This window comes from Centrocercus urophasianus, unplaced genomic scaffold (genome assembly GCF_019232065.1).
Source record: "Centrocercus urophasianus isolate 14NV4802_14NV808 unplaced genomic scaffold, USGS_Curo_1.0 seq_10, whole genome shotgun sequence".
NCBI lineage: Eukaryota > Metazoa > Chordata > Aves > Galliformes > Phasianidae > Centrocercus > Centrocercus urophasianus.
The window spans coordinates 42,610,947-42,755,125 of record NW_024884142.1 but is presented as its reverse complement, the minus strand read 5'-3'; the positions used below and the strand labels follow the sequence as shown (position 1 = coordinate 42,755,125).

General features: G+C 37.0%; 2 protein-coding genes across 7 annotated transcripts in view; one reads left to right on the top strand and one right to left on the bottom strand.

The window, feature by feature from the left end:
• GJA1 (gap junction protein alpha 1) overlaps positions 1 to 8,493 on the bottom strand; it is a 9,224-nt gene extending 731 nt beyond the window's left edge. Inside the window, exons 1-2 of the mRNA XM_042815689.1 lie at positions 8,259 to 8,493; positions 1 to 2,338 (exon numbers count right to left, since the gene is read on the bottom strand). The exon at positions 1 to 2,338 is cut by the window's left edge and continues 731 nt beyond it. Coding sequence (XP_042671623.1) covers positions 1,177 to 2,322 — 1,146 coding nt within the window. The 5' untranslated portion in view covers positions 2,323 to 2,338; positions 8,259 to 8,493 and the 3' untranslated portion in view covers positions 1 to 1,176. The remainder of the gene's footprint in view (positions 2,339 to 8,258) is intronic.
• A 45,636-nt stretch (positions 8,494 to 54,129) lies between these two features.
• Positions 54,130 to 134,526, top strand: TBC1D32 (TBC1 domain family member 32). 6 transcript variants are annotated; one of them, XR_006169842.1, is made up of 34 exons: positions 54,130 to 54,198; positions 56,324 to 56,478; positions 59,460 to 59,621; positions 60,373 to 60,550; positions 61,168 to 61,239; positions 62,554 to 62,679; positions 63,996 to 64,074; positions 64,219 to 64,319; positions 64,407 to 64,468; positions 64,977 to 65,121; positions 65,732 to 65,791; positions 67,018 to 67,117; positions 67,424 to 67,573; positions 69,586 to 69,678; positions 69,949 to 70,091; positions 74,403 to 74,530; positions 75,517 to 75,718; positions 80,332 to 80,414; positions 82,052 to 82,190; positions 82,873 to 82,960; positions 84,458 to 84,576; positions 85,742 to 85,858; positions 91,212 to 91,300; positions 100,095 to 100,217; positions 102,006 to 102,114; positions 102,922 to 103,015; positions 108,198 to 108,323; positions 114,208 to 114,291; positions 126,041 to 126,110; positions 126,931 to 127,046; positions 127,955 to 127,988; positions 128,078 to 128,109; positions 129,726 to 129,866; positions 130,763 to 130,849. XR_006169842.1 is itself a non-coding variant. In XM_042824191.1 (34 exons), exons 2-34 carry the CDS (start codon positions 56,324 to 56,326, stop codon positions 134,071 to 134,073), a joined length of 3,906 nt encoding a protein of 1,301 aa, XP_042680125.1. In that variant the 5' UTR covers positions 54,130 to 54,198; the 3' UTR covers positions 134,074 to 134,526. The 6 variants fall into 6 exon arrangements, 5 of the variants coding, with proteins under 5 accessions (XP_042680125.1, XP_042680116.1, XP_042680134.1 ...); XM_042824191.1 differs by adding an exon at positions 133,954 to 134,526 and having other exon boundaries at positions 67,424 to 67,561; positions 127,955 to 128,109; positions 130,763 to 130,951; XM_042824182.1 differs by adding an exon at positions 133,954 to 134,526 and having other exon boundaries at positions 127,955 to 128,109; positions 130,763 to 130,951.
• Positions 134,527 to 144,179: the final 9,653 nt, after the last annotated feature.

Here is a 144,179-nt window from a genome sequence, read left to right as displayed (position 1 = left end):
GAGAGATTTTCCAGAGCAAGACATCCAGGATTAGGCTTTTTTTTTTATTTTTTATTTTTAAAAAAGCATCCATTTAGGATACATGGAAAATATTATATAGAATTAAAAAAATATATGACATGTGCTTCACTTGCATTGAAGGAATCAGAGAATGTAAACACCATAGTGGCCCACACCTTCACAATATCCATGAGCAAGTGTCAACTGCAAGTAATCTGTGTGCATATGCTTCTCAGTGTATGCTTCCAAGTGTGTTTTGTGTACACCTTTACCTCCATATCCACACACACATGTACACCCTTAAAATACATAAAGGTGTGATAAAATTAATTGGAGTAAGTTGCTTGCCTGTCCTAATGCTTAAATCTGCAAGTGACAGCCAACTGGGTTTTGTATGATGCTAATGAGACTGCACGTGAACAGCAGGACATGAATATTGCTGTGGGCAAAAGTGTGGTTGCTGGTTCTAGGAGCGTGGAGCCATCCCACTTCCACCTATGCACATCACTAAATCTACCTGCATTAAGAGCTGGAAAAGCAGGTGACCAAAGTACTTCTTGGTGGGCTTTTTCTGAAATTTGAGTTGTAGACTGTCCTCACAGAAGCCTTTCAACAATCTGGAGGACTATGCAGGAAAGTTTACCTTCAAAGTGCACTTATTAAGAATGGAATGTTCTTGACAGGGAAATGATCAGAGACAATCCTGGATTTTTTGCTTGTTGAATAGGAAAAACCTTTTCATCTTCAGACAGCACTTCACCCTGACAAATGTGAGTTCAGTTATTATTGGGTTTTAGAAGATTCTTTAGAAACAAACACAATAGTACGCACATACACATACACTCAGATATTTACAGCCTTTCTAGAAAAAACAACCCCATACCTTAGTAACGACTACTTATCTTTTTCTTTTTTTTTTTTTTTTTTTTTAGTATTTAAATTCTTTAAACCAGCTACATTAAATACCAATGTGTATTGTACCACCCCACACCAACCCCATATCCTCCCCAAAAAACAGCAAGTATTTTAAAAGTTTGTTTGCCTGTTTGTTTTTACGATTGTTAAAATCTCCTGCTTGAGACTGTTAAGTACCACCTCCACTGGAACAAGATCAGCACTGACTGCATCTTCCAATGCACGTCGTTTCATAGTCGAGCAAGTACTGCAGTGAGAAGCTTAGATCTCCAGGTCGTCAGGTCGAGGCCTGCTGCTGGCTCGGCTGCTGGCTCTGCTGGGAGGCCTCTGGTCCACAATGGTGAGGGGTTGCAGCTCGTGACCCGACGCCAGTTTTTTCGTGTTCTGGTGCTCATCAGGGAAGTCGAAGGGCTGGGCATGCGAGTTGGAGATGGTGCTGCCAGCCTGCCCCATCCTATTCTGCTCCGCGCTGTAGTTGGCCCAGTTTTGCTCACTGGCTTGCTTATTGTAGTTACGACAGGAGGAATTGTTCCTGTCTCCGGTAACAAGCTTGTACCCCGGGGGAGACATGGGAGACAAGGGGGCGGTTGGTGAGGAACAGCCATTGTAATATGCATATTTGGGGGAACCACAGTCCTTGGAAGGGCTCATCGTGCCACTGTGGGAGTAGGGGTCGGTTTTTCCTTTCACACGATCCTTGACACCCTTGAAGAACACGTAGAAAAGCTCAATGATGTTCAAGGCAAGAGACACCAAAGACACTACCAGCATGAATACGATGAAGATGGTTTTCTCAGTTGGACGGGACAGGAAACAGTCCACCCTGTGAGGGCATGGGTCTCGCTCACAAGTGTAGATGGCACTCAGGCTAAACCCATAAATGTACCACTGTATCAGCAGGAAAGCCACCTCGAAGACAGACTTAAAGAGGATGCTGATAATGTAAGTACGGAGCAGTCCCCCACGCATCTTTACCTTGCCATGCTCCTCAATACCATACTTGAATTTCTTAATTTCTATTTGTTTGAGGTGCATATCCACATTCACACCATCATTTTGGACCACCTTGAGCTCTTCTTCTCTTTTGTTCAGCTTCTCTTCTTTCCTCATCACGTAGAACACGTGCGCCAGGTACAAGAGGGTTGGTACAGACACAAATATGATCTGCAGAACCCAGAAACGCACATGGGAGATGGGGAAGGACTTGTCATAGCAGACGTTCTCACAACCAGGCTGTTGAGTATTGCACCGAAAAGCAGACTGTTCATCTCCCCAAGCAGACTCGACTGCTGTCCCCAGTAGCAGAATTCGGAAAATAAAGAGGACAGACAGCCATACTTTTCCTCCTGCAGTAGAATAAGCTTGAACCTTGTCAAGAAGTTTTCCCAGGGCACTCCAATCACCCATCTTCGCGAGATATCAGCTAAAGAAGGAAACAAAGGAAAAAAAAAAAACAACTGATGGTTAAGACAGATGTTTAATACTTTTGATGAGCTGAATCACACACAGATCAGTGTTAACCATATGCTAAGAGTTAGCTTTGTTTTAGTTCATGTGCTTCACTCAGTCTGCAGGTGGAGTGGCAAGTATGGGAAACTGTAAAGATAAATATTTTATGATGTCTCCAAACACAATGAAAGAAAGAAGTTCCTAATTTCAGTCATGTTTTCAGGAAGTCCATGAAAAACCCTGGTTGCCACTGTGGTTGGCTAAAACCAGCTTCCTTGGTGGCAGCTGCAGTTCAATCACCAACATCTGCCGCAGGCTGAAAACAGCTGTGACACACCACTGAAGCAGGATGTGGAAGCATTTGGTAGTACTCCCTGAACATACTAAGAATAAATGAAAGATTTCTCTCTTTTCAGTGTGTCTCATCCATGGTTATTTATTTAGATACTCATTCTTTAAAAGAGCAGGAAAGCAAAACATAGCATAATCTACATAAAAAAAATGTACTGAGTTAATGTTAGGGTCAGATACCTAACATTTCACCATTACAAATGTGCACAACATTTTCCATGGCAATATAAAATTGAGCTATTGCACACATAATAAATACACTGTGTGTGATACATCTGAGTGTAGCTCCTAATGATGCAACGTTCTTACTGCATATTGCTTCAGAAAATCTTGTTTTCTAAATTAAATTTATAAATAAGTATTTGCAGCACAAAGATTGATATTGGTACTCTTCACCTACATTTTTATAAAGGAACCAAAAATACTAAATGCATCAGGCACAGCTAAGCTTATGTTACCATATTGGAAGAACTGGTTTCCTGGCTGTCTGTGGCTTCCTTGATTTACTGTAGTTTCAACTCCCCATTTGCATCTTTTTAGATTTAAATTCCTTCACTTCACTTTGAAAGGAAAAAAGATTTACCCAGGAAGGAAAGGCAAGTGAACACTTTCTAAGGCTACTCCTAGTGAGCGATTTGCAATCCAACTGTAAAACACAGCAAGTTTAAACTGTGTCTCTCAACTTGAGTTTAAGTTTCAGGGAAATGCACCACTTCTCAGGGATTTCCGAAAATACACGAGGTGACAAAAAAAAAAGTGAAATATTCTACTCGACGTTCCAGATTCCTAGGAAAAACAAAGCTCAATACATAGTTTTTATCAAGTGGAGAATGGTAACCTTTTCTGCTTAAAAACCCTATGTTTTGACTTGTTCCGCATGAGCACACGCGAAATCGGGCACCTACAAGAAAAAATAAGCACAAAGCATCCCTTTTGAAGCAGATGCTGCTGGGCAGAGATGTTTGTACCATGCATGCTGAGTAATCTCTTTCCTGTATTAATAGTTCTGATAATGTTCAAATAGTTTCCTTCCCATCACATCAAGGATATATTCCCTAGTGAAGGTTATGTATAGAAAACAAACAAACAAACAAACAAACAACAACAAAAACACCCAATTTCTGGATAATTCATAAAATAGGAAATTTTAATACCAAAGAGATTTTCTTTCACAGAGTGGTGACTCACTGGAAACAGAAGGTTATAAATTTGGCATACTCAATCATAACAATATATGCTACGCCAAATAAGAAAGCACTGTCTTTTCTGCTATCAGAAAGAGTCAGAGAATAATGAGAGCCAAGTGTTTAAAGTACTTGCTCCGACTGCTCGGAGGTGCCAATTATTTTCGATCCCCTGCAAAATAACCCAAGGCCGCTTCCGCAGCCCGCCTGGTCAGCTCGCTCTGAAGTGCAGAGGAAGTTTACCTACTGCGGTGAACAGACCCTTCCTCACATAATTAGTTCTTCACATGAATGAAGTCCCATCAAAGGATCAGGCCCTCTTCAGACTTTTAAATCTGGAAGCCTTGCTGGGAGGGACGCCCAGCATGTTTCTTTCCAACACACACTTTCAGGACACATCCATTCCCGGGTTTAGTCATTCCCAGGAAAAGATTAGTTTGTCTTTATTGGTTCAGTTTGGTAGGAAAGACGTCAGCACACGAGTATAGAGGGCTCTGGAAAGGCAGGAATGCAATACGACTGGGTCCCTCCTCATGCTGAGACTGTTAAAACAGAGAACAGTCTGTAACTATACAGCACGTGAAGTTTGTTTTACAGGCAAACTTTTCTCCACGTCCTAGCAGTGGAAGTGGACAGAAGGAGCCTTTTTCAAGTAACAGCTTCTTGATTTAATTAGCCAGCTTTTAGATGATTTGGAACTACCGCATTAACAGACTTTCCTCAGACTAGGTGTACTTTTTTACTGTCTAAATGTTATTTCAGATTGAAACTTTGATTAAGAAAACAGAGGACGTGTTATTTCTAGGCAGCTATATATTGTTTGTTTTTTAATTACACACCACTCTGGTCCATTACATGATTTACTTCAGTTTTGACCTACCTAATCTCACACCTGCAATATTTTGAGAATTTACTACCTATTTTTTAATTTACTTCAGCATGCAAAATTGCTAAGTTTCATTTATATCCTCTGGCAATATAAACTCCAGGAGGAAACATTCCACGCTTGAATTACTCATACATAGTTTTGAAAAGAAACTTTTTTTAAAGAGATCAGTTACACGCTAGCCTCTGCCAGTGATAAAAACCCCACGTCAATTCAAAACATTGTGCTGTTAATCAGATAATCTTGTGGTGGCACAAATATATTATTCCTTCACTTAAGTGGATTCTGTTGCTTTATGAAACACACTACTTTGTTTTCTTTCAGGGAAAACTCATTCACAGGACATAACACCTTCACTTTTCGGACACTGAAAGACCATTTTTATTAACTGATTCCAATGTATGTTTGTTAGGTTTAAGAAAAGCTTTTGCATTAAACAGGTATTTAAATGTTTTAACTAGTAAATAGTTTGAAACTGATGGAAGATTGCACTCAAAAACTATTTATTCAGCATCTAGACTTCTTTTAACAATCAAACTTCTTTCAACAGTTCCACTGAATAGCACAGCTTGATCTGAGGGACTGGTGCAATTTCAGTAGTTCAGGAATTTTAGGATATAGCTGATGATGCATACACGCGTTTCATGAGTTCTGATTATTACTTCAAAGAGGTTTTTTGGGGGCTGATAGACTAATGCAGGCCTATTAAACTTTTTAAAAGATGGATTTCTTCCAGATTCTACTGTGTGTGGGTAAAGATAGGAAAAAACAACACAGAGCAGCAGGAGATATTACAGCATTCATCTACATGGGTTTTGGATGATCACATATAGAAGAAATTTGACTTGTAAGCCACAATTAAGAAATCTGAGAACTATTTTTTATGGACAGCATTCACCATGCCATCTGGTTCATATTTTCCATGAAGAATAATGCAAACTCGGTGTTGTGGTAACATGTCCAGGTCTGACTACAGGGTTAGAAGGTCACATGCTAGTGGATGGAAGCACAGAAAGGGTAAGAGCGGGATCTAATGTGGGATTTTGCAGCTGAAGCAGTTGGAAAACAGGCAAAATCTTTGCTTTTCCTACAAAAATCCTTGCACACATAAAAAATAAGTGGTCTACAAAAGAGAAGATTCTGGACCTTGAACATCAATCAATCTGAGTATCTTCTAAAAGCAACCAGCACTGTCAAGAAAAGAACTGAGGCGTACAACTGAAAGCATTTAGATGGGTTGGAATAGGAAAGATTGGTTTTCTGAAATCCTACAGAAATGAGCAAATGTCAGAGATTCTCCTGGAAAGCTGTAGTTCATTTGCAGGTCTAAAGATGAGCCTCAGTTCATTTCATCTGCCAAAGATAAGATGCTAAATGGTTGCAGTAGCTAGAATTTAAAGCGTCAGAAATGTTTGCTTTCTCAATGCTCACAGCGTTGGTGGTCACTTGTGGATCTTCTCCACAGGATTTTCTCTCCCATGTTGTACTCTCTACACCCAATTTACTTCTTAAGCATAGCTGCAAAGGGGCCCAAAGCAAACAGAAGTGCTTTCTTCGGCACTCTCTAGTTGTACAACTAAAGTCTCCCCTCTGTATTATTGCCTATATTCACCCCTTTTTTGACTCGCTTGGGAACTAGGAGAAGAAACACTGAATTCCTTGAGGGGCCGTCAGGCCCTCTGAAGATCGTGCTTTCAGGTCTTGAAATCTGGAATCCTAGTAAGTGCATATGGCATAAACAAGAGGCCAGGTGCCTCCATGTGAGATAAGCTCAGCGGGTAGCATCGAGGGGGGGAAACCAGAAACTAGGGAAAGAGAGCAATATCTGATGAAACAGATGTTGCTCAATGTCATCTAACCTTCCTGTGTGCCCACAGGAATCCTTGGCCTAATCCAGAGTTCATTTCTGAGACAACTAAAATTAATCTCACAGACTTGCAGTATGTGAAAACTGAGATAACTTCACAGCGCTGGATCTGTTTGCACTCCTGAGTGTGGAAGCACTCAGACTTATGCCAAATCCCTGGCGTCCCCTTCTTCTTCCTCCCAAACTCCGCCTGCTGCTGCCCATCTCCCATTTGTACGCTTGTAAGGTATCATGGGTCAGTGCCAGTGTTTGCCTTTGAAGTTTTTGAAGGAAGCACTTCAGTAAACATCTCAAAGACCAGAGGCTTAAATTCAGCAGTGCAGTGTGCTGTCCAGATGTGAAGCAGGCAGGAAGAAAAGCTGCACTGAGTCCTGCAGCTCACTCCCTGTACGGGCACACACACGCAGGCACACGCAGGACTCAGGCCCAGGTGCTCATGGCTCACTTTCCCCATTGCCGTGGGCTCTCACACTTTTAAGATCTGAAAGAATTCCTCAGACAAAATATGCTCCTACACAAGGCTCGCTGGTTATCGCAAGGCAAAATGCGAGGACAAACATCAGCACACAATATTCCTATTTAAGAGAGCTTGCTACTCGATAAGATAGGTCCCGTGCCCTGTGCTCCAGCTGCAGGTCCCCCTCCCTGCCTTCTGGTGCGCTTCTCTCCCTGCTGGCACGGGGCAGAGACCTACAGAGTGGAACCACGCCAACTCTTGCAACTTGAACAGCTTTTGAGCTCTCTGAGAGATGCTGCTCAATCATTCCTTTTCGCCACGTTTTGAAAGTATTTAAGCCTTCAAGGTAGTATAAAAGGAATGTGTCACATCGGGATTATGACACTGACTGTGGATATTCTTTCACAAAGCTCCTAAACAGCTTTCATTTATAACCACCCAGGACTCAGTAACCTCGCCGGAGTGGTAAGACGTATCATGATATCTCACATTCCTTCCCTAAAATCCCTTTACCGAGGTTGCTAAAACAGAGTAACTATATACAAACTAGGTTACAAACCCGTAACCCACGTCTGGATTTTATCGCATCTATTATCAGAGAAAGGGGGAAAAATCGCCAGGAAGCCCACGTGGAAGTCACCACGTTCTTAGCAGCAGCATTTAACAAAGCACCTAATGAAGAGCAGCGAGCAGCCATCGGTGGGATCGCCACAGGAAAGCGGAATGCGTGGGGCAGGAGCGGGGCGCGCTGCGCTGAGCTGCGGAGAGGAGCGGAGCGCACCTACGTTCCTTCTTTCTGGGTCAGTACGAGGGGGGGCACAGACTTCACCAAAAGGAGCAACAAGTCCTCGGCTCCGCAGCTGCAACCTCACCGCAGCGCCTCTCCCCGTGGAGCGAGGTCGGAAGTTGAGGGAAGTGTCGTATTTTTAGAAATGTGTAAAAATATGACAAAGGAAAGGAAAGCACGGCGTAATCCCTGCGAGTTTAAGTCGAGTACTTCGGGACAACTTTTTATTATTACATATATATTTTTAAACAAGTTCGACCATTTAACGCAAAATCCTTAGAGTGAAAAAAAAAGTTTTTAGGAAAAAAAAAAAGAGAAAAAAGTGTACACCAAAAGACGAGAAAGGAAAACTTCCAACTTACCGCTGCTGATGAGCAGTGCGAGTGGCTCGGGGTACTTCTCTGGAGGGTTAAGGGAAAACGGAAGACCACGCTCAGGCGCTCGGACCTGTCTATTTAAACTTTAAAAGTCTACTCCTGCTTTGTATTTTTCATCCTTCCTTCCCCACCAGCGAAAGAAAAGTGCTGATACCTCGTAAAAGTTTTTTTCTAACTTGGAACACGGGCAGAGCTTTTAACAAGTTTTCTGACTGTGAAAGAGGAGGGGAAAAGGAGGGGTGGCAGCCCAGGAGGAGGGGCCCCGCGAATGGAGCTCAGGAAGGTGGGGGGAGGAGGGCGAGAACTGAAGGCGCAGCAAAAACGAGCCGGGGCAGAGGGGAGCGCCCCGAGGTCGCCGCTGCTGATGCAACAGAGCGAGGGCGGGCGGGCTGCGGCGGGTGGCTCGCTGGGACCTGCCCGGCCGGGCGGCACCGCGGGGAGGGGGCGGCGATGCGTGGGGGCACCGGGGGCTGCGGCGTGCCGCGCTGGGCTGCACCTCGCCTTTCCCACCCCTCCGCCCAGTCGGGAGGAAGCCCTCGCAAAGTGCCCCCTGATCCTTGGTGTTCGTACGGCTTTGTTTACTCGGGTCCGCTTCCTTTACGTGCTCGCGTGGAAGTTCACACGAGGAGCGGTGTGTTTGCTCCTGCACGATAGATCCATCGCGAGTTTTTTAATTATTGGTGCGTGTGTGCATGTTCGTGTGTACATGCATCCCATGGGAGACATGGAGAAACGATCTTACATTCCAGGAAACTCTTTCCAGGAAATTTCAGAAAATAAAGTACGGCACAGAAACTCACTCTTCAGTAGTTGAGAAGAAAGGTTCCTGGTAATTGTTCATTTCATTTTTTTACAGAACATGAACGTGCTCCAAGCTAATCTATTCAGAATGAAGATACTTGGCTTTGCTCCTGATCAGCTTGTGATTAAATACTCCCTACAGAATGCATCTTCTGTAGAAGAGAGATTAATTCATTTCTCTGTGAGTGTTAAGCTGCTCACATATGGAGTCCAAACTGTGTCAGGAATTGGTCGTGTACCCTTTGTGTAGTGGGGTGTCAGCTCCTCTGGCGGACTGCAGAAAAGCTGCTCTACAAGTGGCTAGTGGTTGGTAGTTCGTAATGAAGGTTCATTTTTTGGGTTGTACCAGATTAGTTTGGAGGTTTTAATTCCCAATTTCTCATGGACTATTCCTGGGCTTTTTCATGCTAAATACTATAGACGAGCGTTTTTTGGTTTTGGTTTTGGTTTTTTTTTTTCTCTTTAAAGGATGTAAGAAAAGGGAGAAGTCCAGAAGTGGCCACTGAGAGGATCACAACTAAAGCTCCTTCTTACAATCTGTTATTGGAGTAATCAACACTGTACTCTATAACACAACATAGATATCCCATCTCAGTTTTCGAAGCCTGTACCTAATTCTTCTTCACAGAGAACTCGCTAGATGAAAGAACCAAGACAAGGCCTTTGTAGATAAGCTCAGCAGGGAGCTCTGAAGCTGCGAAAGAGACACACGATCCAAATTCTTGCTCTGGTGCATTTGCAGCAGACCACACTGCCTCCTGTGTGAGAAGAAGAGACGCACTGCAGCTTTCCACCTTCCTATTACCTTCTTCAACTACAGAGACGTTGGTTCCCTTTGCTTAGACACTGCCTGTTATTTCTGACAGCATTTTTAAGTTTTTGCATTTGTTGAAGTCACATGGCAGAATAAAACCTTTTCTTTATCTTCTCTGATTGTTGTTTTAAAGTCTTTTTTTTTTTCTTTACGTTTTGAGAAAAAGGAAAGTGGCAAGGAAGAAATGGAGCTCTGTGCTTAACAGGTGCTGGTTACTTCTTCAGAATTAAAAAATGGTAAAATACGTAACAGCCATAGACCCTCACTGCCTTCTTGAATGTGGTATGGGTAGAGAGCAAGGCACACACATCGCTGCTGCTGCTGCCCTGTGAAGTTCTGGTTATTCTGGCACAAAGCACAAAACACCAACAACGTGGCAGCATGCTGAGACAGGGAGATTTGGTACTGTTTGTGTTGGTGCTGAAAACCTCCCCCCTAGGAAAGCAGCAGTTTTCCAGGTGAAACAAAAACAAAAAGCACAAAACCCAGCAGAACGAAACACTCTCCCTGCCTTAGATTATAACACGGTACCATAGAGTGCTATCATTCCCTCCCAAAGATCAGAGGGCCTAGCGTGCCTAGTCTTGCATTTTTCTCTGTACCTTCCTGCATAGGCTCTGCAATTATTGAAGCATTCTGTTTTTAAAGAAGCACCTGGAAGTATTTCTCCTCTTAAATAAACAAAAAGTGTTTGTGAGAAGCCCAGCGCTCATTGAGTCCACTTTACATGAGTAAAACACATATGTCAGGGATGAATAATTTTGCAGCAGTAATGAACATAAGACTTGGCTCTGATACAGCATTATCCACATGAAAAGGGAAAGTATTTCAAGCCTTCACTGTGATACAGTGAAGACTCAAGAATTACGAGTCCTGACAAAAACGCCTTGAAGAGGTCTTTTGTAGATGGGAAGTATGTGTCCATGATCACATAGCCTATTACCAGAGCACACTCAGCTTCAGACACTGCAGGGATCTACAATTACACAAGGTGACCAAAGAGTCTCACACTTATTTGCACCGCAAATGGGGAGAAGCTTTTCAGACTGAACAAATGTCTTCACACGTTCACACAGCCCCTCCTCAGCTGAAGCTGTGTTCAGCAGGGAAGCAGGGGAGCAATGTTCTTAATTATAGACTGAGAGATGGGTAAAAAGATCACACTTCAATTTTAAGCTTTATATTGCAGAGTACAGACTCTTGACACCACAGAAATGAAGGTTTGGGGGCCCAGAGCTCCCTGAGGCTAATCATGCCTTCCACTGACATTCTGCATTTTGGAGCAAATGATACTGTCTTGTGAAGCAACATTTCAGCATGGCAGGGCCAGGACTGCAGAACCTGTTTGTGTTTGTTAGGCAGCCTGCGGCACAGCCAGTGAGGGCATGCATACACTGCAACCGAGATGCAGTTCCAGAGCCCAGGCTCTGTCCATTCCCTCTGCCCGGGGCTTTCACACACCAACATGAGTCCTTGGTGCAATAAATGAAAGATAATACTGCTGCTACTTTTTTTACACACTTCTTATCAAAAGAGATTCCAGTGGGTTATGTAGTTTTTCAGCCCTTGACATAGATTTTTGGTTAATTCACAGCCATGTCCATTGTTTTCTTTCTATTTGTTACCTGAATATAAATACAGAATTCTATACAAAAACTTTTTTCCTTGTCTCTTCCCCAAATATTTTCTCTGAAATATTGTAGTAACCTGAATCACCCAGAAAATCCCTGTGAATATTTCGTTTGGAAGACTCTCCAGTCTTTTGACCATTACAGAATTTCCTGTTGATACCAGTGGGGTTCACGGTCTACTCCCAGTTAGGGATGTCTGTGATTTATGGAGTTCTTAAGACAAAGAGCACGCCTTCACTTGTTTGCAATTTGCTTGCAAAATTCACTTCCCAGCACTCCCATGCACAGTACTGTCCTCATCCTGTGCAATTTGGGAGATGAGTCCACGAACTGTATGGTGAACTGAAATGAATATACATATGTAATACAGATTTTCTTGGGAGCCTTTCAAAGCAGCTGTGCAGTCACCCACGTCCCAAGATGGCATGTAAGCCTCAGCACATTTTCATCGATATCCCTTCTTACACGTTTGGCTTTCAGAACAGGCTTGTGAATAATGCGTGGCCCTGTTTCCTGTCCTGTTGAGGTAAAGCTTCTCAGAATATCCAAGGAACAATAATGTGGTATTTCTTGATTACCTAAGCACATATATGTGCAGACTAATGATGTTTTTTAAAGCAGCCAGTGGTTTTTCGCTTGCTTAAGGAACTTACATCACATAGAAATGTAATATTGCTTGGAAGCTGCTGGCCACAGTGCTTGCCTCTTCTGTCAGCTGGAGAGGCTGAGATGGAGCCCATGGGAAGCTCCTGTGCCTGGCACTGCTGGCTCTGCAAAACAGATCCGTCCTCTCACGGCTTCTTCAAAGCAAAGGCAGTTCCTACTCATTAAGGCAGTAGCTACTTGCACTTTGTGGCACAGCACACACCATGTAAGAGAATATTTTCTGACAATAGCGATATTAATAATAAAAAGGAGGATAATCACGAGATCCTTCCTCTCTTAGTGAGCACGCTTGCTAATCCTTGTTGAAACTGGTCTCTCTCAGATTCCATTGGCTGGGGGACTATTTCACTAGGGAAAAAGAGGCTGAGTCAGCACAAGATAAATCCTGCTTTTACTGATCTCCTTGCCAAATAAAAAAAAAAGAAGAAAAAATCTCCCAAAAGCTGTTATTTTAAAAGGGATCCTGTTAGAAACATATCAAGACTGAAGCACCTCAGATGAAGTTGTGGAGAAGTCACAGATGCCATCAGACCTGAGTCCAATTCACAGTATTAAGCACATCGTCACTAGTCTCAAAATATTTTGCTCTGTTATGCAGCCATTTGTCTAGAATCTCAGAGTGCTTTATAAATATTAACACAGAACAAGTTAAGCTAACCACTTTTTACAGATACAAGAATTTGTCAAGGAGAATATTAGGAACTCTTCTTAGTCATAGGCAGCTCATGACACAACCAGGATTTGGAGTTGTACTTTAGTGCCTGTTTACATCTTTTAAGCACAAAATTGCTTTGCCTTGTTCATTAGTTTCTTTTTGTAGTATCAGCTAGCACTTAAAACAGCTGAGTGGATTTTCTTTTTAAAATGTATGAGGATCACAGAGGAGGAAGATAGAGTACTTAAATTTTGGGTTGTCTCCTTTTTGTGCTTTGTGATGCCACAGCTTCTATATGAAACTCACTTGTTCATGTTTCCATGTTACATTTAGAAACATGTATTCATTCCTGGCTCGCTGTTGACTGATGGATAGAAAGGGAGAAGGGTAATATGTGGAGGCTTGGTAGCTCTTCAGCTCAGCCAAGAAACTTCTAAAGCTCCTTACAGGCAGCTTAAAGACAGAAAAGTTGGTCTTAAAGGATTTATTCCAACATTGCAACTGATCATTATCTCCTCAGAACAAGCTGCCCCCTAAAAAGGCAGTGGAAAACCATACAGGCAAAAAAAAAAAAAAAAAAAAAAAAAGTATGAGCTCTGAGATCCTTATGAATTTGGCTCCACCTTCTGTACACAATGAAAATAAACGTGAGTTATATTGTACCTTCAATGTCAGTTAAGCTTTTTGTTTATTTCATTTTACATTTCAATTTCATAAATCCTACATTGGGATGGTCTTATGGTATTTTGTGATCTGTTATTTCCCTGTATTGGTGCTTAACTAATAAGACATTTGGTTCCAAAGGATGGAACAAATCCATTCTTTTTAAAAGAAGTATGGCTATTTCCAGTTTTCATAACATTGAGTAATATAGTGTGAAAGTAACGCAGTCTTTTAAAAAAACAGCCCTTAAATTTTAGTGGGGGTCTTGGAATGACTAAAAATGTTATTACTGAAATAAAACAAGATTTCAGAATATGTACGTATGAACATTTACTGATGAAAAATACTTTATTACTGAATAGAAAATTGGTCATACAGTAAGCATTGTACTATTGATGTTTAGAAAAAGTGAACGGTTTTGACATAAAATGGAATACTTCTTATCCAGGTTTTACAAACAGCAACTGACTTGCTGTGGTAGTCTTTGAAATCTTGGAGAGATTGATGCGTTTTCTACATGTAGGTGAAGTGAGGGGCAGAAAGTTTGTTTGTTTTGGCTGTGTTGGGAAAAGCAACAGTGAAAAAATAAAAAAAAAAATCTCAGTTTTTCTATCTATATTCAGAATATCCAGCGAATATTGAAGTCTAACCCAAAGTAAGACCAGAAGACCAAAATGAACATTTTATTTATGGTACTCTACAAATCATTTAATATTTGGAATAGAGTCCTTTTTTTTTTTTTTTTCCTACTGCTTTCTTCATAATACAGAACAAAAAAGAAAACAAAACCAGAGAACTGTTTGTAGTTATTATTTATTTATTCATTACAGTTTATTACACACATTTGAATTTCATTTTATTTTTCTGTTCATCACAAGATTGTAAAATGCTTGTGATGCAGTTTTTTTTCTGTAGATAAAATATTTTCAGAGTATCCAGTTCATGCGCATTTAGCTGAGTAAACATATTCACTTACCTGCAGACATTTCATGCTGGATATTTTAAAGTCTTCTCCCCATACGACTGCCATGGAAACAGAGGGCTGGCTATTTTCTTACTAAGTTTTTTTGGGGATGCAGACTAGAAATTTATGATCTTGTGAGAGAATGGGCCTGAAATACATTATTTAACCAGATTTCCGACAGAGGCAGGGTGCCTAGGATGTTCCCGACTGGACAGAGGCACACCTGGTGAGTTTCCTGATGGCATCGCAGGGCTATCTGAGAGTATCAACATTTCAAGGCTTCCTTCTTATTTTCCAGCCTGTCCCCATTTTTTGTACCATTGCATATATGCTAGCCGAATAATTTGAGGAACATAATTGCTCCTTTTGTTTGCATGTCTGCAGGATTAGCAGCATTGTAGACATGAAAGGGTCTGCAAAGAGCTGAACATCAAGAAACTTTACGTGAAATCAAATAAGTGTTATTAATAGGGATGACAGCTGGTAAAAATACAAACTGATTAAAAAATGCTACTGATTAAGGGGCTCCCAGAAGAACAGCTGTGGGAAAACAACTGGAAAATTCATGTACTGAAATCAGCGGTTTCTGTTTTTAGTAAGATTTTCCCAGAAAAGAATCTCCCAGTATAATCCGTGAGTCCTTTTCCCAGATGGTAAAGAACACCAACTTCAGTAGCCTGCTCTGAATTTAAGTGCATGTATTTGTTTAATTTCTCAGAAATTTTAAAACTGAACAACAACAACAAAAAAAGTCATTATGAATGTATCAGCAATTCAGTGGCATGTATGAACTAGGCATAAAGAATGCAAAAATTCCTGACTTGACAGTTCAGGCTAGGAAGTGCTTGTTAGCTATTGCTAACACTGTTGAACAAGCATGAATGATGCATAAGGGAAAAGCATCACATAAGAAAAAACAGTATCTTTCAGTTATTAAACTGTAACACAAAAAACATTATGTCAAAAGCATTCTAAAACTGCACAACCTAAAACCAGCAGAATAAACTGAGGAAAAAGTAGTTGCAGTGTACTGAGCATTAAAAGAAGGATTAACTTCTACATGTAAACTTTGAATAATAAAGCCCAGCAACTTTACAGCTGTCTGAGATGGCATTCAAAAGAAAAATCCTTTCAGTTACCTGCCCTCAACACTAACACTGGTATATTATCCATAAGCATAGTTCCTGAAAATGTGATTACAGTGAAAAAACAAAATGGGTACCAATAATCTCACGCTGTTCCATATTTACAAAATATTTTCAGAGGATAGGAATGTAGTAATTAATTTATCACGGTCAACAAAGATTCTATCTTGCAAATTAATGTCTGAAAGCTAAGCAGAAATTTGTAGGCAAAGCTAGTCAGATGCTAACTCCTATGTTCACACAAGTGATGATGTTAACACAAGTGTCCTTATATAAGTGAGTGCTTCCTAGATTGATTTATGTGTTATGAACATAGCTCCTACTTTACATACATGGAATAGAGGTGCACATCTCCTTCTATGATTTCTTTCCTTCTATGGTTACTTTGTCATTTGACTAGCTTTATCATTTGCTGAACCTCTGCAAAGTCCAGGCAGTGCATGCAGTGCTTGGCTTAGTGTGGTGGTGACATCTGCACTGTGCTGTGCTACCCAAAGCCCACTTCTCACCTTAGCTCTGTCAAAAACTAGAGGTTCCCCTACCACCCTCACATTCTGCCATATTTTTGGAACAAGTCCTTGCCGGGCTTCCCACAGTTCTTCCCAGCTGAGGCCAGTCTTGCCCCAGCAGAGATCAATTTGCTTGCAAACCCTGCTGAGGCTGTAAACTTCAAAATTATAGTTTTCCAAGCTGAAGGAAAAAATGCACATCTTCTGTTTCTGTAGAGAAAGCTGCATTATTTTGGAAAAAATAAAAAATAAAAATAAATTTAAAAGTTCATCAATCAAAGAAATAATTCAGACAGAAAAAAAGTGAGAATATTTACAGAATGCTCGTAGAGTTCTGTTTGGACCAGAACTTGAGTGCTACACTCTGTTGTTAAAGCTGCCAGTTTTATTCTGGTTTTTTTTGACCATGCCCAGAAACGCCAGGAGTAGAATTAAATCTCTCCCAGGGGAACTCTCCTTCATGCATAGAATGACAAGCCAAAGAAACTCTGTCTAATGACTGAGAGATGGCATTGTATTAGTGCTGCTAGCAATTTAATACCACATACAGAAGCAGTCTCCATGGGAAAAAACATCGTCTGACTTCTCTTCACCCAGCTAAGCACTCAAACCACTATCAGAAAGTGAGGTTTTCACCTTGCAAGTATCTTCTTTCCCCACTGTTTTCAATAAGCCTCAATTTCACTTCAGAGTCTCACATTTTCAGGCAGAAAAGATTATACATAGTATATATAATATTTGAAACATATATGTAAATATCTTTGGTATGTGTATATATATGAATTTATTTTGTGGTCAAAAGTGAAATTTGGGTAACCAGTGTAATATCTTTAACTATTTTTAAAGGTTTCACTAACTGAAAATTACAAGGCAGAAATCTAAAGACTTTCACAACTGATTTCACAATGATTTTTTGCTTTTGGAACTTCAGGATCCAGAACACCAACAACTTACTTTTCTTAACATCTTTATAAAAAATACCGTTAAAAATGGGGTAAGTATTAATAGCATGGTGTTAAAGAAAACATATTTATTTCTGACAACTTCCAATGGGCAAACTACTGATACAAACTATATGAGAACTGAGAACTCTTTTTGCTGCCCATTGCGTGCAACTGCATGGGAATTGTGAGATTACTGCATTTCAGAGAGACTGCTTTAGTCCCTGTTTATACATCCCTGGGTAATTTTTTTTTCTGAAACCAGAAAAGTAGCCGAAGTATGAAGCCAGCTAAGCTGGTTCATGTAGAAGAAACTGCTAGAAATGCTTACTAATAAAGGAAGATCATGATTTGCCAAATGAGCCAGCAAATGAGGGATAATCCTCAACATAAGAATGCAACACAGAATAAAAACTGCAAGGAAAATTCTAAAACTGAAGTAAAATCTCTTTGGATCATTTCCTGAAGCTTCTACATAAGGCACAGATGATTTTATGCATTCATTTAGAGTCAGGTGATAGTGATGCACCTGCGTGAATTTTTTCTTTCTGTGATTTTTTTTCTTTACTTATTCAACTATTGTTCCCTGCTCTCCATTACCATTTGATTTCAGTAGGAATCCTACATCAAGAACAAATAGGGTCTCTACTATCCTTTTAAATGGAAATGTAAAAGTCTCAGCATGAAACTGTAAAAGTCTTTGCAATCTGATTGACCTGCAGACTACATCTGAAAAGTGCTGGCATAAGTGTTACAAGGCCTCCATAAAAAGGTCTCATTTCTACCTCTGGTCTTTGCTGTAACAACTCACTGTGAGTTTAAAAAAAATTAATTTTGCCCCAATGGTGGATATCGCTACGTTTAACAAAGGACAGGTGATTGATAATTAAGCACGTATTGCAAATAGTTACTTTGAATATTCTTGGAATCTCATAAAATCTAGGGAAATGCATTTAAGATGATATGTACTTAAAAATGAGGGAAACATCTTTTGTCCCTGCAGAGTTGTCCTCAGGAAGGTTTATTCTCATATACTTAAGATTTAAACAGTTTTCAACTTTGAGCTGAAAAAGGCAATGAAAAAATGAACAACAAATATAGCCTATCTTGTTCTTGAAGATACCAATTTTATGCAGGAAAGCAATCAGCCTTGTGGATCAGATTTGTAAAAGGATCTTAGCACTGCACTGAGAATCAGTATGGTCACAAAAATAAAAAACACCCATCCTCTCCTTCCCCCCTCTGCCTCCCAAAACTATTCAAATTCCTTTTTTATCTTAGAAGGACACTTTCCTTACACAAACAAAGACATCAAGCAGCTTCATGCTCTCAGACCAGCATGCTTGTACGCATTCACGGCAGGAAGCAATTAAGGAACTTCTCAGAAAATTAGGTGCCTCCAGATATAGCAACTGCTGACTTGGAGCTCCTGGGCTATTGCAGTGGTATAGAAAGGCCTAAAACGTAATTCAGCACCAAAAACTTGTGTGTCTTCAAGCCAAATTTTATATCTTAATTCTATATGTTATGCTGAAATGTTTCATTACATGACTGTTAATTAGTGGTTTTACTACATGCTTGCATTTCTGTGCAGCTCCACAAAACAAGTTTTCAGATTGATATTAGACACAATTTTTAATTTATGCCAAGAAGAATAACTGCTACTGGGCAAAATGCCTGGTGGATTAACATCCCAGTCCTAAGCAGGGCTTAAGTTTTGGTGGCTTGAAAGAGTATTATCTGCAGTCGCAGCAAATTAACCTGTCTAACATCGAAGGGCAGCACATATGAGCCTCCATATTGTCCTTAGATTCGGACCACATCTAAACGTAACAGAAATACTCAGAAAAAAAAAAAAAAAAAAAAAAAAAAAAAAGAGAAAAAAAAAGCACACTATAAGTCACTAATAGAATGTTAAAAAAATAATCTTTTTCATTTCAAGAAGTTTTAACGCATGGCCGTATCATATAAAATCGTTCAAGAATGACAGACAATGTATAATTTTACTCAACAGTAAGGCTTAGCAAGTAAGAGGAAGTTTGGACAAGGAGGGCGGTGGAGGCTGACTCTTCCCCCGCATCCCGCTAGAGGGAGATGTGAGATAAAGGAGCACCTCGCTCACCCACGGGTGCCTAGAGAGCCTCTGCTTACAACGGGCTCTGCTACGTGAAGACCGGGATCCGATTTACTGGGGGTGAAGGCAAGCTGTGAGTCGAAGAACGGTTTTAGCAGCACCTGTAAGAATGCATCCATTGTGGCTGGGATAGTGAATCTTCTTTACATTAAGCCACGTCCTACTGAAAGGCCTTCACAGCCTGTTTCACTGCTCCCTTGTACCTCCGTCAGCCCATATGGATGCTCATGCATACACATAAAAACAAAAACTGTATATATTACATTATTACACATTTAAAACAATATGTTGTTAAATAAATCTATGCCAGTAATAAAAAGGTTGATGAAAGCAAGAATTAACTGTAAAAGTTACAAAGATGTCACTTGGACATCAGAAGTTTGGCTTCATTCTGGCTAATCTTGTCTCATTTCAGGAATGAATAGTTGAAAATTTGAACCCTAGCAAATTGGAAGGGTTTTCACCTGAAACAGTAATGATTCTTGAAATACATTTCCAGGTTTTTAACATAATGGCCTGTCATACATGCTTGCCATAACATTTTCAGTCTTTGAAAAAATGACCAATCAAGCTTAGGTTTGGTTTTATTTTTCCGGTGACTATTCTTAAAGATAAATTATAGGTATGTTCACTTTGCTGTCTGTCAGCTTGGAACATATGCAAAATAAACGAGCTTTCATCAAGAGCAAGTACATCTTAGAAGCTCAGATTTTATTTTCTCCTCTTTTACCAGAATTTCTGCATCATATATGAAGTATAACGTGTACATGGTGATTTGGCTGGCACCCTAGAGTTTTCAACTAATTAACTGTCATTTATTGTCTTCATGGTTCTTCACGATCTTTACTCTCTTTTATAGAGAGTGTCAGTCTCTTTTTCCAGGTTACAAGTGACAGATGCAAGGAGATGGTCTCAGCTTGCACCAGGTGAGGTTTAGATTGGATACTAGGGAGAATTTCTTCATGGACAGCGTGGTCAAACACTGGAATGGGCTGTTCAAGAAAGCAGTGAAGTCCCTGTCCCTGGAGATAGTTCAGAGACATGTGGACATTGCACTCAGGGACATGGTTTAATGATTGTGTTGCTAGGTCAAGTTGGTGGTTAAACTTGGAGATCTTGAAGGTCTGTTCCAACCTCCAATTCTGTGAGTCTATGATTATAAGTAAACTGTAGGAAACGTGGAGTCACTGGCAGATGTAAGTAGTGGGAATTTAAAACCTTCCTTCTTATATATTGCATAATTACATCACAGTCATCTAGCCACCTACACTGTAGGTAGAAGTTAAGGTTAAGTCAGAAATATTACCACTTCCATCAACTGCAAGTTTTTGTAACAGTGAGGCAATTTTGATTGCAATGGCCACAGTAGATAATATACATAATTAACATAGGCATTATATGTCTTTCCAAGTAAAATTTGATAATTACAGATGTTCAAAATGATCCAGTTAATTGTTTACTCTAATGTATTTTCACCTCAGGAAAGCTTCCAGCAGTCATAATTTCAACTCTTGATTCCAACCTGAGTTATTGGTAGGCTACAGATTGTGCTGGTATTGTTTTCTACTACTTTATTGATTTTGTCTTAAACCCACAAGGGACTTTCTGGAAGATACTGTGATCTCTAGTTCACTCCTAATAAAAAGGCTTGTAGAAATAACACATTCATTTGATTTTAATATTTGTCTGTCAGAAAAAAATGCCTGCAGATAAGGCTTATCCTGCACGACTGTGTTTAAAAGGCTGTAGAATACAGTAGATGTTTTTTTGCTCAGTAAAAAAGCTACATGGATACAAGGAAAATAGAACAAAAACAAAACAAGTCTAATAGCTACAGTGCTTACAAGGTCAAAATAATCTAATCTCCTCTGCTGGCTATAAACTATATGACTCCATTGATGCTAGTGAAGCTTTAATTAAAAAACATTCTTTCAAAAAAATTGTCCTTTTTTCTGTTGTTTTTTTTTTTTTCTTTTTTAACTCAGATAAATCTAATGTTGGCTGCGTCTGAATTACAGAGAGACAAATCAAGGCAGTAGGCAGAATTATATAATTTAGAATCCAAACTAAATCCAGATGGAAGGTGAACTGGATAATGGCAAAGTTCAGAGTTTTCCTGTTTGTTGATTATTTGGTTTTCTGCAGGGAATATGAGGGGGAAAAAAAAAAAAAAAGAAAAAGAAAAATAGAAGACAAACCACTGAGGATGCTCTTAATTGAAGAAAAACCTTTTACAACAATCGGAGAATGGAAACTCTCATGGCTTTTGTTCTCTGACTCCTCAACCTTTGTGTAGCCTGACTTGTTTGTTGGACAAAAGTCCTTTTAAAAGATAGCAATTCTCAGTGGAAAAATTGTAGATGACCAAATGAAAGTTATTTCCAGTTCTAAATCTTCTGTTTTCAACAAGTGAGGTCTACTCTTTTCATTGCAGTGGGGAAAGAGGAAATATAGGAAAATCAGAGATGTCTGTTTCTTTGAAGGCTGTGGAGATTAATTTCCATGAAGTGAACATTATAAAGAGATATTACTAAAATCATGGGTGATTTTTAAACATCAAATCAAAGAAGATGAAACAATCTGAAAAATAAATATATCACACAAAGACTAAAACTGCTTACTGAAAGCTGTGCACTGCAGGATAAACGTGAACAAACTTGTTCAAGGCACATTTTTTCATTGCAGTTTCTGGCTAACTATTGTCATAGAAAAGATGGGATATTTCAGAATTTTCAGTAGCTAGAAAGGTCTGTCAGCGCAGAATTACATATAATAGTGGTGCTTCCTACAGGGTGGTGAAAGATTTTTGTGAAGAAAAATGTACATAAATCTGCTTAATATATTAATGTCAAAAAAGAGACAGGGATATGATTAATGAAGTCTGATCTTGTGCTTGCAGCAATCAAATTAAGGCAGTTGCTTAGGTCACCATACTGACTTACATTCAATTTGTGTTTGGTTTTGGGGTATTTTTGCTGCTGCTGCTGCTCCCTCCCCTCCCCTCCCCTCCCCTCCCCTCCCCTTTCCTTTCCTTCAGTATTCCCTGTCCAGTATTGAGAACTTTACTGGATTACTGCAGTTTTCAAAATGAGATGGGGTTTCCAAATAAACTGTACACTGAACCATGGCAGAAAAGCAGATAAATACTGGAATTATCACAGCTGTATGGACTTTGAAAGATAATTGCTAAAATTGTTTCATTAATGTAAGACTTAGTGGCTGCATATAATCAGTAAGAAACAGAGCTCCATTGAGAATTTTATACTAAGACATGGAATGCGTACGTGCAGTGTCCTGCCATTAATGGTTTGGGTAGATCTTTCTCATTTGTTTGTCATTTTTCCCATGTTTGGGAAATTATTCTCTTGTTGTGAAACAAGCTTATATTCTACACACAGTACTTCTGATGATGGGTGAAAGAAAGATACAGGTATGAAAGCAGTTGGCTTAAATGACAGATTCAGCTTCTTTTTCAGCATTGTACCTCCTGTACACAGGATAGATATAATGCCATAAAACCCACAACTAGAAAAATCAATTAGGATGTTGTAAACAGATGCACACATTTGTGTAGAAGCAAAAGGAGAACAAGAAAGCCACTTGGGGATACCAATAACTAAACAGGAGAGTGTATTTAAGATCCCGTTAGTCTTAGTGCCCTATTCCAAACCTAAAGCTACACGAGCCTTCCAGTTGTCTCTTGATCTATTTTCTCTTGTAGAATATCCCTTTCCATACTCCACTTTGTTATCCAATAGCTTCTTCAAAAGCTGTACCTTTGTACTGATGAATGCATTACTGTGATGTGACAAGTGATCAACAGATCCCTATCTTAGTACTAATAGTTTGAAAAGAAAACCTTTTTACTTTCCAAGAGCAACTTTTCCTTTACATTTCCTTTACATGGCAACAGGTGTGTTCGGGTTTTTTGTTTGTTTGTTTTGTTTGTTTAAGCAGTTTATTGCAGTATATAATGAAGTTTAGGAGCTGGTTGCCTTACTTGCAATCTCTTTCCCTGTTGTAACCACAAATAGAGGAATTCCTCTCAGGTGTTTTTCAAGATAACTTACCTATCAGATTAACTTTCAGTTTGTTTTCTTTAGTGTTCTTCCCTCCAAAGCATGATTTGCCAAAAGATATGACTGTTGAATTTTTTTCTTTTGCATCTCAAATCTGGGCATGAGAAAATAGCTGCCTCGAGTACGTGCTTCATTTTGGAGTTTTCTTACAAATAGTCTCAAGATTTTTATAAATTTGAATTTTGCTGAATTATTAAGTAATGCTACAGGCTAATGCAGTTTTGTTGTCTGCTAACTTGAAAACGTGATGACAATTTTATCAATGTTATTAATAGAAATTCATATTGGGACCCAGGTAGCCAGCTAGTACTCTGAACAATTTCTGTCAAACTAAGCTGAGAATACTGATAGCTATATACTTCACAGAGTGCAGAACAAAATGAATTTAAGCCATGTTAATAAAAGGCACAGCTTTCCCTTCAGCAGGATTTTAGTTGGATTTTCTTTTAATTACTTACTAGAATAATTTACTAATCTATTGCAGTGCAATTAAAAGCCAGATTGGATTGAACCCATATTTGGAAGAACAGGGCATTCACTTTCTTCTGCTGCCAAAATTCTGTTTAATCAGCACTGAAATTTGCAGCATCCACCTTTCCATCTAAATTGCTGTAGCCAGCTAATATGCAGTGTCTCCATAACTGTAAAATACGCCTTCAATCAGTTTTCAGATTTTCCTGTGCATCTAGGTTGAGTACATTCACAAGCAAAACCTTTACCAGTATCAAAGAAGCAGATCACAGACCTGCAATATATTCAGATCTGTTCCAGGGCAATGAATTTATTCACTAATTAAGGTGAGTTGAATCCATTACTCCAGGTCCAGGTCTGAAAGCAAATCTATTATTTTAATATTCAGCCTGTTCAGTAGAGTCAGACTGGAGTGTGTGTCTGTGTGTGCGTGTGTGCGAGGAAGAGCAAGAGGAAGAATCACTAACCACAGAAACATTAAAGCCCATATGTTCCCAACAGCTGCACAAGCTGGAAAATTGTCAGAAGTTGGGCAATATCGGTCTAACAGTGTCATTCGCCTGAGTGCACACAGTGCACAGTTTTAATGTCACAGCCAAATTGCTGCATATGCTGCTGTCTCAATAATAGTTGTGGAGCTTTACCCTACTCCACAAGTACCCTTCATCTTCTAAATGGTTTTAGTGAAATAAATAGCATCTTTCTGCACAGGAATTCCTACTGCATTTCACTGGGATGACTTCCAGGATAAGAGACTGCTATACTGAAAAAGTTTGGCAGGCTTTGGTACAGTGAAGGAATCAGAAGCAAAAAATTAGGAAAAACTGATGATGAAGATGACAGTATTACTTCACAAAAAAAAAAAAAAAAAAAAAATTCAATAACTTGTCATCATCAGTAGCTGAAATTTCTGTCTGGGCACAAGGAATATTAGAAAGGGCAGAGATTGCTGCTGCAGGAATAAGGTCTTACATTAGAGATGCCCTCTTCTTGTCCCACCACCACTAATTCTTCCCATTGACCTCATCTTTTCTGGGGTTGAAAGCTGCAGCTGCAGAGCATGGGTTTATTCTTACTGAATACCTCTTACAGTCAACCCTTGATACAGCTCAGGAACCTCAGTGGAAGGAGTAGGATGCCTAATTTCCAAGTACGATTGCAGATTTTTAACTGTCAGATTTAAATAAGTACAACATGAAACAAACAAAAAAAGTCTGATTTTGTTTCTAGAATATTATCATTTTCCACTGATACATCCTAAAGATGTTGCCTAGGTTTGTCCTTGAGAAGATTGAATTTTGTTCTGTGTTTCCACCATGAAACTCCCACCATTTTGACGTGCATTGAACCAGACCTCTTTCTAGGTCTGGGTAAAGCCCTGTAAAGCACCTTCAAGGTGAATTGAACTGTGCAGCTTTGAAATATGTTATTGTATTAGGAACCTGACAAGTATCACATTTCTACCCTATGCAGTCATTCTTTGAAATATAACCACAGTCAGCTTCTAATATGCCAAACACTAAACCTCTTTTTCCTGTCATCTATGAAGGAGTATTTTCTTGATATAGAAAACTAGCTGTCTATTTTTGTTTGGCTTCCCTAGAAAACAAAAACTATAGGTTTAATTTGAGTGATAACATCACTTCAAAATGATAAATTGTCACTGTAGTTTGGAAAATTCAAAATTGCTAAGAAAAACACAACCACAATAGAGATGTAACTGATGAAAAACTATGACAGCAGGGCTTTTTTCTCTGTTGAGAAGCATGTTAAACAAGACAATGTTAAAATTAAATTGATCTTTGTGTAAGAAGTCTTAAGATCATATACTTTATTTCAAACATAAAGAAAAGGAGTTAATTATTTTCAATTTTCATTTGTTAACTTCAATGTTCATGCCTTTGGTCTCGCATTAGAATTTATTTCTGTGTGTCTCTTAAAGTCAAGGGGAAGGAGCGTATTACTGAAAAGCAAATAGGCTGAATTACCATATTAAACTTAAATGACAAGGCACTGTTTCATACACAGGATGTAGGAGCCTAAACAGGAACTGACGAGTTGTTAAGTATGAAATTAGATGTGTTAACTGCATGTAGTGAAACTGTCAATTTAAAAGGTGTCAAGTGCCGTTTTGCAGGTTCACTTAAGACATCCAAGATAGGATCTCCATCCAGGGATGAGAGAAAATCATAGAAATACAGGAGATGCTCAGCTCCCTGGCAAGACTTGCCTTTAAATTTGCCTTTAGTTCATTTTAAATTCACCCTCAATTAAGTTCTCCTTGAAGAAACACACATGGCTTGGCTTAGTAGAATAAAATAGGCATCTACTGCCATTTGAGATGGCCTAGGGCATTTAAGACATCCATATTTGTCTCTCAGATGTGACACAGAACAAACAGGATACACTTGGCACCTTAACTGGCACTAGATCCCTGTTTTAGACAACTGATTTTGCTGTTTATTGACAAGTCAACCAGTTTACTTTCTAGGCACCACTAGTATTGCCTTATTCACTATCAACTAATATGTGAATCTAAGAAACTCAAGATGCATTTAGATATCAACATGTAGATATTTAACCTAAGATTCCTTAACGTGACACACAACCTTAAGGTTGCATGTTATGTTTGAGAACTCAACTCACCTCCAGGTGCTGTCTCAGGAGAGCATGGGTCTTAGATCCATATGGCTTGTTTACCTGTATTATGCATGTCTCAATCTTCCTAGCACATTTCCAATTCACTAGATATCTATGTTTGGGCAGCTAAATTGAAGTTAGTCCTTTAGAACATGTCCGTGTAATGAACCCAGCAAGAAGCTCTGACTTTGCTCTAGAATTCCTAGGCATGTACATTTAGGCTGTTGGAATTTTCTCTACTTATTCAACTAGCGCTTAGTACATGTCATCACTGTTCAGGACATGAGTGTTTGAATTGCCAAAAACAGGCTATGGACTATATAGAAATCCCTTGCCCACCTAAAAACTTCCAGCAAAAGTTTTTAAGAGGCAAAAGGCGGCTACATTTTACCAATGATTTTTTACGTAAATTTTTCAAAGAACAAGAACTGATTTTATGGACAGATTCTCATTCTAATCATAATATTGTTCCAAAGCATGCTGAGTACTTCTTCAGAGTACTTTACTGTCCTCATTACCAACGACAACTTGTAAATACCAAGCATTGCCCAATTCTGTGCAGTTGTGTGCTTTGCATAGCCAACAGATTAACACTTACCATTATTCCCTCATTAAGAACCTAGATAGGAATTGAAACAATTTAATGAAACTTGTTTGAGTTCACTAAATAGAATGGTGTATTTCATTTTTAATTGTACTTTATGTGAAAATTCATGACCAAGATATAGACAGAATGGAAGTAAAGGCTCGATTGCTCAAAAAACCTCTGAACACTTGTGCACTTCTGTTTCAGAGAGTTTCTGAGCAGTTACATACCAAAAGAGGTCTAGCAGAAAAACTGTTTAACTTCAAGCCTATGAATCCATGACTTAACATGGACCACACCCAAGTTAATTTAGTTTGTGTATTCTTTTTGCTCCTGGTTATGTGATTCGTACTTAGATTCTGAAAGTTAATTTAGGCCAGTTCTTTTAGCTAGGACTCCTGTCAGTTCCAGTATTCCAAATGAAGGATGACTTCCCATGGACCAATTTATCAATGTAAAATAAGCAAAAACAAGGGAAAAAATCAAATATTTTTAGATTGCCTGCATGTCTTCTATCCATTTACCAGTGTGCCACTAATCCCTTCCTAATCTGTTATGTTTATTCTTCTAGTTAGCAGCTATTCCTTTAAAGAAAGCAATTTTTGCCTTGTTTGTTATTCTTAGACCTCTAGAATCATCTAAAATATCTGGCTTCATTATTTTATAAATCAACTGGTTTATACATCTCTTCCAGTCTGCAGTTTTTCATTAATGTAAATACTTTAACAAATTAAGGTTTCTTCCTTTATCAGGTCTGAGATTTATAGTTCTAAATGCCTTAGGATTTACATAGCAGTGTACTTAAAGTTTATGTTGATAGGGAAGGAAAGAATAGAGGTAGTGAAAGGAAGCAAATCAGTGAATTTTCAGGGTTTAAACAGGTAAATTAAAAATCCTTGAGCACTGAGAAAGCCAAGGTAAAATTTTAACCTGAAGAGGCTCAAGACTGACAGTGCAACACTTTTGAAGAGAAGCAATAAATGTATGCAAATGTTTTGAGAGTAGAGTGACTACTATGGAGAGAGCTATTTTATAGCAATGCCAAGCTGAAAAGCACACAGCAAAGCCTATGAGAGTGTGGATAGAAAGCATTCCTCTTAGGAGTCCAGGCATAGAAAACAATCAGAAGAGATTATAATCTGACCTTCTTTAGGAAACAACAATAAAATCTTAAAGAGACTTTCTTCTCCCTCTGAGAGCTACCCTGCCTTGTGCGGAGAAACATCAGTTCCCCATTTTCTCTTATCCCTCCCCAGATTTCCTGGCCCAAATTGCTGGAATATGAAAAATAAAATTGTTAAAATCTTATAATCATAGTAGTTAAAAATCATACACCTTAACCCAAGTAAAGATCTACAATAAAAAAAGGAAAATGCCAGAGGCTCTTTAAATTCCTTTAGGGACTTCACTGTTGTCATTGCTTAGTATGAAAGATTGCTAGATACTATGATAATGAGTTGCAGTATAAAACTATATTTTGAGTTATTTTCAAGATAAGAGCAGTGAGACTGGCTAAATCTGATTATCTAGCCTCTCCCACAGATTGTTTTTTCTGTCACAGCAAAAATAAATAAATAAAATAGAATAAAATAAAAATCTAAAAACACGCAACAAAATCAGACAAGCATGCACTAGAAAAAACTCTTCAGAGTTTTTTTTTTATCCTGTAGGGGAAAAATCATTGACAGACAAGAGACCATCGGGTATGACCTAAAGGGCCATCTTTCAAAGGGTTTTCAGCTTTGGCTGTAAACTGAGTATGCAGCCTGCAGGCACAGACAGGATCTATGCTTGCAGATAAGATTTTGCTATGCTCTCAGATCACTGCTGGGTCAGTTACTTACTTGCCTGCAGTGGATCTGCACAGAGTTTAATGGCGTCTTGTAAAGCTGGTATGACAGGTCATTTCCTCCTCTAATTCAAGTGTTTCTTTGACAGCAAATGCTAATCTATGAACAGTTGATAGCATTAATATATTCAGGAATGTTCCATGCTCTACATTCAGTTCCCATAAGCAAATGCAGATGGCAGTAAGTTTATTCCATCAGAAGGCTCACAGCCTTGTGCTACAGGGAAAATCATGATATTATTTATTTATAAGCATAACTTTAATTTCATTGTGGCTCTGTCTTCAACTTACCTCTTTCACTGTAGTTCCTTCAAACCTTTTCCTCTTTTTCTCCTGGTCTTTCATGCTGGTCTTTCTTTCTTCCCTTCCCTTCTATTCCAAACCAGCAGCATCTGTTTTGAGGCTGTAGGAGTCTGCAGGTTTTACTGAGTTATCTGGCATCCCTACAGCTATGGCTTTATTTTCAAAAACAGTCAAGACTGGAAGAAGGAAAACCTTTAATACAACTTCCTTAAAAAGAAATTCCAACTTCCAATTTGCTGTCATTACAGACAAGCACCACAGGATACGCTGGCATACTCACAGAGCAGATGCCGTTAATTGGAGAGGATGGATATAAAAAGGAAGTTGGAGTGTTTTATTCATAAGGCATGTTTTTTCTTGCAATGCTGCAGTGGCTTTTTTAATTAATTAGTTTGGTGAGGCTTCTCTCATCTCATGAGTCAATGCCAATATAACTGGGAAACAGAATAGCATATATAGCCTGAGATTTTCAGAAGTGCTTGGCAGTGAGGTGTGCAAAGGAGACATGCAGGTAGCTGCAGGGCATGGATGCACAGTGCTCCTGAGTGCTCAGAGGGAATTCTGAAGGACCATGCCTTGTCTCATGGCAGGGGAACCTTGCCCACACATGCCATCTCCAGAGTTATTTGTAATGAGATCTAAGCAGGCAGAAGAACCACTGGGTGGCTTGCTATCTTAAAGGAGCCACCCGCTCACTTTAAATAACTGATACCAGGTAGTAGTTTATCTCATGCTGCTGCAACCACTGCAAAATCCACGTGGCAAAAATGATCTCACCAGCAGAGCACAAGCTCAGCCACCCTGCCTTTTCTCTGCCCTGTCTTTTCCTGTTATTCAGAACACAGACTGTACTTTCTTCATACATGGTCTTGTCATTAAAATGTATTCAGACATCACTGTGTGTCCGTAATTCATTTTTGTTTCTCCTTCCCCTCCAAAGACATTGTCAGGGCAAAGTGATGGCTGACTGATGCATAAGGGTTACAATTGCACTGAACAGTACAGAAAACTCAGAATTAAGAGGAAATCTTAGCTAGAAGCAACATTCTAGAATGAGGTAAGTGTAAAAAAGATCATGAAGCATCTGTTTTAGATAGAATTATATACTTCACTCATAAGAGAGTGAATAAGATAGCATCTAAACAAAATTTGAGATGGCAAGGTACACTTAGGTATTTACCTCTTGGAGGAGAGGGTTGAACACACTCAACCAGGAGAGCCTGCCATTGAGACAGGAGGTTCAGTGGACCCCACTGCTTTCTAAACTCCTTGAACCACAGAGGTCAGGAGCCTAAGTGCAACTGAATTCACTCCTAGTTCCAGATTTGTGTGTAAGTTCGTGACTAAGGGATTATACATACACAGCCCATCTAAGATGTCATCTTAGTGAAGCACCCAAAGCTGGACAAAATAGTAGTCTGTATTAGCAAGAAGTCTCTTGACATCAAGGCATAAGCAATCATACTGGATACTGTGGTTTTGAGATAGTTTCTCCAAAATCTGGCTTAAACCAGACAGCGTTCAGCACTGAGGTTAAGTTGGCACTGGCTCAGCTAGCTCAGCTGCTGAGCAATGTGCCAGTTTCTCCACTGGCAAGCCTGAATAGGAAAGTGACTGGTACTGTGCTCCCCTCCAAGGTTGAGCAAGGTAGATGATCAAATGTTCAGGCTGGGGAGAGAAGGATGAGTGCGAAAGCACACCCACCCAGGACACCAAACAGTAGCTGCAATGTCTATATAGCATTTTTTAATTAGCAAAGAAAACATATTTTCTCAGATTGCATTTTATTACATATCCGTAATACACTTTTTTTTTGTTTTTTAAAGTGAAATCACGGCCTCAGCAGTGTTCTGCATTTGTTTATAAAGAAAGTGGGAAAGAAAAGCAGCCATAGTGCACTAAATTCACAACACAGGCAGAGCACACACAGCAAGCAAGTAATTAACTTCATAGCAAGCATGCTTAGGTTGAATGTTTCACAGTGGGGAAGGTTATACACTAATTAATGGTTTAAGCATTATTTCTAATACACATAATATGACATTAAAATGTTTGCAGTATATATGCATAGTAGGAGTGTGGGGCAGTATGGTTCTGTGCTGAAGGGAAACCTAAAGCAATGGAAACACCTAATTTTCTACCACCACCACAGCATCACACCACAATGCACAGAAGCTGCTATTGCGCTCGCTGGTAATTCACTAGTCAATACATGCACAGTCAGTGCAGGCCAAATGACTACTGCTTGTTCTCAGATCCATGGCCACAGGCGTTGGCATCAGTGTAGATGACTACATGAGGTTTGATGTACTGTACACAAAACAGGGCAGAGCTCATCATTAGCAAGACAGATACCCTCCAGCCCTGCTGGGATTTCACCTCTCATTCCTGGAAGCAGATTTTCATTGCAGACACCTTGCATTTAGACAGTGCAGCCAGGATTTGAAGTGGGGAGGGCTTCATTTCTGCAAATAGCCCTCTTTATCCCTTAGGTAAGTAAAGTCTGGCAGCTTCAGACAGACCCCACAAAGAAAGTAAGTCGCTGTGCCTAGATCTGTGCCTACACTGAAATGCAGCTCAGCTGTCATTGCAGCACCATTTCCTAGAGCCTGGTGAACTTGCTGAGTATTATCTGCAGGTGTAGTCAGGAACATTGAGAAGTGAAGCTCTTAATACTGAGTGCTTCCAATGAAAATAACTGAAAAAGATTTTGCACCCCTGAAAAAAAAAACCAAACTTGAAATATGAATGAAATTAACACTGTCTTGTCTAGTAATCGTTCAGAATGTTTAAAAATAAGCATTTCTCTCAGAATTCTCCATTGTCTTCCCGGTAGATAATTAGCTAAATAACTGTGGTTTAAATCTACTTTTTGTCCTGGAGGTCTTGGCAAGCTTTTTCCCTGCTACTTTGCACAGTTTTATTCCATTCACATAGGAACAATAAACAGCACTAACACTATCTTCAGAATGTACTAAATGTTAATTCACCTTGGAAAGTTATATTTGAATGTAAAGTTAATTTTATTTTCCTTATTACTAAAGCAATGTAAAGTATCCTTCAGTAATGTATTGAAAACAGGTATATACGATAACTAAAGAAAGAAAATAAGTTATCTATTTTCACATATGTACAAATGAAAACACAGTGAAGCACAGTGTCTGTTTTGGAGAAGCATACTTGTGATTCAGAAAGTAGAAGACCATATTTACAAAGCATGCCTGTATATCGTTCTTTAAATGATTGTAAGGAATTAATAAACTTTTTTATTTTTCAGCACAGTTTCAGCCTTATATCTGTGCAGTCAGTGAGGCACCTTGCCACAGTGCTGCAAATCTCTTGCTGCCTGGTTCATGCAGACACATCTGTCTTCTGATTTCATGCTTCTCTGTTCTCCCTCATTTCAGCCAACCATTAGACCACAACCACAGGCACAGTGGGGAAATGCTCCTGTGATGCGGTTTCTGAAATGTGGCTGTTTTTCTTCCCTTGGCAGAGGTTTATTCGTTTCCTTGCTCAGAGCCAATCCTGTCCCCAGCCAACGGTAGCTGTGTGAATTCATTTGAGTGTTGAACTTGGCTTTCTGTGTTGAGAAAAATTAACCGTGAATCCAGCTAACTCAGTGCTCATTCAGGCAAATAAGTTCAATTTTTAGTAAGTAAAATCACTACTTAGCAGGTTTCTTTATTTATTTAATACGTAGGATAATTTCTACTTTACTTTGATTTTGTCTTTTGTCTTAAATAAGAGAAAAAAAGCCTCCTTTTTAAGAACTGTTCAGAGTCCACAGTAGATGAAATTTTCAGGTGTGAGTAACACTGGTCAGCAGAAGCAGATTTTAGTGACTACTGGTGTCTCACATAAGTAGCTTAATAGTTACTTACATAATACAAAAAAAGCACTTTCTAAGCATCTTTTTCAGAGTGCAGCAATTGACAGTTGTACAAAGTATATTCACCATAATACTTCAAACATCACTGGAGTTATCAATATCCTAGCCCAGAAGAAAAACCAGTTAAAACCTTTAGTCTGTGACAGCTCATATGCAGTTCAGGACTAGGCATGGACCCAGCTTTTTATTAAAGATCTTAACAAAAATTACAGAAGCGTAATCACAAACAGCTGGAGACCTGTCCAGGTGCTCAGGATACCCACAGCCCAGCCCTAGCAGTCGCTCAACACTGAGGGGTGTGGGCTGAGCATGTCTGGGAACTATGAGTACAGGGCCAGCACAGCTTCTTCAAGCAGCCAAGCCCACAGAAGGAAGATTTCCCCTGCATCAACTCTGAACCTCTTTTGCTTGATTCAGATGATGGCCCTTGTCACTCATCCTCACATCTTTCATTGCTGTGAAAAGTCTTGCTCCCTCTAAACCTGTAATCACCAGGGGTGCTGCTGCAAACTAAATGGAAATGTTGTCCATCATCTCCTCCAGGCTGTTACCTTCACTACTACTGATATTAAACCGAATGTGCCCCAAGGTAGACCCAGCAGAACCCTGTTGTTACCAGCCTGCAGATAAGTATGATCCATTAACCACTGTCCTTTGAGATCAACCACTTAATCAGCTTTTTTACCTATCTTGTTATGCACTCACTCACACTGTGATGCCATAGTTTAGTTACAAAGTTATTGTAGGAGATGCTACTGAAAGCATAAATGACACTCTTTGTTCTCTCCTTGTCCACAAAACTGGGCGTAGTTCATTCATTTTAGCACAGAAGACAATTAGGTTGGTCAGGCATGATTATTCCTTGATAAATCCATGCTGACTGATTCCAGTCACTTTCTGCTCTTACAAATGCCCAGAAACATGTTCTGAAAGGACTCACTTTATGAAGTTCCCAGGGATAAAAATGTCCTGGAGACAATTCTGTTGGTAAAAGTCATATAAAATTCCCCACGAAATATATTGTTTTAGATTTCCTTCCACTTTACTAGATAAATTTAAGGCTTGGGCTATGAAATCCCACCAAAGCTTCTGAGATCTCTGCATAAATGAGAGAAGCCTCCTCACGTGACCCAACCAGAAGACAAAGATGACCATAGTTAATTCATTTTAGTTCATTAACAGAACACTCCCTTCTGTGTCATTTATTATTAGAATTATATACATACATTTATTTGCATACTATTTAACTACATTAAATGGCTTGAATGTTCAACATGAAAAAGGTAGGGAATACTACCTTTCACATTATTTTGTATACTAATACTATATACTATACTCTGTTTAGGGTAAATGTCCAATCCTAATATATTTAAAGTGACTATTGAAATGTCTGTAAGCTTGTTTAACAGGAAATAGTAATGTGACATTTCCAAATTTCAACACATTTTAAGTGTTTGGCTTCTTGCTTGCTCCCAATATTTATATGCTGTTGTTGTAAACTATGACAAGGACTGTCATTCTATTCTGTGTTTAGACAGACTCTGGGGCAATACAGTTCTGGTGAATGACCAAGGCTTCAAGCAACAGTAAAACTGAGAGATATATATAGTAGATGTACCTGTTAAGTTTTGAGAAATGTCTAAGCTATATATTACCGCCTAAATAGATTTTGCCACACTCTTCTTCCTTCCCTTCTTCATACACATACATTTTTGTCACATGACAAAAATAGAAATGGTAATTATCTGGTCTGCCTTTACACAGGCCTGGAAGATAATTAAGAATAATTTAGATTGCATTTATTTATTTCTTTCTCTTCCTCCCTATCTGTACCATACTTCAGGGAAATACATGAATCTTGGTGAGTCTTACAGTGTATTTAGAGACAGATCTCACTCTACTCTTTTAAAAGTTTATTTTGGCATCCTAGGTGGACTGCATTAGAAAGAAAATAATGTTTTCTGCTTTGGCTTCTGGATTAGCCCAAACACAGAGCTTCATGGTTTGTGAATATTTCAGCTTGCTGCCATATTTTTTTCTTGTGGTGCATGGGTGAAAGAAGTAATATCAAGCGTTTATATTACAGTAGAAGTCAGTCTGAATGTAATGTGATGAAGAAGAAACATTTCTTTAAATGTGAGCATTCCTTCTTCCTGTCAAAATCCTCCTGCAAATAATACAAAAAGAAAATGTCCCATAGAAAGAGCTGCAAGAATGCTGATAATGGAATGTGTTAAGGCCAAGATATACCATCCCTACTTCACTGGCTGCCCTGCCAAGGTAGGCAGAATTCTAATACTTCAGAGTTATAATGATTTGTGTTTCAGTGTAAAAAAAAAAAAAAAGAGACTAACCATCACCATTATAAAATATGGTTCAGAGGTTATTTTTAGCTATGTCATTAGCCAACACAAATGAGAGTGTGCTTCAGCACTATATTCACCACTGCTTTCATTAAAGAACAGTCTTCATTTGATTTAAAGTCCAACAGGAACGTCATAGAAGATTTTGAGACAACAGGTTAATTTCTATGCCTGGAATAACATAATTGAGTCAAATTCAATGATGCGGTCTCCAAAGATGCTTTTGCTCAGCAGCCCTTGAAACAGAATGGACACAGCTGCAAAAGATGCTGTTTTACTATCAACTGTGTATCAACTGTGCCTTCTATGAATGTAAAAAAAAAAACAAAACAAAACAACAAACCACCAAACCCAAAAACAACACAGCAACAAAAAAAAATCTGAAAAAACTCAGTATCACCAAGAAGAAAGTACAATCAGCAGACATCTCCACAGAAAATATTTATTTCAATTCCAATCTCCATTCCTCCATTGTTTTTTCATGTAATCTGTTAATCATTTTTTTCAGGGACAGGGTTTTAAACACCCAATCAAAACCAACCAAGAAGCCAGACAAAAAATCCTGCATCAGTCTGCCTTCTGCCTGTGGATAAACTACTCAGTTTGACTATTCAGGATGCTTTGTGTTTGAACATCTTCTGGTTTTCATGGCTTTGAAACAATTTTTATCATCTCCCTTGTGCACTTCAGAGGTGTTTCTTCCTCTTGCTTATAAAATACTGCTGCAGGCCGCCACACACACATTGTCAGAACATCTGAACTCCAAGGAAGATGGTAATTTAACTTCCCAGTTTTTAAAGCCTTAGATTTAGTAGGTTTAGTAGGCACCCATTCTTCAAATATTGGTTCTCAGAGTGATATCCAAACCTGAGGCTACAACTGAAATGATATCCAGCAAGGATCTTGATGAAGCAGGTTTAAAAAACAACAAAGCAAACAAGCAACCAACAAAACAAACAAACAACAATGCAAAAATAATGGGAAACTACTACTTTCAAAAGAATTTCAGAAGTAAATTTGCCTTTATTTAAAAAAGACAAATTGCTGTTAGAGAAGAAAACAAAATTATACTAAAAAAAAAAAAAGAAACCTTCAGTGTTTGTACTGTTCTTATCAAACTATCACAGAAAGCTCAGAGACACTACAAAAAGACACAGATGAAATGATTCTTAATGAACCAAGTGTCAGTTGCTAAAATATTTAAAACCATTAATAGGCTGGCAGGGTGAGAGAAGAAGACTATTGAGACAAGAACCTCTCGTTCTCTCATCTGATCCAAGCTACACTAAGGTTTTTGCCAGCACTTGGATGTACACTTCCAATTAAGAATACGTCCATATAATCTTGTTATTAGCACCCTCCAGAGAGCATTGCATCACATCAACAGATTTTCTTCATGAGATTAGAGAGGAGACCAAATACATGCACCGAGAAGCCTGGATAGAAATGAAGGACCAAGTGTTCTAGTGGTCTTTCCATGAGGATTCATAGTGTTGCTTCCTTAATTGGTGTATGGCAACAACAGCAGATGTTGTTTAATGTCATTTCTCAACTCCCAGCAATATAGGTATGAATATGCCTTAAAGCAAGTCTAGCATGAGTCATACTGAAGCCCAAAATTGAGAAGCAGATGGAACAGTTCACAGTTCACTGTCTGAATGAGAAAACATCAGAGATCTCTCCAAAATATTTCATTGTTTTCTTTGTCTCATCCTCTTTACAGTTCTCTTGGACTGTAAATCAGGTATGAGGAATTGAGGATTTGGTTTTGACATGAATGATCTTCACTCCTGGCTCCAGTTCACAGTCAGCACTGAATATGCAGCTATCTGCTATATATCGCAATTCTTTGACGGTATGACTTCTGGCTGTCTAAAATAGCAAAATTATCACTGTTACAGCCACTCCTTTTCTCCTTGACAAAGGATGATGCTGATTTTTTTTCTTCTGAACTAAATTACTTTGAGTATACATTTTGGCAGAGATACAGAAGAAGAAAATCCAGAGTTGTGAAGTCATAACAAAATGAGATGAAAACGTTAACAATATCAACCAAGAAAACACCATTTCTGGATGTGCTCACCTAGATTTCGTACTGTATTCATTTGACATAATTTTACAGCACAGATACAGTAGATGAAGCCTACAAGGATTAAAAATATATATACAGTTCTAATTATTTGAAAGAAATAAAAGACCACAAAGAATATTCTGATTTAGAAGCAGAGCCTGGAAAAAACAGCAAGACCTGTGGGGTCAAAAAATAACTGGCAAAATAGACTACAGAGGAGAAGACTTCAGATAATTAAGCTAAGAACTCATTTATACCCAAGTGTACATAGTTACATGTGCCAAGAATAAAATTAGGAGCTCCAAGCTTTGCAAAGTAATTTCTTCAATAGTTCATTAAAAATATAAATGTCAAATGCCCACCTTGCTACACCAATTTATCACTTACATGATGAAATTTGAGTGAGACAACGTGACTAACAATTTGAAACTTTTAACTAACAGGAAGCAGAAATGCATTACTGAATGAAGAAGACATACAGTGAAGAGCAACAGCAACAGTCTGAAGGCTTGGACTAATAATAAACTAGAGAATATAAATACATCAATTTTGGCAAAAGCTAATGGGTGATGTAACTGTTGTCATAGATATTACAAGAAATGTTGACTTCAATATGATATGGATGAAGTTATGCTGGAAAATTTGGCCAACAATCAGTAAAAAGTGAGAATGAATACTTTCTGCTTTTCATAGTAAAAAATAAAGTTGCAGAGACTAGGGGATATCTGGTTGGCCACTGCACTAAAAGCAAACCAAAATCTTTTTTGCAAAAGGAGCAAAAATTCTTAATATTGCCATTGCTGATAACAAAAAAAAAAATCCTGACCAGCAGAAAACTATTCCTATGGTCTCATGGCTATTATTCAAACATTTCAAATCATCAGAACTTTTTCTAGTGACTTAAATAGACTCTGATGTTCTCTCATAATTAAATGTACTTATGGCTAGCACCCAAAGCTCAGGAAAGTTCAGAGGACAAGGGACTGACCAAGGGGAAAAGAAAATTAAAAAGAAGAAGACAAGGCAGACCTGACAATAGCAACCTTGGGGCTTTTTTCCTTGAGGCAAATCTTAATGCTACATCTTTTTTCCAAACTCACAGAATGGCTGATGTCTATAGGGACCTCTGGAGGTCATCTTGTCCCCTCCTAAAGCAGGAACATACAGGTTGCCCAGACCACGTCCAGGCAGGATCTGAAGATCTCCAAGGAGAAGACTCCATAGCCTTTCTGGGCAACATGTGCCAGTGCTCCATTGCCCACACAAGTACAGAAGTGCTCCTTGATGCTCAGACAGAACCTACTACATTCCAGTTTGTGTCCATTGCCTCCTGTCCTTGCACCACTGAAAAAAAACTGTCTCCGTGCTCCTTGCACCCTCTGTTCAGGTATTAATATACATTGACGATCCTTGTGAGCCTTCTCTTCTCCAGCTGTCTCAGCCTCTCCACACAGGAGAGACACTCCAATCCTTTCATCATCTTGGTGACCCAACAGTTGAAGGAAAGAGAAACTGAGGAAAGCTGAATCAAGGAAAAGGAAAAAGACCCTGGCCGAGCTGGGGGGAAAACACAGAACACAAGTGTAGCTCTTCCATGTAGCTCTGACTAGAGTTGCAGGGATTTAAAATAATCCAAATACCTCATGAATCTTTCATGCTTTCTTATTCCTATGACAAAAGTAAAATAAATAAATAAACAAATAAATAAATAAAATAAAAAATCAAACAAGCTCTGAGACAAAGGAAAAGCTTTGCTTCAGCGGTAAATGGAAAGAAATCAGCTGATACTGAGGAAAAAAAACAAATTACAGTCACATAAAATAAAATGTCTTGTATTTTACTACTACAGTAGTATATGCCGAAGTACTGTTAACTTCAAGGTTGTTAAGAATCCAAAGTTTCTGTGAACTACATACAGATTGGAAAGATCAGGAAATGTATGTGACAAAATAAAAGGAGATAAAAGATGCATTCTCAAGCTTGATCTTTTTTAGTAGATAATGACTTCCCCTGCATCCCCCTTTCTCTTATTCAAGCACTGAAAGCAGTAACTGTTAATGTATCAAAAAGATATATGTCTGGCTTTTGCCATAAGAGTCTATCTGAAAGCAGTTCTGGAGGTTATTAAGGGAGGGGACTTCAATACTTTTTCTAAAGCTTCCTGTCTTAGAGAATACTGTTCTAAACACATCAAGAACTGTATTTGTGTCAGCCCAACAAAGTTCATGGCTTGACTTTTCCTTAGAAAAGGTATAAGGACTAAATAAGCATATAAAGAAAAGAAAACACACTGCAGGAAATGCAGCTTCTTTTCAGCACCAATTAAAAAAGAGGGAGAGCAGAGTCACCCCCATCTGCAATTCAATACATCAGAGATACAGCCAGAACCTCAGAGTGCGGCTTAATCCCGAAGTTACCAATCAGAGTATCAAGAATAAGAAATAAACGAATTGCAAGTGGCATGCACTCGATGGAGATTTACCATATGCACTTAAAAGGCAAACTGTCCCCTCTCTTTGTTGCTACTTTGAAGGAGCATCGTCAGCCAGGCCCAACCAACCTCTCAGGAAGGCCCCATCTCACAGAGGCAGCTTTGCCTCAAGACGTCACTGACTAGCACTGAGACACATAACACATCCTCTGCTCCAGTTCTTTTAGAGAGTTTAATAGAACTCCCAGGCATGGAGCTCATACTTGACATGAGCAGAAACAGAAGCCTGCAAGTGAATCTTCCTCTGGAAAAAAAAACAATAAAAAAAAAAATCACATCACAGGTCTTCAGACACCATAGCTGAAAGCAAGAGCAGCCACAGACTACAAGCATTTCCAATTAAGTAAAATTTCCTCTTCACTGAGATGAAGAGGTTTATTTTTTTTTCCATATGCATCTATTTACCTCTCCTCTAGATTCAGTGTGAGACAAAGCTAAAAAAAAAAAAAAAAAAAAAAAAGGGAGCAATTTCAATCCTTAAAACAAGGAAATATATTTGCCAAAGAGTGAAAAGCAAAAAGGACCTGAGTTATTAATGAGAGCCAAGTTTGACAGTTAGATGACATCAGTAAGAAATGTTACAATTATTAGTACCTATTCCATGTACAGCCATTGGTGTACCTGAACACGTTTATTAGTTAACACAGAAGAGAAGGATTTTGTTCAGAAAAAGACATTATGGTTTTACTGAAAGACCTATGATCAGAAAAGATGATTATACATGGACATGGAATAAATAGACCAGTATTAGGACATTACACCAGCACTGTGGAAGCAGAACGGATTATCTTAGAAAGAAAGATTAACCCAAGAATCTTTCAGATCTATCAAACCTGCACAAGGACAGCTTTAAAAGGTGTCATACTAGGATGCAGCAAATAACAGGCTAGCTCTCAACACCTGCTGAGGCTACAGGCCCTCACCAAAGCACGCATCATCTCCCACATGGCAGGTGCAGCATTCACTAGCAGCAACTGCAAAGGAAGGTTTTTGTCTGCCTCCTCTGCCAGCCAGTCCAGCACAAACATTTATTCAAGTAGGATAATCAGCAGAAAACAGTTGGAAGAAATAGAAATTCAGTTTATTAAACTGTGGAAACAGTGCCAGAAACTTAGAAGTATAATCACACCACTTAAGTCCAGCCATAGTGTTTAGATTTTACTTAATCCTGACGTATTTTTGTAACTTATTTCAGATGAATCAGCCTTTTAAAAACATTTATGTAAACTGTTCTTTGGATTTATATGCAAATACTACCCTTTGTAAGCCTAAAGTGCTGGAATATTTTATTACCACAGTTTACAAGTAGCTTAAGTATTTACCTTACAGATTATTCCTAGGTCTTTTGATGGTAAATAGCATCCAAAGTAAGGAAAGTGCTACCTTCTGGTACATTACTAAAATAAATAAGCTTGGGAATCGTGAAAGTCCCTCTGCTAAGATGCTGGCAAGAAGACTAATGCAAACAAGACTGGTTAGCTTGATTTCATTCTGATTATTTGCTTAGCATATACAGTAAGAACTGTATATAAGGTTCTGGCAGTTATCTGCATTATAAACGAGATACTTCAAAGACTACTGGTGTGTGTCAAAAGCCATTTTTATCTTCTGATGCTCCTGGTTGACTAAAACAGTACTCATGAGCCTGGAACTGAAGTGAAATATCTGCTTATGAAATAAAGATTTCCTATTCTGCTCTAAGAAAGGAGAAAGAGCTTTTTAATCTCCAGCCACGCGAGAAACATGCATCTACATATTCTCCAAGCTTATGTAAGATCAAGGAAAACTTTACTCCTATCCATCAGCTTGGACTGACCCAAAAGTTTAATAAAGCCATGGAAAAAATAGTTAGGGCCCAGGCCAGCCAGTTAGATCCCATCCCTAGCCTCACCTCTGAAAAGGAGCTTCAAATCTCAGCTTATTTTGCTTCAGACTTCCAACATATTTTTCCACACCTTTTACTGCAGGCGAGAGTCACAGCTATTTTTTCACCGAAATACCTGTAATATTCATATTCTATTTTGGTGCAGCCAATAATCAGGTGCTCATACGGAAGGTGCCAGGTTTGCTTAGCTTCTATCATATATTTGTCATGGAAAACTTCACAAACACTCCTTCTGAGTAAAACCTGTTCAATATGCATAACTATGTAAAGCCCCTTCAGTGACACAGAGAATCATTATTTCATTAAATGCAGCACTGCAGCCTTAACACAACTCACACTGTTTTCAGTTATACATCCTATATAAGAACCTTAAAACAATATATTTGAAATGCAAACATACAGGATAAGATATAACAAAAGAATATACCATATCTCAGTATAGTGTAATTTTATACAGCAGAGAGACGAGAGACAAAGCATTGCTTTCTTATGAACAAATTAAGCCTTGTTACAATAGGTACTAAAAAAAATATTGATTTAAGAAGTCAGGCATTTTAAAGACTTAAGATAAATCTCTACACAATAAAAAAATAAATAAATAAAAAATCAACAACCCTCCCCCACAAAAACATAACAAGGTTTACCTGGGGAGAGTTTTAGTTCATTCCCACATATGTTTTTTAACTCTACTTTGTCCCTTGGTGGTGCCGAAGTAAATTAGCAACATGAGAAAAGTACTAAGGAAAACAGAAGGGGTATAATAATTTCACAGCTAATTATTAATTAATTTGCTCAGGCTCTGCTGCAATAATCAGCTCTTGAACAGCTTCACTTATTCCCAATGAGCTGCTGCAATGTCTCTGTTTAAAATTCCAAGGGGGTCCTAGTTGCAGGTGGCTGTATAGTAATGACTGCAGAGGACTTAATTTTGGTCCTGCGTTCTATGCTTTCTGCAGTACTAGGCATGGCTAGGTCACTAATGGGAAGGTAGATATGATTTACTCCTGATTGTTGAGTTATACCTGTTTAAAGCTGAAACAAAAGAGATTCAGGTGATATATTGCTGTTCTTGTGTTGCTGTTAAATCATAAGAGGTTAAGACAAAACTGGTATTATTGACATTGGAAAAATCATCCAAGACAAGTGAATTTGCATAATGTACTATCAACCAAGGCTTTGGTGTTCTGATACAATCAATATACCCTGTTAAGAGATGGCAAGTTCTGCTAAAGTATTAAATAACAAATCGTCTTTGAGAAATAGATGCTGTGAGAAATTACCTGAAGTTTTTTTACATGCTGCATCTCTTTCAGATGAAACTCCTAAAATATAGCACAAATAAGCAGTTCAATGTGCATTTGATCTCATTTGCCTCTCTCATTCCTTTCTGCACGCCCCACAGCTTATAACTTGCTCTAACATGTCTGATAAAAGGCTTTTCTTCTAAACGCACACACAAGAAAAATTGGAAAAGATATTATTCTTCACATCTTTATATTAATACAGGGTTGTATCTTATTATATGTTATCTCTGGTATCAGAAATTGGCATAAGAACTGCCACTGACCTTGAGAGGACTGAGTAGAGAAACAGATACATGTTAAAAAAAATGAAAACATTTAGGAACAGGTGCAATGAGAACTCCAGGATAAAGAAGATTAGGTAGATTTTAATACCTAGCCCAGGTATGTCCAACCTACAGGCTACATGCAGCTGGGCAGAGCTCACCCTGCAGCTGCCCCCTGCCCTGCATGATCATGGTGGCAGCTCTGCCTCTGCCCTGCTGAGCAGCCTGGCTTCATCCCTCAGCACCAATTGAAGGCTGCTGCACTGTTAACCCCATCTGGGCTGAAACCTGGGCATGGAGTGCACTGCAGTGCCAGCTCAAGTGATGGCAAATAAACTTATGGATTTTGATGCACTGGCTGAACATAGTCCTGAAAGCAGCAAAAAACATACAACTATGCATATCCATTTTCAGTCAACATAAATACATTACCAGTGAATTTCAAATGGGATGTAAAGAGTTGCAATTAAAATTGTGATCATGTCTCTTTACCAGACTTTTACAAGCCCCCTATTGTTAAAGAGAAATAACCCTCACTTTACAACCACACCTTAATTGTGTCACTACTTTTTGGTAGTACCTACATTTGCTAGGAGTTGGGAATTCAACACAGGCTTCTAGGAGCCCATTACTGTTAGCGAGAACACTGGGTTGAGCAAGTTTTTTCTCTTCCCCAGATGAAGATCTGTGAGAGAGTTTGGATCTACCAGAGAAGGAGCTTGACTCTGCAGAATGACTTGAAGTATGAGTGAAGTGATGGGACTGAGCCTCTGCTGTCAGGACAGGTTATGCATTCTGTATTAAACAGTCCTTGGATTTAAGAGCAGGAAAAGTACTGATGCTCCCACACCAGTACTTAACCACAACACTACAGAGTGAAGCTCCATCCCGCTAGAGGAATTTAGCATTGTTTTGGGCAGTGTCCTTTCCCTCTCTGTGATGCTGAGTTCTCTCAGAATGGAGGATGTCAGGATGGAGATAGGTAGATCTACCCCAGCAGGTATCTCCTCAGATGCAGCTAAGGCACACTTTGCAGGGTTCCTCAGAAGTTTGCAGTCTTTGTGGGCACTTACCATCAGGAGAGGATGTGGACTGTCGATATCAGTAGCAGAGAGATGTACATACCTGTAGCCCTAAACAAGGTACACAAGCTCTAGACTGGGGTTCGATGGGCAGTGCTTCACATTACATTTTTTGCTTGCACCTTGCTTGTTCAGTATACTGAGGGAAAGCAGAAGAATGAGCTGTGGGTTGTGGGTCACTGCCCCTTCCCACATACTGTCTAAACAATTCTATTTCACTGTCCCTATAGGGTATTACGGCCTGTTCTGGAATCAGGTCCATAACATGAGAGCCATGCAATATATTTCCATAAAGGATTACAATAATCTGCAGAGGACACCTCCTCTTGGTAAGCTTAATTAAGAAATCATGCCTCTGATGGATAGGAATTGGAATGCCCTGGGTTAATTGCAAAAATAAAATAAAAATCAGCACATGAATATAAAAGAAAAATAAATGTTTTAGTTCTATAAAATGAGCTTCTTGGCATGCATTACCTTCAGAAACAACTGAGAATGTGCAGTAAGCCTCAGGACTGATCTTCAAGTAACCTCTGAGGAAAAGCATTACAAACATAACTAGTTTTAAAAAGCAAGAGTAAGAACCATAAAATTCTTGCAGAGCTTATTTACTATTTTATACCAAGATCTATGTATGTATAAAATATCATGAAAATTGCACCTAATTTACCACAGGTCATTTCTTGAATAAAAAGTAGGAAGAAAGGGAATAATAATTTGCACCTGTTTTTATATTATTTTCATCATAGTAGGCAACCTACCTGTAATAAAAAAATGCAGCAACTCTGTTTTGTAATGCCATGTTTATAGTATTGAGTTATACGCAATATAATATGCATCAATGCCATATGGTGCATAAACAGTAAAATAAAGTGTATGAAACACAATGGCATTACAATTATTTAGTGCTATAAACACTATAAAGCATCAGAGAAGCTAGTGAAATTATGCTGAAAACTAAGCAGCTATGTATTTTCAAAGTTTTGGGAGAACTTTATCAAGAACTACTCAGAATTAAGTAGGTCCTACTTATAACAAGGGGTGAATCCTTCACTGGTAAAGCAGCTTACTGATTATATCCATGCAGATTCTTTCCATGAACTGCTGCACTGCTCTCCAGTGCAAGCTTAGGAACTACTGTCAAGCTGAAAGATTTTGCCAAATGGACTTTAAAATAATAATTAACACAGTACTGACATACTTGCATTGCTTCCAGGGCTCTCCAACAATTCCAAACAGATTAATCAGTCCTCAGTCAAGTTATTACAAGTTCACAAAACATGGTGTTATAGATATCCACTATGTGAAAGGATTGAAGATTTGACTTGGCCTTATCTGAACAGACATGTTTGGGCGCTTGTGTTTTCTTTGCCTATAAAGCTAGGTGATGAAGTTCCTGACTCTCATCATTAGCTGGCCTCTCCCATTCCACAACCTGCTTTATCCCGTCAGCAGAATACTGCAACACTGGTTCTGTAACAGGGACCACTCAGACATCAGAAAAAAAAACAACCTCCTATATAAAAGGTCCTGAATCCCATCTTGGTGATTTAAATAATCTTCTGACCTGGGAGAAAAGAGTTGGTATATGTTATGTTATGTTCTGTTTTGTTTTGTTTTTTTCCAAGTAGCTGCTCCAAATGTGTAGGTATAAGAACAAATGCCTGTTCCCCTGGAAGAATTAAATAGAGGAAGAGGTGTAAAGAAAATACATTTTTTGCAGTCTGTCCAATTTTCTTATGAGTTTACAAATAGATATTAAAACCTCAAGATATTTTGTGTCTAACAGGTGGAACACTCAGACCTGGTTGGTAGGAGGCAAGACCTGTCCAACCTGAACATAAAAATCCAAAACTGAGACAGAACCCTAATAATCCCTGTTATGTGGGTAAATTTCCTAATTTTGCTGCAAGCTGACTTCCATAAAAACTGCATTTTTTTCTCAAAATACTAAAATAAACTAAAATAAAACTAATATTTTATTTCCTTGCCCATCTTTTGGGAACAGTGATTTAGTCTAGGATAAAATAAGTATTACAAAATTTGTCACTTACTGTGGAGGTGTATCAAGATATAGAAGTATTTTTGTTCTTCCTCGCTGAAATACATTTGACTGATAAACCATGTCTCTATTAGAATTCTCTCAAGTCATGAGAGCACTGAAATAAATATAAATGAAAATATTAACTATTCTGTAAGTTATTTAAATATTATTAGTTGTATCAGAGAAATATATTTGTAGACGTATCCTTAATTCACTGGAATTACATAGAAGAGGGTGTGGCCTATTGACTGAAATAGTACAAAACTATAACACATGCTTTTTTTTTTTATTTTTCCAATGAAATTACATGCATCAACTTAAAGGATGTGTGGGCATTTCCAGCTGGATTCCATTGCACAACATATTCTGTTACACAACAATCATAAAATAAGTTTCCTTTAAAAGACCCTTTTTTTTTTTTTTTTTTTTTCTCTTACATGAAGGCATTCTGAACTTTTTTTTTTTTCATAAATCTTTATTTACTTCAGACAATATACTTGTTCAGAGAAGCTCCAAAGACTTTTCTCAGATGTAACATGTAACACTATGTTACAATCCCAGACATTACCTAACTGAAATAAAAGAGAAAAAAAAAGTGTTTTCCAGAATTTAAATAAACAGTGTTGTTACCAAGCAATGCTTTTATGTTTTCTTAAAAACATCACTTTGATGTTTGAAGCAGTCATAGTTTGCTAGGGCAGACAGAAGATATTTGAAAAACAAAGCACACAAACTGAGTTCACAGAAGAGCACAGCATGGCAAAGCAAAGGCCAAATTCTGTCTTCTTGGGCAAGTATTACAAAAGGCTGTAGCTACAAACAAGCAGGGAAGTAGACAACTGTCTTACTTTTTAAGCATTTAACATCATTCCAAATATGATGAGAACAAAGATTTTTGCATCCCATGTTTGTTCAAATTCATCTGTGCTTCTAGAAGAAACCCTGAAAAACAAGACTGTAAATTGTATCAAGTATACAACATAAAACAAATGCTTAAAAATCAAGTATTTGAATCCCTGCAAAATCAGGTTTACAGAAAGCACCTGATGAGATGATGAAGAGAGGTATTCATATAGCAGAATAAGCTGTTGGAAAAGAAAAGCTATCAAATTTTTTGGATGGACATGTTATACATGCTTTATAGTACAGATAGTAGTAAAACAAAGGGAATGATTGCAATGCCACATTTTAAACAGCACTAAGACAAAAAGAAGAAGGAATAGAAATAGTTGTTCTCAACGTAATTACCGCGTCAGCAATTAGAAGGAAGTGATGAATGAATTCTGAAATATGTGACAGGTGCAGGACTTAACAATAAGCTTTGAGGAAAATCTGAAGGAAGTTTCTATGGGTCACACAATCATGCAATTATGAAAATATCCATCTTGCTGTGTTGAATAAGTGGTGAGAGCAGATCTGAATTTCATAAAAGACTGGCAGGCCTGCTGTCACCTAGCACCAGCACTGCTGCTGGCTTCATGATTCTCCAGACTGCAACCGGGATCTGCAAGCTCCAGACCCAGCAGCTGCTTGTAGATTGGAAGGAGAACAGAGGTCTCTAAATTGCTTCCTGGTTCTTATGTCAGTGTAATTGCTTTGCCTTGGTGGCAAGAATATGGCACTTAATGCAAACTGTACTGAGTCTAAATTAAAAGGCAAAGTGGAGAAGCAATGTAAAAGATTACTTATGAATTAAAATCCTACTGTGCTGGTGTGAGATACTGTTGGCCTGAATAACTCTAATAGTAATTGCAAACAATTAAGATGAAGTGGAAGAATGGAACTGAAAGAAACCCTATAGGCAGGCTATTATCTTTCCTCAATGATCACAGATAACTTTTGTAGTGTTTTGAAGTGCTAACGCTAACATAGTGTCCGCAAACCAGCTAACAGTTCAGTTCAGAAAATGTACGTGATCCAGCCTTCACTGAAGTCAATGGAATGGACAACTTTAACCGTAATCAACAGTACAACGTTAATTAAAATTATTTTTTAGTCATATTTGCAAAAGATGCAGTAACTTGCCACTCCAAGTCAACATATTTTCTTCAGTCTGCATAGATATTTTATATCATATGTGCAAAAGTACAATAACTATGCCATCAAAATTCAACCTTAGCGTACTATAAACAATACATACAAATGCCTTAACACTGAAAGAAATGCCACGGAGGTCATTAAGTTCAAGTCAGACACGTATGCAACTATTGAGTACTGCTGCCACCTTCAGGAAGCATATGAGAAAAAACAAACAGAAATACTAATTAGAAAAGAGACGGTAAATAAATCAGAGATTTATGCTGATGCTTGCTAATCATTTTGTACTTCTGTGCCATTCATTTTCATAATGGCACATAAATGATTGTTTTATTTTCCTTAATTTCTAAAGAAATAAGTCCAATGTTAAGAGAATTAGTTAAGGCTATTCTCAGTCAGTGACATGTATATCCTTGAAGTTTCACCAAGAAAGATTTGTGGATCAGGAAACCATTTTATTGGTGTTTGGATTTTTATATTGTTATTGAAGCTTGATTTGTTTCTGATTCACCGAGGCAGTCACTTTGCATTGCAGTGTGGATTTTATTGTCTGAATCTCTGTTCTAGTAGTCACTTTTACAGGCACACACAGAGTATCTATTAATGCAACCTGCTTCATACAGATGGAAAAATCAGTATCTATATATTCACTATGTTACATTTTTAATCAATAACGTTTCTGGCTGTTATTGGATAGGATGGTTCTGAGCTGGTGCTTTATAATGTTATAAGAGTCCTATTGATTTTCTATCTGTTTTCCACTGATAGAAATCAGGAATAGCAATGTAAGATCTTCAGTCTTTATGAAGTATTAGTATCACTGAAGTGTAATTACCAAATAGGTAATCCTTAAACTGACCCAATTTTGTTTTTTGATTTGTGTAAGAGCTTATACAAGGTTTACATAGGCTTAGCTCTCACTAGTGAGATTCAAACTCATCTGATATAACTACACTAAAATCATGATAGTTCAATTCTTTTTTGTAATGGAACTGATGCAAATTCTGTGTAGACATGTTTTAACATATGTATTGCAAGTTCACTTGGAGCTATTAAATGATCCAGCCTGCTATCCTCCCAGTGTTCCCTTATTACTTGTTTTAGAAGGAAACATCTAGCGATGGGTTAGAATTTCCCTAGAGAACACAGGGAGGGAAGAATAGATGGTTTCTGAAATAGAAAATTTCCTTTGGAGATTATTTAAATAGACTTTCCCATCAGCAGGAATATTTTAAGCCATTTCCTTTTTGATATTTTTGATTAGATTATGATCTAGTGAACTTTTAAAACATGCTCATTGTTCCTTTAAATTTGGGAAATTTCCATGAATAATGATGTGAGAGGACAATAAATGCCACACTGGTCATAGAAGGGTTGATGAAGTGTCTTCATCTTTTATTTGGGGGCTCAAGAACTGCTTAAGGGATGTCAGAGTATTCAGAAAAGAGAGGTAGGCTTCTTGTCATACCTTCAGACACAGATTTCACACTTATTTCTCCATTTGTGACATCCAGGGATGTGAAAAGCTGAAGTGGGGATATCCTGGCTCCACATGGCTTCAAATCTGCTTGGGAACTGACTAAAGAAAGCTGATTTTTAAAAAAACTTCTAGAATTTTTTTTTTTTTTTTATTTTTTTTTTTTTTTTTTTGTGGTCAAGTACTGTTTCGTCCCGACTTTAAGTTCTTTAGTAATGCTTCTGTGAAAACCTTATCAGGCAAGCAAAAGCATGCAGTCAGATTTCAATATCTGAAATCTGGTTATGGTAAGTTATGGTAAGTTATTCCACCAAAAATTCAAAAATCAACCCCTTCAATTTGCTATAGCAAAAGTTGTACTTATGCAGTTGGTGAAAATCTTGGTTAAACTTTCCTAGAGACGCTAATGCATATGTATTAACTACATAAAATCTTTCTCTCTACAGATCTTTATGTGCCATCCACAAACAGGTGGTGGTCTTGCAACAGAAGAATAGGGGAGGAAACACAGCAGAGCACACAAGAAAGAAAGAAGATAAATTATTTCCATATTTTAATGTCGCTAGCATTAAGATGAACTATTTCTACCATTACGCTAACTGTAAAGAAGATTCCTTTGTTGTTCATGGTTTTCTCCTTTCTGAATGGCTGTGCTGGAGACACTGTAGGAATATTTTAGATTGACAGAAAGTTCATAGATTCACAGTATCATAGAAACACTTAACATCCCCAGTGTAAAGGACCCAGAATAATCATCAAGTCCAACGCCTGACTCCACATAAGACCACCTAAAAATGAGACCATATGTCTAAGAGCACTGTACAGACACTTCTTGAACTCTGTCAAGCTCCACTTCCCTAGGGAGCCTGTTCCAGTGCCCAACCATGGTCTAGTGAAGAACCTTTTCCTAGCACCCAAACAGACCTTTCCCTGACACTGCTCCATGCTGTTCCCTCAAATCCTGTTGCTGTCAGCAGAGAAGCAAGTGCTTATCTCTGCACTCCTCATAAGGAGGTATAGGCTACTATGAGGTCTCCCACCAGTCTCCTCTTCTTTGGGCTGAACCAAGAAACCAAGGGACCTCCACCCTTCCTTATAAATCTTCCTCTCCAGACCCTTCACCATCTTCATAGCCCTCCTTTGGATGCTCTCTAATAGATCTACATTCTTTTGTACTGCGTGCCCAGAAGTGCACTAAATACTTAAGGTGTGGCCACACCAGTGGAGTGGTATTGAAATACTGGTATTGGAAAATTTGGAATAAACTATTTCCAAAGGTAATAATTCAAATTTTGGAATATGAGGAAATAATTTTATTAATCACAGAATCATACTTAGAATATTTAGAGTTGGAAGTAACCTTTAAAGGTCACCTACTCAACTCCCCTGCAATGAACAGGGACATGTACAGCTAGATCAGGTTGCCCAGGGCCTGATCTAGCCTTGCCTTGAAAGCCTCCAGGGACAGAGCATCAACCACATCTCTGGGCAACCTCTTCCAGTGCCTCACTACTGTCACTGTAAAAGACTTTTTCCTTATATCTAACCTAAATCTTTAAGCTTGAAGCCATCTCCCTGCTAAAGATTCCATCCCCTTCTTTCCTGTAGCTCCTCCGTAGGTATTGAAAGGCTGCTTTCCAGATCAGATCACCTCCTATCCTTCTCTTCTCCAGGCAGAACAACCCCAGGTCTCTCAGCCTGTCCTCAAAGGAGAGGTGTTCCGTCCCTTCAGTCATTTTTGTGGCCCTCTTCTGGACGCACTTCAACAGGCTTACATCTCTCCTGTACTGTGGACTCCACATCTGTAGCAATCAAATGACTCACATCCCTGTTATATTTCAAATTTTGAAACTCAGATTATATGCTACATCTTTGAAGAACTGATGCATTTGCTTGTTCCTCTAAGTTTCTAAGATCATTGAAATTAGCAGTCTGATGTTCTAAAGAACCTGGAAATCTGAAGAAAACATGTTTGTATTGCATATCTTCCTGAGCTTCCTGAGGAGGGTTCTTCCTGTTTGTACTGCTGGGAGAGAACATCTATAGTATATTTATGCATTGAGAAAGATTACTTGGCTATCAGAAGCAGTGGAATTTCACCACTATGAAATCTACATGAGTAATTTTAGTGATTTCAATGTCTCATGTGGCTGATATTCATTCATGTAAATACAATGCACTTTAGAATAGCATTTCTCACTCTGGAGCATCACCCTCCAAAGGTATCTGTGTGCATGCCCGCTAATGATCATGTCAAATGGCACCTGATATCTGCCAGCTCTGCTCAGGAAGAAAGGTTTCTGTTGTGGCTAAAAGCAGCTGGATGAAACACGAAGGGGATGTGCATAGAAAGGAACAAAAGGGTTCTGGAAGCATCACTGGTAGAATGAGAACAACTTCCTATAATGCCACTACAGCTGCAGTATGTTGTTTTGTAAGATAGTAAAGGCATGCTAAAATAGAATGTCTTTCAGTAAGGACTAGGAATCCAAAATATTTCAGTATCACATCAAAATGCCTTTGCTCTTTTCTGCTTTGCATTTATTTGTAGGACAAAATCATGGTATGCGCCCATTTTGAAGTTGTCTTACTTCAGTCTGGTTATGAACCCAGGCCTCTATCCCATGGTAAAAGTTGCTCAGACAGCTGATGGAAAACCTATCTCTGGAGACACCCAAGGTCAGGCAGGACCAGGCTTTGACCAACCTGATGTAGCCATAGCTGTCCCTGTTCATTGCAGGGGAACTGGATTAGTTGACCTTTAAGAGTCCTTTCTGTTGGAAATATCCAAATAATTTATCAGGATGGTATCTCTGATAAAGCAGATTTTATTTGCAATTGCAATGACAGGTGTCCTACAAGCAGGAGCACCCAAAGAAAACAGTGTTACATCTTTTATTCCCTATTACCCAATGCTTATCTCTTACTCCCATGGTTCCCCATTGGTTGAGTTCTGGTTCTTGTTTGAGCATAACTAAATGTTCTGATACTGGCTAAACACAAATTTTTACTAGCTAAGCATAAGTCACTACTTATTTAACTTTTAACATTTGCTCACTCAATACTTGGTCATTATTTCTGGACATCTGCTTGTCCTTGGATAGAGATAAGTTTGGAAGGAGGCTAGAGGGGAGTATCTTGATGCCTGCCTGCTGCATTTCAACCTACCCACAGAGTGAGGCAATCCAGCCTCGTGTGGAGGCCTTGCCCATTTTGATGTTTGTTAAGTCTGTTTTCCTTTTGCTGAGGATCTCTTATCCAACAGAACTGCCTTACAATATGCTTTCTAGTCCACAATACAATACCTACACTATTTGCAACATTTAAAAACTATTGCAGTTTTGCAAGCAAGAATTAATCACATAATTCAGCAATTGTATTTCTAAAATATGCTACTAGCATGTATGTTATTTTTACCTTTTCACATCAGCTATTTCTAAGGACAAGTTACGAAACACAAATACACTGTCCTCTATTTCTCCAATTCCATTCCCCCATTTTGATGATGCAGAAACAACATTCCATTCCTACATTTTCAACTCAAATGATTGCATGACTCTAAGCTGCACAACACAGGGCTGGAGCTGCCGGGGACTGCCAGAGGTGAGCCCTTACACACCCAACTAAGGACAAGGCAGCAAAGTGAGCCATGTCTCAGTGCTTCACCCACTTTACTGGCACACAAATGCATCCTAGCTACTCAATCCTTGGGTTTTCCCTTGCAGTTTCGTGGGTGGTGGGTGCTTTGTCACAGTATTGGAATAGTGTGTGTAGGGGGAGGAATAAAGGTCGGATGTGCATAAAGGGACGCTGTCCCTTTACATTGTTTGGCCAACAACATGGAGACCACGCCATGCAGGGCAGCTGCGCACAGCTAAAGAAGGCCGTGTCGTGCCGGGACCACCGCCCTTCTGCCTGCCCGCCCCGTGGTCGGCGAGCGAAGGGAGAAGGCGGCCACACGGCCGAGCTCTTAACCAGCCAGGACCTGGACGCAGCCACAACCAATGCAACGACCGCACCAGCAGGGTGCGGGCTGGGCCCTGCGAGACTCTCGCGATGTTGCTAGGGGCCCTGCGAGACTCGGCAGCGGGCGCCGCCGGTTGCTACGGGCCGCGACTGGGGGAGACGTGCGGACGCCGCGAAGGGAGGTCATCGGCGCCCCGAGGTGACCGTGCGGGGCTCTGGGCTCCGTGCGCGGCGGGGCGGGGAGGCGGCCGGTTCCGGTCCGGGGAAGGCCCTGCCCTCGTGGCGGGGCCTGGCGGGGCCGCTCGGATCTAGGGGCTGCGCGGGACTGGTGGTGCGGGAGGGTACTGGGGTTTAGTTAGTCTGTTTAGTGCGGGGGGAACCTGGTGAGCTGTGTGCTCTTCTCCCGACGCTTTGAAAAAGAAAAAGCTGTTTGTATACGTGTCATGAGAAATCTGCTTGCTCCTAAACCTGATGAGCAGTTGAGGTGACTGACGATAAGAAATGGGAGAGGTGGGGGTTCTAACACATCCGTGTTCCTGTGGGCTGGAATCGGTGGTTCGTTGCTAAGCGTCCGTGTGCAGTGTCTTGCTCAGACAAGGGCTTCTGTGAGCTTCCCCTTCACGTGGATAAACCCAGGCTGCAGCAGGGCACTTCTTCCATCATCCCACAGACTTTTTGGTTGTGGAGTGATTTCACTGCGACGAATTTGAACTTTCCTAACGTGCACAAACTGGGTTTGGTGTGTTTTAGCTAGGAAGTGATAATCCAGATTTTGCAGGAAAGCAAGTGTGCCTGCTGAATAACCCAAACCACACACTGCTACAAGTGAATGCTAAGATAAGCAAGTTAGTGCTTATGTAAGTCACATTATACGTTTCAAAGGGAGGAAGAGATAAAACTGCAGTATTTCCATAATCTGTCTCCATGAATAATGTGAATGGTGCTTTGCAGGGGTTGCTAACTGGTATTCAAACACTGACACTTCTAAAAATGCCTCCTGGTTCAAAATATCGAGGGAGTTTTGGATGTTTGGTTTTGGTTTTCTTCTCCAGGGGTTTAGGATGGTGTTAGGGTCAAAATACAAGATTTGTGAGAGTGGTTGGCATAGACCTAAAGTTAATTGACTGATTAAATGCCAAGAGACTGTGATTTTTGAGGCAGAGGGACTGCAAACCAGGGAGTTATAAGAATTATCACGAAGAATTAGAATTATTATTATTGTTTTTTAATTTATTTTAATACTTTTTCTGGTAGGATGGTTACATTGATATTGAATTATGTTTGATCAAATTAAAATGTTTATCAGCTGTACTACTTGCCACAGAGAACTTCAAACTCAGCTACCTTGTACCTTTAATAAAGGGTAACTTCACAAATTGGAACTAGATAATTGATTTTATTTTTTTTTTTTCAAGTTTCATGAAGTGATTTATTACACTGTCACTTCTAAGTGTGCATATAGTTTACTCACAGGTGTTTGGAGTGTCTTTTGATTGACATTTTTTTTTTCTAATGTTCTCGAAATCATTCTTCCTCAAATAGATTGGAAGTATATAAAGAAGAACTAGCATTAGGGATTTGAAATGTTCCTTGGCATATGAAGAAGTTTAAGCTGTGCATTATTTTAAGCTTATTAAATAGTGAACTAGAAATTGAGGGGTTTTGTTTGGCTGGCAACTCTCGAAAATTGAACTAGAATGCTGTCTTGTGTACTTAACATATATTTCCCACTTCTGCTGCTCTTTGTTTTTCGCAGTAGCTGTAGTGTTGAAATGGCAGGATTCTGTCAGGTCACTCTGCTGTTGATACCATGGCAAAATAAAACATTTATGACAATTTCACCTGATTGTTGTTACTTGCAAAAGCTTCCAGCACCTTCCACGACAGGCACAGCTCTAGCTCTGAGTGGAGGGATACAAAAATCAGAACTGGGCAGCAACAGTATTGAGTAGAAGGTGAGAGACGTCTAGGGGTTTCTCAGCAAGATAGTCATATGTGAAACTTTTTTTTCTTTTCTTTTGTAGTTATGGGATGGTTTTCATGCAGTTACAAACAAAAGCAAAATGCTCAGAATTTTCTTTATGCATTGAGAACGTTGCACTAAGATAACAGAAAACCCGTTAAAACTGATTTGGTTATATTGATTCCAGTTTGTTGGAAGATAGGCATTATCAAACACTTCCTGTTTGTAGTCAGGTGTTTTTATAGCATGATCTCATGCTTTTGATAACAGGCACAGAAATTGAGGGTTTTTGTTGCATCTTAAGGTAAGAATAAAAAAAAGAAACAATGAAATCACTTTTTTTTTAATTTACTTCTTACAGATGTCTCAGTTTACAGCTGAAGATGAAGCTCTGTTACAGTCCATGCTTAGACAATTGCTGCAAAGTGTGAAGGAAAAAATCACTGGGGCTCCGTCAGTGGAATGTGCAGAAGAGATTCTCTTGCATTTGGAGGAAACTGATGAAAATTTTCACAAGTAAAAATATTTTTGCTATTTTTAACATTCAGGAGGAGGTAAAATATGTTGAACATCGTATTCATGGAAAATGTTTGCAGTTTGTATCAATGCGTGAATGAACATGTATGCATTTTTTATAGAGAGACTCCTGTCAGTAATCAGATCTCAGGAGCTGTTAATTTAGAGAATACAATGAATTCTGACATTTTTTCACTCTTGGCGATACTTTATGTTTGCATTTTGTAAATTTCTCACAAACAGCTCCTCAGTTACTGCTTAATGCACTTGCACTAATATGGTACTAAACAAATACAAACAGAAGTTCAAAGAAGTCCTAGCTGAAGACTATCAGGATGTTTTTGACACTTGCAAGGCAATATAATTTTGTTTATCAGAATAAAGTAAAATTTTACAAAGCTACCTGACTTCTATATTTGTTTGTTTTGTGTGGCTTAGTTTACTGAACCTTTATATATCTTATCAGTAAGTTGTTCCGTAAGCTTACATTTTGCATAAGATGGAAATATGTCACATTTTTTGTTAAGTCAGATGTGAACTTCCTTGGTAGTTCCATGAACTTCCACTTCTAACATGTTTGCTTTTCAACTGTGGAGGATTTTTAGAATGTGTCTATGACAAGTTAAGGGAATATCAAGCTAAAATGATCTTGAAGACGTTTTAATATGGACCAGAGTTTTGTGACTTGATTTCTCTTGAGAAAGCTGACTACCTGGTATTTAACCCCTCAGAAATGGAACTGTCTAGAATTTGCTAAAATTTGTGTAGTTTTAGCTTTGTGTTGTGAGTGGTAGAAGTTGTGCAAAAGCAAATAACTCAAGTAGTGAGATTTTTGCATAAACTCTTGTTCTGTCATTTTCACACTTTCATCCATTTGTATCTTTCCAAGATACTAAATGCATTAGAATAGATTTTTAGTTCATTTCAGATTTGTTTTACAAGTTGTATCAGTTCCTTTAATTTGTTAGAAGTCTGTAAGATTTTGAGCACCAAACCTGAGACAAACCTGAGTGTAAAAAGCTTGTTATAGATACATCAAAATTAAAAATGTGCTTTGTAAGCAGCATGCTTTCATTTAGAGGACATGTACAGTTAAATGAAGAATGTGACATTAATTTGGTCAGTATTTTTTTCTGAAAAGCTACTAGAAGAATTATGAGGGTAAAGGGGTAATTCTGTAACTGGTGAGAGTAAAAGAATAGTGTTCCAATTCTGAACACTGAAACTATATCCATTATTATTTCTGGTATGGTAAAACACTGGGATACAAACAGATCCTTCATTTTCATGAGGCAGGTTTTAATGTAGAAGTAATGTGCAGGAAGTCAAATGGTTCTCTCAAATGCTCTCTTCAGTGAGAACATTACTTTCTGATGCTGGAGTATTTCTGGAGGTGTTGGAGTCTTTACACATTCATGAGCCACAGTCGTATGGTTGGGTTTTCGGAAATGTTCGAGGCTGTATGGAGCTTTGTGACCAGAACCATTAGGAAACTTTCTCCTTGACACTTACACCATCCATCCGGACTGCTGGCTCTCTATTAGCAGCATGTACTTTTCCCTTGTTCAGATCTGCATTCTCATCAGTATTACTTCTGTCTCATAGTGATTGTGTGTCAGCATTTTTACCAGGTTTTGTGTCCTCACTTTAGACTTTTCCACTGTGATGTGGAAAAGAGAGACACAGGGTCCTCAGAAAGCAAATAAAAAAGAAATCTGAATCAATTTGAAGTTTAAATGCTGTAATAGAAATGAAGAACTTCAGTTTGGTAGATTTTTATTGTATAAATAGCTGGTACAGTTCTGATACATATAAAATTTAAATCTTGGAGTTTTCTTTACAGTTGGTTTCTTTTTTTTTTTTTTTTTTTTTTTTTTCATGCTGGAACTTCCATTGTAAGAGTAGCCAGATCAGTGCGACTTACTTCTGCATGTGAAGAAGTATTTTTGAGATGTCTGAAACACTTGTTAGAAAATGTTGTTAAGGTGCAAAATGTAATACTAGGATTTCAAGAAGGCATAAACTCAGTGATTGTTGTGTATGTCAGAGTAAAGCTGTCACTACAAAAGTGTATGCCATGGAAATGTTATTTCAAAAAAAAAAAAAAGAGTTTTATGAAATCTTTCATTAAGTGGAGAATTTGGCAATTTCATTATTGCAGAAGTGAAAAGCTAGCCTAGAAGGAAGGAGAATGTAAATAAATGTGTTTACATCTTTCTTGAAATGAATTTCCATTATTTTCCCTTAGAACAAAAGTAAGATAGGAAGGGAAATAAACAGGAAAAAAAATAGAGCTGTTACACCTGATAGAACTTGAGGTAGGCAATTCAATGATAAAGTACGTATCATAATACAAGATAAAATTTTCTGTGCTTTTTTTTTTTTGTATCTTCAGTATAATGTGATTTTTTAATATATCCAAAAAAGCAAGAGCTGCTAATCTGTAAGAGTTGCTTTTATTTACACTTTATAGCTATGCCTCTGTGCTTACGTGATAAAGTGGTTGGAGAATTGCAGCTTGATAATCTTTAAGGTCCTTTCCAGCCTAAGCCATTCTATGATGTGATTCTATGATTTCTGTTTGAATTTTTCTTATTGTGAATTTATTGTAACTAACACAAAGTAGTTATGGATCTGCATTTGATAAAATCAAAATAAGACAGTGATATATTAATGATGATCAAAGTAATGTGTTTTGGGTTGGTTTTTTTTTTTTTTTTTGCAGTTTTAAGTTTGAGATTTCTTGATACTTTGTTTTTCTCTACAAAACCTTAACAATTTGATACTGTTCCTTCCTAAATTATGTTGAATATTGAAGAAAATCAGTCTTTATTGTATTTTCACAGTTGAGGTTTATTTCTCTGTACCTTACCTTACCTTAAAGTAAGATACCTATGCGAAAAGATGTTATTGCAGCACCAAAAATGTTTGAGAATGATCACAAAGTAATGCTGCATTTCAATTTTGGATGTTTGTTTCAGCTATGAATTTGTGAAATACCTTAGGCAATATATAAATAATACTCTGGGCTCTGTGATTGAAGAGGAATCAGAAAAATGTACTTCTACTCAAAATCAGAGTGAAGTTTCTGGCTATGATACTCTTGTCCAACATGTTACTAAGAAGACACGTGAATCAAAACAGTGAGTATATACATGTAATTTACATTTTTATTACTTCTTGATCTGTCTTTTTTCTTTCAAGGGACAAGGGTTTTGAGCTCATGGGAATGTTTAGGGGAGGTGTTCTTAGAGAGGGAATGGTGAGGTGTTGGAAGAGACTGCCCAGAGAGGCTGTGGATGCTCCGTCTGGATGGGATGGGGCCGTGGGCAGCCTGGTTTAGTATCAGATCTGGAGGTTGGTGGATGGTTGGGATTGGAACTTGATGATCCTTGGGATTCCTTCCAATCCAAGCCATTCTGCGATTCTGTGACCTGTATTCATGACCTTGAATCAAGTTGGCATGTTCTTTTCTGGTTCTGTTCAAGGCTTACAACAGAAAAAGAACTGAAAAAAACAAACAATACTTAGTAATAATACTTAAAACTCATCTGTTGCCTCAGGCGTAGATCTTCCCCTCAAATGGATTCGCGTGCTTCCTGCTTAAGATCCTCTCTGGGTAGGATTATTTTACTGATGGTTTCCTTGAGTGGTTTTAGAAGGGCAAAAGAGAATCTCGTTATAATTTTGAAATACAGTTTCCTGACTCATGAAGGATACTTGCATGTTTTGTTGCTCATTTTGGATTTGGACTTTTATTTTCATTGTTTTTCATCCACTGTATTCTGATTTAAGTAATGTGCCATATTCGCTTTAAGTGACCTAATTAATTATGTGGGCTTTTTGAATTTGTTACCTCTATGCTCTAATATGAAAATCGTCTTTATTTTGAAGGTACAGAGAAATGATGCATGCCTTGAAGAATGTCATGACGGTTGTGGTAGAGTCTTTAGTTAACAAGTTTGAAGAAGATCAGATGTGTAAAAAGGAGCTGGATAGTGAAACCAAGAAGAAATCTCAAAGTTATTATGGCACAGACAACTATTCCGACAGTGACTCTTCATTCAATCAAGTAAATGCGTTTTTCTCTATGTTATGAAATAAGCATGATGTTGCAAAATTTCTGCTAGCAGAGATTGAGAGGCAGCCCTAGAGAATGACTAATGCTTCCTATCTTTGATATAGTTGAAAATAAATGAAATGTCATTCTTATGCTTTGAAGTACTGAGCTTATGCTAGCTGTTTGACGTTTAGGTAGCATATACTGGAGATGAATCCTGTATATACATTCTAAAGTACCAATGCAAATATTGCATAGACTAAGAGAATAGTTAAAGCTGTATTTTATTCAATTTTTTTTGTAATTTTACTTTAAAAGCCAAATAACACATATTTCTGGGCTGCTTCACTGTACTACTTCATGAATTATCATAGGGTGTTTTATGAAGATACAGGAAACTTTTAAGTGAAGCAAAGCAATATTTGTAAGGGAAATTTTTATTTCTGTAAATTTACCTTTGGTCAAATCTCAGAGAATGTTTAACATCTGTACTAATTTAACATTAATTTCAACATTTCAAAGTTCTAATTATTAGAAGTAAATTAGATACAGAAAGACCGATTATCTTAATCTTCTGTTATTCAGCTTAATAAAATACATGAATGTTCATTGTATAATATGTATTACAGAGTTATACATTCATGAGTCAAGAAAAATTGCAGCTGCTTGTGGAAAAGCTTGACCCTATTCAGCCTAAGGAAGTAAGTTTAAGAGAAAAAATAGAAGATTGATACAAATTAATGTTTATGGCACATCGGAAAACAGGCTACTATGTAAGCATTCTTATGTACATAAGTGGAATCTTCTCTTGTTTCTTGTATCTTGGCTTCAGTGCTGTAAGTGCACGGCAATGCAGTATTTCACTCGTGACAATCAGGCTCAAAAACTGTAGTTGCAGCAAGTATCTTAGTTTTTTGATCAGGAGTTTGTGTGTTATAGATGAGCATTTTTAGTTATAAAAAATTGTTATGCAAGGACTTAAGGTGAACTTTGGTTTCCTACATCCACATCTTTTGGTCTTTTTGATAAGTTCCATGTTGTCCTTTGTGTTATCCCTCTCAGGAGAGAGATGCCTGCAGATTTGCCAACAACCCGAGTTGAACGTGTTGTTCAAGTTATGTTTGCCTTTCTGTCAGTGCCAGTGCAAATTTGGGTCTCTGACTTCCAGTCAATTGCTGGTGATTTTGAAACTTAGCAAAACTGGTATAAACATGGTGATTATGTAAGCCACATTTTCTTAGAAACCTAGGTAATGTGTCTGATGCTATTAAATATGGTTGAAATTTCATTTGGTTTCAGTAATATGAAGTGACTAGAGATTAGTTATCTCACCTCGGTGTTATGGTGAGGCCTATCTACCTTTCAGACATTTTCTATCTCATATTTGATTTATTAGCTTCAATTTAATTATATTGTATTATAGTGTGTTATCTTGCATTCCAACAACATATTTAGTAAATTAGCTTGTTTCTCCTCAGATCGTTGCCACTGTTTTTAATTATTTTGGGGTCCCCTGTTTCCCTTTTCTAGAGGCGCGGTTTTTGCAGAATCCCTCCACCCCGCTGGTCATGGAACCGGGCCGAACCAGCCCGTAAACCATTGATAGTAAAATACAGATTGTTTAGTAACTGTATTTCTGGTTTGCTTTATAGGCGTTTTAAAGAACAGCTAGGTGCAGTTGTAGCATTTGGTGGTGTTTTTTGTATATGTTCCCTGGTAGCAAAATACTTGATGACAAACAGAAAGTAAGATAGAAATAAATACAGTCCTTTCATCTAGTATTGAAAATCTAATGTTATAAAATGTTTTTGTTGCTTCATAATACGTATATATATGTTTTTTTTCATCTCACAGACGTAGTGTTTTTCCCTGATCACCACAGGGAAGTATTTTGGGACTCCTTATCTGTCGTACAGCCAAGTCAAGTTCTTCCTTCCTCCAAATTAAATTGTAAATTACTTATTTGAAAAGTTGCTCTGGACAGATTTGTGTTGTGTATCTTTCTGACTTTTCAGGTTCGCCAAGAAGCATTGCAGACGCTGTGCTTGGCCCCTCCATCAGATGTATTGAACTCTGAGTGTTGGCCAAATCTGCGTAAGCACATGACGATGTCTCTGTCAGATCCCGATGAAATATTGAGTGTAAGTTAGTTTCTTGTACAGAGTCATTAGATATATAGCCATATTCAATAGTATTGAAAAAGAACGAGAAGCTACATGTGTATTATGAGTAGTCCAGCAAGGTCCTAAGGCACTTGTTATTTGTGTATGTGTCAGATGTATCTCCATCAGAAGAGGGGTGGCCATCAGGGACAGGGTGATTGTCCCCCTCTACTCTGCTCTTGTGAGGCCCCATGTGGAGTACTCTGTCCAGGTCTGGAGTCCCCTGTATAAGAAAGACAAAGAGCTGTTGGAGAGGGTCCAGAGGAGAGCCACAAAGATGATCCGGGGGCTGGAGCACCTCCCCTATGGAGACAGGCTGAGGGAGATGGGCTTGTTCAGCCTGGAGAAGAGAAGGCTGCAGGGTGACCTCATTGCAGGTTGCCCGGAGAGCTTGTGGATGCCCCATCCCTAGAGGTGCTCAAGGCCAGATTGGATGGGGCCCTGGGCAGCCTGGTCTAGTATTAAATGGGGAGGTTGGTGGCCCTGCATGTGGCAGGGGGGTTGGAGATTCATGATTCTTGAGGTCCCTTCCAACACTGACCATTCTGTGATTCTGTGAGATAAAGTTTTTGAAGCTAAAAAAAGACCTGTATGATTCCAACAGGTCTTGATTTAAAGGATTACAGCGGAACTTCAGTAGATTTTTAGGCACTCACAATACTCATTTTTAGTGAGGGATGAAGAGGTTTGAATATTGTAAAACAAAATATTGGCAAAAATCTTGTGTAAAACGTGTCATGTTAATATTTCCTATTTAAGTCAGGCTTATACTCCATGATGATGAGAAAATAATACGCAGAAATATGGTGCAGGCAATGAAGAGGAAAGAATATGGTAGCTCCTTGAACTACTTTCAGATTATTTATTATGCCAATTAAGCCTCTTTTTCCTTCCTTTTATGAATTTTAAAGTGATTTTTCAAATAAAAGAATGTTGCCTGAGCTGCTGTCATGTATTACTTTTTCAATTTGGAAGATCTACAATTGCTTAGTTTTTATGCTAGTTACAGTCATTGGCATGTTTAATGACATAAAAAGCATTAGTGTTAACAGTAATTATGGTAATATTTGCCAGTCAGCTACTTTGTATTTTAGTGAGGCTTTGCACTGGTTCTGTCAGTTTAGGTAACATTTCTAGGGTTCTGGAGGTTTCTGTGGTAGCAAACTATTTATAAAATATATTTCAGATCTGTAGAGATAAGTGTGTTAAGAATAGTGTCACTACATATTGTTTATTGTGCAGTACTGGTACGCAGTTCTATGACTGTAATATCTTGCTTGCTTTTTCTCTCTTAGGAGAAAATTCTTAGGTTTTATGCAAAAACCTTCTCTTCATCTCCATTTAGTATGACAAGAGAAGTCTATACAAGTTTAGGTATGTGCATTAAATTACATTTTTGAATTCATGAGTCACGTACTTCCCAAAAAACATTTTCCTTCTATGAAATAGTAGAATAAGTCTGTTTTGCCACTCTTGTCATGGGGCTGGGCTGGTTGTTTTTTTGCTTTGTTTTTTTAGCACAGCATTTGGAGTTTTACTTCCTTTCTGGAGAATATTCTCTTCGCATTTCATCAGGTCTGGATGTATCTAATGCAGACGTAACTCGTATACTTAAAAAGGTATGAGTGAATTTTTCATGCCTTTTATCTTTTTTTGTTATTTTTGAAATATCACGGATAATTTTAAACTTTTAATACTGTTAACAGGTTCGTCTGTTAAATGAATACCAAAAGGAAGCTCCATCTTCCTGGATTCGTTATCCAGAAAAGTATGTCGCCTTCCATAATTCATTGTTGCTTTTCAATTTGTAGATTTTTTTTGACATATAATTAGATGCATGTGATGTTAGCAAAATACTTTAAAAGGGTGCACAAATGACTTGTCAGTGGAAAGGGATAGAATCACAGAAGAAAAGTAGAATAGGGTAGGTGCGTAGGAGTGACCATGGATGATATTAAACTGTTTATTAAGCTTTCAGATTGTTTTGCAAAGTAACAAATGTGACGTCTTGTGTTTACAAAATATGTAATTACTTTGAGAAAGTACACCTTAATATTGTTGTTCATTTCTTTTATGGTAACATAAAGAATCCATGTCCTTATAAGATTGACTTAAAGATAACATTGTTGATATTTAATTTTTACCTAAACAGCAAGGATTTACATTAAGGTTTGGTTTAGAAGACTACTGACAGATTTAAGTGATTTTTGCTTTTTTTTTTTTTTTTTTTTTTTTTTTTTTTTTTTTTTTTTTTTTTTTCCTATTTATGTCTTAAGGTACATGGAGGAAATAGTGGAGAGTACCTTGTCACTGTTGTCAGTAAAACATGATCCCAATCATCCTGCCTCTTCAGACTTCTTAAGTCCCATCTACTTTTTGGCTCTGCTGGATATCAAGGCTGTATGGTTTAAAAAGTGGACGGTAAGCAAAAAGAAAGTAAAAGAAAAACCCACCAAATTTGTTGATTTCAGACAAATCTTGAAAACTTTGGTTTTAACTGTTTTTATCACAGACCTACTAGGATGTTGATAACAAGCTATAGTAATAAAACCTGTAATTAAGGAAATCTGAGTTTCTTTAGGCATTTAGATCCTTTGACTTTTGTCACTAGTCCCTCTCTTCCTCAAGAGTAAGTTAAATATTAAGGTACGCAAATTGTCTGCTCCAGTGGGTGTTAGAGTCTTTTGCAGTCCGTCATTTCTAAACTTGTAATTTACAATTTGCTCAATGGTGTAAAACATGTAAAATACTTCAGCCTTGTTACTGATATTATTTTTACTGTATGATCTATTGCACATTCTGTGGAGTTTTTCAATTTTTTTTTTTTTTTTTGGTCATCTTAATCTCCTGCAAACAGAAGCCGGGTTGAATATAATATTAGTTTAAGCATGCTTGAGTTCAGTATGTTGAATATATATTGCACACAGGATCCTTAATGGGAATTAAGAACTTGAAATAATTTTGACTTTCTTGTTTCAAAACTAAAATTCATGTATTTGGAATTGACACCACTTCTTCTGTGTAATTTTAGCATGCACATTACAGCAGAACAGTGATACTTAGGCTTTTGGAAAAGAAATATAAATCTTTGGTAAGTATTTTCCAAGGATATTTCTACATGTTTGTTGGTTTTGCTTTGTTCTTTTTGTGAGAGCTGTTCCATGTTCATAGTCTAGATGAGGCTGGATGTGGCTCTGAACAGCCTGGTCTGGTAGTTGGCGACTGTGCCCATGGCAGGGGGTTTGAAACTAGGTGATCTTTATGGTCCTTTTCAACCCAGTCCAATGTATGATTCAATGAGCAATTTTTTTCCCCCTAATTTTATCTTTGATTAAATGCACCAATTTTTAATACAGAGAAGATATGTGACCTGTTCTGAGTAAGTGGAACTTAGTTTTATAGCAAGTGTTTAAGTAGGATAATTATCTGTTATTTTATTTTTCATCCTTATTTATAATTATTTCTGTCATTGTATAAAAATAGAAAACATTGCATGAAAAAATGCAATAATAACTCTGCTGAATTTGGATGTAAAGTGAGTCAGAAGAAAATTGTACTCTTGAAAGTCAGATATGAACTGCTAAGGGATAAAAGTGTCAGCAAGTTAAATCAAATGGCTTGCAGCTAAAAGATTATGATAGGAAGTCCATAAGCAGGGTAGTTTTATGTGATGTATAAGCATAGGGCAGGGTAGTTTATGTAATGGTGTGAAGGTAAGGGTGGCATGGTATTTTTTCTTTTTGTGCCTATCTGTAAGTTTTTGTCATTGTGAAAAAATCAAAAGATCCAAAATGTAGTGTCTAAACATAGTTCTTTTTTCTTGTGCTACATTGTGTTTCATTTCTAACTCCATGGTGATAAAATTTCAACTTTTATATACAGTGATTGTATTATGTAAATGAATAATATTATGTAATAAAGCTGGAAGCACCCAGTAACCAACCTTAAGGTTTAGTAGATATAATCTTAACAAAGTTTTTCACATATGTATAGTGAAAATCTTCCTAGTAATGATCATTTGGCAATGGGGGATTGTTATTAACTTCTCAAAATGCTTACATGTTCTCTGTCTTCTTGTTTGTAGATTGGTTGATTGGTTTAGCATGCTTATACAGCTGAAGCTTGTGTTAATGTGTTTTGATAGTCATAGTTTTGCATCCTTTCTCTTACCCCTTCCAAAGCCCTGAAACATGAAATAGCTTCATTGATTTGAATTTATACATTCTTTTATTAATGGGCAATACTAGGATACTAAAGTAGATACGTTTCTTGTAAAATGACTCGTATTGCATTATTAGGTGCTCTTTTTTCCTACAGATTAATGCAGCTGTCCAGCAATGTCTTGATTATTTTGAATTTTGCAAGGCGGCAGTTTGTAAAGCTTCCAGAGTCAATGACTTCCCTCAGCAGCATTCTAGTGAGTTTTTTTTGCATCTATTGCATTACAAGCTCATGCATTTGCATTTTCAGTATCTTTGAGCGTGGTTCCTCAAGAGGAAGATATCCTGTTTGTTCTTTTTCTTAATCAAATATTTTATGTCTGGCTTTTGGGAGACCACTAATAGTAGCTTTTAATTATTTATACTCTGTATATAAAGTGATCTACATGTACTATAGACACATTATAAGTAGTAGCCACCTATTTAGAAGTACATTAATATAGTCAAGTACTAATTTTGTTTTCTTTTTGTTGTTGTTGTTGTTGTTGTTGTTGTTGTTGTAGATAATGAGCAGAAGTTTTTTTATACTGGATCAGAATTGCAGTACATCTATTTTGTTCATTCATTATGCCTTTTAGGCAGATTGTTGATCTATAAGCAAGGCCGAAATCTCTTTCCAGTACAGCTGAAAAACAAAAAAGGTGAGAGGAGAGGTGAGGAAAATGGAACCTTATGAGTATATTTATATTTACGTATGTTTCCACTGCAATATTCTACCTGTTAAAGGATGAAGTTCTGTTTTAGCGATTCTGTGCCTGCCAAACTGTGTTAAAAGATGACATAATTTTCAGTTTCAGCACTGTTTTTTAATTTTTGGTGGATATGATTGAATAGAGCATTTTTTACTTAATATATGTATTAGTTTCATGTTGAAAGAGGGTTGGATCAGTATATGATTCAGTCTTTCTAGCTATGAGTAATATCTTTTGTCAAGGCAGTTGATATAACTGATTGTCTGGTGAAGTCCCTGGTGACTGGATAAAGGGAAACATTACTCCCACTTTTAAGAAAGGGAGAAAGGAAGACCTGGGAAACTAGAGGCCGGTAAACCTGACCTCTGTACCTGGGAAGATCATGGAGCAGATCCTTCTAGAAGCTATGTTAAGCACATACGAGATGAAGAGGTGATTCGAGACAGTCAACATGGCTTCACCAAGGGTGGATCGTGCCTGACCAATCTGGTGGCCTTCTATGATGGAGTGATGGCTTCGGTGGATGGGGGAAGGGTGGTGGGATGTCATCTACCTGGACTTCTGTAAGGCCTTTAACATGGTCCCTTGCCACATCCTTCTCTCTAAATTGGAGAGGTGTGGATTTGAAGGGTAGGCTGTTCGGTGAATTAAGAATTGGCTGGCTGGATGCAGCCAAAGGGTCATGATCAATAGTTCTTTGTTAGGATGGAGGCCGGTCGCAAGCCATGCTCCTCAGGGCTTGGTCTTGGGACCAGTGCTCTTCAGTATCTTCATCAACGACATAGATAATCACATCTAGTGCACCCTCAGCATGTTTGCGGATTACACCAAGCTGAGCAGTGCAGTCAACACATTGGAAGGAAGGGAAGCCATCCAGAGGGACCTGGACAGGCTGGAGAAGTGGGCCCATGAAAACCTAATGAAGTTCAACAAGGCCAAGTGCAGGGTGCTGCACTTGGGTTGGGGCAATCCCAGGTATTTATACAAACTGAGGGAAGATCTCCTTGAGAGCAGCCCTGCAGAGAATGACTTGGGGATCAAGCTGGACTTGATAGATAACAAGCTGGAGATGAGCCAGCAGTGTGCACTTGCAGCCTGGAAAGCCAACCGTGTTCCGGGCTGCATTAAAAAAGGGGTGGCCAGCAGGGAGAGAGAGGTGATTGTCCCCCTCTACTCGGCTCTTGTGAGGCCCCATCTGGAGTACTGCGCCCAGGCCTGGGGATCCCAGTACAGGAAGGATGTGAAGCTCCTGGAGCGGGTCCAGAGGAGGGCCACTAAGATGATTATAGGGCTGAAGCAGCTCTCCTATGAGGAAGGGGTTGAAACTAGATGATCTTTGAAGTCCTTTTCAACCCAGGCGATTCTGTGATTGGAAAGAGAAGTGCTTCTAGATTTCACATGCGAAACCAAATCAGGACTTCAAACTTAATATAATTTTACCAATTACTCTGAGTTTGACTTGATTACATAGTGTAACAGAGGGAATGATCTATAGCTATGAAACAGAGGTGTTAGTAAGTACAGGAGAGATAAGATGGAAAAGCCCTTGGAAGTCCAGAGAAATCTACATTTAGTGATACACAATGTAATAACAGTTGTAGCTTTCCATTACATTAGTATCTCTATTAATCCAATGCAGAGTTAATTGCATTTCTGGATAGCAGTACTTATGTCTATTAAAGATTTTTCATAACTCCAATTTGAGGATCAGTCCTTAAGAGACCCAGTATAGAAAGTTGCGAGGAAGAAGCATCCACTCACTGCATCATTTTTTTTCATTTATATATTATTTGTATAATTCCATGTAAGCAATGATCTTTTGAATGATGCTTACTTTTTTCTCTCCCTACAAAAGTAACAGTCTCATCCTCTGCTTCATGAATACCAGCCCTTTCCTCACAAATTTATAAAATTGCAATCATACTTGAGTTTCCAGAGTGCTTTTTTTTTTTTTTTTTTTTTTTTTTTTATAGATTGCGTATCCCTAACTGATCTGTTGGTATTGTTTACTCAACTTATTTATTACTCTCCAAGTTACTCAAAGGAGGCTTTGGCAGCACATACAGGTAAATGTTTTTAATATATGCTAAAATGTATAATAATAGTGAGACCTCTGGTAACATTTAAAGAAATGTTTAAAGAACATGTATAAAAAAATAATTTGGGTCTGTTTGTTGTGCAGATTTTTATCTTCCTTTTCTCTATAAGGTTTTGTCCCTCTCTCTAGCTGTTAAACCATTGCTTAAAGAAAGTGTTATTAATACAGCATTTACATAGGCTACATGCATATGTTTATGTAATTTAATACATACATTCATAATTCTTGTGTTTAACAGACAATTATTCTCCAGCAAGTCTTGTTATGGAGGTTCTGCAAGTGTTCTGTGATCAAACAGGGTGTGCTACTGACTGTTTATATACAGATGTAGTGATGGATGCCCTACTTGATCCTCTTCAAAGTTTACTGAATGGTACAGAGGTTTGTAGTAATCTTCAAAATAAATTTCAAATGTGTAGTATATTATATTTTTAATATTTTTTCAAAAAAATTATGTTGTCATGTGGTAACTCCAGTAGTATTTTCTACTTTAACTGTTACAGTAAGCTTGAAAAGTATATATTGTCATTATCATTTATCACTTAATGTCGTTATCATTTGTCATACAGTTTTCTTCAAATCTTGTGAATAGTAGAAAAAATTGAACTGTTGTGAGACCATTCCCTTAGTAACTTTTTTCTTCCTATGCTTTTTCCTATTTTATGTTATCTTTCTAATTCGCTCTGTCTGCTATTTAAAAGGAAGCTTACTTTTATTAATTTCTAAATTTGGTTGACAACTTGAAATTAAATGTTCCCAGTGATTAGTGTGGGCAAAATACATAATGCCATATGGAAAATTACAGTTTTACGAATTGGTAAAAGGAAGTGATTTAAAACAAAACAAAACTCTGTAAGATCTGTACAAATCTTGTGAAATACTGTCTACCTTTAAGTACTTGAAAGTTTAGTTGAACTTGCCTGGCAAGGAGGTTTAAGTTTCAGCTTATGCTATTGTTTTTGTTTTCATTGCTTTAGGTGACTGTAAATCTCAAGAAAGAGAAAGTGAGGACCTGGATCTAGTGTGCATTAAGAGCCTGAGCTATGGTATTTGAGAGAAACTAATAGCTGAGAAGTTTTTAGTTTCCTGATACTCAGACGTACAAAAGACAGTCTAGATTCCCAATTTTACTACCTCCTCCTCCTCCAGATTCTTAATTTTTTTTAATATCCTGCTGATTATTATTTTGTGAATTTTTAGGAAAGATTCTTCATATTAGTGCCTATCAAAAATATTCCAGTGCTTACAGTGTTTTCAAATATTTTAAAGCATTTCTGTCTATAATGTTTAAAAAACTGCTAACATGATTTTCAACACTGTACTCTTAGATGTTTTGCCAGTGTCTGTACTAAGTAGCATCACTTATACATTTTATTTTATATTTATGGGTACTTTTCAGGATTAACACTTCAAGATGTCGTGATTTTATTGCAGACTGCAAAAATGTAGTGCAGATTTTTTGAAGGACTAAAAATTGTTAAGCCTGAATATACTGTAGGCACTAATTATCAAATTTAAAAAATAGTACTAAGATGATAATGCATGGATTGGCTGAGATGGAGGGCTGGATAATCCTCCAAGCAATCTTCATGGTCACATTGGTTTCTAAAGAACAATGAGAGACAAATGTGTGCAGTAGTAATTTTTTAATTGGTAAGGTAGTAAGTCAGTCTTTAACAGCTCTTCGTTTTCTCTTTTTTAATGTGATGCTCACCTGTCACTCACAGGTAGCTGAATTCTCACCAATTATAAGAAATCATGCAATTTAGTAACAGATTTTTTTAACAAAAAAAACCAAAGTCTTATTCAGGAATACTTAATGCCCGTTAGCTGTAGCATGCTATGTATATACTGTGAATCTGAGAAGTGCCATGTTTCTTCTAATGAAGGTACAATTTATTTTGTGGCCAATCTGACAAGCCAAAAACTAGGAAAGATTGAGGAAGTCAAATAGCCTTTTCTCTTCCACCAGAGTTGTAATTCTTGTTTCCCAGGCAAACCACTGGCACTTTGTAGACACACTCATGAATCCAACGTTGCAATGAAGGATGTGGCTCTCCAGTTCTGGAATGTGTCTGTCTCAGACTGAGGCCAGTGGCCACATACCTGATTTCATTTGAGAATGGAAAGCATTGGAGACTCATACAGGGCTCCTTAGGTGCACGGTGGGCCTAATGAAAAAACGGTCATGTTATTTGGGCCACACATCTGCTTTAAGAGTAAAGATTTTACCTGTTAAGCAGTGTGGTGTTGCGTGACAACAGTAGAGAGACAAACTCGGTGACTATGAGCAGGAATTGTCAAAAGTATTTGTTTATGAGCAATAAATAATAATTTTTTTGACTTTTTGAGTTCCTGTGGTCTCTGAGTTGCTGCTGAAGCAAGTACAGAACTAGTACAGAATATAGTATTCACATTGAAGATCAAGTACTGTTTTTTTTCTTGACCAGGGAAAGCAAAATAGTACTATTCCAAAGAGAAAGTGATAGCATAGTGTTCTCCTTCTTTAAAATTCTAAACAGCCAAACGCAGTAATCTAAAAATAAAATGTCAGTTCTTTTAACCTTCAGTTACAGAGGTAATTTTAACGAGAAAAAACAAAATCCTAATAATAGTTATCTCTGATAACGCTGACTACTGGCATTAATGGTAAATTCTTTAAATTGTAAAGTAATAAGACTATTTTTCCTGGGTGCAATATATAATACACAGATCTACCAATAAGAGAAAAAGCAGGAGCTGAATTGCTTAGCAGTGTGAAAATCCCTTCTCCCATGAGTTCAGCGATCTTTGATAAATAACAGAGGAGTGGAAAGGATTTGAGCAGCGGACTTCAGCTTTGTGGTAGTGGTGCTCTGCTCTGACATACTAAGCATTTAATAAATTCCACTCGGAATAGTACTCCCCTTTAGCTCATCTTTGCCTAAAATTGATCTCTCTGTTGACTCTATCCTGTTTTCTTGGGTACAGCATCTGTTTATAAATCTGGGTAATTTGAAGTTTCTGGATGGGAGAGACTCTGGTTATCTCTTGACTGTATATTCACAGAATCACGCAATAATTGAAGTTGGAAGGGGACCTCTGGAGGTCTTCTGGTCTAAACAGGCCTACCTAAAGCCTCTTGCATAGGACTGTATCCAGATGGCTTTTGAATCCCTTTGAGGAAATGCTACAATCTCTCTGGGCAACCTGTGCCATTGCTTAGTCACCCTTAGAGTAAAAGAGTCATAGTCAGACTGAGGTGTACAGACAGGAGCAGTTTTGGTGACCACATTTAAGACTCTAGAATAAGATCTGCAGAATCACAGCTTCTGTCTACTGACAGAAGCTCCCTAATATTCCTAATATGTTATTAATATAACATTTCCTCCCTAATAATCCTATCCTTGGGCTTGGCTTCCTATGGTCAGTAGTTTTGGTAATGGGGTGAAGCCTTGAAGGGTGACGTTTGAGAAAGCTCTGTCAGAAAGCCTCAGCTTTCTCAACCACCCCAGTTCCAGCAATGCAGCAATGTCTCTGCTAATAAGCCTCAGTGTGGACTCAGTCCACCCTTCTCTCAGGAATGTTTTTAAAGTTCTTACACTGATTTCCTGCCTGTACTGCGTTATAACAACACTGAAGCCATGTGTCCCATTGATTTGTACCCCAACCCATAGACAGGGCTTGGTTTGTTTGAGCTCAGATTCTGTGACAGCTTTGTCACTGTTGACTTGCATGGTTATCACTGGGTTGTGACTAACCCTAATTAATCATTGACTCAGCTTCCTAGCTTAACCTCAGACCTCCTTTGTCTCAATGGAAGGGATCTGAATTGTTGGGTGAACCTGGTTGCCATCGCAAACTTTATCTACTCTTTGTTTGGGTGTGGAAGGACTGCCTGCCCATCTGATGGAGAGCCACTGCCACTGAATGCCTCTTCATCCCTCTTATCTTGCAGTTTTCCTTGCAGAGCAACTTGTGCTTGCTGCTCCCTGACAGATTCTTTGTGTGGAGTACTTGTATTTTGCTTGTCTACCGTTACAATAATTTCATTTACTAACAAGTAATGGCCTGTTTAGGACTTTTCAGGTAGCATAATCACAAGTGATGGTGCCAGGCCAAACAGTCTGAATCCCAGTGGTAAATGCTCAGGCCCTCTTTGTTATAGCTCTGTTGTTCAGTGTTCTGATGTGAACGAGAAATTGGCAGGTGACTTTTGTTTTGCTTCAGCAGGGAAGGCTTCCTCATGATTACAGAGCAAGTGGCTGTTTAGGCTTACCTCTGCCTAGATATGAGTTGGACGCAAAAGATCTTCCTGTGCAACTAGAATTCCATGTCTTGCCAAAGAGTTTCCAGTGCATATGCAGCAAAACGATAGTGTGTTTCTCACCTTGACTCAGATACTAGATGGTTTATCAAGAATCTTTCCACGTTCATTGCGGGAAAAGAGAAAAGAGTTTAGTAATGTCTGTTCTCTGTATTTTGTAGTCATTAGATTTCTGCCGTAATCATTAAAAGTGGCAATTACTGCCTTCTGTGATGTAGATTTTTATGTGATAGCATTTGAGCATAGGCTGCTTTCCTTTAGTTTAAACCATCCAGCAGACATCAGAAAGGTGACCTTCATTCAAATTCTGCATGTATAAGCCAGACTTGAATAAACAGCTTTTACTAAAGCAGTTAATTTAAAACTTTTTTTTGGCTCCTAAACAGGTATTTATAAATTGCCTTGAAACCACTTTGATTGATATAGCTGATATTTTGGCAAGGATTGCTGCTGCAGAAGATGGTCTTTCTGTTCTTCTTTATGGAGGAAATAAAAACTCTGCAAAAGAAAATAGGTAAGAAGTGAATAACATTAGTGAAGAATTTAATGAATTGTGCTAGTCTTATGAGGAGATACTCAGTTTTAAAAAAACATTTGTAGCATGTTTTGTTTGTGTTTGAAGTATAAATATCTCATTATCAAATAGAAAGTGTTTTTAAGAATGTATAAGAAAGAGATTTATGTGTATAACCAGGTAAAATCACACTTCTAAGAAATAAGTGAATTGCTCCAAAAGTAATGCCTCCCAGTTGTTTCCATGGAAACTACAACAGGCAAATAGAGCACAATAATACTCCTTGAAAGAGAAATTCTCAGCTACAGAACGCTATGTTTCAGTGTTGCCACCATGATTAGTTTTGCATTTTCACCAATGATGGACAAGAGCCTGCATGCTGCAGGCATATGTGTGAAGTCATGTATGTGAAGGTCTTCATGGCTGTATGGAATGTAGTTTGTCTTTCATACCACTGCTGCCCCTGCTGAAGCACGCTATCTACCCACCATCTCACCTATGCAAGTGTCCACTGTTTTGTCTCCGTAAACATTAGCAAACATTGTTGAATGACAGTGGGTGCAGTATTTTCTGCATGGAGGAATTCAGTTACACACTTTTGCTTCATAAACACTTCCATATCAGACACCATTTTGTCAGATTGCCCCTTTGCTGCCATCTCTAACAGTGCAAGACAATGTAATGGAATATTGATGGGAAGCTTCAGCTTCAAAACACAGTTTGTGTAGTTCACAGCCATTTGGGCAAGATGTTAGGCAGTGGCTGCATGTTTGTTTTATGTGGAGCAGTAGCTAAAGTAAAATCATTTGCTTTATATTCTTTATTTGGACTACTGTTGGAAGTATTAGTATATTGGATTCTTCCATAGTGGGTCGTAATTTCTTTCCACTACTCCTAGAAAAATTTAACTAAGCTTTGACAGAATTTTTTTCAGGGCTCATTGAAGACTACAAACCAACATTTTAAAAGTGTTATTTTATTTCCAGTCCTACAGCTGTTCATATAATTGTTCAGTTTACAAAGAAACTTCTTCATGACGACATTTCTCTTTTATCTGGATCCGAGCTTTTGCAAGTTGTTAAAGGAGCTTTCATTTTTGTATGTCGTCAGATGTACAGAACATGTGAAGGCCTGGAGATGCTAATTCCTTACGGCTTGCATGAATCAATTGGAGAGGCCTGGAAAAAGGTAAATCTTATTTTGGAACTGGGAAGTTTAGAAAAATCTTACTTTGAGAGATTTATCTTAATGTGACAGTTTTTCGTTACTGTAGATTCTTCTTACTTAAGAAGTGAGGTAGGAATGCTTCGAATTGTTCTAAAAGTGAAGTTCTACTTTTCAAAATTTCCTTCTGTATGTAAACATAGCAGCAGCTTAAATTGGGACTTATGTGTCTTAAGATTTAAACCAGGAACTCTGAAGATGTATAGATAGGCCTATCATTCATTGATCAACTCCTTTTTAAACATCGTAATTGATGCTAGAAATTATTTAATGTTCACTATTTGTCTGCTTGGATTTTAGTAAAGCATTTGACACTGTTTCCCTCAGTATTCTCTTGGAGAAACTGGTTGCTCATGCCTTGAACAAGTGTCCAGTTGTCTGGATGAAGAGCATGCTCAAACAGTCCCAGTGAATGGTGTTCAGTCCAGATGGCTGCTGGTCTCCAGTGGTGTTCACTAGCAATCAGTACTAGGGCAGATTTTGTTTAACATTTTTATCAGAGATTGGGTGGAGGAGATCAAGTGCACCCTCACTGAGTTTGCAGGCGGTACTAAGTTAGGCAGGACTTCCTACTTCACAGTAGGAAGGCTTTGCAGAAGGATCTGTATAGGCTAAATCAGTGTGCGAAATCCAATATCGTGACTTTCAACAAGGGTGTCAGCTACTGCAACTTGAGTTGTAACAACCTCACGTAGAGGTACAGTCTTGGGGAAGAGTAATGGGAATGTTGTCCAGCAGAAAAGTACCTAGAAATCCTGGTTGGAAGCTGGCTGAACATGAAGCCAGAAGTGTGCCTGGTTAGTCAAGATGGCCAGTGCCATCGTGTCAGAAATACTGTGGCCAGTATGACTCAGGAAGTGATTTGTCCCTTTGTACACACCTGAAATACTGTGTTTGGTTTTGGACCCCTCACTACAGGAAGGATGTTTGGCTACTCAAGTGTGTGCAGAGAAGAGTGACTTAAATATTTGACTTAAATGGTTAGATGCTACTGAGATATTCTCAAAGTTGAGGAGTTATTCTCAAAGGTGAATGGTCCGAAAAACAAGATTTTTGAGGAATGACTGAGGGAATTGAGGTTGTTTTATGTAGAGAACAGGAAGCAGAGGAGGGGCCTCCTTGCTGGAAGGAGGTTGCAGTGAAGAGAATGTCCAGCCTCTTTTCTAAAATTTTAAGTGATGGGATGTGAGGAAAGGGGCCAGAGGAGATTTAGACATTATATTAAGAAGAATTTTTTCGTGGTCAAACATCAGAACGGTTTACCCACAAAAGTGATGGTGTCCCATTCCTGAATGTATTGGTAAGTGTGAACATGATACTAAGGAACATGGTTAAGTGATGGGATTTGGTAGGTCAGATTCATTGTTGGTTTTCATTGATCCTGGAGGCCTTTTCTAATCTGTGGATGATTCTATGATTCTGTATTTGTCTGCTAGAGATCTGATCTTCATTCCTGTTCTGGGCTGTTTTGTAAGGAAAAACTCTTCAGATGCGATCTCAGTATTTTTTAAGTTAAAACAATTAGTTTTGTGGAAGATAGAAAAATATTTGACTTAAATGGTTGACTTAAGTGGTTAGATGCTACTGAGATATTCTTAAGAGACTGTAATAAGATGCACAAACTGGAGTTCTTGTGTTATCTGTGTGTGGATACGTTACGCAGAGTGTACACTTTCACTTCCATCTGATTACTAGTCCAGTGCATTTTCTGCTGGAAAGATCATGGGACAACTGTGAAGACTGTTCTGCTTTCTATTATAAATTTACTGAACAATATATGTAGATCCCTCCTTACTCACTATTTTTTCTTCTATTTTTATTGCTCCTATAATCATATGCAGTGTGGAAATTCTTGCCAATTATTATGTAGGTTGCTCTGAAAGTAATGCCTTCTATTTATTTCCTTGGAAACTGCAGCAGGTACAAAGAGCATAATACAGTATTTGATAGAGCAAATTCTTAGCTACAAAACACTGCTTTTCAACATTGCATTTCATCATGATCAGGTATGCATTTTCACCAATGATGATAGGCCTACATGTTAGGCTTGTAAAAAATCTGCATGGCCATCCGTAATGTGGCTTGTCTTTCACAGCACTGCTGAAACGCACCACCCAGCACCTCATTGTGCTCACACCCACTGTTTGGTCTCCATAAAAGCTCAGCAAGCATTGATGAATGTCAGTGGGTGCAATTTTTTTTGCGTGGAAGAACTCAGTTATACAGGTTTGTTTCATATGCACTTCATGTCAGACACCATTTTGTCAAACTGTGCATCTACTGCCATCTGTAATAATGCAACAGAGCACAATAGAATATTGGTGGGAAGGTTCAGCCTCTATTGTCATATTATCAACATTAGTCTTTGACATCAGGGGCCAGCATAATAAAATAGAGGCACTACTTCTGGAGCAGCCCTCATGTTATTGTTAAGATGGAAGAATGACATCAGGTGCTGCTTGCAAAAGCAGTTTTCAAAAAGTTTGCAGTGAAGTAAAATTCAAACAAATGATGAAATCATGAAAGTAACTTGGACAATATTTAGATAACATACAAAACTTCAGTTTTGACTTCCCTCTAAGCTGAAACATTGTATTTGAACTATGGAAACCAAAATTCTTAGTGGAAACAAACAAAATTAAGCTGGGTTACTTCACTTTATATTGAAAAATGCAATCAACTCCCCTCCTTCCCCTCCCCCCCCCCACACACACAGTGACTGTAAAATATTTTCTTAGAGGAGAAGGATCAAGCCAAGCTGGAAATAAAAATTGACAAAAGACTAAAGACTTTTTATGGAGACAAGGAAGCAGGAGAGTGATTGATTGCAAGGGAAACAGAATGGAACAGCTATTCTTGACAAATGCTGCATGCTTTAATTATGCTTAGAAATGGTTGCAGTGTATTCTAAGGCAGAAAGTATCAGATGAAACATGAATAGAAGACTTAAATAATTAGCTTTCAGATATTTCTTACCGCTTCCATGTAAGGGTGTGATCATGAAAGCATGAATTTTGATAGAAAATAAAATATTACAACTATAATTATTATATCAGAGGAAATTCAAATTCCCATTATAAAATGTTGGTTTTGAAATTTATGTTCTTCTCTGCCTGAAGAACTTCAGAGTTTTATTGAATTATAGAGTTTAGTTCAATTTAACCATGCTGAAATTTGTGTAACTCAAAAATCTGTCAATCATGTTTATGCTTTCTTGTTATGTAAGCAGTTAATCTTACTTGAACTAACCTGTTTATCTATTTAATGTTTATCACAGTCAGGCTGGCATATGCTTTTGATGGGCATTTTCTGTTATTTGCTCTAAAGCATCTCATCAACCATGCATTTTCAAAATACTTGTTCTGCATATTAAAAAAGCTTTATTATGATACAGACCATCATTTAGGCAATTTGTTTTGACATACAAAAGGAAAATAGCATGAATGCTTAGAATTAAATTATGAATCTTTCAACTGACAGAATTATATTTCTTCACATCACTTTGAAGGTCAAGAGGAGTCTGCATATGTAAGGACTTCAAGAATCAACATTTTAGTAAAGCAAATTCTCACTGCCATATTAATGATTTTCTGTTTCTGTTGTTTAATTTTAAAGCATCTACATTTTTGATCTTGAGTAAAGTAAAAATAAAAATTAAAAATTCTATCCAAGCATTAGTTACAGGTGTTTGAAAGATAGACTGATGGTTTGTTTACATCTGCCTTACATGTCGTCTTGTTTTAAGACTGGTGGAGGAAAAAAATATTCATGGCAAATCTTAGTGGAATTCTGAGACAGAAGCTGGCATTTGTGTATAGATGATGATAAAAGAGAAGCTTAACAGGTTCATGATAGGTAATTAGTTTAATACAGGAATGTTATGTGTATGTATTAGATTATAAGAGAATGATTCCACTGAATTCATTGAAATTAATGACTACTCTCATTTGAATGGTAAAGTGTACTCCTTATCTTGAGAAATGTTGCTAAATATAAAGTGTTTTTCACAGTTATTTTAAAACAGCTTTTTAATTAGAAATCTCACCAAATATGTGTTTGTTTATACACACATACATAGAATCTTTGTTTGTAACTTACTTTGTTTATATGTATATCCATACCTATATATATCATTTAATAAAATTCATAAATAAAATAAAATTTGACGGAATTGCCCAACACATTTGATACTGTGTTATTAGTTCAAGAGAGTGCTGTTTCTGTTACTTGGGACAGAAGCAGAATAAAATCTAATCTGTTTCATTTTTTTGCATGAGAATTTTTCTACTTGGGAGTCTAAGTAAAAAGTGAGAACAAAATATTTTTAAGGAGAATTTTTATAATTAAAAAAAGTGTGATAGCTTTAAGTCGATTTATATCTGAGGGAAAAAAAAATTAAAAACAACACAAAGAGCATTCTGAGGTAAAAAATGTAAGTGGTATGGTGTATTCTATAACGAAGTCTAGGCTACAACCTGATCACTGATGTTTTTTTATGTATTATGAGAGTGGCCAAGATTTGGCATTTTAAAATGGAATAAATAAGCAGTTTATTATTATTGTTTTTTATTTCACAGGCAAGTTTGCTTTCAGAAAGAGTACCTACCCCTGTAACTGGTGCAGACTCCACATCATCAATAAGTCTAGACTCAAAAAATGTGTAAGTATTGTTCTTTGATATTTGAATATGTACAAATACAAAATGCACACAATTACTTTATTTGGAATTGAAGCATGTTTTTATAATAACACTGTGTATTTTTTAGGAATTCTTCCAGAAGCATAGCATGAGTGATGTCATCCTAGGATGTGTATCAGTTGAGTCACAAAATTGTTCTTGACCTTTAATGACTTTTTTGGCTCACACAGTTATGTCTAATCTATGTTAAGCTGACTTACAGTTGAGCTGATTCTCTTCAACTTCAGAAAGTGGTTTGAGGAAAATGTGAATTAGAAAGCATAAAACAAAATAGCAGTCAGAATTTATCTAATGGCTTTGACATAGTGTTAATTTAAAACTCTTCTTCTGAATGGTATCTGTGCTGTCAAAATACTGTGTAGCAAGATGGCCTAAATTCTTGCTCAAAGTCAAGTATGTGTTAAGATTGATGTCCTTGCTTTTGTACTGAAATATAATGTACCTTATAGATATTTGTACATTTATCATTTGAAAACATACAGACATTTGTGAGTCTGAGAGAGAAGATTAAGCAGATTATCAGGTTAATCAAGCAGATTTTCTTGTTTATAGTTTACAATAGATTTCATACATAATTTGCAAATATTCCTTAACAGTTAATAGTCTAATGGTGGCTTGCAAACTGTTTATAGCAATTCAAAACTAGCGATAAAAAGAAATTCAGAGATGTAGAGCTGTAAGTGAAGAGACTATCACTGATCAGTACCTTCGGCGTAAGTTGTAATTTCATTCTGTCATCTAGATTTTTCATTTCTTTATGGAGTAAGTCAAGCTGATATATTTCTAGGTGAAATTTTTGCTACTGAACATGACCTGGCAGGCATTAGGGGAAGTGTTTAGATTTTGGGGTAATGGCTGAGTGCTATGGAAACAGCTGCTTGCTTCTGTTAGTGATAGGAATCAAAAGTGAGAAATGAGAACTAGAAGTGAGAATCCTGTAAGCAAGTGCTTTCAGTGAAAGAGAATCATATGATTCTGGTGATGCTTGCAGCTATTGTACTTTGCCAAAGGACACAGAATTGATTCACTTTTGTTTTTGGGGTACAGACTGTTTGTAGCTCAGAAGATATCATATTTGCTTCTTGTAATGGCTGTTATTCCTGTCACGTTTGTAGAAAATGTTTTTCATTTACTGCTCTTAGTACAAGAAGCTATTAAAAATACAGAGCCTTATTTTTATAATTCTGTACTAATTTCTAGAAGGACCTAGAATGCAAGTTTTTATTAGTTCCTTACAGTGTTTTTACATCAGTGGCAAATTCTGTACCAACACTGCCTATGTGTAACTGCTACAGTAATGCCTTAAAAGGCTTATCCAGGGTTAGATAAAAGATCATAACAGCATGTAAAGATGATACAGGTCTTTTGGGTTCATGATTGCATTATTTTGTCTATTCTGTACTCCTTCCTTATTGTCTAAGCTAATCCTTCTGTCAGGATAAGTTTGGATGTTTGCACAAAGTAATAGTGTTGCATATAACTTTCCTAAATGTATTTTTTTGTTGCTGTTTAAATGAGAAAGCTTTTGATTTTTAAATTGTTTGTTTTTAAACTAGATTTAATTTCTTTTTTTAATTATTACTTTCCTCCTCTTACAGTGTGTTATGGGAAGAGACTTTGCTAGATGCCCTGCTAAATTTTTCAGCCACACCTAAGGGACTATTTTTGCTTCATAGTACTGGGGCCATGAGCGACTGTGTGAGCTTTATGTTCAACAGTTTATCAAAAAAACACCAGGTAAGAGTTATAGGGCAGGTACAGTGGTTTTATTCTTTTAATGATGACAATAACATGAAGAAGAAAGAACATAATAAAATAAGTTGAGAAATCATTTTGTAATTTAAATTGTAATTTAAATTTTAAATTGTAGGTCTTCAAGTTTGATGTAGTGTCCCATACATTTAATTCTGTTGGATGCTAATAATCTTAAAATGCCAGGCATTTGTTATTTATTTTTCCTGACTCTTTTCTGTAGAGTTTTTTTATTCTTTGAAGTTTTCTCTTTTTTTTTCTAGACCATGTAGATAGGTGGTGTTAAAATCTAAATATGCTATGCAGCACTTGAAATTCTAATGTGTAACCAGAGATCAGATGTGCATTTTTTTGGGAAAAAGTAGAATGTCACATGCATCCAATTTAATATGTGCAAAGAACATAATAATACTAAAGCTTTTATTTGTTGATGTTGCACCTCTTAGCCATTGTATTTTTCATTTAAATTTTTATATGATTATTTACTTGATAAAGATGTTTGGTTTGGAATCTGACCCTGGCAAGACTGTAGAGGATATGTGAACTGTTCAAGTCTGATGATACAGTGGATTAAATTCTGTAAACAAGTGCAGGAAAAATCAATAGTTGAAGAGATTGTTTGAATTGTACGCCCTCTGACGTACTCAGGTTGTGTTGTTTCTAACAGGCAAATGAACATGAAGAATTTGATAATGGAGTGATTGTTGCACAAATGGCGACAACACCAACAGCTGTAGTAGCTCTACAGAGTTCAGGTAATTTTAGGAAAGATGTTATTATGAGTAGCTAGATGCTGTAATCAAGCATATTGGGGGGGAAAAAAAGAAAAGATGAGAAAGATGCTAAAAATGATGACTGTGTGAAATAATTATGCGGTATTAGTAAAGGCTATGCCTGTTAATTAATTAATTTTCTAGAAGGAAATTTATTCTTTCAGGCATTTAAGTAATGCATTTATCTTGATGCCAATTTTTCTTTTTTTTCCATACATTACATAAAATCTTTATTTCGTTGGTTTGGATTTCTAGAAGTTTCATGTTTGTGCATGATGACGTTGAAGACTGCTGAAAAAAAAAAAAAAAACTTAATAATTTGCAAATACTACTTACTGATCTGCAGATCAGAATTATGAAGTGTTGGTTCCTGTAATTTGTATGCAATTTTCCAGGGCTACTGACAGCTCAGAGTGAGAAACTGAACTAAATGCTGTATACTGGAGTGTCACTGACACTCTTGCACAAGGGTGAGATGGAAATGAGTCTTTTTTTTGAACTGATGCTTTTTCTTATGTGTCAACCCATACCAGAAAATTCCTTCAGAATTGTGCTTAGAGAAATCAACTGTTGTCAATTAGTTTGTCATTGTGTTGACTAGATTCTTATCAATAAAGTAAAGCTTGGCTGAAATACTGTTACAGAGGCAGGGAAATTCTACCAATTCATGAAGCTGATTGTTAGTTATTCGTTATGCCTCTGGGATCTTTCAGAAAGCAGGGAGCAGATCTACTTGAGTAACTCCATCTGTCCTGATTAAGGTTCTTAGCCAGCTTGCTTCTTATGGCCTTCGGCATCAAAGAAAAATGGTTGGCCAAGGATAATCTGCATTGATTTTCAATGCTAAGAGCAGGCTGGGTAATGTCTATAAAGTTTATACTTACAGACTTCATGTTTGTAACTTACACTTGGAGATTTTAAAGATAAGTGACTATTTCTCCTCTTTCTTTTTTTTTTTTTTTTTTTTTTTTTAAAGCACATTGAACATTTTAAATTCAGCCAGTAGCGTTTCAGTCATGAACTTTATGTTCTGCCATTTTCATACTATAACTCATCAATAACATGTTAGTAAGTACAGATTTACAGTAAGTCACCAATAAAACTACAGAGTCAATGCAAGATAAGCCTCAATCTGCAGTAACTTGTTCAGGAACATCAGAAGCTTATTTACGTGAAAACACAATTTATATAAATATCATCCTCTAGTAAAGTGTTCTTTTCAAACTGCTGCTGTAGGTTTTAAATTGAATATAAGCAGACTGCTGTAGAAAGGTAGCTTAACCAAAGGATTGAGACTAGAAGGGAAAGAGGAATCCTCTGGTAGTCTGTCTTGAGAAATTTTAATGAATGTAGAAATGTAGAAAATTTTGAGAATCTGGGTTAGAATTTTGGTGTAAAAGTTTTTTATATGAATTTTTTTTTTTTTTTTTTTTTTTGTATTCTTACTATTCTCATGGCTGGAACAAATATTTATTTTAGGATTTATAAAGACATTTATAGCCAAACTGTGGGCTCTTTTGGAGTGTGGAAAAGATGATGTGAGGATAACTCAACCCAAATCTACTCCAGTTGACCCTATTGACCAAAGCTGTCAGAAGGTGAGAACTTTATTAATAATCATCTTGATTGGCTATCTATGATAGCTTTTTTTATTGTAACTATACCTACTTTTTGGTGTGTGAGGCAAAATTGGTCTAATATGTTAGTCAAATAATTACCGATTGCAAAAATTCTTCTGTGGCATGGCAGGTCATAATGCTAAAGAACCATTTAAAGATGATGTAATAATGACAAGAATGACAGAAATGAGAATGTTAAAATTCTGGCTGTCAGTTCAAATCTCCAGTTACTGTAGTAAGATCAGAGAGAACAGTGTGTTTTAGAGTATGCTGTGTCTCAAAATTTTATAATTGCATCATAATGCAAGTATTACAATTTTCAAAATAATTCTAAAGTTATTTCCAGAATTATCACTGTCTACCTGGACTTGTAAAAGACTTCTGACATGGGCCCACACCACTTCTTTATCACAAAATTGGAAAAACATGGATTTGAAGGTTGGGCTATTAGGTGGATAAAAAAAAAATGCTTGCATGATCATAGCCAGGGGGTTGTTGTCAGCAGCTCTATGTCCAGGTGAAGGCCAGTCAGAAGTGGTGTCCTCCAGGGGTCCATCTTGGGACCAGTGCTCTTCAACATCTTCGTAAATGACACAGAAAGTGGAATTAAGTGTACTCTTAGAAAGTTTACTGATGACACCAAGCTGAGGGTTACAGGTGACACAGAAGAAGGGAGGGATACCATCCAAAGGGACCTAGATGTGCTTAAAAAGTGGGCACAGGAGATTCTATTGAAGTTCAGCAAGTCCAAGTGCAAGATGTTGCACTTGTGTTGAGGCAATCTGAGATACAAGTACAGAATGGGAGAAGAACTCATTGAGAGCAGCCATGTGGAAAGGGACCTAGGGTTCTGATGGATGAAAAGCTGGACAGGAGGCATTTTGTGATTGTATATCTCATTTGTTCCATTGGAAAAGAGTTCAACTTTCAGTAAGCCATCCACTTGTAAAATGTGATAATTTATAGACATTCCCCAGAGACTTCTGCTCTTTTAGATTGTGTATACACTTTTGCAGTTGATTTTGTGAGCTCTGATTATGTCAATTTATCTACAAAAAAAAGATGAACTTAAATACTTTCTAACATATTTGTTTATGCTTACCTGACTAACAGTCACTTTTTTCACTTTTGTTTCTTTCTCCAGTCTTTTCTATGTCTGATAAACTTGCTCACTTACCCTGCAGTTTTTGAGCTACTGAGTAAACAGGATATACCAAATAAACCAGTGTATTCACACCGTGAAGTACCCACAGACATTATTGTAAGTATACTTTTATTATGAAAAGAAGTGTATTTTGTTACTGTAATAATAAATTATAAAGTTATATAAATTATTCCTTCTCCTTACTGAAAAACTTCAAAATTTTCTGCATTTTGTAATATATACAGCATGAGGGCAGTATATGCACATATCATATTAAACAAAGTTTTTATTTTGAAATGCTAAAGATTGTATTTTATGCCCAGTTTAAAGATCTTTCTTGCTTGCACAAGGATGTGTTTTTCCATGGAATGAGGTGACATACATAAGTATTTCAGTATACATATACAGTTACTTGCTAGAAAATGCTGGAAAATGTTGATATTTGTTTTTTTCTATAATAATGCTTTATCATGCTGTGGACTCGACAAAAAAAAAAAAGTACAAACACCTCAAGCTTTCTTAAAAGTACAGATTATTCATACAGAAGTGTGCATAATTAGAAAATTACTGATTAAGGTGTATTTCAGTCTTAAGAAAAATCGTATCACCGTGGAATTATTTTGTGTTACTTCACTCATCAGTCACAATCCATTTATTCTTCCCTTCTGTGAAGCATAGGCAAATTTAATCTGTGACCTTGAGTGGCAGTTGAAATTAGATCTTTGCTAAATGAGCTCCCACTTTGAATCGCTGTTGCAATTTAATGTTTGCATATTGTAAGCTCTGGATTGGTGATAGCTTAAGTTGTTATTTAGACAATGTATATCATAATTGTGTTATGTTTGGAAGTAATTTTAATAGATTATTTATTTATTTATTTATTTATTGGTAACACTGTGATTTGAGGAGCAAATGGGGTAAAGCATTTCATTTTTTTAATCCACTCATTATTGGCATATACACTGCTCAATCTTAGGGTAATGTAAGGCACCAGAGCAGATGTGTGCAGCAGGTGGTAAATACCTAAGAATTTTCATACCGAGGTAGATCTTAAGTAATGTTTTTGTTATTTTTTTGTTTGTTTCTTTTTGGTTTTGAGGAACTTCATCTAATTTCATCAAATTCTAAATGTTTGTAGTAATAGCAATACTGATACAATTTTTGAAATTTCCTGAACAAATTCAGATATTTTGAATGCGGCTTGTCTCATTTAAGTAATTTGCAAGAGTGTGTAAGTCTAAGTTTAAAATCCTAAGCTTGTATAGTTAACACAAGAGAACCAGACGGTTAAAGGGGGATGTTCATCTAATACATTTAGTACATATATATTTAATACATTTAATATCTAATATTTAATATAATATAAAAGACAATATGTCTTTTAATTATGTCACATCACCACAGCATCTAACTTCTAATATAGTTCAGCATAAATGTTACATATTATGCAGAACTTGATCACCTTTATATGCTCTTTATTTCCTTATGTATGTAAGCATTTTATCATCCTTTGTATTATTGTCTAACTACTTACATCATTGACTGAACAGATTGCCAGTTGGGCTTTTACTACTTTTAGCTGTTTAATAATAAAAGCTTTTGATTTTATGCCTTTAGGAAAATAGATATGACATATGTGTTGTTGTTTTCTAATAAATATCATTTTGTTTGATTTTTTTTTTTTTTTTTTTTTTTTTTTCCTAAAACTAAGTTTACCATATTAAAATATTTTAAAAAATGAAACAGCTGAATCAGGGTCCTTCTGCCTGTCTCCACTGTACATTTGAGAATTTCAACACATCAAAGGGAATATAGCTTGGAAAATACCCTCCAGATGAACTTTTAAGATTCTCCATAATCATTGAAATATAAGATGTAATGTTTGAGGAGTCACCTACTTTAGATATTGATTTGTAATATTCAGGTTGTAGTTGAGAAGGGCAGATTAATCTGCATGTTTTTTGAGTGGAGTTTGTGTTAAACCTTATTCTCTCTTGCTTCCAATACGGGATATGGTGTGCTTTCTAAATAGTCGTGGAATCATAGTATGGTTTAAGTTGGAAGAGACCCCAAGGATTGTCAAATTCCAATCCCCCTGCCACGTGCAGAGCCACCAACCTATAGGTGTGATACTAGATCAGGTTGCCCAGGGCCCCGTTCAACCTGCTCTTGGGCAACTCCAGGGACAGAGCTCCCACAGCTTCTCTGGGCAGCCTGTTCCACCACCTCACCACTCTCTCTGTAAAGAACTTCCTCCTGATATCCAACCTAAAGCTTCCCTCCTTGAGTTTAAAACCATTTCCCCTTGTCCTGTCTCTATCTATCCAAGTAAAATGTTGATTCCTCTCTTCTTTTATAATCCCTTTTTAAATACTGAAAGGCTGCAATTAGATCTCTTCAGGCTGAACAAGCCCAGCTCCCTCAACCTGTCTATACAGGAGAGATGGTTCAGCCCTTTGATCATCTTATATCTTTTCTAGATCCTCTCCAACAGCTCCACATCTGGGGGCCCCAGACCTGGATGCAGTGGGGCCTCACAAGGGCAGAGTAGAAAGGGACAATGACTTCCTGTCCCTGCTGGCCATCTCTCTTCTGATGGAGCCCAGGGTACCATTGGCCCTCAAAGCCACAAGAGCACACTGCTTAGTTATATTCATTTTTTCACCTACCAGGATCCTCAGGTTTTTCTCCACAGGGCTACTCTCATGGAGTTCTTCTCCCAGTCTGTATACGTATGTAGGATAAGTCCAATCCAAGTGTAAAACCTTGCACTTCACTATGTTTAACCTCATTAGGTTCACAAGGGCCCACATCACAAGTGTGTTGAGGTCCCTTTGGATGGCATCCCTTCCTTCTATTGTGTCAACCGCTCAGCTTAATGTCATTGGCAAACTTGCTGAGGGTACGCTCAAGCCCATCATTGATGAAGATGTTGAAGAACACTGATCCCAATACAGACCCTTGGGGGACACTGCTTATCATTGGTCTCCAGTTGGATGTAGAGCCATTCACCACAGCCCTCTGTCTACTGCCTTCCAGCCAATTCCTTATTCAGCAAATTGTTCGCCCCTCAAATCCATCTCTCTCCAATTTAGAGATAAGGATATGGGGGAGACTATGTCAAAGGCCTTGCACAAATGCAGGCAGATGACATTGATTGCTTCCCCATTGTCCAGTGATGTCATCACTCCATCATTGAAGGCATGATCTTCCCTTGATAAAGCCATGCTGGCTAACTCGGATCACCTGATCATCCCTCATGTACCTTAACATGGCTTCTAGGAGGATCTGTTCCATGATCTTCCCAGGCACGTAAGTGAGACTTACTGGGCTGTAGTTCCCTGGGTCCTCCTTCCCCCCTTTCTTGATATTGGGAGTAATGTTTCCTTTTTTCCAGTCCTTAGAGACTTCTCATCTCTCTGTTCTCACACTTCTCCTTTGCGGGTTGCTGTTTTTAATGTAAGTGTGAGAGGAGGAGCTTTGTTGCCAGATAGACGCTTTGGCATTAAGCATTTGCTATGCTAAGACACACAGAATACAGGGAGGTGATACAAGACAATCGGCATGACTTTAGAAGGGCAGCTTCTGCCTCACCAACTCATTGGCCTTCTGTAATGTTGTAACTGTGTCAGTGGACAAGGGAAGAACTACTGTTTTCATCTATCTGAACCTTGGTAAGATCTTTGACATGGTTCCCAGTATCATCCCACTGTCCAGATTGGAAAGATGTGGATTTGATAGGTGGACTATTCAATGAATAAGGAACTGGTTGCAAAATTGTATCCAGAGAGTGGTGGAATTGAGTGCACCATCAACAAGTTTGTGAATGGCACCAAGCTGTGTGATGTGATTGACGCACCTGTGGGACTGGATACCATCCGGAGGGACCTAGACAGGCTTGAGTAGTGAGCCAAGGAGAACCTTATGAGGTTCAATAAATCTAGGAGCACTGTGCACTGTGTTGCAGCAATTCCTGCTATTGAAAAGCATTGAGCACAGCCCTGCTGAAAAAAACTTAGGGGTACTGCTAGCAACTGGACATAAGCCAGGAATGTGCTGTCACAGTGCAGAAATCCAACCATATCCTGGACTGCATCAAAAGAAGCGTGGCCAGCGGGTGAAAGAAAGTAGGGTCTCAGCAACCTGATCCAGCTGTAGATGTCCCTTTTCATTGCAGTGGAGTTGGACTTAGATGACTTTTAAGGGTCCCTTCCAACTCAAATGATTCTGTGATTCTATGAAATGTATGAAAATCTTTAAAATGTAAACAAATAATCACTTGCACTATCAATTTTATGAACAGCTTTGAAGCCTAAGTCAAATTGTTTTGTTGTGACTTGTATTGTGAACCTGTTGTATAGAAATCATCTGTTGTTCATAGCTTTCTGCCTCCCCCGCCCCGCAAAAAAAAAAAAAAAAACAAAAACTAGTAGGGCAAATATAATTTCATTATTATTTAAAATAAGATTATATGATTGTTTTGTAATAAGACAGTTAACTGAAACAAGTTTTAGTTTTTTTTTTTTTTCTAGTACTGGGAATTTGACTTGGTATATTTAATTTTCTCAGTTTTGAAATACAGAACTCTAGCTACTTTTAGAAAGCACGCATCTTTTCTTTAATTTGATATTGAAATGATTCATTGATCTAACCAGTTGAGTAGTAACTCCCTCTGCTGTCTCTGAAACCGTATTTTTTAAACAGGGTAAAATAAAAGTTGAGATTTAATTCACATTAAACAAAGTGCAAAAAGGGTTTTCAGTTTTTTCTTCTTAGCATATTATATGCCTCTGAAAAGATAACATCAGTGAGTTTTTTAATGTATTTCTTATTATTATAATGAAGTTACTTCTTCAGAAGCAGTTTAGATACGCAGTAAAACAGAGAGATTGAGAATTAAGTTGAATTTGTGGAAGAAGTAGGAAGCAGCCATAGATCATTGTCTATTACGTTAGATGCCATAGGATAAAAGGCATAAATCTCAACTTCAAAGCCTAATCATGAATGATGTTGAACTCTGGTCACTGAAAAAGAAATGACAGTGTTTTGGAACGTACAATACTAAACAGTGTTAGCAGATGTGTTTTACTAAAAGACTTGATGCCTTTTCATTAAATTAGATGTATACGCATTTTAGACATTAATATACCCAACAACAGTTTAATATTTGTCTTATGAATTAATACTAAATAAGAGGATATACCGATATGCTAGGATGTATTTGTATGCTTAATGATTTTTTTTTTTAACTAATTATAAAGTTATTTTTTTTCCTAACCTTGTGTATGGTTTCATCTTATCCCTGATTTTTTTTTTTTCTTTATTTTTTTGAGGGAAAGCACTTCTTACTGGAGATATAAGTTAAAATATGTTTAGTTTTATAGTAAACATTCCTCTGGAACTGTTATCTTTTTGAAAAATGGAGGGGTTTTTTTTTTTTTTTTTTTTTTAATTTGTCTTTCTTTGGCAGAATATCATTGACAGAATTATAATTTTGAACTCGGAAGCAAAAATTCATTCCTTATTCAATTATGAACAATCGCATGTCTTTGGTCTACGGTAAGATGCTTATTTTTTTATTCACTGGTTACATTAATGAAATAGTACATACCATGCTTGAACATATTGATTCTGAGAAGATAGTATTGTTTTGCTTTATTATTCGTGAAGGTGAAATTCCACCCCTGTATCTGCTCTTTTTTTTTTTTTTTAATGTAAGAAGATTGAATGAAAAATGTTCTGCAAAATGAAAATATCAATGACTTTAATCTTACTACCTGTAAATGGTTATATTGTAATATGGTAAGCAATAATAGAAAATGAATGTTATTTTGTGTAGCTGTTAAAAAAGAAATGTTACATCCATTATGCTTTAAAAAACAAACAAAAAACAAACAAACAAACAAACAAAAAAACAACCAAAAAAGCCCATACTGAAGTATTAAAATAAGCAAAGTATTTTATACTACCAATTTCAGCAAAACTTATTTTGAGAAAATTACTATTAAATGGTAAATATTTTAAGAACCTGAAAGAACACTTTATCTTAGAAAGTGTGAGCACTATAGTGAGAACATATTTTAAATGGTATGTAATGTTTTAATATACAAATTACAGGTTCAGCATTTGTTGAGGTTTTTTTTTCTTTTTTCCAAAGATAAATATATGAATTGTGTATGAATTGTATGAATGTGTAAGCAGTTGACTCCTATGCTATAAGAAATACATAGATCATGCAGTGAAGTTGTGTTTAATGCTTACGGCATTTTTAACATGGCTTCTATCATGTGAAGTAACAGAACTATCCATAATGACACATACAAAAAACATAATAAATTCATCTGTTATCACTTGAAATAAGCCATGTTGTTAAACAGATAAGCTGAGCCTTAGAGGACACTATGGTAATGAACACAAGCAAAGGAAAAAAACAGGTAAGAATTCAGAGAAGGTCAGATATTCCTCTTTTCAGTTCATATTGAAAGCTAAACTGCCAGATTCCAGTGTTGGGTTTTTTGTTCTTTTTGTTCAAAAGCCCTTTTCCCTTTTTGGCCCTTTAATGTTTTTCTTGTAAAAGAAAGGAAGATACAAATCTAGAGATTCTAATATACGTCTATGCATAAAAAATGTAATGTGCATTTCTAATGATCTAATGGCTTTCCATGAGTGTGTGGCACTCACTATATAATTTTTTCCCCATATAATAGACAGTTAGCACATGCAGTCCTTCTATTATGAAAATTCAGCTGCCTGCACAAAGAGAATTCAACCTGCCATGATGTAGTTATTAAAAGTTCCCTATTGGTATAATACACAAATTCTGCATTAATCTGGTATTTGCCATTTGTGATTGTGACCTCAGGCTGCTGGATTTCAAAAAGCTTTTGGCTGATGCTCTCAGGTGTAGCATTTGAATATTGGGTAGTCTGTGTGGAGCCAGGAGTTGGACTTGGTGATCCTAGCGGGTCACTTCCAACTTAGGTTATTCTGTGATGCTATGGGTGAGTGACATGAATCCTACCATTTGGTGATGGAGCAGTGGAATCCAAGTGTACAATACTCTGAACTGAAATTGACATAAAAGCACAAGTAATAGAAAAGGGAATTCACAGCAGTAATCTAAGTAATACATTTTAATGTGTGAAGGCTGCTCTGAGAGTAATGCGGACTATTTTGTTACGTAGACCCATGATGTCAGACGTAGAAAACTGTGTCTCTGAATCTATGGATTTTGGAAAGATGCTGTATTGTTAATTGGATTAAAGCATGGCAAAATAACAAATTTTTACCTTGCATTACCAACCATCCAATCTCTAAAAAGTGTGTACACTTCAAAATAAGTTCAAAGTTGTCCAGTCACTGTTGACTTGTGTAGAAAGAAGACAGAGAAACAGTGTTACTGAGAGTAAGCATAGGCTGTGGGCCGTGGGAGGGGATCTGAATGAGCTCACAGACAGCTTTGCAAAAATTTTCTTTCAGGGAGCATGTTTATGACGTGTACTGACATACTGTTCCTTAAAAATGTTTTTTTTTTTTTTTTTTTTTTTTTCCCCCCACTATCTCCTGTTTTTGGCTATAATTCAGTAGAACTCCTTGATATTATGAAATCATATCTTTTGCACATACATTCAGAAATAGAATAATATTTGTAGATAGTGCTGCACTTGTTCACTGACATACCTCACAATAGCAGGTATTAAACAACAATGACAGTACTCTGTTCAACAGTTTGGATTTCTAAAGGAAAGTGCACAGAAAACTCAGAGTCAAATGCTTTTCTTTAAACAAATTGCAGCTGTTTAATTTTAAAGACAGAATGTGCTTGCTTAGTATTAGAGACTTCTGAAAGCAGTGTATTTTATAAAATAATAATTTAAACAGCCATGAAAATATTTGGTTTAGGCCCATGTAAGTCTGAAAAAGGAGTATTTATATAGTACTCTGTATAATTCTTCTAAAAGTATGTAGAATTAGAGACAACTGTAAACATTAGTCTTAAGTCACATGTTCATCAATGTAAGCTTCAGGTTGTGGATCTGCAGAACTTACTGCAGGTAGGAAAGGGGTGTTGGACTATTAGTTTCAGTTTTGTGTAATAAATACTTCTTGTTTCATAATGTAGCTAATTTTTTCTTATAATACTAATTTTTCACTTGCTGAACTACTTCAGGATATTAAAAAAGAAGCATTATAGTTAGTTAGGTATCTCCAAAAGTAATGCCTGTTTTATTTCCATGGAAACTACAGCAGATAAAAAGAAAAAAGTAACACTATTTGATAAAGAAAATTCTCAGCTACAAAACACTGTTTTCAGTATAGTTGCCACGATTTTAACCATGCAGTTTTGCCAGCTATAAACAAAGTCCCAAATACCGTGCTCATAAAAATCTGCACCAGTGGAGGCGGACCACTGTCTCTGTCAGCACTGCTGAAATGCACCACCCACCACCTCACTGTGCTAGCATTTCACTCTCTGATCTCCATAAGCATTCAGCAAGTTGTGGGGTGTCAGTTGATACGATGGCGGGATTCAGTGACACACATTTGCTTCATACACACTGCCACATCAGATGCCATTTTGTCAGGCAGCCCCTCTGCTGCCCTCTGTCACACTGCAACAAAATAGAATGCTATCATTGGCGTGAAGGTTCAGCCTCTACTGCCATACCACCAGCATCCACCTGTAATGTTTGTGGCCAACATTGTATAATAGGAGGCATTACGCTTGGTGCAGCCCTTTGTCTTTCTGTTATCCCACAAAACAAGAAAGGAAAAGATTTATGAAAGAGAATGTTAATGGCTTATTCTGTATTGGCATGAAAGTCAACCAGTCTCTTAAATTTTGCTTTAAAATTAGTCAAAACTGAGAGATGAATAAATATATGATTTTTTAGGCATGAGATAGCATAGGGCTTTTAGGAAATAGATGTAGTAAGCACCACTTCATTCTTTTCACTCTCTAAAATATAATTGCATTTTAATGTTGAAGGAAGCTGTGGTATATGAAATAATTTGTTCACTTTACTTGTACTTACGTTATGTGTACTGTTAATTAAAAGCATGTGATTTTAATTGAAGGAGTGTTAATTGTCATGCTTTATAATGATGGAAGATACGAATCATAATCATTTTTTTTTTCCTCAGGTTGCCATGCTGTTTAGATTGGTCCTTTTTCTATTTATTAAAAAGCATTATGATTAGCAGGAGGTTTTTGAAATATTCTTGAGTAGTTCTTCAAGATCTTATTCATTATAAATTGAAGCAAGTCTTTTTATTTTATACCAGTCTCTCTATGTAACTTTTCTTTAAACAAATTATATTTCCCATTTAGAAAGCATTGCTTTCTTTTGCTAGTTGCATGTTTGCTTTCCACCTTCCTTTTTGTAACTCTCGTCTTCCACATTTCTTTCCTTTAAATGTACTGCTAGAGCCAATGAACAGTGTTATGTAATTTCTCTAAAATCTTCTGATCACTAACATTTGAATGATATGGCTGGGACGTTGACTCTTGCAACAGATTTTCGGATATTGGTAGGATGTCCATTGAGTTCTTCCTCTTGAGGAGAGGCAAGAATATGGTAATAGCAAGAAGGAATTGTGTCTTGGAAGTATTTCTTTCTTGCTTTAATTCTACCAGAGTCGTATTCTGTGTGAAGGCCTAAATAATCTTCCAGTTATTTTCTATCAACCTTTTCTCTGTTACACGAGAACTGATTCAATGAACTAGTGAGCCATTTTCTACTATTTTATCCAAAGGAAAAGGTAAAGGAAAGCAGCATCTTACTGCTAAGTGTGCATACTGGATGTAAGGGAAAAGACTTCCGCAGCAGTGATAACTGCAAAGTTCACATGGCCTGCAAATCAGTGACTCCTGTTTAATAATCCAAATTTAAAAGAGGACGGAGTCCGCATTACTAATGAAATGGAGCTGCAACAGGATTGTCTGCTTTCACATTATATAATTTTTATATAATTGTGTATTTGTTTAGTTTATATATTAATATATTTGTTAGGCTTGTGTCACAGTTCAGCCTGGTTTGGCCTACTTCTGTGACAAGGAGGCAAAGGGACCCATGGACCCATGGCCCTGGGAAGTGAGGGAGAAGGGAAAAGGTCGGGAGATAGGACTGGACTGAGGATAATGGTGACAACAAGCTAAGGAACTTGATTTACTAAATATAGTGGTGGAATGTGAGATAACACAATAGAATACAATATGATTAGAATTGAAACTAATCAATCAAATGAAATGAGAAAGTGAGAGTTTCTGAAACTGAAGTCCTTGTGGCAGTGCTGTAGGTAGAACAGCCACAGTGCAAGGAAGAAAGTCTTGTGACTCCCCGTCAGTTTTGTCTTTCCTTCCAAATGGAAAATGGAAATGGAAAAATGAAGTTTTCTAGGAGTTGTAGTTGATTCTTCTCTTTTCAGACCAAGAAACTGGAAATACTGACTATCCATGGAACTGCAGCATTAACTCTTTAACTCCCAGTACACTGTATGATATTATGTTGTGGCTTTGCTTTCAGTATGACAATTATAACCTTTGGTTGTTTAGAAAGATGATGTGTGGAGGCATGTTCTCTCATTATTATCAACTTTTGTTCAATCTGCAAAGGCAGTTTGAAAAGCTTTACATGGTTGGAGCTTCCACGTGCCTGTTAACGCTTTAAAACTAACTAGGTGCCTTTCAGTTTCTGTTTTTTATAGACTTTTCTACTGATCTGGAACTCACGATAGTAATTGTAACTTGCTTTTTGGATTAGTGTTCTCACTGGAGCTCAGGCAGTTACTCAAAGCGTAATAAAGAATAAATCAAATGTATAATATAGGCTTTGATGTGAAGTGTTTTGAGGTTATCCCCCATGATGACAACACTGGAATTATTTCAGGAAAATTTTGATTTGAGCTTCTCTGGTGGTATCCATATTCATGTATGAAGAAGGGAATTATCCTAGGAGGTCCCCGTCTTCATTATTGCTCTCATGTTTTTAATATTGGTTCCTGAGGGAGAAGCATAGACCATAACTTGTCCCATAACTGAGCTCTCTACAAAGCACTCTGTGTATTTACACTAAGCTGAATCATCCATGCCTGTATTTATAGCAGACAGTTGCAGGCCAAGAAAAAACCTGTTCCTGAAGACTAGCCTAGCCCTCCAATTCGGGGTCACATCACTAAAAATGCCTTATGGACAGCACAGATGTACGCATTTGAGGTTTGGTCAACAGTTGTGCAGTGCCTGAACAAACAAATTACTGAGATAATGGTATAGTTTACTTTGGATGTGCCTTATTTCTTTTTTCCCTGTGGTGGATGTATTACTTCTGCTCATAGCATAGCATTTTGTTTTTTACTGCTGGAACTATACACTCGGTCTGGCTGAGATGAAGGTAACTTGTTTTTATTTGTGGCTAAAACAACATTGATAACACACCAGTGCTTTGGCTCACACTGTGCAAGCACTGCTCAGGAGCAGGACTTTCTCTTTTTCTTACTTCCCAGCAAGTAGTCTGAGATATGCAAGAGCTGGTGCTTATTGGCCAAAAGGATATACCATATAATAGCATACCTGGCAATGAAAACTTAGGTGTGGTGGGATTTGGTCTTGCAGGTAGCTGTTGCTTAGAGGATGGCAGAGCACTGAACTGCTTGTGGGAAGCGTTGTGTCACTACCTTTCAACCACTTGTGTTTTTTCCCATCTTTTCTTTACTTACTAAGCTGCCCATCTTGACCCATGTGTTTTCTCACTTCTACTTTTCTGCTTCTCTCCCCATCCCATCATCTCTGTACTCTTCAGCCAGCTCTATTATAAATGTTGATAAGATCCCCACAGAGCCGTCTCTTCTGCAGACTGAACAATCACAGCCTTCTTAGTCAGTATCCTTGTTAGATGGCCTAAACCTTTATAATGTCATTTGAATGTCCTAGCAGGGGCTGTTTATGTTCGGCTCTTTCGTATTTTGCCACTTTCTCTTCTGCCGAATTCTGTTTACCTGTGATCTGCTTTGTTTTTCTGCTTTGCCTTGTGTATTGGAGATGCTCTAAGCATCTTTAGCTATCAGTCTTCTCCGTGTGGCTTTTAGCTGCTGGAAACCTCAAACAGGTTCTTTACCACTTAAAATTATCCTACTTAATGGAAGAAAAGGTCCAGTTTCATGGTCGTGATTTTGGTACACTTCTGGTGGATTATTGTTCTATATAGTAACGAAAAAAAAAACATGCAGCTGATAAGTCATTTCTTCTTGGGTGATCTAGAGAAATACTGAAAATGAATCAATGTCAGGAATAGTTAACATAAAATAAATAGAACTTGAAAAGGCTTGAACCGGTATGAAAAAAAGCAGCAGCAGCAAGAAAAAATATGTACTATTATAGAATCATAGAATCCTTAGAGCTGGAAGGGACCATGAAAAGGTCATCTAGACCAACTTTCCTGCAATGAATGGGGACATTCACAGCAGGATCAGAGTGCTCAGAGCCTAGTCCAACCTGGACTTGTAAGTCTCCAGAGGTGGGGTGTCCACCACGTCTGAGCAATTCCAGTGCTTCACTATCCTCACTGTAAAAACCTTTTTCCTTACATCCAAGTTAAATCTACCCTTTTTAAGCTTGAAACCATTTGTCTTTGTCCTGTCATCACAGACCCTGCTAAAGAGTCTGTCCCATTCTTTTCTGTAGCTCCCAATAAGTTATGGAAGGGCCCCTGTCAGGTCATCTCAAAGCCTTCTCTTCTCCAGCTCTTCCAGTCTGTCCTCGTAGGAGAAATGCTTCATTTCTTGGATCATTTTTGTGGACCTCCTCGGGATGCATTCCAACTGGTATGTGTCTCTCTTGTGCTGAGGACTTGGCATCTAGATACAGTACTCTAGCTGAGGCCTCATCAGCACACAATAGAGGGGCAGGATCACCTCCTTCAACCTGCTGGCCATGTTTCTTTTGATGCAGCCCAGGACACTGTTGGCAGGGCACATTGCTGGCTCATATCCAGTTTCCCAACTACATGTCCATTTGAAAGGACCATGCTCAGTCCTTTCATCCCCTAGCTTGTATTGGTAGCAGATGTCTCGACTGAGATGCAAGACCGTGTATACTTTGATTTATTGAATCTGATGAGTTCTCCTGGGTCCTGTGCTCAAACCTGTCTGGGTCCCTCTGGATGGCATCTAGTCCCTTGGGTCTGTCGATCTCACCGCACAGCTTGTGTCATCCGCAAACTTGCTGAGAGTGCACTTGACCTCACTGTCAATGTCGTTGATGTAGCTATTAAAGAGCATTATTCCTAGCACTGATCTCTGCAGGCATCACTCTTCACTGATCTCCATCCAGGAAATTTATATTATATTGGCTATCCCTTGATCACAACTGTGAATTTGTGGGTTTTAAATCATCCATAGAATGGTCTGTGAATTTTTGCCGTTGTCTGTAGAAGTATTTTGCGAATTTCATGGAAGAAACAAGCATTGACTAATAGACTACAAATTTCAAACAAGACACAGTTCATATAAAGTCTTACATAAAGGCAAACAATAATACTGATGATAATTTATTATGTGTTCTAAGATTGTAATAAAGATATAGAAGAATAGCAGCAAGAATGCTTGTTTGTATCGTTTCGCATGAACAGGAAGCCTTCGGTGAAATTAGTCTGTTTCTGTGTTAATGATGAACAGATTAATATAAAGAAAAAGACAAGGAATTGAATTGACCTACGTCCGATTCATATGAAGTGTGATGGATTAGTTTCACTGTTAACTTGCTCTGAAGTTAAATATATAACTTGTATGTAATGTACTACTGTGATTATTAACTGTTCTTTTGAGATTTTCAGAAATATGGAAAACATCAGATTTGCTGTGTTAGTTGGATGTTAAATATTTTATTGTTTTTGAACTGCTGTTAAATGTGGTCATACAGTGATGAAGTGCTTATGAGCGTATTTTCTGAAGGAAAGATGTATTTCTATCTTGTCTCTCTCCAATCCTCATGCTGCCCAGAATAACCTGATTTTTAAATTACCTTACCAGCCTATTATAGAATAATTTCTTCATGTCGCATAGAAAGGACACAGACTGAATAAAACGTTCTGTGGTATAAATTCAAAATCATACTGAGCTGACCAATGAAGAATCTGCTAGGAACTATTCCCTTTTTGCTCAAGGTTGTGACACTTGAGTGGTTTAAAAGGATATAGAAGAGCATTTCTAAGCCAGTTCTGTCTGAGTGTTTTTCAGATCCTGAAACTTCCCTCCCTTTCTCCCATGTTGAGATCTCATAAGCATGTTCACCTTTGTCTTATCCTGCATTAATGGTATTCTGACTGATATGCTATCATTTTGATGTGTCCTTCTGCAGGTTGTTAAATGTGCTATGCTGTGAGCTTAATACCCTTTTGCTCTTGGAGACTCAGTATAAAGTGTCACAAGTTTTACTCACTGCTCAGGAAGAAAATGTCACGGAAGCTTTGGAAGGACCAGGGTGAGAACTGACCAATGTAAATGCTACTTTTGTCAGACTTTTCTCCTCAGAATATATGAGTAATGTAGTGGCTTTAAATATACAGATGCTCTCAATGAAGTTGTCATCTAATCTGTTTTTTCTTATGTGCACGCTTGTCATCAGTCTCAAATTAACAAAAGATGCAGCAGACTTGTTCTGTTTCTTACTTCCAACTCAAAAATGTAAATGCGAAAGTATTTTGTTTGCATCAATCTTATTTCTTTTTGTGTGTGTGTGAATGTAAACACACATTTTAAAATAATTTTGTTATTCTTTTTATGTATATAATGTTATTCATGTTCATGTAGGTGGGTATAAAGTGTAGGTGGGGCATTAAGGTGGGCCCGAGTGAACCTAATGAGGTTCTACACAGCAAAGTGCAAGGTTTTATATTTGGGCTGGAGGAATCCCAGGCATCTATACACACTGGTCCTTGAGAGCAGCCCTGCAGAGAAGGACCTGGGGGTCTTGATGGATGAAAAACTTAACACGAGCCAGCAGTGTGCCCTTGCAGCTTGGAAAGCAAATGGTATCCTGGGCTCCATCAGAAGAGGGGTGGCCAGCAGGGACAGGGAGGTGATTGTCCCCCTCTACTCTGCTCTTGTAAGGCCCCATCTGGAGTACTGTTCAGGTCTGGAGCCCCCAACACAAGAAGAGCTGTTGGAGTGGGTCCAGATAAGGGCTGCAAAGATGATCAGGGGACTGGAGTACCTCTTCTATGGAGACAGGCTGAGGGAGCTGGGCTCATTTCAGCCTTTCAGTACCTAAAGGGAGCCTACAAACAGGAGGGGAATCAACTCCTTGGAAGGGTAGATAACAGCAGGACAAGGGGAAATGATTTTAAGTTGAGGGGGGGAGGGTTTAGGTTGGATGTCAGGGGAAGTTCTTTACAGAGAGAGTGGTGAGGTGCTGGAACAGGCTGCCCAGAGAGGTTGTGGATGCCCCATCCCTGGAGGTGTTAGATGTTAAGGCCAGATTGGATGGGGCCTGGTCTAGTATTAAATGGGGAGGTTGGTGGCCCTGTCTGTGGCAGGGGGTTGGAGATTCATGATCCTCGAGGTCCCTTCCAATCCTGGCCACTCTGTGATTCTGTGATGTACTGAAGGCACCAGTACTTTGATTTTTTTTTGTATTTAAAACTTAGTCATCTCTCCAACTGCAGCGTCTTTCTGTTGCTGTCATGTAAATAATAATGTTCGATGCATCTTTAAGTAATAAAAGCTTATTTGGTGGTCTGAAGCTGATAGTCATTTAGTCCTTGACACTTTGTCCTTTCTGTTAACATTTGAACATTAAGAACTAAACTCTTACCGTTTGCCATATGGGACCATGCAGAACTTGGATCAAACGGTGTGAGGTAAATCTCAACAGATAAATGACATTATTGCTATTTGAAGAAGAAACCTATTATTTCTTTTAAAAATAGCTCATACTATTTTGTAAGAAACTTGGTGTATAAAAATGGATTTTTATTCCTTTTAAAAATTTTAGCATCCTGGGCTGCACAGTGACTTCAGACAACAAGCTGTGTGTTCCTAAATTCTAATTAACTACTTATTTGTTAAGGCAGAAATTTGCTGGTTGGCCAAATAACAAACAGATCTTGACATTCTATTAACTCTTTCTGTCCTAGTTACTGAGCACATGGATGTAATAAAATTTGTGAAGTTTTGTGCTCTTTTTTTTGTCTCCTAGTTGCCAAGATGTCACTGATAAATTGGTTCTAATTTTATTTCAGTTATTTCTGTGTGTTGCTTTGTTTTCCAGAGATTTTATTGTTGATAGTCTATCAGTTGAGAGAAACCATGTTCTTGTCAGAATAAATCTTATTGGAGGACCACAGGAAAGAATTTTGCCTTCAAGAGCTCTAGATAAGGTTAGAATAGTTTGAACAATTTTTATTTCTCTAACTCTCATCGATTGAACATTTTGTTGGTATCAGCATGTGGAAATTATTTATTATTAAGAAGTAGCAGTCCACCTTTAGCTTTATAAATGTCTACCACTGTCATGGAAAAAGAAATATGTTGTTGTTACTGTCTAGGTATTTAGTTTGCATGTGTTTGGGATTTGCCACATTCAGATGAAATTTTTGTGTTGCTTTATTTTAGTGGTTTTTTTTCACTATAAAATTGAATGCAATTTGTCTATTTCTTGCTTTTATATTCCTGTATTTTCTTCATTGCCTCTTTTTTTACAATCCTTTTATGTGATGTTTTTTCTATTCTTGGTTTTTCATCTGTAGAATCTAATACCTTGAGCTTTCATCGATGTTCTAACAGTACAGTGTTTGTTAAGCACTTTCTTTAAATGTTCTGCTTCTAACTGGCTGTCACTCTCATAAAGACAAAAAGCAAATTACTGTCAGCACAGGAAAGCCAGCTAGATCAGTGTATAAAATTGAAATGCAGTGTTTTTTTGCGAATGGCTATTTCCTTTTTGGTTGAAGAAAGCATCATAGCATCAAAACTGTCAGTGATATGCACCAGAACAACTTCTAGCTCAAATGCTTTATGGATTTTGTGTCCTTTAACTTCTAGTTATGAAATATTTTATCTTGCACTGTAGTATCAAGCATAATTTTGTGGCATAATCAGTAGTTCTGGGAACCTGACATGTAGTAATTGAGAAAATGCTATTAATTCATCTCCTGTCTTAATTTACTTTTTTGTCCTCTTTCTAGGGCAGTGATCCATATCCGTGGCCAATGTTTTCATCATTCCCTTTGCCAAAGTGCTATCTTGCAGAAGTTCCTAGGAAAGCTGATTTCAAACAAGGTACATACAAAGCATGCAAATACTGTGGATGTGGAACAGGCATATCTGTCAATTTATTTTTGTGGTTTTTTTCTTCCCCTTAGATTATAATCTCATGAATATCTAAGGATTTTTTATTGTTGGCTGCATTTGTAGCTAAATAACCCAGTTTGGTTGTTTTTTTTGTGTCTATCTTTGTGCAACTGTCAATCTGCAAAGCTCTGTTTAGAAATCTAATTCCTATGCAAACCTCAAGATTAACCTTTTGGCTCAACTCAGGTGGGTGACTCATGAGATATATTTATATCATTTCTCTAGTAACTGAAGCAAGACATTATGGTTAAGATACAATTTTTTTGTACACTGTTTCCTTGATTCAGATCCCTGTGTTTACAAAACTTGGTGGTGTGTGAAATAGACAGCGTTTAGGATAGTCGATTTCCACATTGAACATCAATTTAGAATGTGGGCAGACTGAAGAATCCTTTGAAGAACTATCTAGGCAAAGCAATTTAATTTATACAGAGAATCCATTTAAAAATTTTAATTTGCATAGACAATGCAGAAGAACATGCTGAATGAGTTACAGTAAATAAATCTTTATATTTGTTCATGTCCATTATATCCTTGAAATGTAATTATTAGAACTTATTTTTAAATTTCCTCAGCAGATGCTGATTTTCAGAAGAGGTAGAAATTCTACATTAACAGTAGTCTACAACATGTATTTATAAATATCTGGAAGAATAAAAGTGTTGACAAAACTTATAAAGAATAGACTCTAATTCACTTCTCTGACAAGAGAAAAGACCATACTGTTATGAAATAAAGAAAACTTCTTTACTTCAGTAATGCAAGACAGAAGGTAACTGTCAGTTTAAGCTAGTGAGTTGTGGGTACTGCAGTCTTCGGAAAATGGATACATTGGAGGGATCCTAGAGCAGAGCTACAAATTGTTTGAGGTGTGATGTGTGAATATATACTGAAATAATAGAATTACAGAATATTCCAAGTTGGAAGGGACCCACAAGGATCGTGAGTCCAACTCCTGGCTTCATATAAGTAGTAGAGTAGTGTAGTTATTTGTTATTCAGAATACAACTATTAAAAATAATGGATTTTTTACTTGTAACATTAACTGCTGTAGGTTATTAAAAGTTAAACATTTTAGAACTGTATTATACTGTAAAAGTCACGCTTCTGTTAGCACAGATCTGTTTATCTTCTCTTCTAGTTCTGCACTTGAGAGAGTTGGTGATAAGAGTGACTGGAGAGTAGTGTCTGTAATTTTCCTGCAATGGCACAGTCACTGCTTAGTATTTTTCACCATTCATTGTCTTCTCTCTTCCTGAGCTACAGTCCAGAATTGCTACCAGAGATAGTCTGTAATTATATTCCTAAAGTCTTTTGTTATTCTATCCCAGCTATTGTTTTCTGAATTCTGCCATTGCTTTATACTCTGGCTTGAGTAGAAGCATGCTGCAGCGTTTGTTTTTTTTAATCAGATTTGTTTTCAGCAGACTTTTTCTTTCTCTTTCCCTGCACTGTCCTCTGTCAAAAAAACAGCTTTAATAGCTTGCCTGTTATCCTTTCTTGTTATCCTTTCTAAGTTAACACAAGAATCTTCATTGCCTGCACTTTTGTGGCTTGTCCTTCTTACAAGCTTCTTTTTTCATCTTTTTGAGATGCTTTGTTTCAGAAAAACAGTTTTGTCATGCCTACAATTAAATAAGAAAGGGATTGTGACATTTCTTAGGTTTTCTAAAGCACTTATGAATTTTCTTTGCCTGCTTTAGGCACATAAGCTAGCTGAAGAAAAATGTCAAGAATTAATAAGCAACTTCTTATAGGGAACATAATCAGTATGATCTTACGGAAAGTTATAGTGTGATGGTTCAGATTTCATGTGCAGTAGTACACTGTAGGTTCAACAGCTTCGTGAACTGGTAAATAAGTTTATTTTTTGACAAAGCTGCACAAAGCTACTAGTGCAAGCACAAACAGATGGATGGTATGTGAAAATATAACCAACTGCGTGTAAGGAAAAACATGAGCTTCAGGATATGAATTAAATTGCATACGCTTCTCTCAATGATTTCTTGTTATTGTCAAACCTATTTAATAGCTCACTGTCATCTGAAAAGGAAGGTCTTACCTATCATATGGAGACAAACTGCAAAGAAAAATATGGGTCAAATTAAGAAGCCAGCAGGAAGCAGCAGAGATGGTTATGTCATGGTCTTGAAAGCCTACTTTCTTGAAATCATTGAGGCATTTTTGTGTAGTTTTATTTCCATTAGTGGAATCAAAATTTTGTCTTGGTCTGTTTGATGACTTGATTGCTTAAGTCTCAACTTGTAGTTTCTGATCCAAACTAAATTACTACAGTCCTTCAGGAAGTGAAAACTTGTGTAACTTGTAGAAGAGTGTTGTTCTGCAGTTCTGAGATTTTCTTTAACCTTAATCTGTTACAGAAATGGTGGAAAAGGAGAGAAAAATAACTAAAAATCCTATTGATGATACTCTAGGAGTCAGTCCTTCTTTGCATTAATTTTTCATATTCACATAAACTTTGAAGCATCAGTGAACGTTATTTGGAAAGATAATAACTGAGAATGTAGTTGAGGATAAAAAAAGAAATTTCATGTTAGTTAATTTGGAAGAGGTAGTAATGTTAATAATTAAATTGCTATAATCAGCTTTTTTGAAATAGTATATGTTGTTTTAATAAATTTAGTAAGAGGAAAACAGTTTACTGATTATATATCATTAAGGGCTTTAGACCAGCTTACTCTATATGCATTATAGTAAATCTTTTGAAAATACTTTAATCAGCTTAAAATAATAAGATCATTTGAAATAGTATTTCTATTGTAGAAACAATTAAGTTGTGTTTGAAAACTGAATACTGAAACGCTATGCACATATGAAAGTAATGAAAGGATTTGTAAAGAGCAATAGATTGGCTCAAACGCTTTTTGAGTCTTTAATAAGTCACCTTTTAAGACAGAAATCAATTCTACAGTGGTTGGTGGTGTTTAGCTCTGTTTTTTCCAAGACATAGAAACAGAGCAGAGGAGAATAGCCCAGACTGTGATCTTTTCAAAGTGATAGGAACTGCATGATCCCACAGAACAGGGATTGCTCATAGTTGGAGTGAGTTCATATGCATTTACCTTTTATTATTATAAAAACTTTTTTTTGTTCTCAAGTTGACAAGAGAACCCATAGCACTCTCAGTTACTCTGGGAATCAAGTAGATTGAGGAGAGATGTGCTTATTGATTGCTTCCATTTTTTTATGGCCAGTATTTTATGCTAGAAATCTGTTTTCTCTTACATATAATTACCCTTATAAATTGAAATTTGCTCTGCCTTCAAAGGAAAGAAGAAATAAAAGAATGAGAAGATAAGTCAGTCCTTTCTATAATATTTACATTTGTAAACAAATCTTGGATTTGGAAAGAAACAATTAGTCAAAGCATATGAATGCATTCTTTTACTACTTTGTATGCGCTGTTCAGTGTGCTGCTTCATCATGTATCCACATAGTTTTCCGAATATTTGGCATTCAGTCTGAATTCCAAAATAGAAATTTTAGGTGCAGAAGGTAATTGATTTAAAAAGATATATATTCAGACTTTTAAGTACAGACATCATTTTGTCAAAAGCCAGTGTAGCATTTCTATGTCTGATACAAGGTGGTTCTCCACTTGTCACTGTGATTGTTCTGTTCTCATACTTCTGTTTGGACTTGACTAGTTGTGAAACTTACAGCCTAGACCAGGGATGTTTGATTCTAGAAAAATGATAGAGTATATGTAATTTCCTCTAACTTGGTTGAAAATAGAGGAAAAAAATAACTTTTAGCCAAGAGAAAAGAGTGCATGCTTTCTATCCTTTTGTCACCGCACCAGTGGGCAATATTAATTTGGAATATGTGTTTCTTTATTGTAAAGAAAATCAGAATATGGCTTTAATAACAAGATAAGAGTAATAATGAGGAGCAATCTTTGAAATTCTTTGTAATAAAGAGGGTTCTTAAAGATTTTTCTGTGAACTGTAGCACAGATTTGTTTTATAAAAAAAAATGTAATAAAAAGTTATCTGCTATTTTTGTGTCTTGTATGTACCAAAAGACTGTACTTTAATACAGTGCTCAGGTAAAGCACTCTGAAGTTAGAAAATGCCCAAATTATTCTTACATCTTGACAGCACCAGTGAAGAGCCTGTGGCTGTGGAATGTGTTGGGTGTAAAAGATTAGATTCTTCAGAGAACTGAGTGTGAAATTCTACATTTTTTCTAAATATTAATATCAAATTCACAAGGTAGCTATTGAGTCATATTTTAGTGACATCAAACATAAATTTTCAGAGAAGTCTTTTTCCCCAGTTTTGACTCCTTCTGCTGAAGTTGGGAGGCATTGGGGATTATTAGCACAGCTATTAGAAGAATTTTCATACCGTTTGGGATCCAGTGCATTTTCACAAAATTTACTTCATAGATGTGCCTCACAATCTGAAGGCATACATGTATATACCTTTGTATCTATCCACAGAGTAAGTGTTTGAAAAAAAGCTGCTGACTGGAAAAAGAAGAAATTTTCTGTGGAACACTGTTGCCTTGCTATGTGGAATGCTTCATCTAGCTTTCAACAAAATAATGCTACCACCTCACTTTTATTTTTAATCCATTGATGTTTGGTGGATGTTCTTTGCGTGTCTTTATTATTTTAGATTCTGTGATGAAATTTTGATTTCAGAGATGAAATTACATGGAAATATCAATCTTATCTCTTTAAAATAAATTTCCAATTCTTTTAATTTTTGAACAAAGGTGTAATAAATTTAGTGCAGATACAGCATGTACCACAGCAGTAACAAAATCAGTTATTCTGTTGTGTGTAAAATAGAATGTAGTTAGCTTCAGAGACTAGCTGCTCCTCCTATTTGTCATACAGTAAGGCATTCTTACTCTTTTCTTTGTAACATGTGACTTCTATAAAAAAACAACAACAACAACAACAAAACAAAACAGGCAATAGCTGTATTCAACTTTTCTGATATTTGATATGGATCGACTTTGTGTTGCTCTGTATCTAATAACAACAGTAACTAAGTTTAAAAAAAAAAAAAAAAAAAAAGGAAAAAAAAAAAAAGCCAATTTAATCATTGCAGAATAATACTAGTTTTATTTCTTCTAGATAAAGTTCTTGACAAACTGATGTCAATCTTACAAAGTCCGGGTGGACAATCTGAGTGGGCCGAAATTTGCAGAAGGCAATTCTGCAAAATCATGAAAACCAGACCAGATACCATCAGTGGACCGAGTGAGTATGACTTACTGAGTTTAATAAAGCAAGCAAACAGAAGGCCTTTAGCATGCAGCTATTCTTTAAAGTTTCATTGAGTTATATTTTCTAAACAAATACTCAACTTTGTCATAAGTAAGAAAACTATTTCATTGTGATAGTCCCCAGGAAACAGGATTGACCAATTTTAGTAAATGTTTCCAGAATTTAGGCTTATTAAACATCTAATAATTTTCTCATTCAGGTTCTTTATTCTCATGTGCATTTTTAACAGAGGATCAGCATATACTGGTTAATTGTTATAGATAAGTGAAAACAGGGAAAAAACGACAGCAACAAAAAAGCAGGAATCACTCGTATGGCATAAATCATCAAATGCCTTAACTCACTTGTAATAAAATATTATACTTGTATAGCAATAAAGAAGCTAAGTGTTTTCAGAATTTGCTGACATCCAATTTAGTAAAAAATCTGAGTATGTTCAAAATAGTACAATATTTTCTTTCATAGATGCCAAAGACTTCCCTTTAAATTCTTTAGGAAAGCAGCTAATAAAGTAGTGAATATATAAGAAATATTTTTTATATGGGATCAAGATAACCCAGCAAGTGTGTTTCTCATAACAGACCTGAATTTTATGGTAATTTGTATAGCTGTATGAAAGCAACATAACAGTTTCAGGAGCTTTAAGGAAGTAATTTGCACAGGAACCTGCTTAGTATTTGCTAGTAAGTAACTTGTCATTTATATAAATGTTGTTGAAATAAAAAACTGAATATAAATAACTGACTGTTTCTGAATTCTACATATCTGTGCTTATAATTTACATTGTATTGTATATGCCCACAAATGCATGTATTCACAAAGCTTTGTGAAACAGGTGGGCAAATGGGGATTCATAACCATTGAGAAACAACTGAATTTATTTGTTGAGCTTCTGCTAGTGTAATTGAAAGCACAAATCATTCATCACTGTAAAATCAATTTTGTTTGAATGCAGCCTGTGTTCCAGACTGATCTATTGGATTTTATTAAGTTTATGTTGAAGATTATTAGTCTGTCTTTCTGTATCCAAAAGGAATTCTTTGTTGAGAAAACATACTTTTTATTTAAAAAAAAAAAAAAAGGCAAACAGAGCATACGTTTTAAATAGCTGATTTACAAGGAGGAATGAGAATTCACTTTGTGCTTTGTAGTAGTCTATACATCAAAACCTGTGTAAGTTGTTTTCTGCAACTTTGTTGGAGGTACCATAAGCTAGAATTATAAATTAAAGAGAATCATTAAGATTTCTTAACCAGAACAGCAGGGTTAACTGTTTCCAATATAGATGTAAGTAAAAGTGAGCAAGAAAGTATCCACAGAATTGTTAAGCCTGGCATGGACTTCTGCAAGGCATATGTCTTGCTCTCCCACCTTTCACCAACTTCATACTCCTTTTGTACAGTTTCTTACAATTTTATGTCCTTCTTGTATCATCTCGCCCACAAGCTGCACGCAGTGTTTGAGATGAGGCCACACCAGTCCAGAGCAGGATGGGACAATCCCTTTCCTCGGCCACCAGCAGTGCTGGGCCTCATACACCCTGTGATATGGTTGGCCTTCCTAGCTGTCAAAGCACACTGCTGACTCATTTTCAACTTGCCATCAACCCAAATGCCCAGATCCCTTTCCATGGGGCTACTCTCTAGCCTCTCATCACTCAGGTTGCCCTGTCCACAAGCTGAAGCTTGTTGAAGTTCACATGACTGGTGATTGCCCAGCCCTCTAGTTTTTAAAGATCTTTCTGCAAGGCCTCTCTGCCCTTGAGGGAGTCAGCAGCTCTTCCCAATTTAGTGATGTCTGTAGAGCAACGATTGTGTTGTCTTTCAGGTGTTTTTCAACAACTCAGAGGTCTTCTGGATTCAAAGACATTGAAATACTGTTTTTAGAGTCTTTACTATCATACTACTAGTTTTTGGATAGAAAAAGTTTTAGATTTCAACCTTCATTTGAAACCTCCAAAGAAGGCCTGAGTAACTGCAGAGTAATTTCCCATATGTTCTCTTTTGAAGTATGTGAAAGAGAATTTTCTAGAATATGATCTCCAAATCAGGCAAACTGCATTTGACTTCACTTCTAAGCTGATACTCAGAGGAGCCTCTTTAACTTTACAAAAATTTAAAAAAAAAATCTAAGTTCTTTTAGCTTAATTTAATTTTTTTAAAGTGCGGACCAAGTCTCTTACCTCAAAGACCATTCAATTAAATGTAGATTCTTTCTGAGGTCTGCTCTTATTTTGAGTATAACCAATTTCAAAACAATATTTCATTCGCAGCAGAGGATTTTAGAATAATACAAAAAATACACTTTTTACCTTATTACGTTCTCACTTGATTTTTCAAGGGAGTTTATTTCAGAATGAGGGAAACAGCAGGTCTTCTGCATCACACAGGAAGAGTAATTGCAGATGAGAGCTTCTCTCTTCCATTCCTTAAAACAGTTTGGACCACCTTCCAATCTAACATCATACAATAACTGTAGGATTTGAAAAAATTGTTTTCCTCTTAATAAAAAAGTTACCAGGTTCATCGGTGTAATGGAATTACTGTCAGAATTTCTATTGTCTTTTCAAACAAAATGCTGGTTGTGCCTTTGTCATTTCCGTGTACACTAACTGAAGTCTCTCCTGTTGTCTTGGGAATTCATAGAAGTCCTCCCAGGACTCTATTAGGAATGGAGCTGCTTGCTAACTGTGTTTATCATTGATTTGTTTAACTGAATTATGCTTGATGGTATTGAAAATTTTGGATCCTAACTTTTAAATAAGTCAGCGGTCCAAGGACTATTGTTAGAAGCATCTGTGATTTTTGTATGGAGTATGTTAAAATAACACCAATTACTTAGAGGAAAAATGAAAAAATTCTAGTATTTTTTGCTGTTGTTTTTATGTTTCTGGCTTAAATTCCTCAGAGCAGTATTAGATAACCTCTCCTGGTTGGTACCTATTAAAACAGTTTGAGACATAGCATTTTTTAAATCAGTGTTCTTTTGCTGTTTAGAAAAAAATAGCATTACTTTCCTTTTGTACATTAGTTCTTTAAGGAAAAAAAAAAAGCATCCTGCAGGAATACAGCTTTTTTATGAGCATGCTGTAATAATTTGGTTGATTTAAAAGCTCTTCCATTTAATTTTGTGTATATTTATGTACTCGTAAATTAAAATTGTGTTTATTTTGAATAACCAGCTTAAATTTACTTGAGATAATTGTCAGTCTTTTAAAAACTTCTGTGTTTTTACTGTCAAACTATGATAATGTAAGAAGATAAACGTTACCAGTGAGTTGTTAGGCCATGATACTCTGTGTATCCGAACATAATCTCTGCATCGGAATGTGGGCTATTACAACAGTACTCACTCTGCTGTACAGTGAACATTTCTAGATTTTGTTTGGCTATTTTTCCAATAAATTGAAGATCACTGAGCCAGTTTCCATCTTTTTAAAGATTTCTGGAGTATGTTTACTTGGCAGCTAAATGATATAGCATTAAAGGATAAGAATTACAATAACTCCTTGTCCTTTCACATGAACATGTATTATGTATTAACCGAATTTGCGCTGATAAACCCTAATGTGTCTTTTCCTCTCTGAAACTTGATTAAAAGCTTTTCCAAGATCCTGATAGGCATGCAAATGAATATTGCCAAATGGTTGAAATCAATTTTGTGCTCGAGTTTCAAAAAATTGCTTAGCAGTTGGTGAGCTGTCTCTTCTATTAAGTCAAGCACTGAACTGAAATATTTGACTGGTATGGCAAGCATGTGGATGCCTTCCAACAGAAAAGGGAAAAAAAAATACAATGTACCATCTTGATTTATATTTTCCGAATTAAGCAATATTTTAGTCCTTTAACATAGCTCCTGTTTGTTATTGTAGGATGGTATATTTCAGTTATCACAATATTAGTAGTCATACAGTGAACATATATCTGGTCAGAAGTTCGGTTTTTTGTGGGCTTTTTTTTTCTTGTTTTATTTATGCAATATTTTTTACACTGTTTGTGGACCACATTTCACTAAGTGTATTAATGAAGTTGTAAGGCTTTGTATTCTCACAAAGTGAGTAAACTGTTGCTCTTCTACAGTTTTTTTTTCTGTCCCTATGTGGTTTATTAAAGCTGTAATAAAAATAGTTCTGTTCATCAGAATGCATAAGAATATAAATTACATGTTTAATACTTTTTGTTTTGATTTGCTAGTCCTTTGCATTAGAAAATTAGCTTTGTTACTGTTAGAGCTGGCTGTCTCGAGCTGTGAATCTGTGTTTAGCTGTTGTAGTGGATATTATTTTTTGTATGAAGGGACCTCTCAGCATGATAATAGCAAAACTAAGTCTTTTAGAAACTTTTTATGAACTCATTCATTGTAAATGGAAATCGATTTGTAAATGTTGGGTAGTTAATATAAAAATAATGATGTAATGTCACTTTGTTTAAAATAGCTGGAAGAAAAGTTGATTATGGTCTTGAAAGTTGTTTTCTTCATCTTTTTTCTGGCATAACAAGCAATGAGTAGAAGCTCTGCCTTTCTCCTCCTTGTCATACATGAAAATAGCTTGCACTGCAGACTCCTTCTTTGTTAGGATTCCTGTCAGCAAGGCTAATTCAAGATACTTCTGCTTCTCTCCATTGCTGTCTACACCACAGCTATTTACACTGTTGATGCTGCTTTGGTAGTTTGTACAGATTCCCACTGAAATGGTTTATTGGAATTTTCCGGTTTTAAAATAGAAAAACATCCTGTGAATGCACAATGTTTTGTCAGGAATGAATGAGTAGAGGCTGAAGATTTAGTGCTATTATCTCGAGGTGATGCCAGGGAGATTGGAATGTTCAGACATTAAAAAAAAAAATAAAAAATCATACCAGCAGCAACTCTTGTTACTCTCCAATCATGTTTCCTTGCTTTGTGTTGCTGCAAGAAAGAATTTATATCACTAGTCTTTAAACTGGGCTTATGCGACAGCAGCTGGTTTGGAGCAACATTTACTCATCAAAAAATGTTCATCATTGCTATATGTTGAGTTATTAATGTGTCCCATTTCAGTATCAGTATCCTCCATGGAATATGTATAAAGGCTTCCTTGTATCCTTTTGTTAAATCTGTGAAGTGGTGTGTTCACTTGAAGGAGCCTCAAACTTGCAGAACTGCGGAAACTACATTATTTTTTTTTTTAATGATCTTGTACTGAGAGATGTAACTAATATCCTAAGTAACATCCATTAAGGTGGGAGATACAATTTCTTACGTAGTGATCAGTTTCAACAACTTGTTTATCTATGTATGGACTCCAAGTTCCATGCCATGAACTGAATACGGCTGTCACAATCATCTTAAAGTGCAGAAGTTCCAAAAGGAAATACTCCTGTCACTTAAATTTAAGTGTGTAGTTTTTTATCTTGTGACGACATAGTTGGTTTTATGTTGTTTACTAGAACTGGCACTTAAAACATCCTTCACTTTTGTCAGAATCATTTTGTGGTGGCTTTTTTTTTTTCTTTTTTATGTACACTCACAGAAAAAAATAGATAATGCACTATAGTTTAATAATAGTTAATTTTCGTTTTATATTGAAACCGTGGAATAAATTCTGTAATCATCCTTCAAGGATTTAAAGATAATGTGGAAATTTCTATCGGCTTACACAGAATATATTCTTGGTAAGCCTATTCAAATTTAAGTTAGGAATGGTGTTGGGAATGTCAAAGCAGGTTGTATGCTTTGAATTGTTCCCCCATAAAAACATTAATAAACATTTAGAAATTCAAGTAACTCTAGTTACATACTGTCATTTTGTTAGGCAGTGTAGATCTTGATTCCATTCATTACCTTTAACATTTTAATGTTTTTCTTCTTTTTCCAGTTTTGGCAGAATTAATTGAAAAATTCGTTTTACATCTTTCTGAGAGTCGATCAAATTGTTATTTCAGTATGGGAAGATATGAAGGTCAGTTTCCTAATGATTTTCTGCTGTGCAGTATTAGAATGTATGCATTTAAATGTATTTAAATCTATGTATTTAAATGTCTTTCCTTTGAAATATGTCTAACAGTCTCAGTGTTGTTGAAAATTTTCTTCAACAATTTGTAAATTTGTTACTTATCTAGTGGGAAATACCTAAGTTTGGAACAAAATATGATGTATTTGAAACCGTGCAGACAATTTCTGGTCTTTAGATGCTTTCACATTCCAGTATGTCTAATGGAAAGGAGATGCAGAAAAGTTGAGGTTGTGATTCAGAGTATTTCTTAATATTTATTTCAGGCTAAAAGATTTGCAGATCTGGTGGCATAAATATTAAAGATAACATAATCAACCTGGCTCATCTTTTGAAAGCTCTGTGTTATATAATCCACCCCAAAGTATGCCATTTATATTGCATTAAAGGATATACATTGCAGAATTGCAGTAATTGACAGATAAATCTGTGTGTTAGTTTCATATGGATGCCGTGAATACTGCCAAGAATAAAGGATAAATGATAAATTTAATTTATTCTGCATGTGAAGTAATACATTTTAATATTTTGAAGCACTTGCAAAATCAGAAAATATAGAAACATTGGTGATATCTGCTGGAAATGCAGTTTCATTCTTTACTGGATGTGAAGACTTTTCTCTTAGGTTATAGTTTACTAATTTGGAGTATTCAGTCTGCCACTAACTCTGGAGAAGCAAGCCTGCTTTGGGAAGAACCTGTTATTTATACTGACATTTAGTTTTTACGAATATAGCATGCAAATCCAAGTGTCCTTGGAGACTTCAGACTTCCCTTTGAAGTTTGAAAGTAAAAAAACCCCTTTAGTAATTTAAAGCTTCTCTTTCTTCAATGTAGTAACCTTGCCGTTTAGCCATCTACCATCTGAATACTTGCTAACAGAATAATCTTTAGTTGAGAGTCTTTAATTTAATGAAGAGAGTAGCTAAAGTGCCATTTGTGTCATTATTTTATTCCTCCTTAAAAGCTCAGTTCACATAAAGTTGAATTGAAAGATTATTCTAAATTCTGCTAATTAAGAGTTTTTTGTTGTCCTGCATCACTCAGGAGGTATAACAAGCAACAAAGTACTTTTCATTGACTCATAAAATTTGCTTTTTGTGTATATCTGACACTTCTCAGTGGAAATGATCACTTCAGTGATTCTGTTAAAAGCCCACATGATGTCTTCATGACATAAAAGGTTTGACATCTAGACTGCTCATCTTGCTTCTCTCATTATTTCTTCTTAGGTCATAGTTTAAGGTATGACAATCTCCAATTATACAGAAGGCTCAGGTGCATTTTCTTTTTCTGCTTTGGGGGATGTCTATCTCATTTTTCTTGGAGGAGAGTATAGTCCAGACAACTTTCCAACAAACCACGCTACTTCTAAAATTATTTTTGTTACTATTATCTTTTTTAATCAATAACCCCGTGTTTTTACAAAATTCTTTTCTGTATTTTACAAGCCTTTTTTTTTTTTTTTCTTCCATGCATTCTTACACAGGCTCTATTGATCATTAACTTTGAAAGGTCATATATGTTTACAATTCTCAAACAAAAATTGCATGATGCGTTGTGTCCTCAGTGCTTTAGTTGCTAAGTGGAAAAAAAAGTGAATCTCAGAGTTCGGGGTATGCAAAGTCCTTCTCTTTTTCTTTGGGAAGATTTTTTGTTTCTGCTACATAATTTTAAACAATGGGTGTTATCAGATATTTCACTCTCTCCAAACATATATTCATGTGCTCTTATTGTAAACAGTATCGTTTTAGAAACACTAAATGCTAAATTAAATCCTGAGGTAACGGAAAGTAAATAACTGGAGTTTGAGGCTGAAGTGAAAATATTCAATTTCAAAAATTAAATACAGTTCGTTCTTTTTCACAATAAAAAACTTCAAAGACTGGCTGATGAACAATTTTCCATCACAGTATTCCCTGATATTCTAAGAGGAAGTTAGAAATGGGATAGCGAGAGGCCTTCTGAACGATAGTCAGGAACCTGGAGCTTAGTTAATCATATGTAATGTAGGCAAAGGTCAGGTGTTTTCTTCTTGCTTTCTCTCCCTGTCAGTTCTGCCATTATCACACATTCTTTCTGTGAGGAGTTCTTCAGTCCTGGGAAGAATGTTGTTCAGTCAAACTGCATGATTCATCAAAGGTTTATTTTGCATTTGATATGAAGACAATTACTAAAATTTCATAGTGCATTTTTCAGATAGTTTAGCAATGAGTGTCCAGGAAAACTAATTAAGAACAGTAAATTCATGCTGATTGACATGAAAGTGAAAAAAAAAATCTGTTTCTAAAATTGAATCTGTGGTCAAACATCACTCTGGATGGAATAGTAAAAGGGCTTGACTGTATGAATCAGTTGAATAGCTAAATTGACACTCATTTCTGTTTCTTACTTCATAAAAGATACAGCACGGTTTTCTACAAAGACAGGGAACGTGAATAATAATTGAATAATGTTTGATCAGATTTATGTGTATTTCTGAGAATTTTATTCTGAAGTCAAAGGTTCGAAATTCTCAAAGGAGAACAATTCTATCTTGAATGACTTGTTCTTTCGTATTATCTTTTCTTTATACACGTGTTGTGGTTTAACCTAGCAGGTAGCTAAGCACCACGCTAGTTGTTCATGCACTCCACCCCTCTTCCCTGTAGGGTCAGGCTGAGAATCGGGAAAAAAAACCCAAAGTAGAGCTTGTGGGTTGATATAAAACTATTTTCTAATACAGAGAAAAGGAGAAGAATAATATGAATGTGTGTGTGTGTGTGTGTATACATATATATGAATTTATATAACAAGAGATGCACAAGCAATTGCCACCCACCAACTAATGCCTAGCTAGCTCTTTGAGCAGGAGTAGAGAGCCAGATGAACTCCCACTGCTTACAGAACTCCTTCTGCATGACATCATATGGTGTGGAATATTCCTTTGGCCAGTTTAAGTCAGCTGTCCTAATTCTCTTCTCTCCCAGGTCCTTGCACCCTTCACAGAGAATGGCCTTAGGCCTGTGTAACACTGCTTAGCAGCAACTGTAAACAGTGTGTTATCAATATTGTTTTTCTCCTAAAAGCAAAACATAGCATCCTACCGGATACTCTGAAGAAAACAATTCCATCCCAGCTGAAACTATGATAATATGTGTATTACCTAAGCTAAAATCTTAAGCTGCTGTTAGAGATATTGTTCTGAATTAGGCAGAGCTAATGAGTTGTTAAAAAGTAAACTATTTTTCCTGATACATCTTTCTAACTCCATATCTAAATAAGCCAAATGTGTTTGGCAGTTGGATGTGTTCACCATTCTCTCTTGAACAAATTGAGGTCTAGAGAAACAGTATCTAACAGTTGTGTAATTTTAATGAAGAAGGCCACAATAGTCATGGAGGTGGATCCAGTTTGTCAGTAAAAAGCAAAAATACTCAGTGGTTATCGTATTCCTTAAAATGAAAAATAGATCATCTTAAAAAAAAAAAAAAAAAAAAAAAGTTTCTAAACTCTTAGGTAGCTGTAATTAAAATAGCACAGTCATCCATCTGCTGTGGAATCCCTCAGGATTTCAGTCTATTATAAAATTTTCAAATATGGAAAAATCAAATTAGTTTGAGTTGTTATCATTTTGAAGATAAGGAAGAGGGAAAAGTAACTGATAAACCACTTTGCATTTGCAGTATTTAATTATAAACAGTAACACAAATCTTAAAGTTTACTTTTTTGATAGCAGCATTGATGCTACTGTGATGTGGATTCAGATGAGGAAAGTAACATAAGTATGTATGTTATACCTTAATGATTTCTGTCCATCCTCTTTTCCAAGTTTAATACTTAACAATTCACCTCCCCTATGAAGACAGGCTGAGGGAACTGGGCTTGTTCAGCCTGGAGAAAAGAAGGCTGCGGGGTGACCTCATTGCAGCCTTTCAGTACCTAAAAGGAGCCTACAAACAGGAGGGGAATTAACTCTTTGGAAGGGTTGATAACTGCAGGACAAGGGAAAATGGTTTTAAGTTGAGGGAGAGAAGATTTAGGTTGGATGTCAGGGGGAAGTTCTTTACAGAGGGAGTGGTGAGGTGCTGGAACAAGCTGCCCAGAGAGGTTGTGGACACCCCATCCCTAGAGATGTTCAAGGCCAGATTGGATGGGGCTTGGGCAGCCTAGTCTAGTGGGGGTTGTAGATTCATGATCATCGAGTGCCTTTCCAGTCCTGTCCATTCTGTGATTCTGTGATTGAAACAGAAATGTTTTGTAGAAACGTATTAGTTTTCTCAAGGTTCCAACCATTTCTTAAAGAATTTCAACTGCAGAGTCATCTAACCTGTTAATGTCATAGTCTCCATCACGTGTTCCAGACCCCCTGAACTAAAGCATGCTGTGACCTTTCAGGGTTAACTGTTCTTTTAGTATTTCTCGTTTTGTAGATGACCTTGCAGTTGAATTCTCCACTCAACTTTATCTCTGAAACAGCTGAAGTAACAGAATCTCAGGTATTTCAGGTGTTAGCCATAAAACAGGTGTAATGCTATGTTCCTCCTCTAGTTGAGGCTTAATTCTTAGGCTGAACAAAATCTCATAGGAGCTTTTTACCACTCAGTAAACTTAGTTTTCTAAGGTTCAAGTGAATTGGATGATGAACTGAGAAATTTCAAAAACATTGACAGGAAGTTTCTCAGGAGTAATGACTCAGAAATACAGGGCAGCACCACAAAATGGATTCACATGGAAGGAGAAAGAAGAGCATTGTTTCCTTCCTCCTGCATCATTTGTTGAATACACTTCTTTAAAATGGATGCTGCTAGCAAAAAGCATTAGCCCTTTGCTAGTTCATATATAACTGAAATGAATAAACATTTCATTCTTAATGATGTTGCTTCCAAAAATAGGTTGAGTGTTTATGATGAGTAATATTCAGAGAAGAAATTCTAGATATAAATATTTTGATCTTCTGTTGTTATGACAAGCAGTCTTTCTCGTGGTTTAACAGATGCTTTCAGAAGTCAAGGTGGAAATATACTTGAGATTACTTAGCACTGATGAGGAGCCACTGTCTCTCTCTCCATTCATAGTTTAAGTCCGATTAATTTTCCTTTGAAAAAGGACTTTTTTAATAGACAATTCAGATAATGAATATGAGATTCAGGCTCTCAGAAGTGCTCTAGATGAGTGATTTTTGTGAAGCAGATGACGCCATCAAATAACAGTAGCAAAATGGCAGAAGAGAGTGTAATGAGAAGTGTAAGATTTCTATTTTACTCCAACTCCATACAGTGTTTTCAAATAGCTTTCATAAGGCTATCAGAAGAAGAGAAGATAGATACCGACAAAGCACAGCGTCTTACACCAACTCCTTCTGTACCTGCCCACTGACAGTGTCAATGTCTAGATACCTGATGAAGAATCAGAGAATGGCTTAGGTTGGAAGAGACCCCAAGGATCATCAAGTTCCAAATCCCTTGCCACAGGCAGGGCCACCAACTTCCAGATCCAGTACTAGACCAGGTTGCTCAGGGCCCATCCAGCCTGGTCTTGAACACCTCCAGGGGTGGAGCATCTCTGGACAGCCTGTTCCAGCACCTCACCTCTCTCTCTGTAAATAACTTCCCCCTGACAGCTAATCTGAGCCTTCCCTCCTTGAACTTAAATAAGAAGAAAAGTAAGAGAAAAGGTAATTTTTAATTAAATAAAAGATTTTCTCTATTTCATGATTCTGTCCATTTATATGGACAAAGCCACATAATAGAGATCTGATAGCAGAGAAAAACCTGCACTTTGTAAAGATTCTGGAAGCACATACAGAAATTATGCAGGAAGTTGTGACCACCATGGGATTTTCATTAGCTGTTTGTAGTACTGTTACTTACATGGCTCCTGTGAATCAAAAGTAATTTCCATCCAAACAAAGAAAGCTAAAAGTTCTTGCCATCATTGAAGTTAAAAAAAACTAGCACTGTGCAATGGTTATTTATATAGCCATAAAAAGATTTGGCCTGAGCACCAAGGAGAGAAAAAAGAAAAGTCAATACTATAAATAACAGTTTTAGTAATTTTTTTCCCCTTAACACAAAAGGGAAGCCAGTAGTTTCTTTGTGGTGACAGCAGTTACACAGGAATAAATTATTACCTAAAGTCCATACATGTATGAAATATGCTGAAAAGCTGTTTCAGCTTGGCATCTAGTCATTTCAATGTGAATGTAATTCAGTGCAGCCCATCTTCTGACTCAGCCACATTTTGATTCAGCTTCTTTTTCTGGTAAGAGGGAATACAAGTAAGAAAACCTTTCAGATGAGCTGTGAAGTGTGACAAGTTGATGTATTGAAGTCTAGTCTGATCAGGAAGGATTGGACTGTGCACTACTTAACTCAGTCTGAAGTGTCTGTAGCTATAGATTGATTATCGTATTTAATTGCCTTTGCAAATCATGCTTTGCATTATGTCTATTTTAATGCTCTTGAATTCTACAAAACTATGAGGAAGTACTGCACATTTTGAAGTGTATGACCAGAATTAATGCAACTGATCTATCAAACCTGTGAGGGAAGAAAACACCTGGGATTGCATAAAGAATTGGTCCCTGTCTTCTCTTTATCCTGTTCTTCGTGTCTTTCCTAATCTTTTGGGAAGGCATGACAATGAAGGAATGGGATTTGCAACAAAACAAGAGGCAGATTTGAAAGTGATAAAGAGAAATAAATAGAAATGAAGTAGCACAGTGAGCTGTCAGGAAAGGAAGGCAAGAGACCAGTGTGGCTGAACCAGGACCCGCTTGTCAAATTGAAGAGCGTGAAGAAAGTGCACAGGCAGTGGAAACAGACACAGGTACCATAGGAAGAGTATAAAGAGGCTGCTAGGCTGTGTAGGGATGGGGTCAGGAAAACCAAGGCCTAACTTGAACTAAACCTCACAAGGAGTGCAAAGAAGAGCAAGAAAGGTTTCTATAGGTTCAGAAAAAAAAGTACAGGAGGGCATTTCCCCCCCTAGTGAGTGACACAGGCAGGCTGGTAACAATAATCTTCTCTGATAATTGCTCATCACAGAACCCTCAAATTATTGTTTTGGAAGTAGAGGATTGGGGAAGGAACGTCCCTCCTGGTATAAAGGACGATCAGGTTTGTAACTAACTGAGGAACCTGAACATCCACAAGTCATTGAGTCATGATGATATGCATCACAGAATCCGAAGGGAATTGGCTGTGGTAGTTGCCAAACCGCTCTCATTGATATTTGAAAAAGTCATGGCAGACAGGTAAAATTTCTCCTGGGAAAAAAGGAAAGAAGACGTCACACTTATTTTTAAGAAGTGTAAGAACGATGACCCCAGCAACTACTGACCTGTCTCAGTCTCATCTGTGCTGAGAAAGATTGTGGAGCAGATCCTCCTGGTTGCTATCTAAGGCACAAGGAAGACAGGGAAGTGATATGGGTGTATCACCATGGCTTCACCAAGGGCAAATCCTGCTTGAACAACCTAGTGGCTTTCTATGATGTTGACTGTTCTATGGATGAAGAGTTCTGCAAGATCGAGTCCAGAGAGTGGTGGTCAATGACTCAGTGTCTGGATGAAGATCAGTGATGTGTGGTTCCCCCTGGGGTCAGTGCTGTGACTAATACTCTTTAATATCTTCATCAATGGCATTGACAGCAAGTTTGCAGGTGGCACCAAGCTGTGGGATGCAGTCGATACACAAGAGGGATGGGATGCCATTCAGAGAGACCTAGACAGCCTTGATCAGTGGGCCCAGGTGAACCGCATGAGGTATAATAAATCCAAGTGCAAGGTCTTGCACTTTGGTCAAGGCAGTATTGGATTGAGTACAGCTTTGCTGAAAAGGATCTAGGGGTACGGGTGGGTAGGAAGCTGGATATAAGCCAGCAATGTGCCCTCACAGCCCAGAAGTCCAGCTGTATTCTGGGCTCATCCAGCAGGTCAAGGGAGGTGATCTTGTTCCTCTATTGTGCACTTTTGAGGCCTTATCTAGAGTACTGTGTTCAGATGTGGAGTCCTCAATACAGGAGAGACACAGATCTGTTGGAGTGCATCCCGAGACGGGCCACAAAAATAATCTATGGAATGGAAGCCTCCCCTGCAAGAACAGGCTGAGAGAGCTGAGTCTGTTCAGCCTGGAGAAGAGAAGGCTTTGAGGTGACCTGATAGTGACCTTTCCATATCTAATGGGGACGTACAGAAAAGAATGGGACAGACTCTTCAGCAGGGTTTGTGATGACAGGACAAAGGGGACATAGTTTCAAATTTAAAGAGGGTAGATTTAGCTTGGATGTAAGGAAAAAGTCTTTTATAGTGAGGGTGGTGAGGCACTGGAATGGGTTGCCCAGAGGTGTGGTGAATGCCCCATCCCTGGAGACTTTCAGTGTGAGGCTGAGCGTTCTGATTCAACCGTGAATGTCCCCGTTCATTGCAGGGCAGTTGACAAGAGAACCTTTAAAGTTGCTTCCAACTCTAAAAATTCTATGATTGGATGAAATACTTCCTCAGCGTAGAAAAATATAACATTCTACATTTTTGTTTCACGTGTCGTGTTCATGGTTTTTTTTTTTTTCATAGTTATCTCTGGCAATTAATAGTTCGCAATCATTGGTGTCTCAAGGGAAGCATCTTCTCTTTTGAATGAAGATTGTATTAAATAATGAATTTCTAAGACAATTTTGATGACAGGAATACCTGTATTTATCTTGATTAGTTTCTCAAAAGGGTGCATGGTAGGTTGCTAATGTAAAGTGTGATTGCATGGTTAAACAAAATGAATCATTTAAATTTTAATATTGTCCATGCCTACTGCTGTTGAATTAATTAATGCATTTTAGAATAGGAAACCAAATCAACTTTCGGTTTTTATTACTAATTTTTATATTGTAAAGCTTTACAGCTTCTAAAGAAATGCATGGAATTCTGACAGCCTTCATGTCAAAAGTTTTGATTTGTATTAATTTCCATTTTGCCGTATTTTTAAAGTAAGTGTTAAAATCCTTTTTGGCATAGATTTTTATTTCATTCAATAAATGCAAAGAAGTTGCTAATGCATATTAATTCTATTTAATAATAGTCACAGTTCTGTATCATGTTCTTACCAAAATCACAGTTCAGAGAGATGTTTTGTCCTTTGTTTGACAATAAATGGCATTTTAGTTTAGAAAATTCATCCATTATACCTTTTGTTAAGAAACTCACTGTTTTTCAGGAGTTCATTATCAAATGTATTAATAAGTATCTGTCTAATGAGTTGAAAGTGAAATGAAATCTGTAGTGTCATGAACATCATTTCAGTAGTGCAGTCACAATGTAAGCTTGCTAGTCAGCTTTAGACCACATACTGCAACGTGCATATCTTCATATTTACTCTTAAAACAGTAATTTGTTAAGCTTAATGGAGCATTTAAGGTTTCTAGGTCCAGTTTTTAATCAATAGGAAGTTTTCCTAATCTTTCCAGACTGTTAATTGGAAAGTGAAATGGGAAATCAAAACTTAAGACACAGGAGAAAGAGCCACAGTTTACGAGTTCATATTTGTAGCTGTGAATTGCTAGTAAGTCAACTGTGTAGCGTACAGAGCTGTGTTTATATCGCGTACACTGGTGCACAACAGCAAGTTTTTGCCTTGATGAGTTATTGCATATCAAAAAATGATTCAGTCCAAACTCCATGGTAATTTTATCTTCTTTTGCAATACAGGGCAAAATCAAAGGGAAAAAAAAATCAAAGAAGAAAAGTCTTTTCAGCAACTAAGGAATTATTAGAACAGAGCGGGGGGGAAAAAAAAGGCAATAAAGATCAATGAAATCAGTTGTGTTCTTGTAATGTTAATAAGAAATAAGCACTCGCTGCTTCTTGTAAGCTGTTACAGAATGGAGACAGTGGCTCAGGTAGCATGCTCCTGTGTGGCTGTTCCTTATCACACCATTGCTGGACTCCAATTCTAGCTCCAACATTTCCACTCAGAGGAGTAAATCTCAAAGTGGAGGCAGAGCTTACTTGCAGTTCAGGGGTTGTTATACTGTCTCCTTTTCTTCTGCCATTCAGTGTGGTCATGCCTGGACTGAATTAGCTATGTAGTGATAGTATCCTTATTCATATTTCCCCCTTGTTTTTTTTCCATCATGGCTTCTAGGATATAATATAGCTCTGATATTGACAATTGCAAGTAGGAACCTGGCAGTTAATTGGCTGCTAGTATGGTAGTTGCAGCTTGAGTAAAAAGGCAGCTTGGAATAGAACCTGTATGAAACACTCCTTATCTTTTTACATCTCCACAGCAGTCACCAACATTCCATGTGATTTTATATGTATTCTTTCAAATATTGTGGTAGGTTATGCATAGCATACTTGAACTTCTGAGGTAAAAAAACAAAACCTTGGACTTGCCATTAATATCTCAGACTTATCAGTTTATTGAATAAATTTATCTTACTGAAAGATTAACTTGATTTTTCTTATGTGTAAACATCTTGGTCAAAAGAAAAAGGTTAATTTCTCAGGACCTTAACAGTTAGATCATTATCTTGCATTCAGTTTGTGATACTGTTTTTCTGTTTTTTTTTTCTTATCATACTTCCTCTGCTCAAATTTATTGTTTCATTGTCAACTGTAGTTTTGTAGAATTGTTTCATTCAAGAAACCTAGCATCAATGTGTCTTTGTTTTCTTTGACCTTTCTAATCAGAGGCTTAATTTCTTCCCTTAACCTGTAAATATTTTACATTAGTCCCTTTTTGCTTACCAGGAACCTGGTGTTTACCTGAATGGGTAGACAGGGAATCCTTCCATTTAATTTCTCTATCTGATGGAAAAGATAGAGAAAAAATGCATATCAAACGTAATATTCTTAATGTTAATCAGACTTTCACATTTATCACTTGCATGAATATATTTTAACTTCTGCTGTTGTATATGTTTACCTTTTTAACAATATCAGACTTTTTAATTTTTTTGAAGTCTATTTTTATTATATTTTGTCTGAAAGAATTATATTAAAGGTTTAAGCCCTCAAAATGTAACTCATAGTATTGTTGAATTGATGTGTTTTTTTTAAAGTGTAGGTGTCTTCACTGAGATGTGGACACAGATGAGACAGAACCCCGTCTTTTATATTTAATTTTTGGGGTTTTTTTTGAGAAAATTTTACTAACACAGTTTATTTCATGATTTATTAATTTTTGTCTAACTTCATTTTTTAGTTCAAGGATGTGAGAAACAGGTCTGCACTACAGTGTGTGAAAGAAAAAAATTCATGGAAATATAAGATTTTTTAAATCAGCCAGCTATAAATAGATTAATATCAACGTTGAACTTTGTTAATAAGGCTGGCTTTACAGGATACTGGCTTTACAGGATACTTCTAAGGCCACTGGGATAGAAGAAAGCAAATAAAAAACGTTGCATTGTCTGATTTCTTGGCAAGAAGGTATGAAGCTCTGCCAAGAAATGGGTCTGAAAAAGATGTTTGTTCTCATCATGCTTTAAAGCTCATAACCATACTAAAAGTGGACACTTTCTTGTCAAGAAACTGCTTTTAATTAAAAAAATGAGTGTCTGAGGAATACAGTTTCTTAATGCTTCCACTGCAAACAATATTCAACTCACTTCAAATATGAAACAGTTCTCCAAAATTGGTATTCATACATACAAGCTTTACATTAATATTTAGTTAAAATCATATATTATATAACATTATTTTTTTTTTTCTTTTGTTTTAGCCACAGATGCAGATGTGAAGAAAGAAAACCTTTCATCGGTGCAGCAGCTTGGTATTGAAATGACAGTCAGGTACATTAAAATATTTACCCACTGTTTCTAGAATTTGTTTGATTTTCATGTGGTGACTTTAATGATATTTAATCCTTTAACTCAGTTAAAGCAATACCATCTAAATCTAAAGATTATCTTTTGAGAAAATGAATTCTAACTTTTAAAATGAAAAAGCTATTAGTACTAATTAAATTATCTTTGCATATTATGTATGTAGCTTATTATCTTTGATTGTTGCAAAGGTTAATTGTAACTTGTTAGTAAGATTTACTGCTTAAATTACATTATCTTGAGTTATGTGGGGTTTTTTTTCCTGTTCACGTTGCTTCTATAAAGGGTTCTGTTTAGCTCAGCTTAGTTGTATGTCATTAACATGTATTGCTTGGCTGGTACTTTGCAGAGCTGTGATGATGGAAAAGTTAATATGTATGTACTTCCACAGATTGTTATCTATAGCATTAATATTTCAATTATGGTGCCAATAATTACCTATAAAATAGATGGAATTCTGAACAATATACATGAGGAGAGTGAATCATGAAAGCATATCACTAGAGTTCTTGCTCCTTCCCACCACAATTTCTGAAATTTTGAATGAAGCAGAATTTAGGTGAGGAATTCTAACACCTAGTATAAAGTGTTTGGGGTATGTCCTTCCTAAATGAAGGATAGTAGCTTTTATTAAACCATTTTTATACATCTTCTGTATCCTGTTTTTGATGATCAGTGCTATGACTTCCTATCTTTTACAGGCCTATTAAATAAGAGTTCTTGGTTTTGTTTTAGAATTTTATAAACATATTTAATCTAAATTTCAGTTTTTAACTTTCTGTGTTAGATATGGAAAACATCTGAACTTGCTAAAAGAACATGCTGAAAATGAGCTATGCTTTGTGTTAATGAATTGTGAGCAGTTTCTGAAACAACAGCAGAGAGCTGTGGTATCCTCCCTTCGTATCCTTTCTTAATGGCAGTAGAATTTGAACATTCAATCTGGGCTTTTGATGTATGTGTAATAAATACTGCATGAACAGAAAAAATGCCGATTTAAAAGTGTAAAATGCACACTCAATGCACTATAAAACCTTTTGCCGTCTGTACCTTTTTTTGTTAAAATTGTGTTTCATTCATTTTTGTTACACATCTTTCCATCTGTGGTAAGGAGTCTGGAACAAAACACCTTTGAGCATTAATGAATATTTGTGGTGTTTCCACAGTGTCTACAGTGTTACTGATATTTCCTGTGTAATAATCTGTGCCTGTAATTTGATCAGCAAGAATGTTTTATTATTAAAAAAAAAATGTTCCATAGAAGATCTAAAAATGACAGAAGTCATAACAAAGATAACCCTTTCCAATAAGTTTTTTTCTTTATTTTACCATTAGACTTAATTTAACTTTTGAAGTACACTTCATGCATAGTGGTCACAATATAATTAAACTCTTTTCTGACAGTATTTCTTCTTTTTTTTTCTTTTTTTTTTTTTCTCCCTTAATCTTTTCAATTCCCATTTTCCTCCTCCACCACTCTTAGTTTCCATACTGTAGGCACACTTGTTTTGATGTAATGGTTTTGTATTTACAGATTTCTCTTGGTTTTTTTTTCTTTTGCTGATTTGGTTCAGTTACTTGCAGACTGGAAAAAAAAAGAAGACTGCGGGGAAAATAGCTCGAATAATCCTCTTATTTTATCTGTAGAGACAGGTGTGCCTCTAGAAGCTGTTTTCTGTGCAGCTCTATTCCCCTGTAACATCTATAACAAGTCAGCTCTTAGTTCTGTTTGGACCTGGGGGAGGAGGTCTGCAATTCCTGAGTGGCAACGCAGAGTTCTTTGCCTGAGTTCCTTAACTGAGAAAATGCAGGCTGTTTGCAGGGACACTATCCTGGCTATGACTGGTTTGCATCTTCTGTGTTCCTCATAATGTCAGGGGATGGAGAAAAAACTCTAACATTTCTTCAGCAATTTTCTCATCTTCTTGTTTCAGCGTTTCTTTGGATACCAAGACTGCATATGTCTGTAAGAACGTAAAAGTTAATTCTTTCTGAAGGGCAAATTTTAAAGTTTTTCAAAGGAGACTTCACCAATTTCCTCAAGTGTTGTGTTTTTTTATTATTATTTTATTTTATTGCTTTAAGTTTTCATTAAAGCTCTCTAGCTGAATGTGTGACATGAAAAAAAAAATCTCAGAAAAATACAGATTTGACATTCACTTAAATGGTTGTTTGAAAGTACAGGTGGACTGATGGCAAGGCAGTGTTACTGAATTTTTAAAGATGGCAGTAAGATAAACCTTGTAGCACCATTAAATGCGGTGTGAAGGCTACGTGGCATTTTTTTGTGTGTTAATGACCTTTTTCTAACAGTGTGCAAGTTCATCCATTAGTTTTTTCAGTAAAATTCAGTTTTATGGATAAAACCACTAAAACGTATTTAGTTACTTTGAAAAGTTATTACTGCCCAAATTCTGAATGCTTTATAATTTGAAATTATTAATATTTTTGAATCAAATTTGTAGCATGATTTTAATATTTGATTAGATATTATGGCATCGTCTATGTAAATCAAAACCCTTTCAGCTTGATTTTGTGCACTGTCACATTGGCTTGAATGTTTTGACCATAGACTACAAAATATGTGTCATCTGTGAGTTCTGTATTTTGCATTTTTTCTATATATAATTCTCTGTGAATGTGAATTGATGAGTCTTTCATGAGAAATAACTCCACTGGTCCACTCACAACACTGAGTCCAGCCTTGAACCTGCTAACAGAATGCAGTTTTGCTTTGTTATGTGAATATAATTGTGCTGAACATCATTAGTACTACAAACTTGTCTTCTGTACAAGATCTAAGCAGCATTGCAGGGTTGCTGCAGTACTAACATTCATTCTCAATGCTTACATGATGTCTCTTTCACATCTTGAAGAAACAAAGAGAAAATTGAATAATTAGCCTATTTGCATAATTTTCACAATGTAAATTAAAATAAAATGCCAAAACATGAATGAGTACTGTGCACCCATTAGGCTATAATGCTGCCTGCCTAAGAAAGGTGAAAAGGTCCAAAGGATGTACATTAACCTTCTTGCATTAGCCAAAGATTCATTAGCTAGAAACCAAACACTGACGAATATATGGCTAACCTCTGTTTCTTTTGTAGCACAAAACAGAATTTCACTTATACCAGCTGTGCTTGCTGGGAAAAAAAAAAAAGCATGCATATAGGAATCAACAGTAAATACCATAGAATTTCCACTTTCTATCCACCAGTAAAATGGCAAAAAAAAAAACAATAAAAATTAGTATTTGTTTAAAAAACAGTAACGTTTTCTCCATACTTTCTTTGAAAATTAAAGCATATGTGCAGTAAAGACTTAAATTGCTAATGCAAACAAGTAGTCAGGATGTATAAGAGTTTCTAACTTCGGATTTTTCTTAGCTTAACAACACGTTTTTCTAGCTGGTAACATCATCTTTTTCTCTATTTGTTTATTTTATTTCTTACCTTTCAAATAATTGAGATGACTTATCATACGAGTAAATCCATATATTCTTATACGTTATTCTCAGGGATTTTACAGTTATACATTTCTGTGATCTGATCTTTTTTTCTCAATGTTGTTTTTAATTAGGTGCACCTGCCTATTGTCACAGTGGAATCTGGCATACATCCAGTCTACTTTTGCAGTGCTCACTACATTGAGATGCTGCTGAAAGCTGAGTTGCCACTTGTCTTCTCTGCCTTCCATATGTCTGGTTTCACTCCATCCCAGGTAAATGATGACATAACAAGGTGTCGTCAACTTATCTTGTGGGACAAATCCACAAAATTGAAATTCAGAATTTAAGTTGGATCTACTGATTTTTTTTTTCCTGTGCAGCACCCGTGTGGTGTTTACAAAACAGCATGAGAGAATGTTGAATGTACAGTGACTTAAAGTATTTTAACATAGATTTCAGCTGACTTTTGTAAAATGTGCTGCAGCTAATGATCTTCCATTACATATTCATCCAGAAAATCTGATTAAGGTGAGATATTAGAAACTCCTATGTATCATTAAAAATAATTAGAATATTTTATCCCTCAGAATAATTTTCTGTGTTTTCCATGGGAAGGAAGTGAAAAATTTCAGGTAGAAAGCAGATCAGTTGATATTAAAGCAAAATTCATCTTATAAAGGCTACTTCAAAGTCAGGTTAAAAAAAAAAAAAAAAAGAAAACTCTTCTATACTAATGAGATATCACTACAGAATTTATCTATAATGTTAACTTTTTCCTGCTTACTACAGTAAGTAGTGCTTTAAAAATGCGGAATATAATTTATGGAGCATTGTGTAGACTACAATCTTGTTGAAGCGTAAACTGTTTCATGCAACAAGGAATTAGATTGCTAAAGCATAGCTCTCTCACCATAATAAGAGAGCTTATTTCTGTTCCAAAGAAAGAAGAATATAATAGTGAAATGCTATTCGAGTCTGTGATTTAAAAATAAACAAATATAGTGATTCTCGGCCTCTTCTGTATTTTCATCCCTTTTCCTTTTATAAGTAGGTTAATGTTAAAGGAGAAAAAGGCTGTGTTATAGAAAAGTTATAAGATAATGCTGATTAATTACCTAGACTGAATGCCTAGAGTGATATAATTATACATAATTTCATTGTCATCTAGATTTGCCTACAATGGATAACTCAGTGTTTCTGGAATTACATGGACTGGAGTGAGATCTGTCATTACATCGCCACATGTATTTTCCTCGGTCCTGACTATCAGGTTTATATGTGTATTTCTGTGTTCAGACACCTACAGCAAGACATCCTGAAGCACACTGAAGCCCAAGATCTCCAGGTTTTTCTTAAAGTAAGGGTTTCTTTGTGATTTTTTTTCCAGTTGTTGAAGGGAACCAAAGTTCTCTGTACTGGAAATGAATATGCTTCTTAATCTAAAGCAGTTATTTTCTGCCTGTTTCTTAAATGATGCTCAAAGAATCAAGATAAGCTGAGCTGCATTGGTAGATGCAGTTGTTACACCAGGAGTGAAAAAAAAAAGCTGAATAGACAAAGTGAAAACCATTCTGCTTTTTTTTTTTTTTGAACATGACAGGCAGATTCACATGCAGAATATAATAAAAGAAATATGCTTATTTTCTGAATGACACAAGACTCCATATATTTCCTACAGGTGGCTGAGAAAGGAGGTTCTCCATCTCCCATGAACAATGTTGTCACTGAAGTAATTCATAAGCTTAGTGTCGTCACTAGTACAAGTACTATATTTCAAAATTTTCCTTTTATGGGCATCATAGCAGCTGACAGAAGTCTTCTTCCTGAGATATTCTTAGGTGTTTTTTTTTACCTTTTTCTTTTTTTTTTTTCCAGTCAGAGTTACTTTAAGAACTATGTCTCTGCATCATGGTCTTCTGATTAGCGTACATCTTATGTTTTTAAATATTGAGTGTTATTAAGGTACTTGAATGCATCTAAAAGAGGGCAAGAGGGCAAAGCTCATAGCAGGGCTGGATGGTGTGTCCTGTGAGGAGAGGCCTAGGACATTGGGTTGTCCAATCTGGAGAAGAAGAGGCCAAGAGCTGACCTCATTGCTCTCTGCAGCTCCCCAAGATAGGGAAGCAGAGGGAGGTGCTGTTCTGTGCTCCTGGTCATTTGTTGGCAGGGCAGGAACAGCAGAAAGCTGAGCTAGCTGTAGTTTACAGAGGAAACTCCTTTACCATGAGGGTGATCAAATGCTGGAGCTAGGCTTCCTAGAGAGGTGATTGATGCCTCATGCCTGTTCACGTTCAGGAAGCATTTGGACAATGCCCTCAGTAACATGCTTGAAGTGTCAGGCAGTTGGATTGGATGATCTTTGCAGGTACCTTCCAATCAAAGTATTCTGAATATGAATAATGCATAAACTAAGCCATTTTTCTTAAAAATGTTTGGTATACAGTCTAATGAGTACATCATTTTGTTTGAGTGTTTTTGATCAATGTACAAGCTTAAAAACAACTTAATCTTGTTGGCATAGTTGATGTGAATTATGTAATACAGTTTGCACGCTGTCACCTATAGTGTGGACAAGCTAGAAATTTGTCATGGTGCTGTTAGACTGATGATAAGTGCCCTATATTAATGTAGTACTGGAGAATTTACAACCCATTGAGAGAACTGCAGAAAAAGAAGAGTTAGTGATACACTTTCACTCTAATCTTCCTTTTGATAGCTCTTAATTTATTTCAAGAAGAAAAAAGTTACTCTGTCATTTTATGCAATTCCAGATGTAGTATGTATTTCAGTATGGGTTTACGTGGGTTTAATACTGGCAGAGGCATTTGAGAACTGTCCTTTTGTTGAAATACACCAATTTAGGTTTAAGTCTTAGCCTGTGATCTCTCTGCACAACATTCACAAATGTTGATTATTCTAGTGGAGCAATTCCCTCGTAAGTGGAAATTTAAACTACTCTAGGAAGATAAACCAAGTTTCAAACAGAAAAAACAAGCTCCTGGAATATTAATTTTATGTTTTCTAAAGCAGTGTCGCAGCTTGAACGTCTTACTAGCAGTGACCATTTGCTCTATGAACAGGTTCATTTGCCTGTTTTCCTTACAAGAATTGATAGTAATTTGTTTTTAAATGTCTCACATGCATTATATGTCACGAAAAGATGATTTGACAGCAGTTCACCATTGTTGCTATTACCTAATGAGTAGAATCATAGAATCATACAATCATTAAAGCTGGAAAAGACCTCCAAGATCATCCAGTCCAGCCGTCCACCTACCATCAATATTGCCCACCATGTTCCCTGTGTTCCTTAGTACCACATCTACACGATTCTTGAGTACCTCCAGGGACAGTGACTCAACCACCTTGCCTGGGCAGCCCATTTCAGTGGCTGACCACTCTTCCAGACAAGAGCTAGTTATAGCTAGCTAGTAAAATTAAAAACAAATGTTTTATTTTTAAAATATAAATGTATTTTCATTTGCACTTAAAGAACTTGGAGACAACTTTGCTGTCAATTCAGACGATGTTATGCCTGAGACTTGAAAGAGTGTTTTTAACATGTTCTCCTAGTGACAAAATACAGGTGAAAAGCTCATAAAGATCATCTTCTGTTACTCTGTATTTTGCCTTTCCTCTGTGCCAAGAAGAAAGTACAAATAATGAATTGTCAATGAACACATTTTTCTCTTTTCTGGGTTTGTCTTTTGGCTGGGTTGGGATACTCACAGTTCTGATCCTTCTGAGATACCTTGAAGTTTCCACATTAACTGAATTTTAAATTTATTGTTTGGACTTTTTTGAATCCTTTCCGGAAATTATGAAAATGGGTAGCTTCATGATTTCCACATGTGAACCAAGAACACTGTAACCTGCTGCCTCAATAAGCCCATCTTGACTGTCTTGTCAAGCAGAATTATTTATTCTGTTTTTACTTAACATTCATCTTTATTAATATTGTTTATGAAAATAGTACATAGAATTACTGGTTTTACTGGGAACGTAATTGGATACAAAAGTCACATTAATAAACTTCACTATACCATATGCAGGTGCAAAAGTCTTTAAAAATAATATTTTAATACCTGACTTTGCTTTTTTAAAGCTTACTTTGTTTTCATTATAAATCATTATATCTCATGCTCTCCAAAAATAAGATGAGTAACATTTGTTTCCATGAGGTTAATTGGAAGGTACTGTCCAGGAGCAGATATGCTTAATTTTTAAATTAAATGTATTAAAGTGTGTGTATTGTACTGTAAGCAGTAGAAAATTAACTCTCTTTAGCAGCCTGTAATTCTTTAAATTTTAATAATGCATATTTTTTTCTGAGCTAATTTTCTGTTTCTATTTGTACAGGAAGAAGCACTCCATGGATTTCGAGTGACTGATTATTTAGAATACATGGAAAGCTTGGAACTGATCTACAGACCCATGCTGCTAAAAGACATGAGGAACATCAGAGTGCAGAACACATAGATCAAGCATGACAGATTTTCTAGCTTTGGTTACATTCAGTAAAAGAATGTTGATTATTTCATATAAAAACATGCACTAAAATAAGTCAGGCTGTGTATATGTACATACAGTAAAATAAATAAGGAGGGTTTTCAGAATATGGTTTTTACAAAATGTCACCTCTGAAATTGGATGACCTAAAAATACAGTGTTTTCCCAGACTGATCACATGCATAGCTTCATTTTTATTTTGCATAACGTAGATTCAGAATTCAGATTGTTGAATTTTTTTTGTTAAAATGCATAGAACCTGTTTGCAAATCATTGCATCACTGTCATATTCATGCATCACAGTCCTAAAACCTTTGTATTTTGTATGGGCCTGACAAAGTGATTTTATTTTAATTTTTTTAGAAGCAACAGTGCATAATTCATGTGCATGAGAAGTGAATAAATGAAAAATAAATCTCTGTATATACAGGTATTTTGTCTTTGCGAATATGGCTGAGAAAATGAAGTGATCAATTGCATGGAATGAAAGAAGACTGATAATTCCGCCTTACACTTTTTACCAGTATAGGTAAAATTTTGACATTGTTGAAGTTGGCTGAATTTTAGAACAAACATGGTTTTCTTGAAGAAACGCTGTATCCCAGTTACTCAGGAAAGGCAGCTAAGTAAATATTCTAACAGCTTTCTCTTCTGTATTACATTATGTCACTGCTAAGTATTATTTAAGAAATTAAGGAAATTAAGGAATGTAACTATTTGTGCACCAATTAGTAGTTGTTTTCTGAATCCATATTTCAAAGCAACAAACATGATGTTGAATTAATAAATAACAGTAAATTAGATAGCAATAGGTGTGTAAAATTAATTAATAAATTGCACTGGTTTTCATTGAAATTGTGTCCTATAAGATGATAGGTTTTGGCAAGGAGGAGAAATTGAGCATTTGTAGGTAGGTAGGTTGTAGGTGGAAAATAAGTTATCACATTGTCCCGTTTTTCATGTCTACATTAAAATTTCAAAAAATGAATTTATCGTGTAGGAATGTTACCTTCACAATGCCCACATGAGATAATATGAAAAGTAGACATTGAAGATAGATAATGGTTTACTAACTACAGAACTTCATAATCACATGCAAATAAAACCTAATATTCAAATAGAACAAAAAAATAGGTGTAACTTCTGGTTATTGACATCATGAAATGGATGGGAGGAGAACTGGGGTTTGTTCAGTATGTAGCAGATAACAGAGTTTTCTCAGTGAAGAAAAATATTATATGAGACAGAGGTAGTTTTCTTTATGTATACTTAAGACTTACCTTAGTGGTCAGCATGGACTTTGTTTTATTTCCACTTCCTCTTTTTACTACCTCCACCACAAGAAAAGTATGTAAAGAACATCCTAGCAGTCGCCAGCTAAGCAGAAGCTTCCCCTCCTGTCTCACTCTACACCCTCTCTAGTATCTGCAGATTACTTACTCTTTGCAAGAATTTGACTTGCTCACTTCTTGCATGCTGTTCTGTTCAGGCCTTTTCATCTGTGCTTTTAAGAATTATCTCAGTAGACGTATAAATTCCCACTGCTCACAATCTCTCTATATTTTTTTTTTTCCTTCTCTACTACAGATGGCATTGTGGTGGTGAGGACTTTCATCTGTTTTTTGCATACTACCTCATCAGTATAATTTTCCTCTGTTCTGACTTCAGGAGTTTCAGTATCCTTTTGCATAGGTGTAAAGCACCCATCTTTCTGGAAAGTAGCCTAGAGTACAACTGTATGACATTTTCTAGATTGTCTATTAATAATTTTATACCAGGTGATAGAACAGTGTAGTCTGGATAGGTACTAGAAGTGGTGCATAATTACTCTGTATCTGAATAAATTCACCAAGGAAGCTTTTCTTGTGTTGTGAGTTGGATCCCAAACTGTTGAGGCAGTTACTGTCATTTTATCTTAAAGTTTTAGAAGTGGGGAGCAGTCTGCTTCAAAAAGTCATGGACAGCAGGCAAATCCAAGATTAAAGTTGAGTTAATAGAAGGAAGAAGTAATGGCTTTATTAAGGATTTTGCATGGAGGGCTTCCTCTTTAAGCACCTTCCACACTAATACTGAATGTATCTTTTTGTTAGGAGTGCTATCCTTTCTTTGAATACCAGTTTAGTTTCAGCAAAAGTAACTTGTTGCACTGAAGAAATTTTTGGTTATCGTATTTACTTCACCTAGCAAGTTAGCAAATTGTTCTGTATCCTATATTTTGTGTCTTGATATTTTCAATGAAGTTTCTTCATTTTAAATGAAACAAGATGCATCTTCTCTAGCAAAAAGTTACTTATGAGCTGTACTCTTACTGGAATAAGTCTTTTGGGGGGGGAGTGAAGTCTACGTAGCCAGCATAATTGGTCAACTGCCTACTGCATGTGGTTTAGTAACTGAGCAGTATAAATTCCCCAAATGTGTGCTAGTCATGTAAGCAACATCAGAAGGTGATGTTACATAATGAAAGTTAAGCATTAGGTAGTCCTTTGCTTGGTTAAAGAACTAAGGAAATAATTACAGTGTTTTATCAACACCTTCAGTACCATTCTCTTTAGAGAATATTTGGACTTTCAGAAATGCTTTGATTAGAATCGGGAATATAATAAATCACATACCTTATATAATATAATAAAGCACATACATAGTCAAATCATAAAATTTATATGTAATATAAATTATTACAATCTGCAGTGAATTTCTGTAATTATATGTAAACAGAGAGCAAGCAGCACGGACAAAGGTTTCACCACTAGTTTCTGTTTTCCTGTCTATGCATTTCCTGAGTCTATGGGTTTAACTTTTCCTGTCTTCAAAAAACATTTTACACATTTTTGGCCTTCTGTGAACCGTGCTGGTTTACATACATTGATAAAAGAGGCTGGAAAGTATGAGAACAGATTTCTGAAAATAGCTGATCAAACCAAGTATTTGACACTATGGTCAAAGAATGCTAACAATTGCATAAATCTGTTCTTTTAGCCTTTATAAAAGTCTCATTTTTAAAATAATGATGACTTATTTTGGTGTATTTTCTAAAATAACCGAATTATCAAAAAAAAAAAAAAAAAGAAAAAGATTGTGAATAAGCACTGAATAAATAAAATATGTTTTTTTGTGATTTCTTTTCTTTTTTTTTTTTTTTTTTTGAGGGAGATGGGAGATTTGTATTGGTTGTCCATAGCACTCACAGTCAGAACCATAGAATATCCCAAGTTGGAACGGACCCACAAAGCTCGTTGTATCCAGCTCCTGACTCCACACAGCACCACCCAAACTTCAGACCCAGGTCTGAGTGCGTTGTCCCAGTGCTCCTTAACTCCAGCACCTGGGGCTGTGACCACTGCCCTGGGCAGCCTGTTCCAGGCCCACCACTTTAGTGCTTTGGGCACACTGCTGGCTCACATTCAACTTGCTGTGAACCAGCAATACTGCGCAGTATCTCAAATGGAAAATAAAAGCCACATATATTCACACTGGAACCTAAAATAACCTGGATGTTGAATATTACTGAATCAAAAGAACTGCACAAACATCTTTCAAAATGCAGAGCTGCCTCAAATTTCAGAAATTTATCAAAATAATACCCTACCTTGTTAAGTAAGTGGTTGCAGTTAGTTATATCCGAAATAACCAATCCTTTCATGTTCTATAATTAAACCAGAGATCAAAATCGCTGATTTTGCAGTGAACTGCTGCTAATTCTTGACTTCATTTTAATGTAAAGCTGAAGTGGGACCAAATGTGTTACATCAGTAACTTAAAAGCCAAAGGAATGTGCATCAGTCTCGTTCCAACTTGCTCATAAATACTCAGCACAACAGCAAGAAAGAAGAAAAATAAAGAAAAAGACAAGAAACAAAAGGGAAAAGAAAGAAAACATATCTTCAATTAGATTCCAAGTTGAGCTCCCCATCTCCCCCTAGCTGCCGTGCAGAATGCTGTTGATATTATTGAAGACGGGCTGGTTGTACAGTAATTGGCACACGCTCGAAGTAACACAGAGCTCATTGAACTTTGTGCCACATCTCTTCAGGCTTCACTGGAACACCACTGTGTAAACCCACTCTTCTGGAGAGCTTTAATAAGATCAGCTACATACAGACAGCATTGAATCAAATGCCCTACTGCTATAATAAAACATAATATTTATGTTCCAACAAGGGGAGGTGATCAGGACAATATGCAGGAAAGCCATTCTCTGGAAAATACTACACCACAATTTTCTGCCAGAAAGTAAATAAAATTGAATTATTATTTCACTCAAAATCAATATGTGAAATTCAGTAAGCACTTTAAGTTAAGAAGCGTATTAATTTTCAGTAGAGAAATCTTTGCTTCCCTTCACCAACTGGAAAAAAAAAAATAACACAAATAAATCCTTATGTCTATGAAAAACCTGGAGATCTTGAGCTCCGTGTGCTTTAGGATGTCTTGCTGTAGGTGTTTGAACAGAGAAATACCTATACACACCTGATAATATAAAGTGTATGTTGCAACGTAATGACTGCATATCTCATTCCAGTCTATATAACTCCAGAAACACCTACTTAGCCACTGCAGACATTAATTCCTTTATCAGCAAATGATACTTGTTAGGAAACAAGCTTCTACGCTGTGCATTTTGGATAAACCTGGGACTCTACCAGCTAAACAGCTGCCACTTTGTATTCTTCATCCCCTAGCAAAGAAAGAGCTGCAAACTGCAGAGCTGACCCTTAATATCAATGAGTTTCGTCAATACTGCATCACATCAATGCAAAAAGGTACACTGCACAATAATCAGGAAGATGAGTTGAATACAAATATAAAGCCCCACAGCCCGAGCACTAAGTGCTGCTACTGACAATAGCACTTATTACACTGCCTCCAGCAATTCAATTAGCTGCAGTTTCCCCATCTGCAAAACAGCTACAGTAGCATACAGTCCATGAAAGGAGCTGAAATGATTAATTAGACAATAGTTGTAAAACATTTAGTGCAGAGAAATTCTATGTGAATGTTAAATATTAGTATCTGATAATAACATAAAATTCTATTGTGCACTATAAGAAACAGAACATCAACCATTAGCATCTCCTTTGGATCAAGCACAGTCTAGAGACAAATGACCATTTTAGCAACAGATATCTGAAGACAAACTGATGCCATGTTACCTTTGGTTTGAAGACTCTCACACAGCCTTGCTGGCTTATATGTACTTGAAAATTTCTCTCTATACTCAACAACACAATTTTTTTCAGGGAAATAAACACAGGAAAAATGTAGAATAAATAGCTTACATCTGTATCTACAAGCCTTCTAAGATGTAGACATTTTTTGTCTCTACATCTGTATGTATTTTTCCAGTTTCTCAATTTCTTTTCCCCCAGTTTTCATCTTTATCATATTTACCTCTCAGTACTTTTCCCCCCCCCCTCTTTGTTTTTATATTTCATTGTCTCCAATCCTTGAAGTGCCCCCAGTCTAGACAACGAAGCATGAGTGCTTTTGTTATTGTACCTGACAAGCAAAGCAAAATATACTTAAAGGAAACAATAAGAATGAAAAGTAGCATGGGAACACTAAATAAAACCACAACCTCGAAACATTGAGAAGCCATCTGTAGGAAAACTCAAGACCCCAAATAAGCTATCAGCAGTCCTGACCTGGTCTCCTACTGTAGGGAGCTAGAGAAGTACTGCTGTCTCTGCTTCTTGCACCCTGCTATGCGTGAGCTGGGATGCCATACTGAATTGAAACATCTTCATTAAGCTTCAGACACATTTCCAGACCACCTCCTTCTGCCACTTCCACAGCATGACTCAGCCATTTGGGATGAAATCAGTAATGTACAGAAATAATTTTCACTAGTTCGTGTCTGCCCTTTGACACCTTTGACAGTTATTTTATCCTGAAAACTCTGAGCATCTATCATCTAAAAAATGCAAGCAATGCTTACCTGGTTGTGTAAAGATGATGGATCTGTAGGCAGAAGCAGTTAGCCTCCTAATTGCCATATATTGTGTTCATGCACCAAGGGGAATATCAGAAACGGAAGTAACTAAAAGAGAAAAAAACATTGTTTGCATTTGGTTCGAAAAAAAAAACCTAGATCAAAGTCAGGACAGTTACACTCTGAACTCTATTTTTCATTGTTTTAAGATGTCCAACTGAAACAGCCACTAGGTCAACAGATAAGCAGTCTTGTCTTCTCTAAATCAATTTGTGTTGTATTAATGTCCAGTTAATCCATAGCAATATTCCATTGATTTCACAATAAACTAAATTTGGTTAATGTTAAGCTCAAGCTATGGCGGGTCCCTCTTTCATTAGATTGAGTTAGAGCAGCTGCTTCCTAGGGAAGAAATCTGTGGGTCTACCATGATGTGAGAAAAAAACATGTTAATGGACATCATTACTAAAAAACAAGCACTGAAAGCAATTATTTCAAACTACATTTCCTAAGGAAACAGCAGGCTCATCAGGCTCATCCATCTGCCCAAGGCAAGGACAGATAACAGGACTTGCACCAGCAGAAACTGAAATGTAACCAGTCATTTGGAAGGAATTGTAACACCCTCCTTCACAACATTTCCTGATGACCCAAAAACTGATGGAGTGGTAAATAAAGACTGAGACAAGTAGGTCATGGAAACTTATCTGGGTCAATTGGTGAAGCAGGCTAATTAGGATGCATGTGTATTGACATGGCCAACTGCCGGACTGTACATCAGCCAGAATTAGCACCAGGTATAAGCATGAAGAACTGTGCTGTGAAAGGCAGGGACAAGGCAAGCTTGCTATTCTAAGTTCCACAGCCCAAGATAACTCCATGGCAAGAAAACGGTAACAACAGAAAACATTTTTCACTTCAAATTATAATACATCCCATATTGGGCTACAACCATAGGTACAATTTGAACTAGTCAGAGCAGACACAAAATCAAAACTCGTTTGAAACATAACATCATTATATTAGCATCGGGAAAAGCAACTAGCATTTATTTGCTGTAAGGAAGTTATTTGCTGAGCTGCAACATTTGCACGATTTCTGTAACTCAGTGAATTATATTAATCACACCATTTCTGGCATTTTATCTATTAACTGACCACACATAAATATACAGAGGTGCAACTCTTACTTCAAAGCTAAAACATTGCACCTAGTTTCCAATTATTTAAAATGCTGTTTCCATAGAGCATGTGCTTTAGGATTCCACTTTTGATCAAATTCTAAGTTAACACAGAGCAAGTCTTTTAATTTCAGATCATGAATAAGGTATCAGTTTTATCACTTCAGCTAACAAGGACTGTTCAAAAAGAGTCAAAACACTGAGGAGACTGACAGGAAAAACCCACCTTCCCTGTTCATACAGTACCAACCAACCAGTAAATTAAAGAAGCATAATGCAGTTTGATTCTATTTCAGTAGGAAAAAAAATTCTTAAAGCTTAAATACAAATGTACTTCTGCACAGGGAGGAATCAGCATGGTTTGAAAAATTAGTTTAGATGGGGTTAAATTGGGCACTGACACTTGACTAATATTTCATCAGGTTTGTCTCCTCCTTAGAAATAGAACAAGACAAGGAGAACACATGAAATTACCCTAGAACAATGAATGGGGACAGCAGGCATTTCTATGGTAGACTTTTAAAGAAATAAACATAGAAAAAAAAAAAATCTCAAATGAAAATAAACCATTTGAAAGAAATTCATGTTTTCTTTTTTCTCAAAATCTTTTATCTGCTCTTGTTTTTTCCCATGTTCTAAGTCAGAGAACATCGTGGTATCATAATCATCCATTTTGTGGAAGCTAGCTGCATTTAAAATGGACTCTGCTTTAAAAATGTTTCTTTAGATTAATACAGACACTCATAAGGCAACACAAAGATCTGTATATACAGCAGCATCCCTCTGTCTGCATGTCAGATCACTGCTGTAAGAAAGTAACATTTCTATTAAAACAGGATGATGAGGGTCTAATTATGCTGGTAAAGAGAACGTTAATTGAAAGAAGGAGGGCTGAATAACAAAATCCATATGTCAGCTGTTCTCTAGAGCTGAAGATGAAAGGTTCAAGCAAGGCAGTAAAAAAGGTGAAAAAAGAGAACGTAATCATTTAACTAGTAGGGCCCATTTTGTCATATTTGCATTAATCTAATTGAATTTCCCTCTCCTCTAAATTCTTGATGGTTTAGATAAAGCACATTTCATGGAATTACCGAGACAATGTCCTGCAGCACAGTTTTCATTCGGAAGTCTTTCTTAGATTAACCTCTTCTTGGTTTGTAAGACCTCAAGCTGTGAACAACCCAGTGCATTGCCACAGCCAGCATAATGGACCTCCTAGCTGCGGTTTTCCTGTCCAAAGGTGCTTATTCCCCACTTTGATTTGAAGTGCCATTTAGTTACAATGTCTCTATATTGCTCTATCTCTAAATCAACAAAGAAAGGTTTCTTGTTAGAAAATAGGAAACCAAGGTTTGGGATAAACATAGTTTTGGCAAGGAATTTCTTCCAAGGGAAATTATGTACCCATGAAGCCAGTAGGACCATCTGTCTAAACCACTTGGGAGTCATTCAAATACTGTTAGGAAATTCATTTTGTACAGATCATGGAGGCAAGGGGAAACCATAGTCTTTTCTAGATACTTCAAACTTCTTGGACTCCCAGGAAAATAAAACGTAACAAGTTTTCAGCCAAATCATTTGGAGTCAAACTGCATTGTCTCTTACTGAAACTAATGTTATATCTTGAGTAATTGTCATCACCTTCAACGTGCAGCAGACCTGAAGCTTCCAAACCACCCTGCGCTGCAGGAGTGGTGGAATCTCACCATCGTGCATGGCAGCTACTCATCTAGATTTATTGTGCAGTGCTGCTGCAGACTGCACTGTGGTTTTTCTCAGCACCAACTGCTTTTCATCAGAGCTTCAGGCAGCCACTGACAACATAATGCAATACTGACATGCTATGGTGAGGAGTATCATCTTCCAACTGCAAGCTGCTATAAGATGCGTCATTACCTATAACAAATAACAAATTTATTAACAAATTTATTAACAAAGAATTTTTATTTATTTATTTACTTACTTACTTACTTAGAAAAATCTTTTGGTTTTGATAGTATCAGAACAAGTGGCCTGTTAAGATCCAGGGTTTTCTTCTAATAGAAATGAATGTTAGGTAAAGTTTCTAGTCAGACTTCAATACAGAGAATGAGAGCTCATAAAATTCAGCAGAAGTTTTAGCAAACATACTGTGATCACTTGTGAGGTGACTGTGTAGTTTGATAGATTGCAATTATTATCTGTTAAATGTTCAATTCTTTCCACAAAGTAATCAGCCAACAAAATTGAGCTCATTATGCAAATGCAGACAGTGAACACTGTGTGCACAGTGGTATAGCAAAGATGCTGCATTGGCAGCATGATTCTTAAGGTACTGAGAGAAACCAGAATTTAAAACAGTAAATGTAATAATAAAAAACAATTAGAGGGAGTGTAAACATTAGGTCTGAGAATAAGAAATTAGAAAAGAAATAACTATCAAATTAGTATGCCAGCATGAAATTGGAAAGCAAAGCCCTTCATAAAATAATCAGAGCACAACAAGGACAACCAGAATTTAAATTTGCAGTCCCAATGGATAGGAAAGTATCATCCACTTGCAAGAAAAAATCCATGCCAATGGGGATATGAAATCAGCAGAGCTCTCACCCTCCTGTAGAATAACATCTTCTGTGTAATGCTGTCTTGTGTTTATGCAGCTGACAGTTTCTTGATAGAACCATTTTGATAAAACTGACAGTGTGTTGAGCCTCAGGTATCTCTGCAGAAACATCTTAGAGAGAAGAGTTTTCCGTAAACCCAAGGCAGATATTAAAAACCTTTGTTGGCCCAACTGGGATGAAGCTCTTCTCATTCTCTCAGTCTGGCTGCTCTGGGCAACATCAGCAGGAGCAAAGAAGAAAGTACTCACTTGTAATATCAGACAGTGCTGCCAAGTCTGTAAGCCAGCAAGGTAGGCCTCGGTCATGCCTGGGAAGATCTTTAGAGACATGAACACACATGAGACTGTGCTATGTTAATCTCCAG

What these genes read in the sequence shown, in the direction of transcription:
- TBC1D32 (XM_042824182.1), top strand. Translation starts at nt 56,324, where the DNA reads ATGTCTCAGTTTACAGCTGAAGATGAAGCTCTGTTACAGTCCATGCTT. An exon ending in AGTAGCTCTACAGAGTTCAG is followed by an intron (nt 82,961 to 84,457) that starts GTAATTTTAGGA and finishes TATTTATTTTAG; the next exon opens with GATTTATAAAGACATTTATA. An exon ending in TCGCATGTCTTTGGTCTACG is followed by an intron (nt 91,301 to 100,094) that starts GTAAGATGCTTA and finishes GTCCTTCTGCAG; the next exon opens with GTTGTTAAATGTGCTATGCT.